The sequence below is a fragment of the Scomber japonicus genome, chromosome 13 (genome assembly GCF_027409825.1).
Source record: "Scomber japonicus isolate fScoJap1 chromosome 13, fScoJap1.pri, whole genome shotgun sequence".
Taxonomy (NCBI): Eukaryota; Metazoa; Chordata; class Actinopteri; order Scombriformes; family Scombridae; genus Scomber; species Scomber japonicus.
In genome coordinates, this window is record NC_070590.1 from 18,430,530 (window position 1) to 18,574,708 (window position 144,179).

At 40.2% G+C, this 144,179-nt stretch overlaps 3 protein-coding genes across 4 annotated transcripts in view; all 3 read left to right on the forward strand.

Moving 5' to 3' along the window:
• Positions 1–4,405: 4,405 nt before the first annotated feature.
• dchs1b (dachsous cadherin-related 1b) lies at positions 4,406–85,221 on the forward strand. Its single transcript, XM_053331371.1, has 29 exons — positions 4,406–4,569; positions 19,024–19,869; positions 19,984–20,181; positions 20,276–21,049; positions 65,367–65,555; positions 67,023–67,254; positions 67,359–67,595; positions 68,488–69,543; positions 69,783–69,970; positions 70,237–70,333; positions 70,480–70,637; positions 72,585–73,025; positions 73,199–73,494; positions 73,672–73,787; positions 75,816–76,055; positions 76,656–76,781; positions 76,915–77,124; positions 77,649–77,905; positions 78,074–78,280; positions 78,432–78,828; positions 78,960–79,073; positions 79,256–79,467; positions 79,608–79,759; positions 80,221–80,351; positions 80,561–80,847; positions 81,357–81,498; positions 81,659–81,830; positions 81,917–82,326; positions 82,438–85,221. The coding sequence occupies exons 2-29, from the start codon at positions 19,042–19,044 to the stop codon at positions 84,483–84,485; spliced, it is 9,915 nt and encodes a 3,304-aa protein (XP_053187346.1). The 5' UTR covers positions 4,406–4,569; positions 19,024–19,041; the 3' UTR covers positions 84,486–85,221.
• A 42,584-nt stretch (positions 85,222–127,805) lies between these two features.
• arfip2b (ADP-ribosylation factor interacting protein 2b) lies at positions 127,806–139,273 on the forward strand. Of its 2 annotated transcripts, XM_053331825.1 has the most exons (8): positions 127,806–127,909; positions 131,027–131,083; positions 132,628–132,736; positions 135,081–135,196; positions 135,332–135,553; positions 135,652–135,809; positions 136,097–136,271; positions 136,412–139,273. In XM_053331825.1, the coding sequence occupies exons 1-8, from the start codon at positions 127,811–127,813 to the stop codon at positions 136,565–136,567; spliced, it is 1,092 nt and encodes a 363-aa protein (XP_053187800.1). In that variant the 5' UTR covers positions 127,806–127,810; the 3' UTR covers positions 136,568–139,273. The 2 variants fall into 2 exon arrangements, with proteins under 2 accessions (XP_053187800.1, XP_053187801.1); XM_053331826.1 differs by lacking the exon at positions 131,027–131,083 and having other exon boundaries at positions 127,811–127,909.
• Positions 139,274–142,039: 2,766 nt separating this feature from the next.
• The window catches only part of fhdc3 (FH2 domain containing 3), a 5,473-nt gene continuing 3,333 nt past the window's right edge, over positions 142,040–144,179 (forward strand). The window contains exons 1-3 of the mRNA XM_053331102.1: positions 142,040–142,147; positions 142,529–142,590; positions 143,922–144,024. Coding sequence (XP_053187077.1) covers positions 142,040–142,147; positions 142,529–142,590; positions 143,922–144,024 — 273 coding nt within the window. The remainder of the gene's footprint in view (positions 142,148–142,528; positions 142,591–143,921; positions 144,025–144,179) is intronic.

The following is a 144,179-nucleotide window of genomic DNA, read 5'->3' on the forward strand; positions in this document are numbered from 1 at the left end:
AAGAATAAAAGAAAGATAAAAGCTAGTGAAGGTGACACCATTTCAATGTAACTTTTGTCCAGAATTTCAAAAATGTGACATTCTCCAAAGTAATTTCTCAAATGAAAATAAAACTTGAACATTCCTGAATCTACCTTGAAAATATTTCATAACGTACTTTTCTTTTCCCACAAGAGTCCCTCTTGAATGAAATCCTCATCAAAGGCAGGCAGTGCTATTTTGATATTTGGCCATGAGAGAGGAAGGTTTGATTGAGCCACCATTCTTTCCTCTCTTGGCTCTGAGTCACTTTGCTGTAGAGCTGTGACCTCATCCCATCCTGCCGCACAGGAAAGGTGGATCAGATGGCTGGGGCTGACACCTGCATGGACTCAGGGTCATATAGTGTGTGGTTTAGAGAGAAAGAGACAGAGAATAAGTGACGAAAAATAAAACAGTTAATGCATGCGCAATAGTGAAGATGTGAACTCGTGTTTCAGGAAAGAGACTGAATCCAGAGAGATGAAGTGATAAATACCGAATGAAATAAGACATGATGGAAATAGAGACATTAAGCTCTTTTTGGACAGAGCTGCCAGGATATACGGAACTAGGATATTGTGTTACTTGCCAGCCGAGGAACTATTTCATATTTTCCAGAAGATTTTGCTCGGAGGAAGAATACTTGTTATGTTTCAGTTTTCTTTCAAGTGATGAAATCTAAAAATTAGTTTCAGTCCACTGCACATGCAAACATGCCAATTTGGTTCATTTACTGCTTTGATTCACATCAGAGGCATCACAGTCCTGTGGTCAATCGAGTGTGTGTGTGTTTGTATAGGAGAGAGAGGAAAGCCCAGCCATTAAGTCCAACCATACAGCCAACATAGACAGGCCCCTCCATTAGCATCAAACGATGCATTTCCAAATGACCTCACAGCTACTAGTTTTAAGCTGTACACCACCATGTCACACTTATTCTGTGTTGTGTTCATGAAGTCCACAATATTCAAAATCAGAATAGAATAGTAGATGATTAAAAAAACAGATTAAGTCATTTCCAAGGGGTTTCTGAGAATTTACAGCTCTTCGTCTGCTGGTTTAATCAGTTCCACTATGAATGTTTGGAGCTGGAATAAATATGATAAAGACCTTATCTAAGGCTTGACATATGATACATTTTGGAGGTTTGTGAGAGGTTTGAAATGTGGACTGGGGTTATCATGGTCAGGCTGTGGATTTTGAGGTTAGAGGGAGGAACTGACAAACAGGATTGACATAGGAGCCAAATAAATCCTGTGACTGTGCTCCATGTTCATGATGTATGTATATGTACATTGTGTGTATATGTGTGCTTGTGCTTGACGTTAGAGGCAAAGTAAGAATTTACATTTATGAATGTGTGCGGCAGTGATATAAATCTTGCAGTCCATCTCCTCCATCGTGGGGAGCCCCACTAAAAGTGTCGCTCCTCAGCCATCTGCTCCTGATTAAAACTGTGTAATTGCAACTCTGTGGCAAGTGTTCACACAACAATATCGATGCAGTCGCACACAGAAACACAGGCAAATACTTTTGCATGAATACACACACTCACACACACACTAACACGCGCGCGCACACACACACACACACACACACACACGCACACAGACAAATACAGACTCTCTAAGGACAAGGACAGAGAGGAAATGTGAGATGTGAATTCCTAAAGGGACTCTGGGGACAAGTTTTCACCAGAAAGAATTTTATTTATTTGTTTGTTTATCTATCATTCATCCATTTTATTGCTGGTTACTGCTGAGACAAAGATACTCTTTTAATTTCCAAGTCATTTTCAATTACATTGATATCAGCGTTTTAAAAAAACACCCTTTAAACTGTCAGGTCTTGCCTCCAAACAGCCTTTTTCACATGCAGCAAATATTTTCAAAGGCATGTACAGGCAATCATAATTCACATCCAACAGCAGCAAGGCATCACCTCATCCTTTTCTTTCCCTGCTATAAATTGCATCTTTCATGTTAACTCTGTGGTATGTTTTCTGAGAAATTACAAGCGTATCTGGGGCCCAGGTTCAGTCAGGAGGCGAGAACCAAAGGGTGAAAAAAAGTTGGATGGATATTGGATAAAATGGCAATCTTATCTAACAGATGTCATCATCCTGAGAGTTATGTTACACTTACACTATGATAAAATAAAGACCAGAATCATGATAAATATGATGCTGAATGTTGGTTAGAATTATGTTGTTGGAAAGGGAAAAACTTGTACAAATATTTTACAATTCAGAAAATGAAGTCAGTTTAAATTACTGGTTTTTCAGAAAAGAATGTCTTTATGGCTTTAAATAGCTCAGAGGATGAAAATGTACTAACAGTAGACTTTTTTTAAAGTGGAAAAAGTGGAATTTTCTCTGCCAAACAAATTCAAGTCAGATTACTATTCTCTGCTGTGACTGTCACTGTGAATGTCTCCACTGTTGCTAAATTTATGATGCTTATATAGGAGACCAAGAATGTGTTGTACTCTGTAATTAAAGGAATTGCCATTGTAGGAAAGTAGGCTAGTATACAGACTACACAAAAAAATCTACTCAATTACACTAAGAGAATAAATATTATTAGTTCCTGTTGGCACATTTAATTTTAGGGGAACAGCATGTCTAACAGCCCTTCAAACTGATCTTTATCTTACTGGTTCAGTTCCAGATGTTGCACATGACTGAGGGTTCAATCCTCAATTGCCTACTTTCACAATTATGGTAAACAGTTTGTTTTTTGTTAATGGTGTGTGATGTTAAATGGGTCTCTGTAGAGTTAAATCATGGTGTATGGTCATCAGGTCACAGTCAATGTGGTAAATGTACACACTTACCACTAAAAGTGTAAATGTACCATTTCTCCCCGCTGACTGCTACATACACACTCAAAGGGCACACATACTCCCAAAGCAAGAGGGGATGAATTGATTGCTGTCCAATGGCTCCATCACCCTCCACTCCACCTTAACACACCCCTCCCCATGTTCACACCTCCCACATCCACACCATCTCTCCCTTCTCTCCTCCCACTCGCTCTGCTTTAGTGATGCAGGTGGAGGCTTGACCTAAAATCTGGGGTGATGAACGACTCCCATCTTGCTGATGCTAGCAGTCCACAGGGTGTGGGTGTGTCTGCGTCTGAACCTCTGCACAGCCTCCTCTGTTGCTATTCCCCTCTCAGGTCCTGAGTATTTACATCCTGATATCTAAAAACCTTACTGAAATGTGACACCTTTAATGAAATGCACAGTTAATCATAGGCTTTCACTAATATCACACATTTTTAATTGGCCTGTCTTTGCCTATTTAACATGTCACAATATTAAATCCTCCTTCAGGTAGGACTGCTCAAATGATAGGACTATGTTGTAAAATGTGCAGTTGACTATGATTATGGTCATTTACATACACATAAAATCATGCAACATTAAGCCATGTGCTTTATTTATGGTACCAATTACAATAACTAAGGTTTCAAAATTGCATACAAATCAGACAAAACATATTTTCATTTACAGTGATATAAGCCACACACCCATTAAAAAAAATCCTATTCTTGCCATTCTTTAGTAAATATAAAATATTGAAAACAAAATACAACATTTCTTCAATGTTTGTAGAGATTCTGTGATATTAGCATGGTGTCAGTTATATCTTAATTCTAAGTCTTCCCGTATTCACAAAATAAAAACGCTTTTTAATGCTTTAAGTGAGTCATTTTCATGCATTATGTGCCATGTTGAGCTAAATTGCCATGTTGAACTAAACTGCTCTTTGATGGTGCATGGTGCGCTCCTTTGTCTCACTGACTACTTCCACTGAACGGAGCTTGGGGGCACCAAAGTCTGCTCTCCAATCTCCTCTCTCTCCCTACTGTATTCCTCTATTTCGTCCCCCCTTTTGTGTGCTACCCGAATAAATTATCAACCCAAGTCAGTTGAAGGGAGGAGGAGGAGGAGGGTATGGCGAAGAGTAAGGGGGGCTGGGCCTAGTGGCGGAGGAGTCGGCTTTCAGTCGGTGAGGTGCACGGTGCCCCAACTCGGCTCTGTCTGCGCGCACGCACACACACACACACACACACATACACACACACTGTGTCTGAGTGACTGGATGCTGAGAAAGAGAGGGAGAGAGAGCGAGAGGGAGAGAAACGTTTAAGATTAACGATAGACCGGGTAGAGCACTGCAGGGCTACAGACGGCTCCTTTCTGCAGCATAAACCGTAGCCAGCTGATCTTAACGCGCTCACCTGACGAGGCATCGGAGACACAAGAATATTCTTCACTGGATGAGTAACCCAAGCTACCGGTCCAGTGGATTAGACTATCTGTGGAATTGGCTCAACTGTCATTTTGTGGATATTATGTAAAAACAAAAAACCCAGTCCAGTTGGCCAACACGGCTCCATTCAAGATTTTGTCCCGGTGGATTGTCTGTATTTTTTTTGGGGGGGCGAATTGGAAACCCGTTTGCATAGGCCTACGAATCAGGTTTTGGAGAGGATATCCAAAGCGCACATCCAGAGCTGCGGAGAGAGTCAGATGAATGTAAGTGACCGTTCCTTTATTCTCATCCTCTGTGTGTTCACACTCATTGATACGTGTGATCAGTAGGGAAAAAGGTGCGGAAAAAAGCTCTCGTTGGGTGGACGCTTCTGAGGCTCCGTATAGAGGGGTGCACCCAGCATCTGCACCTTGCATGCATGAGCTGGTTGCTCCGTCTGGCTACTGTGATGTGGGGAAGATCAGAGACGCACTACAATAGTATAACAAGATCAGTGGATCATGGTGGTGCAGCATATTGATTATTGATCACCATTCACAGCCAAGCCAGTTAAATGGACAGGATTGGAAAAGAAATGAGTGGAGACCCCCTTTTTAAAATATATACTACACATGAAAAGGATCCATATGAAGGATATAGTCTAATAGGCCAGAATTAGAGTTTTTTATGCGCTATGGAACTATTTAATAACGGTAAGTCAACTGCCAACTTAGAGCTAATACACTTTGTGTTGGAGGGAGGACAGAACCACTTAATGGGAAACACCATGAAGTGCACAAAGTGGGCCAGCATACTTTGGAATATTTCCTGAAGAGACCGGTATTAGTGTGACAGTGCAGTAAAGTAGGAATACTAAAAGATGTGGCTGGTGGGGAGAGCAGACAGTGCTGGTATACCTTTGAGCAAGGCACTTAGATCATAAACAGGGCCTGCTTTGCTGATGGTGGTGTAGGTTTCCTCTTTTCTGTATGGTTATTACAGATCGCAGAGGGACTATCCAAATAGAATATAGAGACAGCATTATACCTTAAACATACTGAAATCAAGAGTCCAAGAGGACAGTTTTGCTTTGCAGCAAATAGATTTTGACCCAATTATATTTTCTTTCGAACATGACGTGTATTTATAGCAGCCATTTTTTCTGTATACATGACCAAAAGCTAAATATGGGAACCCAGGGGCACGTATAAGCACCTAACCACAACTGTTATTCTAGTCATATCTAGTGGCCACTGGCATCCACAGCTCCTGTTTTCTGCTGTCAGGAGGGATACAGATCTTTGCATTTTTACACTATCCACTTACATGGTCCTGTGTGCTCCAGCTCAGCAGTATACTGGCCTCAGCTTCAGCCTCTGGTCTGCCTACAAGCAGTAAGGGTTTGGTTTTTTGCAGAGTGATCGGGTGTGCAGCAAGACATATTCTAACAGGAACCATATGGATATCTTTTGGTGCGGCTATGACCAAGTCGAGCCTATGTTTGTACAAATAATTTAGGATTAGTTGCATCAGCTGCTTAGAGAAACAGGTTCTACTTTACATGATGACTGTAACAAACTCAGGATACTTTTCACAGTTAATACATTCCTAGGGAGTCAGGATTAATTCATGAAATCATTGTTAAAACTGGAGTTAGCTTATTGCTCATTTTTATCTGCAGTCCCTGTGGCAGGTTGCAATTGAAACATAAAACGGCACAATAACAACCAGTATAAAGCAAAAAAAAAATCTAGTTCTAGAACATGTTTCACACAAAAGCATGACACACATACCACTGTTAACTAGAAATGGCATACTTGTCAAATTGAAAGCAAGACTAATTGCATTCATGAGAATACCACGAGATAAAGGTAGAGTCAGAGGTTACAGGGCTGAGTAGCTTATAGAAGACTTTTAAATCTGATTTTAAAGTACTGATGGAGCTGCAGCTCTCATGTTGTCAGGTAGGGTGTTCCACTGAGTTGTGGCTTTCACAGAGAATGCTGACTGCCTGAATGCAGTTCAACCAAATGGTACAGTACAATCTCTTATAGAGGATAATCTTGAGGATTTTATGCACTTCACTGAATGAAAACACAAAATCACATAATGCAGGAAGAGCCAAACCATTTACAATTTTATAAACAAGGCGCAAATTTGAATATTATCTAAAATTCTCAAAGCTCAGTAAATTGTATTTCAGTGTCCTGCAGTGATGATGATGAATTGGCTTTCATCCTGAGTTTTTAAAGTTTGTGTGTATAAGGACTCTAGTGTTTTTACGGCTGTTTCTCCTGCCTGCCCCCTACATGTAATGCAATAGGACATATGGGAAAGGATCATAGCATGCATAAACATCATTTCATGTGGTTTGTGCAGCTGAAAGTGTAGAGGATACTGACTCTGCCAGGGTCAGGGGCTTATTTCTCTTGTGCTCAAAATACATCCACTTCATAGACATCGGAATCTGCTGAAAGGCATTAAAATGCAATTTTAGGGGCAGGTGACTGGATGGCACCCATCATCCTCCACCCCCCATCCCCTTTTATTGTATCATATCAGATTATTTGGGGTACCTGTTGGAGGCATCATGACTTGGCTTCTGCTTGTTGAATCTTGAAATCTTACATGTGAAGCAGGGTCCACTCTGGCATGCAGTCAAATCCACACTTTAAACTTCCATCAATTTTGCAGTTTTCAATATGAAATATATTTCAACCACAGTTTTTATGGAATTTTGTTTTTATTTAATGGGATCACATTCGGGAAAGTACAACTTGAGGCTTTTATTTCTTTGCAAATTTTGAGCAATCTGGAGAGTTTACTTTAAATGCTGGAGATACACAGAGTAATCATTCGCCACCCACATTGTCATTGTAATCCTGCTTGTACTGTGTGCACCGCTGTCCTCTTTGTGGGTTTCATAAAACCCACAAAGGAAGAAACAAAAATCACTGTAACTGCTTTCTCACCGAATGGTTAATGGTTAAAGATATGAAATACATAGTTACTGAATGTAAAATATTGCATAGAAAACTAAAGAGAGTGAAAGCTTTTGTGTAGTGCTGTAATCTGCTTCAGCTTATCAACCGAAATCATAGAGCGCTGCTAACAGACAAAGAGAATGATGGAAAAAAAAACCCAAAACAAAACAGAGCATCCTCCCACCCAAATGTTGCAACTCAAACAAAAGTCTGTCTAATTGTATTCCAGACCTGTTTCTTCCTGGGTTTTGTTTTTGGGCTTGGGAAGTCAGTGAGTACAAATGACTCAGAGACTCCTTCTCCCTCTTTCTGCTTCTCTCTTTCTCTCTCTCTCTCTCACACACAAGGATGCACACAACATACACTCATTTATGTACCTAACTGTATCCCAGCCCAAAACCAAACCCTTACTCTTAACACCAAATCCTATAAAATGCTAAATTAGCTCCTTAAAAACAGGAGGGACAAAATAAGAACACACACATACACACTGACCATAGTGTTGAATGGGAAGCAGATGACAGCCAAAAAAAATTGAGGTAATATAAATAAGATTGTTTTCCTCTTCCCGGGCTCCACAAGTAGCTAGTGGAAATATTTACTCCCCATCTTTCACTCACTGCACACTGACGATGCCTGGGGTCTGTGTTGGTGTTTTTATTTACCCGCCTTAGACATAACATAAACCAAAAGACTCAATATTTAGATGATATGTAATTTCAGTTGATCATGCAGAATGTGAATCGTAGCCAGTGTTAAGCTGCAGTAATATGTGAGGGAGTAGCTTTGATTTCCTGGAAAGTTGCCTCTTTATGCATCATCCATCCACAGGAAGGCAGTTATTAATAGCTTTAGTAGTAGAGTCAGAAAAAGAGATTCCCATTGATAAGGGATCCCCTTTTCTTATTGTTCCACATTTCATTAACTGTAACCCCCTGGGTGCCTCTTGGTTGCCATGGCAGCTATCACTAAGTCTTGCTGTGATTATAATCGTAAAATTCAATTACACCATTGTACAATTTGAGTTTTGTTTCTGGGTGCTTACATGTAGAGAAAGTGGTATCACAGTGGAATTAAAATGGAATTGCACCGCACTGGTTTAAATCTATGTAGCAGAGCTTTCAGTATATTGGGGCACTGGTGGAAATGTTTGAAATGTAATGGAAATTTCATCATTTTATTTTAGCTGGCCACCCAAAGAAAATGAATTCCCAGTTTCTAAGCAGTTACCACAATGTTAACTCCTCATTCTTCTTGCTACAATTTGGAAGAAATGAGGTACAGGTTCTACTTACTAATACTTTGCAGGTTGAAGCACTGGAGGTGGAACCTTTTTTGAAATGTTGTCAAAAACAGTTGTATTTTAAATAAAGTCTAACACCATATATCAAATCCTGATACATAATCTCCCACAGTCATTCTTTTCTCTACGCTTAGTTTTATTGAGGTCAGACGCCTTCTATGCTCTAGAGTAAAAAGGTGCCAGCATTGTACTTTCAACAGCCCCCCCCCCCCCCCCCGAGGAAATACAGACCCCAACTTTCTTCCTCTATGCAGTACGAAGACCCATCTATCTGCTGCTCTGGAGAAGATATTAATGTATGACTGAGTCAGGCAATCAAAGGAAATGACTGGACTCTCCTGTCAGACGTAGAGTGATTGACTAGCTGGAGCTTTGAGACGGCGCAATTCCAGTTTTGTTTGTTCTGAGGCCCAGTTCTGAAGCAACTGCCTTCAACGTTATTCATGGTCTTTGTCCAGAAAGTAGGGCTCAAACAGGTCAGCTGAATGGGAGAGACTACAGGTACTGGCCAAATTATTAAATATATTTCCGCTGCAGGACAGTAGGTGCAGTAGGTCCACAAAGCTTTAGGAGGAATGATTTTGGACTAGCTCAGTTGCCCTTTAAGAATACAAAGTTTCAAATGTCACAACGTGCTACAGTGCAATTTTCAAATTTGACAACAAAGGTTGATCCAAACTGGCCAGTGTAGCTTTTAGCTGGCTCGTGTTTAGGATCTGGGATAATGACTGCTGGGAATCGGTTGTTATATTCCTGGAGGAAACTACAGATGGAAGTCCTCTAAAGCCTGGTGTTGTCTCGAGTTTCCCCGTCCTGCACTCCGCTGCCGTGGGTTGGACCTGTGACACTGGCTCCAGAGTGCCAAAGTTTTGTTATTGCAGAAGATGGATGGAAGAAGTGTCTCTGTTTCTGTGCATGAACATGGGCATGCAAGCAAGTATGTGGCCTTAAGATATACATGTGTGGTTAAAAGAGATATTTCAGTGGAGCTACAACTAATGATTAATATCTCAAATTCCTTTTTTTTTTTTAATTAAATGATTAATCGTTCATCCAATAAAATGCCAAAAACTATTGAAAAATGCTCCTTGTAATTTCCCAGATCCTTTTTTCGTGCGACCGACTGTCCAAAACTATAAAATACAGCAAATCTTCAAATTTGACACACAAGGGCCAGCAGGAGTTTGACATTTGTGCTTGAGGGGATGACTGTTGCGAGCATCTGTAGAATATATACACACGTGTCTGAATGAGGTGATGTAATAATTTCATCAGTAAAATGAAGAGATAAATGTGGGAATGGCTTTGAGCAAAGATGAATGAAAGGTGGTAACTGCTGCCCATCTGGGGGCTTGATGGATGAGAAGTGTCTAACCTGTGAGGCAAGCTGACTGAGTGGAGAGAGGAAGAGAGGGCCTGTCTGTGTAGTATCTCATGTGTTTTTAATTAAGTAAGTGAGATGATCTGAGCTTCTGGTAACTTCAAACACTCGCAGTGAGCTGAGAGCTGCATGTAGGGCATCGCTGCTCAGGTGGTGCAACGTGTTATGCAAGTTAAGGGATTCAGAGACTGGATATGTGTGGGTGGTGTGGCAGTGGAGGGAAGTTGCCTAGAAATGTTCTTTTTTATTCCTTGATATCTTTGATATCTTGGGAATTGAAAGGAGTATCCTTTAGGAATATCAAAGATGTAAGTCTGTACTGTTTGCAATTGCTATTTCTATCAGAGAATCAAGGCACCACTGATCAATTCATACTCATCCGTCACATGTCTGGCTTTTTATCAGGATTTCTCATTTCATCATTATTAACCGATCAGTCCTGACGGCTGTTTAACACTGTGGAGCAAATTAAAACAAAGACAGACAAACTTAATTCCCAGGCTTACCACAAGAAATATAACAGCGTAACACGATACAAAGGCATTCCCTTGCTGAACAGCTGTCGCCACGCCACTAACCAGGGAATAGATTTAGATTTTAATAACTAATAAGCCAAAGCACTTCTTCATACTGTGAGTGAGAGATGAGTAATCACAGATTTTCATACTTTACCAGATCTATCGGCCTGAGGAAAATAATCCAAATCCCAGTCTGTCCTAGTGAAATAAGAGCCTTATTGCTTATTTTAGGAAGATACTGTACTGACCCTTTTGCTGGAAAAGTCATCAGCAAAACCTTTTGTCACTTTGATTAATATTTATCTGTTTTCTGAAACAATAACATGACCTGGTACGACCTTGTACTCTGTTGGCTCTAAGGCCACGTTGCTAATTATTTCATTGGGTGGAATGTACAAAGTGATTTAAAATGTGCGTTTGCCCGTGTGTGTGTGTGTGTGTGCGTGTGTGTGTGTGTGTGTGTGTGTGTGTGTGTGTGTGTGGTGTGTTTTTAAGTTACAAGATAGATCTTTGGTTTCCCTTCCCCTGCCTGTGTTTTGGCTATCAGCTGAGTGTTTTGTCTTTGAACTTTTCCTCTGTTAGATCCTTAATGAATGCTGTGATTCTTCTGATATAGATGCTGAGTTTGAGTGTGTTGTGTAGTCATCACACTGTGGGGACAAAAGGTCTGTTTATACTGTCACTTGTGGGGACTCATTCCCATATACAAAAAAAAAAAATCAGTCCCCACGAAGTTTAACATTGATTTAGAAGTTTTTCGGTTGAGAATTATGACTCGGTTAAGGCTAGGGGTAAAGGTTGGGGTTAGGCATTTGAGGTTAAGATAGCCCTCCTGGGTATAATGTAAGTCAATACACTGTTCTTGCAAGTGTGTGTTGGTGTCAGTGCTACATACTGTAATCAACCACAGAAATCAAACAAGTGATTTGGTAAATATTGCAATTGAAATCTTAATTGCAGTATAATCAACTCTAGGGTGGAATGTGATTATTGCATTTAGTAGTTAGGCATACACCACAGCACACACTCACACATGCACATTGTCTAATAATACCACTATTAACAAAGTTCTGAAAAAACTAGCCAATAGATAAGCATATCCATGTGTGTGCGATGCATACTGCACGTTGCAGCACAATGTGAAGCCAAATGGAGTCATTAAGTGCCTGTTTGTACATGTTAGTGCCTCCCACATTCAACACAGATAAGAATATTTCCTGATGTTTAATTGCTTCCAGTCAGTGTTCTGCTTCCCACTACAGATGACTGAAATGGTGTTATTTCACAGATTGATCTCAAAAAGTTATAAGGGTATTTATCCCAGTTTCACTAGCTTGGTAGTAATGTTTGACAGAGAGTCACGGACATGGTTCAGTTCGTCAACTTGCCCGTGTGGGATATTAAACATGCTCAGATGGGGAGGGGTGCTGAGTGATTGTAGATGGCAGCTGCAATCTCACCTTCAGGGCCATCTCCCCACACCGTCTTTTTTTGTTTTTTTGGCTCAGATACTCTTCTACCTTTAGTTTTGTTTCTTCATTTCGCTCTTTGTTTTCCTTGTGTGCTTTGAATTTCTCCCCTTTTTCTCCTTAACTATCCGGCTTTCTTTTAAATACACAGAGGTGCACACACACATAGCAAACACAAAACTCACAGCACATTCACTTTGCAGCATGACCTTGCAGGTTAAGAGGTGAGTGAATCACCTCTTGCTGTCTTTCCACTTGCTCTGCCACTTCACTGATAGGTCAAAGGGTATGTTATTTATGTGTGTGCATGTGGTTCTGTATACATGTATGTGTGTGTGTGTGTGTCTGTGTGTGTGTGTGTCAGCGCTCACTCAGCCGGGGTTTTACTTATTTGTCTTACTGCTAGGGTTGCCAACCGCCCCTTGAAAAACGGGATCGTCCCATTTTCAGAAACAAAACTACGCGTCCTGTATTGAGCACTTTGTCCCATATTTCCGTGAGAATCAAAATAGTCTGTAAAATGTCAATGGAATAAATGAATGACAGGGAGTTTTATATGTAAATTTATATTAATCTTATTGTCAGCCCTCTCCTGCTCTGTGACCAATGAGCTGACAGCATACTGGTGCTTGCAAGAATATAACAGAAGACAAGACTTTGAGGCAAAAAGTGTTTATATTTACAACTTTTCCACAGACTTTCTGCTTGCACTTTTCTTATTGCACTAAATGTGCACTATTACAGGAATTTTCTGCTTTCTATTGTTTTCTGTAAATACTGTTTTCAGTTAAGCTGGACAGTTCTGCTAAAGAAAGAGATTTATTTTATTCTGTTAAGTTAAGCAGGACAGATTTCTGTTAAAAAGATTTGTTATTTTGCACTAAAAATAAATTGTTGAATAATAATTTGTTTTCCATGTATTCGTATCACTCAAAAACATGCATCGAATTAAATTCAGGTTTGAGTCAAATAATTAAAAAATCGTTTCACACACACACAAAATGGCAAAAAATTTCACCAAGCCGGGTGAACGCAATCGGGTCGGCCGGCCCTGCCAACTAGGTGTCCCTTATTTAATTTTCATGGAGTTGGCAACCCTACTTACTTTGTCACAATCAAAGTTTTTTGGGTGAAACTTTTCATCTCCATCCCTAGTTCCACTTCATCTCTCTCACTGTATCACTTTTTCTCTATCTGTCTTGTCAGGCAGTAGAATCTAGGTCAGTCACAGAGGGACCTGGTAGCAGTTTGTAAGCGTGTGTGTTACTGTATTCCAGCCTGCCAGCCTTTGTTTGAGTACATAAACAAATCTTGAGTCATCACACCAACTTTGAATTGTCACGCTGCTGGTGCTGCTGCAACAACAGAGATATTCAGCATTTGTTTGTCTCCTAGCTAATATCCCCATGGAGTTGAGAAAGAATGTTAGAGGAGAGAAGAAAAGTTAAAGAGCAACATACTGTACATATCTTAAAGTTCTGCTTCAGCACTGTGGTGAATTGAGACTAATTTGAGACCTTAATAGTGCCACAGAACAGATTCCTCAGATATAGTACATAGGTTTATAACTTAAACACCTGAGAGTTAGATTCTTTTCACTTTTTCTGTTTATGATTTTCTTGCATACTAAGAGATTAGATGCAAATTGCTAAAAATATCTCTTTTGTTAAATAATAAATTGCACTGAACCAGAGTTGAGGACAGAATGCACAACCAGTTTGTCATTTATGGCGGAAAGTAAAACAAAACTTTTAAAAAACAAGTCAGAACTTATACCTAATTTTCATTGCACCATTTCACATCCAAATGAGAGTGTGGAGCCAAACTGAAAAATGTATCTCACTCTCCAAATACCTTTTGGATTGGAGCAAAAATTCCATGATCATAGAATTCGGCGAGTGTCTTCTATGTAATTCTTTTTTACAGATTAGAACAAAAGCTGCAAACAAAGTGCTGACTTGATCCTCAATCTCTGAGTTGCAGTTCTGGCACAGACGCTTGCTCTTACTGTGAACTGACTATTCTTTGCGATGACGTGCCTCCCCCCCCTCACCCTGTGCAGCCTCACTGATGTCACTGACATCGACATTTATGTAGGAAATAAGTAATAAAATAAAACTCCAGAGCGACATTTCATGGACAGGATTAAAAACAAGGGCCTTCTCAGAGTTGAGGTAAACTGGGAAAAATGTTACAGCTTGGTCCCTATCTACAGTTCAGTGCCAGAGTTTGTAAGCACTGATATAAAACAAGAAAAAAATAAGTAATTATCAGATCTGAAAAAAAACCAATGTATTAAAAGACACATGATAATAGATAAACTGGATGAAATTCTTTTCAATTACAATATTTATTTGTGGCTGGATTAGTTGTCAGGCTATATCAGATCAACCCAACTGAGCAACAGAGAAGAGTAGCCAAGGAACTGGCTCTCACTTCATCATAACTTATTCAAACATAGATTCAACCAGTGTTGTAGGTTCAATTTCACAGGTTGTGAGAGCTTTTACGGCTGTAGTCTTCCCTCGGGTGAGGTAACCCAGTTGTGTGACACAGTCATGAACTCTCTTAGTGTGTAGTAGTATTAATATTGATTGTGCTTTAGTACAGCATGTGCATGTATATTTCAGTGTAACTTGCCAGACTGTGGTCATTTGGCTGTCTGAGAGGCCAGTACTGTGATATTTTAGAATCACTGGATTGGGGTCGATTCCTTTTTAATTGAGTAGCTTATGGAACAAATTGAGACTGATATCCTCTTTCAGTATGGACTTTTACATATGTGAAAAAATCCAAAGGGGATCTGTGGACGTCTATATATGTGCATAGATGGCGACTCAAATATACACACACATATGCTCACATGTGCTAGTGACAGCTGGGGTTGGAAATGGGACGTCTATGTTCAGAGATCCGAGGAAAGGGAACATAAAAGGAGACAGAGGTCATAGTTGTCGTCCCCCTAAACACACACACAAACCAAACGACATGAAAACTGAGATGCAAAGCATTCCTCCGTCCTCTATCCCCCCATCACGCCAGACTCTGAGCTCTCCCTCTCTCTTCTCACTCGGCTTTTTTTCCAACGCAGACTACTGCAGCCAGTTTCACCACAACCTGGCCTAACCTTTCATTCTCAGTCATTTAAAGATTTGGTGTTGCTCCAGCCACCCTATAATTCTACATTTGCTGAGAACTGTCACCTCAAAACTTCAACAATGCAGTATCTTAACACCACAAAGTTGATGACATGGGTTGCATGAAAACTATTGTAAGATGTGAAGACCCCCATAAAGATGACTTTCTGGTGTTTTAAGTACGCAACATCAACGTTGCATCTAGTATTTATCTTCATTCCATTTATTATTTCCCCTGTCTGACCTTACTGTCAATCACAGAGACTAACCAATGTTTGTTCTGGTTGACACAGTAGCAGTTGCAGTTGATGGAAGTGTCTTCCAGACCTCTTATCCACACACAGGATGCAACCTGTATGTCCCTGTGCTGTTCCATCAAAGCACAGGTTGAGCTAGAGGCAATATGGAGTGGCCATTTTTTACTTGGAACTTCGTGACTCGGAGTCCTGTTTAGCTTGGCCACGGGTAGCGATGGCGTGCCCAACTAGATCTGCAAAATCCATTAGAGGGGACGGAAGGAGGGATGGAGGAGGGGCAGACATAGGAGGGATATGGAGATATAGAGGCCTGTTTGGAATTGGCACTGCATGAGGAAAAGCTATTCCTCACAACTGAGATAAACATACTCACACACATCCTCATACACATACTGTACTGCTTCAAACAGTCATATCCTATAGTTTCTATTATATGGTAACAGCACTTAAGAGTGGAGGCCCATGTATTTGAGGCTTTGAGGCTTGTGCAAAGCAAAGGCAGATTATGGGGGTGCAATGCCAGATATAATGTGGCTGAGACTGCATGGAGCCCTCCGGGTCTGCCCTGCCTGTCAATGTGGTCGCACAGAGATGATGTCACTGCTCATGTGCACTGCACACATGTTCTTCAGGCGTGCAAAGACACAGACATGGAATCAAGCAACCAGGGAAAGTAGTTGTTTGCTGTATTTGACATATTGTATGAACACTTTGAATTTTAGATTAGTTTAAAAAGATATTTAGTTCACAAGAACTACTAGAAACAGAGTTTATCATAATTACTAGAATGTTTTAAAGAGAGCCACTAGGGTGGATGAATAAAGGGGTTGCCTTTTACTCAACTGGCCATCTGTTAAAGCCAGTATCCTGTCAGCATGAGCTATATTTTAGCCTTTGCTCTCCCCATTGCTCCTCAGCCTGTGTTTTCCAGGGTAAACACTAGTGTATTACAGTGCATGTCAAAGGGGAGATGATGTCATTGGCCGACCGCTCATTAACAGTGACAGATTGCAGCCGTGCGATCGGTTCATCAATATAACCTTTCACTGACACTCAACTGAAACAATGAGGGAAAGAGATGACATAAAAAGAAACAAATAGTGTACGCACTCATACACATTTTGGACATCCACACCCTTTCTGACTTTATATTTCAATCACAAGTTTCTCCTACACAGTTCAGTGGTCCCTTAAGACAATAAGACCGGCAAGCCAAAGCAAACTATAATCACTCCTCAAAATGTAACTTTTTTCAGTTTTGTCTTGGATCCACTCTTTCCATCTGTCTGCTTTGTTCTTCTTCTGTTTTTCCCTTGTGTTCTCAATGACTGCATTATGTGGGTTTGTTTCGTCAGAGCGGGGTCTCCAAAGACACAAGCTCTCACTCTGAGTTTCTTTCTCAACAGTAGAAGGGCTTTTTTTCATCATCACACCCCTAATTGTCTCCCAGACTTCTCCCTTCAACTTTCCTCGGTTTCACTTTTGCTTAGTCTCATAGACACAAACACCCGCAAACAAAACAAAAGAAGGGTGTGTACACAATGCAGACAGTCCTCAGTCTTAGTTCTGCTTCTTTCTTTGTGTAGGAGTGCAGCAACTGTCCAGAGCAGTCGTCTGGACCAGATGTAGAGGTCAGCAGCCATGCCACAGGGGCCAGTATCAGTGTCCCTCTACTTGTCCCAGTGGAGCTATAGACATTATTAATCTCTCCTCCTCAGAGGCCTCGTAAACTACTGCAGGAGGTCAGGGTCAGTAGGAAGTCTGGTGGGGTGGATGAGTATTCATTAGATGTGAAATTCTTTTTAAAAAATTATGTTTTGTGTACACAGTATTTCAGGAGCCTTGGAAATCTAAAATAAATAACATTTGCCTAATAGAATTAAAGTCACATCATTTGAATAATAATTTGTGTTACTTGTGTTACAAAGGGGGAAATCAGTTTAGTTTTTTTGTATATGTGAATATGAATGCCTCAATTCAGTGTATGTGCAAATACTGTAGCCGGCAGCAGGCTGGCTTTCTCTCTAGAGGTGGAAGACATTCCTAAAGTTAACTGTCCAGATTATACATGCACTGTGGGAGTGATTGTCTGGGTGAATATGGCTGGCCAGCAAGGGCCAACACCCTCCACTGACAGCTAACCTCCTGTCTGCTACTGGCTCCTTGCCTGAATCACACATTTATAGTTTTGATATTTTGTTTAAAATATTTGCTAATAGGAGCAGAACTCATTCACATTCCAGAGAGTTTAAGTATTACTGTTGTGATCAGTGCAGGAGATTGTTATAAAGCAGTATCTCTCTGGTCTCAAACTGTGATGAATGAGTTATGTCAGGGCTGAATGGTTCTGCTCATTGCAGGATGTTTTGAAGAGTTATATGCTCAATAAATCTTACCATATAAATACAAGAGGGATATGCATAAACAGTTGCTCTCATTTTGAACATAATGTAAATATTTGTAGACCTCATCAAGCGGTAAAATGTGCATCTATCTCGTGAGAGTTTAGAAAGGCCAAAGTTTGCCAGAGCAGTTATGACTGTATTTCCAAAAATTTTATGGTAGTGTGCGAAAGTATGTGTGTCAAACTTGGGTTAAATACCATTTGCAAATAATTATTGGTATTTGTTTTGACTTTTTTGAAGAACCAGATGGTGGGGCTTGCTGTGGGATAGCTCAGACAGTGTCAGGTGAGCTTTAGATTGCCTTTTAAAGTATTGTGAGAGCCTTTCTTGCAATCAATGTGCCACCTGATGAGGCACATCCACCTCTCTGGCAGAGCAAGCAGGTTAATAAAGCAAACCATTTTTAGCAAAAAGAGTTTGACCCTGACTTGGCATGACTTTGTAGATAGTTACAGCATGTGTATCTGTTCATGATTAGATGCAGTCTATGACTGATAAGATTGATTTAGTATTAGCGTGAGGAGGATATACATGAAGAGGATATCTTTATGGATTTGTGAATGATTTAGAGTTTGGGGAACATAAAGGCTCAGCTTACAGTCTTAAATGACTGCTTTTCCCCTATAAAGGTCTTGCTGAATAGCTATAGACTTACTTTCCCATGCATTCCATGTGTTTGTGCGTATGTGTAAGTATTTGCTATCATGATCTGAGTTTGATGTAAAAATCTTGCAAAGGGTCTTGATGCCCATTTCAGTGTCTTTAATGTCTTTTCTATTGGGATTTCTGTGTGTGACTGCTCAGACCACTTTAAAATGCTCTCACCCAGTGAATAAAAGTTGTTATCCTTCAGATAAATATAGTTTATGATTCTGTCCTCAGTGTTGTTCAAGCCTATGTGGATCCTGGACAGATTCAAACTTCCATTTTCATGCTCTTTCAAATCTTCCTTGATCCAGCTGAAGAGTTCTTTCCAAAATATTTCATTTTATAGGGAAAAAAAGTTGAAATTCATCAGGCAGTGTCTTTAATATAGGTTCTGGATTGTAAAAGTGTTAGCACGTTGTCATGCAAGGATTTAAGATACATACTCCACTTTAAAAAAAAGAAGAAGTTGTTTTCATTTTGTGCTTAGAGAGCAAGTGAACTTCAAGATGTTTTCAAATATGGAATGAAAAAATATGTTTAATTGCTCAATTCACATATTGTAAAATATATCTGCACTTGTAGAAGTAAGTCTTTTCTCAGGCTGACATTTTTGTCTTTCTTTCTTTTTTTCCCAAGGTGTAGCAGAACACAGCCATGTCAATAACAAGTAAAGGGTCAAGACGGAGGGCTTGGGTCGGCGGACCCTCTTTGTGCTTAAGTGTCTGGAAGTCGAAGCTATTTTTTTATGTGTGCATAGTCCTTGTTTTTGTTCAGTCTACAACTGTCCTTGGAGCACTGGAACTGCAGCTGGATGAAGAGCAGCCTGCGGGGACCATTGTTGGTGACATCAGTGCCGGGTTACCGCCGGATCAAACTGCAAATCTTTACTTTATCTCAGACCATGAGGGCAAAGGTGTTGGCAATGATCTCAACATTGATGAGACCACAGGCATCATTACCACTGCACGTCGTCTGGACCGTGAGCAGAGAGACCACTATAGCTTCATTGCTGTGACAATGAAGGGCTTCACAATTGAGGTGTCAATCACTGTCAATGACATCAATGACCATGCACCTGTGTTCCCCAAAAAGAAAGCTGTTCTTAAAATTCCTGAGCACACAGCTGTGGGGACGAGGTTTTCCTTGGAGCCTGCAACTGATGCAGATGAGGACCAGCTGACCACCCAAGGCTATACTATTCGAGAGGGCAATGTAGGCCAGGCATTCCGACTGGAGACCAAGAGAGCTACGAACAAAGTGCTGTATCTGGACTTGGTTGTCAATGGACTTCTGGACAGAGAGAAACGTTCATTGTACACCCTGGTGGTAGAGGCCTTTGATGGGGGCTCACCCAGAAGGATGGGATCGATGACCCTGGAAGTGACTGTGACTGACATCAATGATCACGCTCCAGTCTTCAACCAGAGCAGATACCATGCAATTATTTCGGAAAGCCTCCCACAAGGAAGCAGCATCCTACAGGTCAGCTCAAGTTTTCTCACTGTTCTGCTTTAGTTCATGCCTATATCCATATCTGTAAATTAAGAGTCACAAGGGAAATTTGAATTTCAGTGTGTCACTTTCTTATCTTTGCAGGTGTTTGCGGCAGATGAGGATGAGGGTGATAATGGTCTAGTGCTTTATGAAATCAACCGGCGCCAGAGTGACCCTGACCGATACTTTGTCATGGATATCAAGACAGGGGTCATCACTCTTAATAGACCCCTGGACTATGAGCTAAAAAGGGTCCATGAACTGGTGGTTCAGGCCAGGGATAATGCCAGCCACCCAGAGGTAATATACAATAACCCAAGTGGTCCTTACTATAATGTGATACTAAAGGATGAGCATTAAATACTATAAATCACGCACTGTTATTTCTTCTTAGGTTACCAACGCATTTGTGACTATCCATGTCCGTGACTACAATGACAACCAGCCCACCATGACCATCATCTTCCTCAGTGAGGATGGCTCTCCAAGGATATCCGAAGGGGCCCAAACAGGGCAGTATGTAGCTCGGATATCTGTCACTGACCCAGACTATGGGGAGTATGCCAACGTGAATGTGTCCCTTGAGGGGGGTGATGGGAAGTTTGCTCTTACCACCAAGGACAGCATCATCTACCTGATATATGTAGACCAGGTGTTGGACAGAGAGGAACGGGATTCGTATGACCTCAGGGTGATGGCCACAGACTCTGGCACGCCTCCCCTCAGGGCGGAGTCATCTTTCACTATCCAGGTAACTGATGTTAATGACAACCCCCCTCTGTTCGACCAGCAGGCCTATAGACAAACCATTCCTGAGGTTGTCTATCCTGGCTCCTTTGTTCTCCAAGTTACTGCCAGGGACAAAGACCAGGGCCCCAATGGGGACGTCCGATATAGCCTCCTCAAGGGCAAAAACTCTCACTCTGATTGGTTTTCCATCGACCCAGTCACAGGAATCATTACCACAGCGACTTCTCTGGATTTCGAATCAGAGCCGGCACCTAGTGTGACAGTTGTTGCAACGGATAGCGGCCGCCCGCCACTGTCATCCACGGCAAAGGTAGACATTGTGCTGCAGGATGTTAACGATAACACACCTGTGTTCTCCAGAAACTTCTACAATGCCTCCATCAAAGAGAACACCCCAGATGGGACCTGCTTCTTAGAGGTAAGAGAAACCCTGAAGAAGAAAGTCTTCATTCCTGCCCCCTACCCCCTTTTTCCTCTCAGTCTTCTTTTATCCTTATGTCTTCTCCAACTCTGTCCTATTCTTCTTTATTTTGTAGGGGAGCTGCCATTTTTAATTCTCATGGTGCTCAATCTTGCAGCGTGTTGGCTGCATCACTATTGTCCTACTTATGCAGCCAAAACCAAGTACTCACTGTCTCCCTTGTCCTCTCATCTCTTCATTCACTCTCTTTTCACTCGCACCCTCCTCTTAAGCCCTCTCTGATTACTCCCCTGGCAAAAGTCTGATTTATGTATCAATATAAATGAGTCTGGAAATCAAAGTCATGTATGAAGTGAAAAGCAGTCTTCTTCCTTCACAGAGGGATAATGCACTTGAAAGCACTGACATGTTGTGATATGATTCATAAAAAGTGGGCTACGAGAGGAGAAGCGCAGCTATTCAGTGTGTTCATTTAGAGGGTAAAGATTTATGAAAGGGGAAAAAGAAACAGAGAAAGACAGGGAGGGAGACTTCACCTGCATTCCTGAAGCTAGAGATGGAGATTTACTTGGTGTTGGTATATGTCCTCTCGCTCACCTCAAAGGGTTGTCATGGTAACCAAGCCAGCAATGTAGGGTGAGCCCGTGGTATCGGCACACTATCTTGCAGCAGCTCGGCTGTCCTACTTTTTATCTCGATTCCAGCAGCTCTCATGTATAAGGAGGACCTCTCCTGACAAATGAAAAAGGATGACTGGCTGTTTGTCTTCCAGCAAGGTCTTAACTTGGCATCATGTCCCGTGTAGACCAACTGTTTTTACAGGTTGGTTTTTACCCGTCTGCCATGAAGCAGATGAGAAGTAAAAAAGAACCATTTCTGTTTCTCAGCATTTTAGGAAAGCCTTGTGTCTGAACTTAAAAGTACAGTGGTCCTAATAAAAGCTTGTGGACCCAAATACACATACCAACTGAACTGAAACCAGATTTAACATTTGGATAAAACGGTTGGTTGGTATTGTGTGGAAATTGAAGTATGGGCCTGATCCTGCAAGTAAGGGAAAATCATGAATAGGAGTGAATATTAGTGATGAGATATGAGCAAGTAAAATAAAATAAGATACAGAGAGAATGATTGAGCTGTGGAAAAAGTAGAAGGTCAGAAGAAATGTTGATGCATACAACCTTAACATGATTCATTTCTTAAGTGTCTTTACAATCACTGATACAAGCTGTCCGTTGATGATTTCTTGAACCCTGTAATTTGCTGTAAATTAGGCTGCTCTGTTGAATTATTACATCCCTCAACCAACTAAATTAACCCCCTAGACATAGATTCCAGTTGTTGCAACAGTTGTAATCAACTGCTAGTCGTTTTTGTTTTCTAATCCTAGCCGGCAGTTATTCTGGCACAATGTGCAGGCATAATTTCATGCCAGACATCACGGGTGGTTTTCCAGTGTGCCAGAGTTAGTGAATAAGGCTTGATTTGCTCATTCCGGCACGTTCCTCAAGGCCTGCTCCGACTGAGCCAAGATTAAAGAATCTCTCCGATTTGCAGGATAATGGAAGTTGGAGTCAACTTTTTTTCTGGGCCAATGGAATATGGGGCCACTCGGGTAGGACACACTCAAAAATGATGTTAAGCCTGACATCATAGCCTAATGAATGTTTCTGCAGATTTCTTCTGTATTTTCTCCATTTGGTTGCCAATTAGCTGTCGAGATTGTGGAGTATTTGATATTCCACTCTGTCAAGATAATGACAAAGTGAAGGACTGGGTCAGCTGGGCCAGTGGGTTTTGTTTACATTTTTGTATGATGTTATTTGGCGATCAGGTTGAGGGATTTCGTCACGTTCCAGAGTTGCGACGACGGCAAAATGTTCTCAGTATTGTACCAATATTTACAATAGATAACAATCACTATTTGTCTTTTGGAATTATTATACTGGCCTGGCTGGCTGATTATGGAATTTGGACACTTTTTGTAAAAATGGGGGGAAATCAGAAAATATGAAATACCTAAACAAGGAAATATGTTATCAGAAGAAGTGTAGGAAGGAATGGACACACACACATAAGGGATGGTTTCTCTCTCTTCTTCTCTCCCCCTCTTCGCCAAAACTAGTCTTACAGGTTTCCTCATTTCCTACCTCTCTTTTCATCCTCTCTCTTTATCTCTTCACATTCTTCCCTATGTGCTCTGTTTCTCTCTCTTTATGTCTTTTATATCATGTCCCTCTTGCTTTATCTCACTCCCCGCTCACACATACTGTACATGTAGCAATAGTGTGTAGGAAGCTTCTTATCAGTTCGACCACAATCTGTAATGTGCTGTTCTGTTTATGTAGCCACGACACAAAGGAGTTATTTATTTCTTGGTTTCCCTGTTTTCCTCTTTCCTCTCCCCACTTCCTTAAAGTATTTACCAGGCAGGAGGAGAGCTTACGGTGCCTCTATTTGTGTGTGTGTGTGTGTTCATGCACATCCATCTGATTCAGGTTCATATCCTGTGAAGGTAGAGGTCATGAGAACGGTGTCAATTGGGGCTGGTGTTGAAAAGTGACAAGCATTTTGTTAAATGGAGTGTTTTCATACCTTAAAAACTTTGCATGTTACTTGCTGAAGTCTTTTTCCTGCATGTGTGGGTTGTACCTTGCAGAGTATCTGTCAAATCCAATCATGTGCTCACTTCCAGCATGACCTGACCCCTGGGAAGCCACTGCTGATCTGACAAGCAGCAACACTTTTGCTCTTGCAATGACTCAAAGACAGCAACAACAATCATCTATAGGTAGCTCCAAGCTGTACGAAACTAGTAAAAATCTGTCCAAATGGGATAAAACAGAATTGGTCCTTTTAAAGGGGGAAATTAAATAGTTGAGATGGTTGAGGACAAAAAACAAGATGGAAAGCAACACTAACAGAGCCTGTATGCAGGAAAATAGAGTTTATGTGTGTGTACACGTGCAAGCCTGTATGTCATACATCTGTGTATGTGTACTTGTGAACACTGTACGAGCCAAGAACTCACTTTCAGCAGGTGATGCATCTCCCCAGTGATATTCAGCATGTGGTTTCCTGGTCAAGCCTGTTAAACAACACTCAATCACATAGACAGACACACAGATGTGCTCAGCTGGGAGGTGTACAAAGAGATGGAGAATGCCTAGTACATGAGAACTGCAATATTGCTTGTGCGTAGTTTTGACAATGTTCTTTGCAAACCAGAGAGGGAGGGACAGCTGTGCGGAAAGTAAAGAAGAAGTCGGAACAGATATAGTTCAAACACTACTAAAATACTTAAGCCCTTCTAGTGGTTCAGTACATTGCACATCATGAAACAGCTGTTTGCTGTTTTTAAGTTGTGACAGTATTAAGATGTGGAGGATCAAATGTGCAAATGTCTAGCTCTGGATCACATTATCAGTATCTCACCTACTGAGCACCTTGTGGGCAGCAAGGCAACGATGAAGAAAAAGTCACACAAGAACATCTGAGCTTGGTGTGATGGTGACTGAAATAGTACAAAAACATATAGGGAAGGAGACAGGTTTCTTTTTTAGGTGGAGTTAGTCCCCCAGAACTTCCTGTAAAACCACTTAAATAAACACAGCATGTCTGTCTGTCAGAGTAATCAGTCCATTTGGTGTGAAGTCCAAAGTCAGGTATCCCATAGCTAAACTCTATATAGCTCTATAAGGACAGACTAATCGTATTTAAAACATACACACACACATGCACACTGAGACTAATTCCATTTGATAAACCCATGGAGCCAGAGGCATGTGGTGACACTCTAAAGCAGGAAGGTGTTCAGCTTAAGCTTCTTGTAACGCTGGACCAGTCTCCTGCTGGTGTCGCACTGAATCCGACCCCTGTGGAAACCCGAGCAAGACCAAACCACAGCTTCCACTTGGAGCTTGCACGCTCTCCTCCAGCCCAGACTCACAACACACACTCTAGTTTTTATTAAGCTTGAAAATGTTGGGGAGGTATAAAATTTATTGTGCGCTTGATATCTTTCACTGTGCTTGTTCTTGCACAGTGGCAGCTGTGCTTTGATATGACCATAGTCTGTTAATGAATCTGTCAGTCTGTTTAATTTGTTAGGATCAATAGGTGCGTGAAGAAAAGCTGCAGGTCGTCACGATCACTGTCACCACATGCCTCAGTTGCATCTAACAGGTGATCAGTGATGAAAAAACGCTGAGGTTCACACACAAACAGACATCAGCAAGATCGAAGATTCTGTGAATCATTTCATGCTGTGAACAGCTGGACCCTGTTCGGACATGCTTACTCTCTCTCTCTCGTTCTGTATTTGTCTCTTCCTCCCACTCTCTCTCGTCCGCTCACACACTCACACGTCTCAGCTGCCGGCGATGTTGACAGGATGTGTGTGACGAGGGATCAGGATGATGTGTCTGCTATGCAAGCTATTCTCATAATATCCATCAACACTTACTGTGGATTCATCACCTGTTTGCTACTGGAGGCTCAGATGCCATGAATGTAATCCTCTTGATTTTACACTCATGTTCCTAAACGTTGTACATAATGAGGTGGGCTTTATTTGTTAATGTTATGGTGGTAATGTCTGTCTTAGAACAACAGAAGATTTGAACTCCTCAGAATGTTATAATCGTGAAATACCCTATTTGATTGACCTGTATTATGGCTAGTATTTACACCATCTTCACTCTGTAACTGACTATTAGTAGAAATTGTGTTACTGTATACAGTACCAGTCAAAAGTTTGGACACCCTTGAATGAGAAAATGCATCCAAACTTTTGACTGGAACTGTACAATCACAACATTCTTATTTTATTTCTATCAATCATATTCTTTCAGGCAAGTAGTATAGGTAGATGGATTAGAGAAAAGGTAGAGCAAGGGGAAAAAAAAGAGAGCGCAAGCAGCAGACGTGCAGAGAAACAGAGATCTTGGCAATACAGTAGACGTGTAATGGTTTAACTGAAGTTATGAAGAAAAGCCAGAACGTATTGGACTGTTTAATTCCAAGTGATTCACAGAAAATGATGCATGTACAGGCTGTGATGAGAGAAGATGAAAGCTGCTGCGTGCAGACTTTGTTACTTAAAGCAGCTTGTACAAACAGTCCTATAAGCCCAGAGTTTGTTTGGCTGCAATGCATTTCTAACTGAGGTGGGTTTGCTTGTATACAGTACAGTATGTGTCAGTCAGTTGTAACAAAACTTACTGGTTTCAACCTCCATAACCACAGGTGTTGCCAAATCTACAGTATCAGGACTGAAAAACAACTTCTTTGCAAGAGTATTTTCAGCTCTTTGATGGGAGGTTCTGGTCCAGGTTTGGTAGGTTTTTTCTTTTTTCATCAGTAGCAGTAGTTTGGTTCCATATCACTAGCTTTTGGCATATGCTGTGTTTTAAACCTATCAGAGTGTTCATTCATGTGTGATCTGACTAGCTGATGCCTCTGTGGAGAGGATGGCCTCATGCCTCATTAAGCCCAATACTCTGTACCATATGGCAGCAAGGGGTTTTCTTTTCTTTCTGCCATTTAACTGGTTTCTATTTCATTTCTTCATCTAATCTGGTGGTGAATATCTCGCTTTCCATTCTTTCCATTTTTTTCCTGCTTTTTTTAAAACTGACATTTCAAAAGGCTTTTACCCCTATGTCTCCTGTACTGGTCAACGTTATCTTTACTTCTGCTATTCTGCCAAAGAAATCAGTCTCCCATCAGTAAATGAGAATATCATGTATGGAAACAATTTCTTTCTTTGTTCTGTGTTTCTTGTTGTTGTGGCTCAGTTGCTCTCAGCACTTAAAAATGTATAATTTTATTCTGTCGTGGTGCAGTGACAGAAAATATGTGCAAAAAGATAAAGAAAAGATAAAGTGAAATTAAAAATAATGAAATGTTACCTCAATACAACCTCTGTATTACTGAACCATTTTCAAGGCATCACTCCACTTTTCCTTTTATGGAAAAAATAAGTAGTATCACTGCAAGTAAGGACTATTTAAGATTACTAATTAATTATCCTGTCTATAAAAAATAAAACAATAAAATGTCATAAAATTTAGAACAAGTCCATTAAAATTTTGTAGAGCCCAGTTTAGAATTGTTTGTTTCTCCAACGTATGATGGATAGACCAAAGATATTCCGTTTACAGAGCTATAAAACAGAGTAGCCAAATCCAGAACCATTATTGAAATTGTTGCAGATTAGTTCTCAACTAATTACATCAGAGTTCCTGAATGTCAGCAAATTAATCACTCAGTAATTGATAAAGGAGTAGAGATAGACGAATTGCAAAGTTTGTCTTTGGTGCAGTGGGTTTCTCTGTGCAGTCTGAGGCTGACAAGATAGACACATTTAGCACCAGTGAGAAATAATGGAGTTACCTCCTCTGGTCTGGTGGAACACAGATATCAAACAGCTGCAGGCACAGGATCCTCCATACAAGCCACAGACAAAACCATAGGCATATACACACACACACACATGCACACTTTCTTCCATTTGTCTCTTCCCTCCTTCCTATCTCTTTTGTCCAGCTCTCCTGGGTTGCTTTGCACTGTGTTTCTTTTCAAATTTATCAGTTGTCCAGACGTCCTCTCTATCTGTGTCTGGGCCTTTATTTTGTCAAAGTGTCATCTCTTATTGCTTGAATCCACCTTCTCACCCCTCTGCTGGAGTTTGGGAGTGAAAGGAGCAAACCCACAGGCCTACACACACATGCAGCCACATATTGTGCTGGAGTGCACACATAAAAAGTTCACAAATTCGAGTGGCAGGTGATCCTGAGGCTCTCCACAGTTCATTAGGTCACACTAATCTAATTTCGTGACACATTGAGTTAAGTTGGTGTAAATTAGTATGCTTCCTGTGTTTCTCTAGATTGTATTTGCTTTTGGAGGGGTTCTGCAGTTAGGGACAGCAGGTGGTCGATAAGTTAGGGGTGAAGGGTGGTGTGAGTGCTTGTTTCCCAGTGTATCAGATTCTGTCATTTCGGTTTCACAGAGATAGATATTAGATTTGAAGCCACAGCGGGTTGTCACCAAGACATATCTCTCTGAACATTGAGTTTGTACTCAAGTGTGTTAAAAGATGTGAATGATTTAGCAATTCAATTTTTTCTTTGTTATCTTTTTTTGCACTGCTCTAGGGCATGACTTACAGTTTGTGTGTGGTGATGTGTGTGTTTGTGCATGTGTGTTGCAGCAGCAGCAGCCTCTTAGCTGTTATCTGGCTGACTTTGCTCCCCTGGTGTTGTGTCTGTGTCTCAGCTCTCTCCACACTATTTATTTTCCTCTCAGGGGTCAAAGACAGTGCAGCTACAGATATTTGTTTTCTCAAATGAATCATCCATTTAATCATTTCACTCTTCCTCCTCTTCCTTCTCACCTCAGGAACTCAAATGTGGAGAGATGCTGAGAGAAGCAGAGGGACAGAGGCAGAGAGACATTAGTATTCCAGATCTGGTGTTGCGTTTACGGTGCCAAAATACACAGTATTAAACAATACGGCTGATCTTGCCTGGTCCATATGAGATCACAGAAATGGCATAGACTTACATAAAGCGTTTTATATTCAATATGGTCCACATCAGGTCTCACACTTTCTTTACATCTCCCAGATGCATTTCTGTCATGTGTGCACCTCATATTGTCTTTTCTTTGGACTTCAGCTTTTATAAGGATAGTTCTCACCATGAGATGTCTATTAAAGGTTAGAGAAACACCAGACAAAAGTGAAAGAGTTTCCACTCCCCCAGAGTGGAATCTTTTACGAGAGTCTCTTACTTCTCACCTTCCCACACTTACCTCCATTTCTCCCCTTTTCTCCCTCCTTTTTGATTGGTAACTAGTAAATGGGATGAAGTGGGCCATATTTCTGTATTATATACACATTTTTGATTACATGAAACTAGATGTATATTATTTAAATAAATGCATGTACAGACATTAAATGAGGCGAAGGATAAAACCATGGTGTAAGGGGTTTAGGGATAAAAACCACAGAAAAGTCGGATACTTATTTCCACTGTGGGCCTTCGTGCATGTGAGCGTGCAAGTGTGTTTGTGGTTGCTGGCTGTGGTTTTTCAGACAGCGTTGGAAGCACTACAGGAGTGGAAATAACTTAACTATTTGCATGGGCAACTGCTGTGATTTGTTTTGATGAGCTGAACAAATCTTGAACCACAGGGACGACAGGACCAAAGTGAATGAAGGAGTGATGACAAAGAATGCAGAGGTGATCACAGAGGACATGAAAAAGCTGGAATAGAATATCAATAGACATAAGAAAAATTGATTTATATTGCCCGATTATTAACTTTCCCAAACTCCTGTGTTTTTCCCTCAACAGAAGCACTATCTTCCGACACACTCTGGAGGTTTGTCTGCTGTTAGCCTATTGCACTCAGTGAACCCTTCAATGCAGGACAAGCAGAATCTTAATTTAATAAGCAGCCTTGAAACGAGGAATAAACCTCAATCTTTTTTCCTTTTAGGTTGAGAAACAGATCAGTGTGGATTTAATTTTTTTTAGAAGTTTTCTAATGGGCCAAGATCTAATTCATCAATATTTTCCGCAAAATTGGACTCTTTTGAATGTCACATTTTAATATATACCAAGGTTTTTCCATTCATGATGATAAATGAAAACTAAGATTACATTTAATTTGTATGGCACTTTTAATTGATTGTCAAACTCAAATTGCTACAGCATTAATAACATAGAACACACAACATGGTCATGAGAGTTAAGATGAAAAAAGTTGTGCTGAGTAGAATGGTTTTTAAGCCTTTTTTAAAAGTGACTAGGGTCTGTGCTACCATCAGATGGTTAGGAAGGCTGTTTCACGAGCGTAGTGCATCAGAGCAGAAGGCTCAATCCCCCACAGTGCGGAGCTTAGTAGTGGGGGCCCGGAGGAGCAAGCTGCTGGCAGATCTGAGGGTGTGGCTGGGGGTTTGTGGTATGATCATTTCCTGTGGGTAGGGGGACATATATCTGTTAATGAACTTTTCTTTGAGTAGCAACCTAGCAGGACTTGTAATCAATTCTGAAGGAGACAGAGAGCCAGTGCAATGAAAACAAAATTGGTGTTATATGTTTGTGTTTTCATGCTGTCATCTGGATCCTGGCAGTGCTTTTCTGAATGTACTGGAGCTTCTTGGTGCTCCTGTTAGGGATCTCTATGAAGACCACATTGCAGTAGTCCAGTCTTGGGAAGATAAAGGCATGGGCGTGTTTTTCTGCATCTGACAGCGTTAGAGAGGGGAAGAGTTTAGACATGTTTTTGCATGCATATATGGTCATTAAAAGTCAGTTGAGGTTCAAACATGACACCGAGATTACTGACTGAAGAGGAAAGGGGGATGTCCTGGTTGACATGGGTGAGATGAGGTATGGGGGATGACTGAATGTGGTGTTTAATTGTAAGAAATGTGTGCACGTTCAGGCTGTCGTCTCCCCTAAGACAGATGCTGAGGTGGGCAGTTTTGATGTACAGCTGATTATCATTAGCATAGTAATGGAAACACATCACTTGCCCATCTCCTAAGGGGGAGCATGTAGAGGGTAAACAGAATGGGGCTGAGAATGGATCATTGCAGAACACCTTAGTTTACAGGGAGTGATCTCTATGTGTATCATCCCAATGAGACATACTAAGCCTACTGGAAAGGCCTGAATGAAATCACTTAAGTGCAGAGTCCAATGGTTCAGTGGTGGTGTGGAGGCGCTCTAAGAGGGTAGTGCGATCGGATAGTGTTGGATGCAGCACTCAGGTCAAGTAGAAGCAAGTCATTCATAACCTTGTGTATAGTTGTTTCAGTGCTGTGGTCCAGACAAAAAGCTGGCTAAGATTTTAGGTTGCTGTGTTTAAGATGGTCCTTAAACACAACACTAGGAGTGTCCTACCCTTCAAACTGGTAAAACACTGCTTGTTTGAAGGGAGAGGTGGACAATTTGGGTGATCAGGTAATCTAAGAGTGGGGGTGTTCATCAATTATGGCTTTGATTATTGCTCTAAACGTTGATTATTTCCCTAAACTCTGGATTTAAAATATCCTTGAAAAGATGTGCTGGTTTCAAATGTTGGTCTTTTCAACTTTTGCTTCAAGAAACTTTCAGCTGCTTCAGGGTGGTCTATCCTTGTCTGACCAGCCGTGCTAAAGGAAAGGGATTTTTCATCTAGCCTGTCACTGTGCCTTTCAGTATTCCCACCCTACAATTTTGACAAAGCTGTTGTAAAGACTACGACACAAAGTTTTTATAATGTCTTGCATTCAGATCACGCATAAGGTGTTTGTGTTGGAGTCACGTAAGGACTCCAAAATGAATCTTTCTGACATGAAACAGTAGTTGCTGTGTGTTGTTTTAACCTCACACTGAGTACATTTACAGGCATTTGGCCTGGGTGATAGGTGTTGGCTGAGGTTAACTAAATCATCTGATTTAGCCTGTATTCTGTCTTGCTGTTGTAAGTGATTTAACTTTTAGAGTAAAGATGTGTCAGATTTTATGTCAGTTTTGGAGAACCAACATTTCTGGTGCATATGGCCCAAATTCAGCTCTGTGGTTTTGGACCAGATTTACTGCGGCCCAGCACACCCTGGTGTGCAGTGTGCAGTCTAGGAAGCTCTTTATACTACTTGGAATAAATCTCTTGGTTTTGAAATAACATGTCCATCTCACAGAATTTAGCAGTAAAAGTGCTACTAGATAATGTTCTCAAGTCAAAGTGCACAGACGTGAGAAAGAAAGATAGGCAAGGCATACATTACTGTAAACAAAGGATAGACAGAAATACATTTCAGTCACAAGTTTGAGTCTGGATTTCGGAGTATTCACACACTCTACAAGCTCTCATTGACTGAATTTGTTGCTCTGCTCCTACTGAAACATCAAAGTAATAGGCAGCAGTGAAAGTAGCAGGGAGTTGCACCAGTCATTGTTAAAAGTCAACATCTGGTGTCCTAGCTGCTGTCACTCACCAAAACTTAATGTTTTCACATCATGGTTCAGCAGAGCAAGACTGATGTGGCAAGCAGGAGCAGTTGATTGGTTGGAAGATGAAAGGAGATACATTGTTCATTGAATTTGATATCCCACTTATTCATTTTCATGCAGAGAGGAGGGAAAAGAGATAGGGTTTACAAGGAGGGGATTTGCTTTAATGATTCATCCAAACATATTGTACTCCTAGCCAATCAAAGCTCAAAGCTAGATAGATTATTTTATTGATCACCTAAGGGTAAACCATGCAATGGAAATTGGAAAAACTCAAAATGAAAAGCACTACAAATTTGCCAATCATGCACCCAAAACATCAATAGAATATGCTGTACTGTACATATTAAATGGAGAGTAGAAAGACAGCAGAATGTCAAAAATACTAGTGCAACTCTACAGTGTTGCATTTTTTGTGTGGTTTGTGGAAGATTGTGTGTCTGTGTGTGATATACCTGTGTCTACTAATGATTGTACAAACCAATACTCTCAAAACTGTGTCAGTCTGGGATGAATCCTGTTCTGTTAGGGATGCACACTCTTTTCTTCATCTATTTCCAGAAGAGGCAGTCATTGGTATCTTGGCCACAATCTACTCTGGAATATCAATTTATAAAGCTGCAAATGCTTTCATGCACACACACACACAGCCATTTATGCCCATGCATATTTTCCAACATACACACAGCCACGTGCAAATTTGTAAACACCCACACCACTTGCGGGCTGTTGAGAGTATTTTATGTCCCGCTCCAGGGGACGATTATAGAGGAGCTGCTTGATTGCAAGAATCTTGGAGTGCCGGATCTGCCGCTCTTATACCGGATACAAGGGCTAATGTGAATCCATCGAAGGGTATTTTCTCTACTGAAGCCTTTTGTTTCTTATCTAAAAAATAGTTCTTTCAAGTCATGCAGATGGAGAAATCCTGAGATCACAGGAAGTGCATAACACATGATACTGCTTATTCTTTGGGTTAACATGTAACGGGATGTATACTACACACCGTATGTTGTAATGAAGCATGCAATGACTTTAATGAATTGCCAGTCTGATCTCATCACATCAAAATCATGGTTGTTTGTTGCCTCACCATATAATAGAATTGCATTAAACTACATTAAATGATACGGTGATCCCTGTAGAGATAGAAAAAACCATACCAGACAAGGGTTTTTTTGTATTTTGTCAAGCAGTAGAATAGTTAAGATATTGTAGTGGCGGAAGTATTGTAGTGGTAGAGGTAGAGCGGTAGTCCTCCAATTGGAAGATTGGCAGTTCGATTCCCCTCCTGTCCACATGTCGATGTGTCCTTAGGCAAGACACTTAACCCCAAATTTCTGTGAATGAGAATGAATGGTTAACTTCCTCCCGATGTGAAGGTTGGCACCCTGCGTGGTAGCCCCTGCCATCAGTGTATGAATGTGTGTGAATGGGTGAATGAGTTGTAATGTAAAGCGCTTTGAGTGGTTGTAAAAGACTAGAAAGGCGCTATATAAGTACAGTCCATTCCATTTAGTGCACACTGTAGGGCCAAATTGCATTATTTGCAATTTGATGATGATATTGAAACTACAAGGAATGACTGATGCTGCAGCAGATAACAGCAATGAGGTCAGTGTGCCATGTATATGTTATTGCGGACCAGAATCTCTCTCTGTCTCTGTCTCTGTCTCTGTCTCTCTCTCTCTCTCTCTCTCTCTCTCTCTCTCTCTCTCTCTCTCTCTCTCTCTCTCTCTCTCTCTCTCTCTCTCTCTCACACACATTCACATTAACACACAGACACACACACACACACACACACACACACACACACACACACACACACACACAAACACAAACACACACTTACATAGTCTAGGCATCTATACTCGTTTCCAAAATTCACCAAATTCTGTGGTACACTGTATGTGTACAATTTGCAAGGAATTCAATGATCTTGCATGAGCACCTCAATATTTCAAATAGCTGAATGTGGAGAAGAATATACTGATTAATGATAATAATAATATGATTTATATGAAAGACCAGAACTCGCATTGTAGACAGCGAGTGAGGGTACAGAAAGAGAGAGAAGGGGGTCTGATAAAAAGGATGACTGCATGTGGTGTGAAAGCATGAATGCAGGATGCAGTGGAGGTGCTAATGGTTACCATGACAATCTGAGATGTAGAAGGGGGACAGGGGAGGTGGGGCCGAACCAATTCATCACCACTTACTCTTGTGTGTGTAAGTGTGTGCTTGTGTTTGTGTGCAGTGCATGACTTCACCTCTATCTGTCTGAGTACGCCCTTGAAACAGGCTATTTCTCTCTCTTATACCTTGCTTGCAGACAAATTTACACATGCATAACAAAGTAGAGCAGTGCAGTGGAGAATTGGATGGGGGGCAGACTAGTTGTGGGCAGACCAACTGTGAGAGAACAAGAAGACAAAGAACAAAAAGACAAATATTTCTTCTCAATCTGGCTTCTTTTCATTGTTTACAAGACATTATCTTCTACAGCTGACAGAATGAGAATTGTATCACAAAATGCCACAAGACTGCATGATAATGGCCACAACGAGGGGAATCTATCTATCTTTGTAAATGAGCAACAACCAGTGACTGCAGATTAGGCTCTCTCTCTCTCTCTCTCTCTCTCTCTCTCTCTCTCTCTCTCTCTCTCTCTCTCTCTCTCTCTCTCTCTCTCTCTCTCTCTCTGTCTCTGTCTCTCTCGGTTTGTGTGTGTGTGTGTGTAGGGGGGGTATCTTCCATCCAAAGATATTCTTCATTGCTGTCAGGGGGAGAGTGTGGGGTCATGTTATTGCAACTGGGCACAGAGAGGACCAGGCAGACAGTCTTCATACGAACACTCACCCACATGAAGGATAATCGACATTACATCATACAGATAGCATGTGTATGTATGCATGTGTGTGGCGGGGGAAGCATGATGGTTTTCAAAGGGTTGGAACCATCTCTCAGTGGTAACTATGGTAACAGGACTCTCAGGACCACAGGGAGGGAACAGACGGGAGGAGGGAGTGGGGAAAGAGAGGAAGACGGAGGGAATTATGGGGAGTGGGGTTGGCGTCTGTATCTCATGATAAGCGATGATGGAAATCTGGGCCACACCGAGCCACAAAGGGGTTTGGTTTTTTCTTACCACATGACAAATCAAAGTTAATTTAAAAGCTAAATAATATTTAAAAAATGAAAGGGGGATTGACTTAACAATGTGGTTAAGTAAGTGAAATTGATATTACAGAATCTGAGTATAAAAATAACTGGAAACAACATGGCAAACTGTGCAGTCAGGATTGATGCTGGCTGGGTCATATGTAACACACATTAAGATAAAAGTAGTCACTCCAGTCTCCAGATTAGTTTGCAGTTCTTCATACCTTTCAGCTTGTAAAACCTTGTGCATAAAACAGTATGTAGGATTACATTCACAAATAGCAACACTTTCTTTAATAGCTCCCACTGCTTTGCATAAGTTGACTACAGAAGTGGCCAAAAAGCCTATAAACTTCTTTATTTACCTCTTAGGGAAATATAGTGTGCGGCTCTTTTCATCAAGGAAACATGCTATGTTTTGTAAGTATCATTATATACACATTTGCTACATTGATAATATGTGTGCATGTGCATTCTCAACTTGTTTTTCCAACAACAAAAGTGTGACTTAATGTGAGGTTAACGATCCTTGGCCAGCTGAAAATAAAAAGTAAAAAAAAAAAACCCTGCCATTTGCATCACCTTTAAATCCCTGTGGTCTGCCACATGCTTTGAGGTAAACTGAGGTAATACTTACCCGGTTTTCCACAACTGTAAACACACTGAGTGTGAGCCAGATTGACTGGTACAGCAATAGAATAGACCTAGTGGTTTGAATTAGCAGAAAAGTAAATTCAGGTTTACGTTCAGTCTATTCTTGCCTGTTTTTACTCACAGCCTCTTTTCTTTCCTTGCTTATCTAAACTGACGGTTCAGGTTTGCTCCAGCTTTTTTAAGCTTCTGCATCCACAATGCTTCCCCTTCTGTCTCTTTCAATTTAGCAGAGAATCTTGACAAGCACTCACTTAAACGCACAGTATACACAGCCTCTGACTGTGCCTCTAAATGGAGCCCTTTGTTTTCTTAATTGTCAAATTAAACATGTCACTCTATTTGAATGGGACACACATATGCCAGCTGCCAGTTTCTCCAATGGAGAAATTACGGGTTAAGTTTTTACCCTCCCCCCTCTAAAACCACTTAAACATGCTTGAAAAATCTCTCTTTCTTGCACACACACACACACACACACACAATGAGGAGAGGATGAGAAAAAGTCAGTGCAATCTTTTGTCTGTCACAGAGTGAGGCTGGATGGACGACCCCCTTCATCTGGTAACAATCACCTCACAGGCAGCCTCAGTCTCTGGCTTGTGTGTGTGTGTAACTATGCATGTAGATGTTCGGACAAGCATACATTTGTGTGTCTGTATGTGTTTATGTGTGTGTTTCTAATCCCAGTGTGCCACTAGATAGCCCCATCCATCCCAGCCCTGTCTGTTAAATATGAAGGGGGGGGGGGGCTCCTCCCAAAATGGAAAGCTACAACATGGAATCTTTCTTTCTTTCTTTCTTTCTTTCTTTCTTTTTTTCTTTCTTTCTTTCTTTCCTGCTGGTGATTATTCTTTTATATTTATTTGCCCAGCAGATGCCCTGTTCTTGGTCCAATCACACATTCTCTATTTTACACATTAGCCTGGCCTTTCTTTCAGCTGCCTCCCTCTCACAGTGTAGTGGATGTGAACCCTGTAGTGTTGTCCAGGCTGCCCGCACAGCTCTATTCAGTGCACACCTATATTTCACGCAGCAGGAGCAATTCTCCTGCTTGTTCCCTGATGAATGCTGTGAGCTGCTTTCCAGAGGAAGGATCATTTAGCTTAATTAATGTCCTCCTGTTGCACAGCCCTGAATACAGATAATTAAGGCTTAGAATTCAGAGCTGTCTTTATTGGTTTAAGATTCAAATGTGCGAGGACTTGAACCTTGGCTTATCATCTAATCAGTGGCCTATCAAGTGTTTCTGAAACAGGTGTGGGTTTTCTGTGGGAAAGATTTTTCAGGAAAGCAAGCCAGGGAGTTAAAAACAATCTTCAGTTAAAATAAGCAATAAATTGTCTGATCTGGCAAAATTCATCTGCCAGTGTGCAACAAATTTGAATCCATATCCCTCAGTTAGATTTACATTTATTCTAAAACAAAGCAGATTCCTCTATTTTTAGATGAAAGCTCTTTGTTTTTCTAACCGCCCCACTCCACATCATCTCTTTTTGGTTTCAGAGATGGCTCCAATACCATTCAGCTTGTGCACTGTAATACAATGATTTGGCTTCTTATTCACACTGCCATTTCATCCGAGTGATTTAGAGGACTGTTGTCAGATCCACATTTTCACAAGGTTAGGTTTGATGAATAAGATTCCTTCTGGCACAGCTCTCAAGGCACCTCAAATTGTAGTGTGTGTGTGTGTGTGTGTGTGTGTGTGTGTGTGTGAGCTTTGCTTCTCTCTCTTTCGACTTACATCAGCGAGACATGACATACACCAGAGAGCATTTGGCTGAAATCCTAAATGAGATACATTGAGTCATCAGGGTAAGAGATAAAATTATTCCTGAGTCTCTTCAGTGAGGGTGGTAGTGGGGAGAGGGGTATAAGAAGAAGACGATGGATGAAAACAGAAATCCTGATCCACTTTGAATCAAAAATCTAACTTTGAGGTTTTAAAAATATTCAATTGTGGTTAAAAGCCTACACTTACACACAAAAAGCAAAAGAGAGGAAGATTGAGAGACGAAAATGAGAAGGACAGGCGTGCAGGTGGATTGGCAAACAGTCTTATATTCATATCCACATGATTTCATGGTCTTTCTGTCTCAATAGCTTGGTACTGTATATGATATTAAAGCAAAGCTGGTGGTCTGCGTGAAGTTAGTGTGCTGAGTGTTCCATTAATCCTGCTATGTTGCACATTGCCCACACGCAAATGTGCACACAAAACATCCAGCAAAGATATACAGCCAAGATAGAGAAGAAGTGTGGCAATTATACACCTAATAAATCAGTCATTCACTCATTTTTGTATGTATGTGCACCCTCCCCCTTCACAGCAACACTGCTGACCTTTACGCACACACATTCAAACGCACAGACACACATACATATGAATGGAGGCTCGCAAATATAGAGGCTTGTATAATCACATTCATTCAGAGGTCACCTTGGCTGGGGTTCACGCATACATAAAAAAAGCATGCACACTTATTTCATGTCTGGCAGCTGGCTTATGAGGTGACTTAACTGTGGTACCAAAAAAGCGGCAGTTCAGACTCCTTTGTCTGCTGAGGTTGTCCCCACATGGAGGCAGACTCTTTTGGATTCCACTGTTGGGTGAAGCAATGGAAGACTGGCTTTAGCGATCAGTCTCTCCCATTTTTTGGAAACCTACAGTAGAGGACGGGTGGGTTTGGCTCAGCTGAGCAAAACAGGATGACTGTGTCATGTGCTAGAGTTTTTCAGGTGTGTGAAACAAAGGTATATTTACATCCTAACATCTGCGACAGAATTACAGCTGACAGCTTCATCCTCAGGGCTCAGCCATAACCTCTGCTCAAATTCAAACTCGTGTTGGACAAGGAGGGTCGTACTCCAGTGTATTTGAATGTGTGCAATGTTTTGACTGACAGGCAGGAGTTACCAGCATTGTTTCAGCTGTACAAAAAGCTATTTATATTACAAGAGATACATTGAATATACAGAGATGAATGAATAGATAAATGGTTTTCAGTCATGTGCCCCCGAGACTCAGTTGTATAGAGTAGTTATTCATCCCATTTAAACACAAGTGGAACTAATTTCACTGTTTAGTACAAGTAGATAGTTAATTATTAGTTTTTAATTTGGTTCCTAAATTTTATACCCATTTCTGGCTGAGCTGAGTCTTTACACATGAATGGCACAAAAATCATATTCTGATATAGCTGTTTATGACTTAATGTCTTATGCTTATTTATATTTGACCTGAGGCCTCACATTTTGATGAAAAAAACAATCATTTCTTTGGTTTTTCCATCATTTTACAGAAGTTTCTTTTGTAATTGTTGTGTTGAGAGTGTGTTGGGTTCATGAGCATCACATGACCTGTATTTCTGACTGTGGCAACTACACCAAATTTAGAAGCTTCATGTGGAAAGATAAAAGCAAAGGATATACAGAATCCATAATTAAAATACTCATCCTCATATATTGTCCAGGGACTGACATATCAGTGACAACCTTTTCCTCATCTGAGTATGAGCCCCTTAGTGGCCCCTCTAGCTACCTTTGTGTTGTCTGGGCCCCAGTTTGGGAACCATTGCTCTTGGCTAAACGCCACCTAGGAGAAACATAGGAGTTAGAAGTCAGGTTTGGTTAGCCAGCAGACCACAGAGCCAGGACAGAAGTAATGTGAGATACAGGCTATAGTAGACCTATGGAAACAGAGACGTTCGTTTATTGTCCAGCTATAGAGATTTTATCTGCACTATTAAGCTGGCCGCGGTGTCCCTGTGCTGGTCCTCTCTTATGGGAATTTTCAAAGAGAACTATTATTGTGATTTACTGTGGATGGGTCTCAAATAGTCCACGCTGTCTGTCCATGTCGCCGAGTCTATTCTTTTCCTTTTTTCCCCCCTCTTTTTTAGCTCTTCTCCTTTACTTGGTATGCCTTTTTGTGCCTGTGCAGAGAGCCAGACATACAAATGCATGAATTCATTACTGAAACTATACAGTACGGTGTGCAGTGTTTATACATGCAGTAAACTTCAGTCTCTGTGCACACACATGGCACTGTGTAGTATTTCCCTGCAGGGTCTCTGAGGTTAGGGTCAAAATCTCATGTAACCTGCCCCTCCCTCTTTTTAACTCCAACCTCGACCAATGTCCTGATCAATTACACTTACTATAATCACACGAGGCACCTCACCACCCCCCTTTCCCAATCCCCCCACCTCCCCTTCACACTGCATCTCCTCAGACCATTTTGGTCACGGTGAAGTTGGCAGTGTTGTAGCATAGTGAATATGCTTGCCTAATTGCTGTGTGATGAAGGATCCGGAGTGCAGCTAAATGTTGGCTGCATATCAACTAAGGATGCTGTAGATGACAATAGTATTGTTATTGTACCAGTATTCTACTGTTCTCTTATTATTTCCATACATGTCACTTGCCACAATTTGGATTTGCCATTTTTGTGTATTTGTGGTTTATTTCTCAAGGAGAAGAAAATGTCCTTTTAAGTAAAAAAAATAATTTGAAGTGAGTAGTTGAATATTTTGGCCATCTCTGCCCCATTTTGCCTTTTGCTTTTTTACTTGTACACTTGGAAGCAATCACAAGCAGCCACACGAACACTCCCACATGTTCCATCACCCCGTGTTACTGTTCGTGTATTGAATGGTGGGAAAAAGTGAATTATCAACAATGATCTCAGTACTGCAACGCTGTATTCTCCATCTGGCATACAGTTTAATACTGACTGCCTCCAGGGTGAGTCAGCTGTGAGGAAATTAGTCTAATTACTGGTCTGAATTTGTAGCGACTAACTGCTGTGGGGACCTGCAGGATAGCAAAGGGGACATGGATGAGGCGTGGAGAGGAGAGGAGAGGAGAGGAGTTGAGAGGAGAGGAGAGGAGGAAAGAAGAGGAGACTTTTATCTGGTTTTGGGATAGAAGAAACTTTTAGCAATGCTGCTTACGAATTATACTCTCTCAGTTTCTTTGGTCTTTGTTCAACCTCTCATGTCAATCCATTTGTCTGTCGGTCTCATCCTCTCTGCTTTAAGGGATAGATTCAGCAGATGTATGTAAATATCCACATATGTGTGTCTGCTTTATCCATCCCTCTGATTGGGTTAAGGTCTGGGCCTGGGGCACAGACCGGGGTTAGAGCTGGGTCTGAGGCCCGCTACTCACGCGAGGTGGTGAGTTGGGACCCTAAGCCATCTGTCAACCCTGTCTCACTCACATAATGTACACACACAGATGCGGAAGGAAAGTGAGGGCGACTCAAACCTTACGACTAAACTCCTGTTACATAATGTTGCCATTTACTGGAAAAGTTTGAAACTCTGTTTTTTTCTTGGACATTACACAGTAATTTATGCACTGATTAGGTTTCATGGCCATAATTGCTGTGTAAACCTATGTTGTAGACTGTAGAGGATGTCATGCATTGGCATTAGGGATTTTTTTTACTCTTTTAAGTCCTACATGTTGGCTTTCACCTGTCATCAGTGTTATAATGAGCATGCAGCAGATTGAAGGCTGCTTGCTCCAGTGAGGAAACTAAACAGCAAGTGTAGAAAAATAAGCAAAAAAGTAAAATAAATTACAGACTAGAACAGGTATTTTGACACTTTGGATGAAGTGTCTCAAATGCTTTGAGGTGATGAACATGTGCTTGTGTTTCTGCGTCCCTGCAGGAGGGTGTCACAGGGTCACGCACGTTAAGAGGGTTGCAGCAAAGTTCATGGATTGAGAAACGTGGAATGTGGACTTGGACATAAGCTGAAAAAGGGGTTGTGCGCTCTCACTTGTCTACTCATTCACTCATGGTTGCTAAAACTCTCCAGGTTAAAGGAAAAATCAGCTTTATTACTACCTATATAGGTTTCATTTTTATAGTTTTAGCCTACTGTTTGCCTTTGTTTGACTAAATCGTGGATTAAACATTAGAACCAATAGAAATCATGGTTAAATCTACAAAAATAAGACCCCAAGTTGTAATAAACCAGACATTTCCTTGAAACAGTCAAATTTTAATCTCCCTCTGCCTAGCTTCCTACTGAGTAGAGATCAGTTCCCTTTGTCATAAACATAGCCTATCAAGTTACTCTTGTCATAAAGTTGGACTCGCATTCAGGCGCAACTTCCAGTCACTCATGCCCAGTTGTCATTTAACACCCACAGTAGCTTGAGGTCAGCTCTGCTTCCACACAACGAGCTGAATTTTAAGTTACCTGAAGTATAGCAGCAATCAAAAGTTTGGACACACTGTCTCACTCAAGGGAATGGGAAGTTTTGTTCAAACGTTTGACCAGTATACATGTGTGTGTATGTGTATGTGTGTCTACAGTGCATACAGTAAGTGTGTAAGCAGACATGTTTGGGTTTGACTTCATTTTGTATATATACATTCAAGTAAATCATGTGGAGCCTGAGCTGAGTGTTTGTAAGTGTGCGGGAGGTTGGAACAGGAGTGGTTAAAGATAATCTCTCATGTCAGCAATTGTTGAACGGGAAGCCAGAGTTTGAACTATGTAATGGTTTATACATATACAAATTATAGATAATCTCCTGGGTATGTTTGTGTATATTTCTGTGTATTGAGTGCACTATGTGAGGGGGAGATGGAGAATAAAATGTAGTCATGTGAGGACAGATAACCTGTCATTGCTTAGAGTATTTACTAAAAGACTTAAAAGTATTATTGATGAGACGGTGAAAACTAAACATAGTTTATCATCTTATCAGGGTACCAATGGCTCGCCAACTTAAAGATCAATGTAAAGTGGTTGAGAGAATTTTAAGCGAAATTGCTCTGACATTTACAATCTCTCTCTCCTGTCTCTCTTTTTCCTTCTTCATACAAACACTGGTGTAGAGTGACTGATAGGGTAGTTTATAATGCTGACTGGCTCTCTAGTGTTACCCCCTACCCCTACCCCCACCGCACACACACACACACACACACACACACACACACACACAATCCCTCTCACATCCCGTGAGGTTATGTTTCACTCTGTCGCTTCAATATTTTATGCCCCTTGTAGCGCCAGTGCTAAAACATTTACAAGCCTATTGATCATGTGCTGGTATGAAGGGGCAGTTTAGAGGACCACCCTCCCAAAAGCAGACACATGGCATCAAAGCACCGGCATTGGATGTTTATACTATGTCTCCACTTGCTGTATAGCATCTGTCTGTGTTATTCAAAGTTCATGTACATTGTGGTTAGCTCTAATCTTGGCAAGTAGAGTACCAGGATTATTCCTCATCTCTCTGAACTTAACCACTCTGGAAATCATTACCTTGCTTCAAAGACAGCACTCACTCCCCAACGCTGGTGACAAATCAACCCACTCCCTTCCTCCTGGCTCCAAGCATCCTTGTTGTGCCCCAGGAGACTGATGGAAGGAAAACAGAATGGTCAGGATTGTTTGTTTCAAAATTCAAAATCATCTATAGAAATTTTCAAAACCTCAAACAACCTCTTAGTTCCTATGAATAAATGACAAAGGAGTCCGAGACTATTGCATGCAGTGAGAGACAAAAAGCTGTTATATATTGTGCTGTGCATTATCAACACAGCAATCAAATATTTTTCCCATGGGAAAATGGAGCTCACGGAGATGCAAACAAACACTAGGGTTGGTTTGTATTATCTACTACCTCTACAGCCTCGTTGGATAACAAGATGAAGAGGGAACAAAGCATAGAGAAATAGCAGGATTGACTGTGAGGGAAGATTCCTTCACATACTGTGAAGAGGGCCTTGCATGGAGCCTATATCTGTATATTTGTGTTTGTTGGAGTGCAAGATTGACAGTTTATGACATCAAAAGCATTTAAATATTGTCAGATCTTTCTTCAGTTGTACCAAATATCCTGTATTAGCTTAAATTCTACAGCCACATTTCCTAAGATTGTCTAATCCCATGTGGCACCTAACCAAGCTAGAACAAACAACCAAAGGAAATGAAAAGTATTTGCAAATAGTATCTGACCCAGCTACTTCCCGTGGCTTTCATGACTGGGATGGTCTCTTTGCATAAGTATCATGTTGCCATAGCAACAAACTACAGTAGGCAATAACATCAGTAGGTTGTCTCAACCAATCTCTAAATTGACTTGCGCCATAATAAAAACCTTTTTATATATTAATATAACTTGCCACATTGTACAATTAACTGTGCCTTTAAATAAGATGCACATGCAGGTACACACATAGGAACTTTCAAAGTGACACATATTAACTTGGTAGAATACTGAACCAGTCACACTTGCAGCCAGCTCATTAAGGCTCTATGAGTAATCTAGATGTGTTCTCCTTGTGAGTCTGCTCCCATAATGAACCAATGAATGGCCCATTTTGTCTCAGCCCCTGTCTGCAAGGCTTTTCTTCTTTATTTATTTTACAGAGCTTTGGTCATGATTGTTTGAGATTGGTTTTCATACCTAATCCTTGACGCCTCATACTATCGGACTGTCTGTTGGGGCACTTGTTTATATATATATGCATTTATGTGTGCACACATTTTCTCACACACACTGCCTGTTGCTGTGGATAGCAAGCAAAAATCCCATTTAATAATTATTTGACTGACAGGTATTCTTTTTGTCCTTATTCATAATTAAGTTTGCCATGTTAATAGAAATGTCAGATCAGTTGACAAAGGAGTGCCAGAGAAAGATGTCTAAAGACAGCATGCTCAATGTAGTTTAACACTGGCTTGCGTAAAATCTTTTGAATGCACCACATTATATTTTCTATATGTCTGTCTGTCTGTGTGAGAGAATTTGGGGTGATGATAAGGAGTTTAAGCATAGATTAGATGTGTGAAGCTATGCAATGCAAAGACTTGGATATAAGAGAGAAAACACTGCTGTCTCCTATATTTGTATGTGTATAACAGGGGGGATAAGCGAGGGAGGGGTGTGTTTAAAAGGACAGTAGAGGGATGTGAATGTTTCTCCTGGGGCGATACTGTAAAAAGGTTTGATTGAATCTGTGGATGAGAGGTGTGAAATGTGTGTCAGCAAACTGTAGCAATTGTTGAGTCAGACCAGAATAAGTGCCTGGGTTGTCATCCTGAATCTGGTGGTTTAAAAAAAGCAAACAAAGACATGATTGTTTGTCTGCTTGTCTGCGTACTTCTAAGAATTACTGTATGGTGTGAGTAAGTGAAAACTCCAATTTGTCCATACATGTGTTCATCACCTGCTCATCATTGAGTTTCATTCTTTATTACAAGCAACACGACTGCCAAAAAACAGTATGGACTATACAGAAATCACAAGCCTACCTCTTCTGTGAAGGGGTTCTTTGCATCTTTTTGTTCTTTTTATATGATTCATACTTTGTCAGAGCTCAAGTTAAATTGTCCCTTGTGGTGATTAACTCATTGTTGGCTTTGTGTATTATGACCTCAGTGTTTCCATCTTGTTACATGCATGGAGAATGTCAATGAATAGCTCTGTCGTAGATGTTGTAGAAGCAGATCTTTTCATTTCTTCATCAGTCAAATACACAAGCTGTGCAGGTGTTTTTACTTCAAGGTTTCTTTAATGAAACAGCATTAACCTCTCTTATTCGTTAGCTTTATGTTCAGAAAGAGTGTGTGAAGATATGTGTGTTTTGGTCTTTGGTGTCTCCGTGTCCTTTCTTGTGTGATTTCTCCATAGAAGTCCAGTTCCTCGGCATATCGTCCTGAGCAGAACTTCCGTTTCTGGCCCTAACAATAGTGGCAGCTTCCTGGTTTATCGCATAACTTCCTGTCTTGGTTCTAATACAGTCTCACACCACAGTATCCGGAACAAGAGACTGGAAATCCACCCAGTAATCAAGGATAGAGTAAAAGTTGAAGGATCAGCCAAACATAATTTGATTTTGTAAATGAAATTAGTGATTGTATCGTCGGTCGGCATTTGTTCTATTTCCTCTACAAACTAGAGGAAGGCGTGTTCTCAAGTCCTTGTTCCCATTACATTCAACCCAGGAACTTATCTGTCATCTTCATGGTGTTGTGCCCCATACAATTAAATTCAGTGTCGAATTGTGCTTTAATCCACCATTTATTTTGGGCAAAAAGCTAATAGGAATGAGAGAGCTGCTATCTTTTCTTTTTATGATATTACATATGTGACTGATGAATGACTGATGAAGTACAGTACTCTCACTCCTGTCACATGACTAGGTAATGTTGCTCCTCTGTGACAATCGTTGTGCATTCTTACATGTGTGTGTGTGTGTGTGTGTGTGTGTGTGCACAGGAGAGATCTGAAGACTAGGGCTCTCAGGGGGATTATCAGCCATCTTTACAATTTTGTGGATCAAAGGCCACATTCCGGGTGGTCTAGTGTGTCCAGAAGAATGCATGAATCTTCTTGTCCAACTCTTAAACAACTTGCTTTCTCTCCCTCTCATCAATAGTTTTGTTTTAAAGCCCATGTATGGCAATCATTCAGGAATACACAACAATGACAAAACCATGGTGCTCCATGTAGCTGTGTTTCATCATTGTTGAATTGAGTCGTGCCAGCAAGGCTAAATTCGTCTATAGGATTTAACTGGGAAGTCACCTGATATACCTGGCAAAGAGCCTTGTTTATAGCAGCAGCGAAGTGTGATGAATGCTGCAAAGACTAGCTGTGCTGCGGGACATGATGCAGACAGGTCAGAATAGGACAAGCCTAACTAACACATTGCTGACAAGTTAATCTAGTCCTGCTCTTCATCCAACACTCACTCCAGTGCCAAGGATACAGTGCAAACCGAGCCTACTGGTAATGGCAAGCAAAAATACTTACAAGTTAAACTTGAGCTGGAATGACTTAATGTTGTAATATTGTGGCTGGAGCTGACTTTACATTTCATCTTGCCTGGGAACCCTCTCTGATGAAAACATTCTTGTATTGTCATTTAGCAATGATACACTGATTGTGTGTAATCTTATAAACTGATACTAGCTCATCATAAAACCAGGCATATTGTACATGTAGAATTAATTCATTGTATTTACAGCATTTGGCTTGAGCTTTTAAGAATTAAACATACTCAGCTGGCCAACCTATTCCTCTTTGTATGTTGCATACTGCCTGGTATAGGAATTAAAGGAGGAGAAAGGTCAGCTCTTACTGTGAGATATGCCTTGTTCCATCTTGTTTGATGCCTTTAGAGCAAAGTGACCCAATCAGAGACACTGATGATGATATGTAACTTAAAGCAAGATAATTAAGTGCATCTGTGTGTGTGATTTTACTCAGCCTTTCTTCATTATTTCTGCTTTGGTTTTCTGAACTTGACACTGCTTCATTTGCTGTTCTGGCGAAACACTGAGCAAGAGAAACACAGTATCTACTGATGAAGCCAGTTCTTAAGTAGGAAGCACATTGCAGCTGGTTTTCTGCTGTTGTAACCCTAAATATGAGTTCTCATTATGCATTATGTCAATGAGAAGATCAGATTTTGCTTTAGAGGTTTTTTTTTCAAAGATTGTTCTGACGTGTTTAGTATAGTATGTATTGTGTGTGTCTGTGTTTTATGCTTACATATTGTAGCATAAATCTCTTTATATCCTTTGTATATAGCAACTGTGTGTGTGCAGACCTGTGTAGCTCTGTGCCAGTATGTGCCATGGCGGGTGCTGGAGATTAGTGACAGTATCAAAGCAGCAAATCAGTGAAGCAGTGTTTCAGCAATGCCCGAGTTTACTGCCCCCTTGCCTTCTGTCATTGGCCACACCTAGTGGAGAACAAAGGGAGCGGAGGCTGGCACTGAGGGGAGTATGGAGAGAATGAGGGAGGAGGAGAGTGGGAAGCGAGAGACAAAAGAGGGAAAAACAAAGATTTAAAACACTGGGGATAAAAAGACCTGGCAGGGATAGGAGTGAGAAAAGGAATGAAGGCTTAACAGGGGTTTTCCTGATTCAAAATGTTTTTTTGGCAGTTCTTGTATCCATTAAGGCTGGATGATGTCACATGTAAATGTTCGCATTAGTAATGGTATCAGCTGCACCAGTGTTGGGTTGTTTGCTTCATAAAGATACATATTTTTATAACCTTGTTGGCACCACATGGATTGAAGTCAGAAGGCCAATGTTACTGTTAGAATGTAATAAAAGGATCAAATGATTCAAGCCCATTTTTCTTTAAGTCGTTAGCTATATATAAAAATGTAACAGCTATAATACTGAAGCTACTGAAGAATGTTTGATCCAACCAGCATTTTGTGAAGAATAAATCAAAGTAAAACTTTTCTTTTTTTTGTTTTTAATCCTAAAACAAAACTGAACATTTCATCTCTTCATCCCTAAATTCCATTGTTTACAGTTTGTGTGTGTGGTGCATGTGTGTTTTCCTTTTTGGACCAGCAGGAGTTGGAATACATTTTGGTTTGTGGTCCATTTACAAACCACATCACTATCCCATTTCCACTGTCAGAAGTAGTTGCATTTCAGAAACACACTTGAATGTTTATTAAGATGAAAGTACACACATGAGTTCACAAAACGACAACAACAGTGCTCTTGCATGTGTTTTCTGGAAAGACATTGACATTGAAGATCACAATGTCCATAAGTATCTTATTTGTCAGATTGTCTCACAACTTGCGCTACTTTTCAGCAGTGCGATGCCACCACAGCAAAAGACACACAGTGCACTCAAAAGTAACTGAAAAAAAAAATTAAATCAACCAGAAATATTTTTAGATTCTCTTCTTGGTCAAAACCAAAATGAGAGTGGACTGTACCAAAAAACATCCAGAAATAATTATGACACACCCTGTCTGTGAAGTAACGGATAGTAAACTATAACCAAAACTGAAAACAGAAGAAATGCAAGAAAAATCAAGAATTGCACATACCTGAAATGCAAAGGCGTGTACTGCTATATGAGTGAATGAAAAAAATGAATAAGTGAAGATGGGAGTTGGACAGAAGAACTACAATTCCAGAGCAGAGGTGGATTGCAACCAAATTAAATAAAAGAAAAGAGAAAATGGGGGAAAGGAAAACAAATCATTGCAGTTAAACAGGCCATTTCCCATCAGTTCTCCAGGTTTTACTCACAGCAAAGAATATTGCACATGTTGCCTTAAGAACTCAAGCCAGTGAGGGAAAATTGTCAATAAAACAGAGTCAGGAGACATGAGGATGTGGAGTCAGAGAGGGGCCAAAAAGATGAGATTGAGGTGACAAGGATCGAAAGAGAGACACAAAGAGGAGAGGAGGAAATGAACGGTGAATAAAAGGGAAGCGGAGGTATAGAAAGGAAGCAGTTTTAAAGGGAAATACCCTGTCAGTGCAGAGATGGCCTGACCAGGGAGAACCTGGGGAACATTTTGGTTGGCCACCACACACAAGGCGCCATTGTGCGTCTATAGTGGCTTGCTAACTGGGTTTGACAGGCCTGTTTTGACTGGCCCCTTGGGGAGCAATGTGTTTGAGATAGAAATTTAAAGGGGCATGTTGTTTCTACATCGTCCAAGCAGCTGCTGTCTTTTCCTTCACTGCAATCGCTCTCCTTTCATGCTTCACTCATAAAAGACGCAGGAGGGATATTTACCCTTTTGTCACATGGAGGCAAATCTCTGCATTCTAGAGGTTTGCTACCAAGTGGAACATCAGGTTGGTGTTGATGTTCTATAACTGAAACAAGCACTTTTTCTTTTGTTTTTGCTTTTTAAAAAACCAATGCACTGCTTTACTATGTTAAAATAGAGGCAAGTTTGCACATATAACCTCATGCATGTTTCAGTAGTGTGTGCTTCAGTGTTAATCAAGGTAGTATAGTTGATCCACAGGGAGCAGCCAGTGTGCAGAGTCAACACATTGTCTGGTAATGAAAGAGAAAACCAATAAGACTTAAAAGACAGAAGGGACTCCCCACCCCAACTCCCCATCCCCCAGAAAGCTTTGCATACCTCTGTTCTTCTGTCATTTTCATCCCTCTATCTCTTCCCCTTTCTCTCTCTGCCTTCTACCACTTTTTCTTGCAGTTGTATCAGTTGTCCCCCTGTCATTTTCCTTTGTAAGTGCTGAGCTGAGCTAAATGTGACCCCGGTGATGGTGAGCTTTGCTGGCTAAGGTACGATGCTGCTATCTGAGCTGAGGAGGGTGAGAAAAACATCATCATGTGGATGCCTCTTAGAGGTCAAGTAAATACATTAAAGGGTAAGCAAACAGAGGGGAAGTGTGGGCAGAAGCTGTTCTTGGCAGTGGAGCAATAAAGTGGGGGTTGGGAAAATGGGGGTGGGGGTACAAATCTGTCATAGCAGGTGCATGTTGATAGAAGTGGTGAATGCTGTATTTTCAGGGGTGTAGTTAGAAAGGAACATGTGAACCTATTATATTTAATAGTAAGGGTTTGAGGTGCATAAATGAAGGCATTTGGGAAACAAGATTTGGGTTACTTTGATCTTTTTAAAATACAGTTTGCTGTATCTTAAGATCTCCGTCCTCCCTTCATCTTTCACTCTGCCTCTCGTCTCCTCCCATTTTTCAAACCCAAATCCACTCAAATGTGGCTTTGATCTGGGTAATAATCTACGCTATCCCCAGTCCACTGCCCCTTCTACCCCCTTCTCCCAGGCAGTCTCGGTGTGACCAGCCATGTGATAACTGAGACCCCATCATTTCCCATTACTGTGTGGCTTAGTGCATCTTAGTCAGCGCCTCCTAACTCGAACCCCTTGGCTTACTGTGTTGGAGGTCTGTTTACCCCGTGACTCTGAGCTAATCTCCTCTCTAACTCCTTGCTAAACCTCGCAACCTCCAATGCTTGTCCTACCCACTATTAGGGGTCAAAATGATGCCAAAAAAGACAAAGATTGTGTAAAGAAGATCCATGTAATATACATTTCGACTGTATAGACTATTCTATTTCTATCCTCTGAGTTTCTTTCTCTCCCCTCAGCTTTGTCTTTCTCAGCCTTCTCTTTCACATCTCCAAGACATCACTTTAATTCAGCCCCCACCCCCCCGGCTAACCGCCTTTCCTCAGGTACACTTCTTACATGAAACAATTTCCATACAACACTGTATCCGGTACTTTCACTTTCACATCATCACCTCATCTCTCAGTATCATTAGTGGAATCTTTCTTTTATCCCTTTTAATCCTGACATCTGTTTACACCTCCTTCTTTCTTTCTCTTTGAGATAAAAATGACATGCAACATGGTTTACACTGCTGAGTGCAACTGATCATGTGCATTGAGATGTTGGAAATAGCATCTCTGCTGCAGCTGATCCTTTTTTCCCCTGCTTGTTACTCTGCCAGACACATTGTGAAGTCGATCCAACTTTTACCATTTTCTACATTTCTTGCAGAGTGACGCCATCTTTTTCTATGAACATAAATTTGCTAAAACTTTCTGCAAGAGAGATGAGGTAATCAGTACAGTGCTAGTTTTTTTCTTTGCTGTAATGATGTCAGAGATGCTGCAGAAATGATTCAGCACCATGAATGAAAGCAGCAGAAATACAGATAGCAGAAATACAGATGGAATGATTAAGATACTGCAGAAGGCCCCTCAATTAATCAGAGTCACTAGAGTCTCATTATTTCTCTTTTTGAAGACAAAATCTCTTTATGTGGAGACTATTCAGCTTTAAATTAATCGTTATTCTGGCTTATCTCTGTTGAAGCAATTAAGATTTTTCAGTTTCCCAACATTCAGATAAAGCGACTGCCTAAGCATTCAGCATTCTTTTGAATACCTGTGGTGTGCTTTCATACTTTGTTTTTGGAGACAATGGAGTAATCTGTGGCTCAGGCTTTGTCTGCCCAGTTTATGTGTGCAGTGTTTGTGTTTGAAGCCACTACTGTGCTGTGCAGTGCTTGCAGTGGGTCTTTGCGTTGAGAGGTCATTTGTCAGTGAGCTGACTGATGAAGTGTGGATTTGCAGCTGATTTAAGACTTCTTTCTGCACGTCTATAGGTGTGCAATGCTAACCCCCTTTTCCCGCCTCTTTTTTTCCCCCTCTCACATTCTCTCTCCTTTCTCCTTTTATTCATCCCTGCCTGATTTGCTCCCTGCAGGAGTTGGCTGTGTCTCTGACCCCAGGGCTGCATCATGCCTAGCCAACCTGTTTTTCTTGGAAATTCCAAATGGCTGAGCTATAGCCTTGGAGGATAGGACGATAGTGGAGGGAGAGGGGGAGTGCACACATGTGTGCTTGTATACCTCTGCGCACATGAATGTGACTTTAATGGATGCTCTACATCACTGACAACCTGGTTTTCCAAGTGTGTTTTGGGTTTTATAAAGCCTCTGGTGCTCACTTTAATCTGATAGCTTCCCTGCTGGTTTGCTGAACCATTGCTGTCCACATTGAGTCTTTGTTGTTTGTGCTGAAATCAGAGGGACAGAGAAATGAATGAGAGGAAAAGTTGGTGACCTAAAAGAACAATTAAATTTAATCCTTTCTCACAAGCTGATGAAGGCCATATAGAATGAAAAACAACAGAGAAAGAGACATCAATGATTTTTACCAACTGAAATTGCTTTAGACAGAACAGTTTATCCCGAGAACGACTTGGCTGGCTCTTCTAAGCACAGTCAAAAATCTGGGGATCAGGCTTTGTTCCTGCACGAACTGTGATTTAACAGGTGCTTTAGGAATCAGGAGTGTTTTTCTCACCACTTCCTCATATTCACCTCACATATGCAGAGTCAGGAAATTAATTTAACGAGGATAAGCTAGTTTTTCACCCCCTCAGGCTCAGTATGAATATGTAATCACAGTGTCTAATATCCTTCTCCCACATACATACATGGAGGCTCTTGGTTTCTCTGTGGGTCAATTATGCCCCAACCTGTGTGTGTGTGTAAGAGAAATCAGATAAGTTCTATCAGATAAGCTATTGGGCACTGAACTTTCAGCAGCCGAGAGAGAGAGAGAGAGAGAGAGAGAGAGAGAGAGAGAGAGAGAGAGAGAGAGAGAGAGAGAGAGAGAGAGAGAGAGAGAGAGAGAGAGAGAGAGATTGTGTGGGTTAATGACAATTATGTGTTTTAACAAATCTCCTTAAATTACCAACACACACCATGTGTAAAGGCTGGGTTTGTGACCTTCAGGGTCTCATATTGGATGCAAATAGTTTAACCTTAAACATTGAATTTGCTAACTGTGTTTAGTTTCATCTTGCTGTTGACCCTGATGCCAATGAGCATTAACACACACACAAAAAACCTCTATATGTTTCTTTCAGCAGTCACCGAGCGGCTGACCCATGTCTGACTCTAGTTGTGGTTCAGGTCCAGTTCATTGAGAGGCTAATCCAGTTATCTTAGCTGCCTGTTACTCCTAACTGCACAATCAACTTAGCTCTATTGTCAGTCTGAGGTTCAATATTAGCAGCACTTTGCAGCTTGTTGTTTGACCCTTACTATGCATGTGACTGCAGAGAAATGCATAAGGTCGAGGTCATTCATTGTAATGTACAGTATGTAGCCTCAACAGAAACCATCAGATACGAATGAATGTACATGGGATTTGGTTATAGAATATGACTGTTAGCCGGTAAGGATCTTGTCTGTGTGTGTGTGTGTGTGTGTGTGTGTGTGTGTGTGTGTGTGTGTATGTGTGTGTGACAGGATCAGAGAGAGGATTTGAGCTACTACAGCAGCTGTCATTATACTGGCCTGTTAGTGGTTTTCCGCTTTATGTTTGGTATAATGTCACTCTCATTTATAAGACTCTTATAGTGATATATTCTCACTGGAGATGTGACTACACTATGAGATTACACATCTATATTGTTATTACTGTTTTGAAGTGTGCAGTCTCTGTATAAAACTGTGCACAAACATACACAATGACCCCTTGGGTTTGGAGCTGCTGCGCCTCTCTGCAGTCAACAACCGTCAGAGAAACCCAGCACCAGATGTAAGCTGAAGTGCTCCTGCTATCTTTTACTATTATCAGCTCCCTCAGGTGGAGGTCGCTAACTGTCTGACCTCAGGAAGAATAAGGGGTAGAGTGAGCGACATGGAGAAACTACAGGCGTAGAAGAGGGATTGTAAAAAGCAGAGATACACTATGAGGAAGGCACGCACACACACGCACACACACACACACACACACACACACACACACACACACACACACACACACACACACACACACACACACACACACACACACAAAGACTTCAATCTGTTCTGTGTGCTGTCTGGGATTCCTCAAAAGCAAATGAGTTTAACCCTATACACCCCAGAAGTGTCACATCACACAGGCTTTTGATCACAAATCTATTCTTGTATTTCCTTTTTTTCTGTATGAAGAAATTATACAAATTGATTTCCTATAATCAAGGCTGCCATATTTTGTACAAAGATAACAGGTTGACAATGACACATTCATGTATCATGTTCTATCATGGATGACTTCACGAACACTATGAGGAAGGCACGCACACACACACACACACACACACACACACAAACAAACTTGCCTCCAAGGGTCAAGGAAAGAGAGGCACAGCTGGAAGTTTGGCTCACCTTTGACCCTTAAGACTCACATTGATTTGATCACACACATGCCACACACACATGCGTGCACACAGACACACACTTTGTAGTGACCTTTGGTGAGTTTTGGTTCTTTGTGTGACTATTTCTGCAGGGCTAAAAAGGTGGTTTAGTCTGTCTGCAATAAAGCCTAGCTTACTCATAATGATAAACATACTCCGTCTTATTAGTGTGAACCTCCCACATAGCTGCGTTTTGGTTTACAGATTGAGAAATAAAATGACACTGAAACATAAATGTTTATATGGAGAAAATCAGGCTTCAACTAGCTTGGAAGCTTGTATGCATCTAAAAAAAAAACCCTTCTGCTCCACAGAGGGGGGCTCGGTTTCAATCAGATTTACTTTATACACCCGTGATTTAGTTTGAATTGGAAACATGTCAGTGTAGAATCCTTTACCTCAAGTTTGGCCAGATTTATTGTATTCTTAGCCCCTGGGCAGAGATAGTAATAGATAAATAATGTAATAAGTCTTTGAGTTAAAGGCTTCCATCTGGCATCGTACAAAAGTGCCCTAACCACAGCAGTGCTGTAGGCGTAAGATACAAGGAATCATTGTGGCAGTGACAAATGAATTTTGTAGTTTACCTTTGTTTTTGTATGAGGTCAGTCATTTTTATCTGCCATGTTTTGAGCTTTTGTTGAAGGCTGGCAAATACTGGAGCGACTTTTGTGGCTTTTCAATGAGTCATTTTCTGCTCAAACAATTCTGCACCTAACACAAAAACCTCTCAAGGCCATTTTTTGTTTTGTTGGCCACAGTCAATTGATGCATCCAAAAATTCCCAAGTTGCTTTGATGTTTTACCAGCCAGTTACATTTTTCTAAGTAGATTATAGGGCAGGGCTACATGGTTGAAACTCCCAACATTACAATTTTCCAATACAATGTATGCAAAGTCACATTTTAGGTAATCTAACTGATCTTCACTGCAATCATTTTTTTCAAGTGGTATGCTTCACATTTAACAAAACTCTAATGTGTAAAACAAAACCTTCATTACCTAATTGTCTTTGTCTTAAATCACCATTTGCTTGGATTCATTAATGTGGACTGCACAGTTTTGTCAAACAGTAAAACACTATGATCCTATCGTAACAAAAAATTAATAAATTATAGTATTGAATTGCTGCCCAGCCCTAATTTAGCTATCTAAATGCTAATGGTAACCCACCATCATGATTGTTAGAAAACTGTACCAGCCACAAACAAATGTTTCCATCCTTTGGCTGGAGTCCGGTGTTTATTAATTTACATCCATTGTCTCTAGTGTTGCAGCTCATGGTTGACATAGTGACTGATGGGGCCATGGTGAAATTGTGCCATGACCTTAGGGATCACATCCAGGAAGCATGACTGAATGGGCGGAGGGCTATAGAGGCTTAGAGACACTATTTTTGTTTAGTGGAGCAAAGCTGTGCAATCAACAGGGATAAGCCTGAACCTTTGTGTAGCATGTTTAGAAAGTATTGTGTTTATGTCTATTTGCATATCAACTTGAACCATATTATTGCGAGGGCAGGGGCTAAGAACAGTTTGTCTTAACATCTCAGACTAATATAGTGATGGTGTTAATATAGCTTATTTTAAGACTGTAAAACACCAGCTTAATCAGGAGAATGTCATTCTCAGCAGCTCGTACCCAATTTACTACCAGTTCAAAACTTCAACCTAACATGTTTCTCTTCACTATGATAAGAGTTTGAAGTCTTGCAGATCACAGAATCTTAATTAGAATATATTTGCCCTGTGAAAGAAGTTGACAATGACTTTCTCTACTCCTTTAGCAGCTGTCTGCATGATAGATTGTTCAAATCACATGTATTGATCTCCTCTTTTCAGCGATCTATGCTCTCACAGATGGACTAATCAATGCCCATAATCAGAACTGCTCACACACACACACACACACACACACACACACACACACACACACACACACACACACACACACACACACACACTGATTACTGATTTACAAAGCCCACAAACTGAAAAAATGTCTCACAGAGTAGATGATAGAGTTTATTGTTGTCTGAACAATTTTCTAGCTTCTCATCATCTTTCCTTTATGACCCTCCTACTCTTTTTATGCTTTGAACATAAAACATAAATAGGAAACAATAACCAGTCAACAAGATGCTAAACCTCAATTTCCAAGCACCCGCTCCCCATGATATACTCTTAACAGTGGTCTGAGAGTGCCACACACTCAACAAAGACAAAATCCTGTGGCATCCCAGTGGAGGGAAAAAACAGAACAGATTCCACACTCTCTGTCTCTTTGTTATGTTTTTATTGGATAAACCACTAAAATGCCCAAAATACACACAAATGTCCACACCCATTCTGGGAGAAATGCTGCAGCAGAATATGCACCATCCTTAACGCATACTGATGTTTTAGCTAGTTAGAGGATTCTAAATTACCCAGAGCGGTGTCTCTGAGGCATCCATAGGCCACTCACTCTCAATCATTCATCCTCTCATTCATCCAAAAGCCCAACAGCTCAGACAGTCTCAGACAGCAGTCCCCTGTCTGAGGTTCAGCTCCATTCCCATGTTGTATTCTCTTTCTCCTTAATTATTGTTTTCTCTTCATCTTCGGAGCAAAATTACAACTGGAAGACAATAAGTGATAATCATCCCTCACTTCATATTACAGGCTTCACTGTGTAAATGAAATTGATGGACCAGAGAAAATTTTTTTTAAAACATTTTGTTCTCTTGTAGCAGCTTTTGCTTAACTTATTTACATTTCACTTATTTGACGTTTGTGTGTGTAAGATTCTCTCTGTGTATCTGTCTGCAGCTAATTTCATATACTACTGAAACCATCAGCCTGATATTTTTTCGTGCACATTTATGACTGGATGCTCAAGGACCTCTCGTAGTTGTGGTGATTCACAAATTTTGAAAAAAAATATTTTGTAACATATATGACTCTTCACTCCTCCTAACGGGCTGGTAGTTAACAACTGCCTCAGTTTGAATTCTTGTTTCCACAAGGGACAACCAATTATGCCTTGTTGCCATGTTGGATCAATCGGTGCCAAATTTTGGTACCTTGAGAGTGGGTTGTGTTGTGAATTCAAGTAAACATTGATAAGATTCCTTATAAGCCTATCATAAAGAGTAGATTTTCATCTGTTCAGCAGTCGTCGCTATTTTATGTTGAGCGTTACATAGCAAAAGGCATTTCCGGCAATCCGTTAAGATAAAAACAACACTTACCAAGTCTGTTGCATCCCCATTTTTGTTATCTTTGCCGCCATCTTGACTGTACACACCTGGCAAAGATCTGCACTCTAATGAGTACACTCTTCTATTTAGTAATGTAACAACGTTGAGCCTCATTAAGCTCTCAAATGTCTGAGTTTGATTGCTGACCAAGGATCACTTACAAGGCCGCTATGTTGACTTCTCTAATTACTGTATGCTTTAGCGAAAAAATCCCAGCTCTAATTCTGAGCTGATGTTGACAAGAATTGATAATTGCAGGCCATATTGCTGCCATAGTGTGCAAACTTAAGACCATTTAATAACCACGACAGTGAATATATTATGACAATTTTGATTTTGTCTCTGTGGGTGGTGAACGTGCACATCTACCCTTCAACTTTGACACCTGACCTCAAGCTCCTCATTAGCTTCCTTGTTAGCAGATAGCAACAATAAAATCCCTGGTATTTCACAGATATGCAGATCTGTTTCTAGTGGCAGCTGCGCCAGCCAGAGTGGGCCTGTCCGAGGCTTCAGACACAGACAGAGAGACAGGGTTTAAATGGCTATAAATATTTAACAGTAAGTAAAAAATAGGTCTGATTTCTGCAGTGGTTAGGCCAGCTGTCAGTCAGGGCCCACAGGATTCACTTTAAAAAGAATCTTTAAAAGGGGGCAGGAAGGCACCGACACACACAGTTCACAGGCACACACACAATTGCACAATGGGATAAAAGTTGCCACATTGCAGGGCTTTGTGCAAGATAGGATCAAAATCCCCAGCGTCTCTTATCACTCTCCAGAGTCCAGTAAGGTGATGTCATCCCCCATTGTGCTCCTCTATCCCTGTGTCCGTCCCTGTAACTAGCATTTATCTCCCTTTCACCTCGCTGTCATTTCAGAGTTGCTTCCCTCCCCTTTCTTCCTCTACCTGTTTTCAGAAAAGAGATGACAACTTCTGCTTGATTTGTAACTTTAATGGTTATAATAGCTGTATTGTAATGCTGAAAAGCTTCTAGTTTAGACCAGATTGCAGCAATGTTGATTTAATGTTGTTACACATTTAAATTTAGGATTTAGGACTACAGTACTAGATATCAGAACCAGAATACATATGCTCTGTTGCATTGTCGATTTTATGATTACGATTTTGACATATCCTGTGATCCCTCATTTTGTTTGTTTCTAACCGTTGAGTATAAGCAGGCACATGGAGTGACAGCATGTTGTTGAACAAACATGGTTAAACCATGCCTTGTATCCTTTAACATGAGATGTCACCCAAAGATAAACTTCCTAACACACACCACATGTCTACATGTTAAACTCCATGGGATAAAGTTGCAATTCTATGGTGTAGTTGTACGTGTGGAACATGTACAAAACATGTCTTGCTGTTTTTGTTTGTACAAGCATGAACATTTGTGGCAGACAGAAAGAGAAACAGTCAGAGAGAGTTTTTGGTGATCATCATCCTTCCCTATGTTCATTAATAACATTAGCATTCTTTCTTCCAAATATAGAAGTCAATCTCTTTTCCTCCCTCTCTTTCACCTCTCTCCACTGCTCTTCCCTTCAGTGGTTTGATGTTCCTAATCATTTCCAGCCGCGAACTCCACATGAAAGACAACAAGCACTTGCCGTAATAGGGTGCTGAAAGAACAAGTGAGGGAGAGGACAGAAAAGAAGGGAGACGCTAAAAAAGAGAGGGTAGGTCAAGGTAGGAATGGAGATTAAATGAGAGGCGAGATGAAGCCTCAGTCCTCGTTCCCATTTCAAGGTCTCATGTTATCATTAGCCCTGCCTTTTGTTCCTTTGCCAAAGTATTCCCTCCCCCTCTTCATTCCCTCTCCCACCTCCTTCCCTACCATACAGTATATCTTAATTGTACCCATAGTGCCAGAACTCATTGGCAACAACGAAGCAGAAATTGATTTGGAGACTTGAGAATGCCTAATATGAGGAATGTGGCTCACTGGAGAGCAAAGGAATGTGTCAGTGGAAAAAGAGCAACAAGTTGAATGAATTTAGCCCTATCTGACACTCTTACACAGTTTGCCTTTAAATCCAGACTTCTATTACAATTGTGCTAAATAACTAAAGTCTGTCTACAATTATCCAGCAATGATGCATTTTTTCACAAGCTCCAGGTCCATCATGCTCTTTTATGGTCATTGCTGCTACCGCTGCTGCTGCTGCTGCTCTAAAGAATAATTCCAGTTTATTGCAACTTGGGTCTAATTTTCATAGTTTCTGCTATCATTTATATCAGTAATAATACTCATCAAGTTAATTTCTGAGATTTGGGAATGCCATGACATCATTCAAAATAAGTCAGACTTTTAAACAAACTCCCACATGTGCCAAACTTTAAAGAGAAAATTAGGCTGAATGGTAAACAAATGTTAAAATTGTGATTGAAATGAGAAAATAGCTGATCAAATATAAAGTAAACAAGACTCAAAATATAGTGTCATCATGATTGCCAGAACTAAAATAAGAACCAAACTGGAGTTATCCTTTAACCCTGCATATGGTGGGTAACAGTTAATATTAAGCACCCTTTGGGCTTGTTTGACCTGAGAAATGATGATTGCTTTATAAACATTCAGGCCTGGCACCAGTCAGAGTTGTCCTGATCTAATCTATTCTTCCTCTTTGTTTTAAAAGTTTCACTCTGGAAGTCTATAGACTCACTCTCTCCGTCACTTTCATGAGAAGCTATAAAAGCTCAGAGCTGCGGCAGAGCTTCAGCTGCGTTCGATAGGTTGTGCGCAGACTCACGCTGACATTAACTGATGTTTTACAGAGACAAAATGCAGAGGACAGCAGGATCCATCTGGACCAGCGCCCACATCTGGAGAAAATGAGAATAGAGGAGACAAAAGGAGAGAGGCAGCAAAAGGAATGGAGGCATGAATATTGTGAAAGAGAGGAGTATAGAAATAAAAGCACATGAAAGCTGGAACAAGTCTGATGATGTCACACCTGTCCCTCTTGAGGCTGGTTAGATGTGGGCGGTACAGTAGAGTAGATGTTTGCTGTCTGGATGATATGTGTGAGATTTGTGTCTGAGATCTAAGTGGACCCTTGGAGAGACATCCACTTTATCTGAAAGCGAATGACATTGGGAGCAAACGAAGAGGAAGACTAAGTGGAAAGGTAGAGAGACAAAAAGACAGCATAGAGAGAGAGAGTGAGAGAGAGAGATAGTGTGGAAGAGTGAGGCAAATGAGTGATGAGGTCTGGATCTTTACTAATGCTCCAGTGAGTGATCGCGCCTCTACTGTCCCAGCCAGGGATGAATGGCTCTCTATGGACAAAAAGCTCCAGGTCTAAGTCCTGGCTGAATTCGATACTCGGCACGCTCTTCCTGACTGTTTTTCACATAGGCCTAACCAGGCTGACATGTGCTGTGTGAGACTTTGGCTGTGTCTTTTAACAGATATATAGTAGTTGGTCAATGAACTACACATTGTGTATTGTAAATCAAGGTTCTGTATGAAAAGCTGAAGTTGAAGGCATGCTGGATAAATTTATGTTTCATGTACTGTACTACAAGTTCAGATGGTTGGCAGATGCTTAACTGAAGCAGTTGGATTGTTTTTTTGTTTTTTTTGATGCAGCCCATTATGATTTCTCCACCGATAAAGGCTTTGAAAGGCCAATGTGTATCTTCAAAGTTGAAAAGGAAATTGCACAGCTGGTATCCCAGATAATGTATATTACAAGTGATTAGCAGCTGTTATTGATGACTGACCTATCCTTTTTGGCCATGTTTTCTGTCACTGGAGCTTGCCTTTTGTCAAACAAAAAAACTGAAAAATATCACAGCATGAGTTGAAGCTTTGTGCTGGAGTGAAAATAAATATTGTAACCTTGGATATGTTGTTACCTGTGTTTTTTCTTACCCTGTCTTCTTTTCATGATGTCAGATGGCATATCAGAGCTCCCACAGAAAAGAACCACATCAGCAGTTTTAGTTTTAGCACATTAACTACAAAATGTGTACACTTGTGGACCATTTTCCAAAGTGAATCCTGCTCCAGACATTTACAGGCAGCAAATATAGTATCAGTTCATGCCAATAATATAAGGAAATCAACTTGAAAAACCACCATTATGGTAATCCGATAATGTCACCCACATCCAAAAATCAGTTTAAATGTTGAAGACCCAGATGGGGTTATAACCACAAATATCAAAGAGACAAGCATTACACAGTTTAAGATTTAGATGTTGAAGCTGTCTGTGTTTGTGTTGCTATGCACTTGCATGTTTATCACAGCAGGATACCTCTGGAGAGCAACATGAGGAATAGGTGTGCAGAGTCAAGGCTGGCTGGCTAGCAGGTCGTGGATCAGAGAGCAGGTTCTGGCACTGGCAAACACTTTCACCTGGGCTACCAGATCTCTTGATTTAAGACATGTCAAGTATTTACTAGATTAGCTTAGTGGCTTTAAAACTATCCTGTTGTTTTTTTAGTAGAGATGAGTGCTGTAGATGCAGAAAATACAGCAACACACTGGAAGAGGAGTTTTCAGTATCAACCTAATGTCTGTTAGATCCAACCTGCTAGCCTTTGTATTGAGTGTACTAAACATTGACACTGTGCCATCAGATGGATTGAAAGGAGGGAACTGAACCTTACAAGCTCTTGTCTTCTCAGGAGAGTTGATATGACTTTCTTCTGCTACACATTTCAGTCTTTCAAAGGTTTCTGCTGTGCCATTTGTCTCATGTATTGCAGACATGGAGTCTTATCTCTGTCTATGTATTGTCCCTCTTTTTTCTTTCTATGTTTCTTTCTTTTTACTTTATTCCATTTCAGTTTTTCAAGACTGGAACCACATAACCACTGCACAGCACTGTATATGCTTTTGCATCACAAAAATCCAAATCATTACATCTTATATTATATTGCTCCCAAGGTGTCCATGAAAGATGCATAGACGTTTTCTTAGTGTAACCTTGTGTTTGTCTTGCATATGTTTTCCAGTATGAACAATCCATACCATACTGCTGAGGGTTTTCAAATTTTAGAGCGTGTAGAGAATCAATGTCCTGCTCTTCTTCTTGTTCCCAGCCTCCCTGCAAGTCCTTTCTAGCCCGATCCGCCAGTCAAAGGCTATTTCTCAGCATATTCTTGTAATGTACAAAGTGCTTGACCCCTGTGTTTCATATAAACCAAACAAACACTGATATCTGCTTTCCTGTCTTATCCAGGGCAGAACATATTTTGTTGGTGATCTATAGAGTTTTTGGGATAAAGATTGTGATTATGAAGTCACCCTATGACCAGGTGGGCGGTCATGGTGTTTAAGCGTCTTTAATTAGATTTAGGAAAAAGGATGGGGTCATATGTGAGTGTCTGAGTGCCTTTCTCCCAGTTCTCATCACCACAGGTGGCTAATCCATCACAGACAGCCAGAACAGACATGAGCCTAGATTCCAAAGATAGTGTTAGTCTCAACACTGTACTCTATAGGAAGTCCCAGCAATGATCTAAAAATCCCCAGTTGTAAACACTGACCAATGGAAGAGGTGCAGTATGACCCCTCAAAACCACAGCCGTCTAGCCATGGTGACATTGCATCCAAAAGTCCTGAAGGAGCTGTTCTACTTTTCCTGTTTTAATATCCTATAGGAGCAACAGAATGAGTCAAAGTGGTTGTGTTTCAGTCTGTGATATGGCCACTAGGTAAGTGTAATGATGAAGACATGTGTTGGTGGGACGGAAGTACGTTTGTTGCCGGATGTCTGCTACGGTGGTCCTGTGTTCTGTCGAGTTCAAGGCCAGGGCACATTTATAGGCTTCAACAATATGATGAAATCATTAAAAACAAGCACACACATAAGAATATGTATTTTGTCTCTATTCCATTTGAACCCTTTTTTACAAAAGTTGATTGGGCTACAAAACACTACAGTATGGTAACACCAGTGGATGTACAATTATTATAACACAGTATGTCAGAAAATAGACCTGTATACACTTTGAACTTTCTGGTGACATTATGACAGAATATTTGGGCAAATACTGAAAAGTAAAACAAAATGAGATAATGTGAATAATGAAAATAATGTAACTCATCATATAGTCATTTTTGTCAGAATAGCAATCTGACTGAGATAACAAGATCAAATCTGATTTAGAAAAAAGTTAAAATACTAAATTTCAAGGAAAAGGTCATAATTTCTCTCATCTGTTTACTTATTTACACACAATTTCAAACTCAATACTTTTTCTCTAAAACGTTTTCTTATTATATTACTATTTAATTTAATTATTACCATTATTCTTGTCATTTACAACTTTATTCTCATAATACTATGGCTTCTCAAAATTCTCAAAATCTCACATAACATGTCACATACACTCTTTTACAATCTTTTTTTTTTTTTTACCTTTATGGTTCTTTCTTATTGTAATAATCATTGTGCAATACATTGTATGTTATAATACATTGTATTTTATTGTATATCATATTCTAGGAAATCAAACACTGTTGTATGTAAAGTAAATCGGTGTATGTAAAGTGACTGTATGACAGAAAGGCAATGATGTCATGAGTTCTCTTAGGTGTTGGCTCGGCTTCAAGGCTTAGAGATCTAAGGGAGAACGCTACTTTTTACAAGCACCATAAATGCCACCAAACAATGTTATGGACCAGTGTAAAACTTCAGTCAGAGGGAAGACCTCATCGCACAGAGGACATTTCCCTTTCGTGTTTTGAAAGGATATCTTTATTGTATTATGGGATTCCTCAGTGTTTTAATAGATTCATTTGGAGCATAGGCCTATGTGTGTACATTTTGTGTGTGTGTGTGTGTGTGTGTGTGTGTGTGTGTGTGTGTGTGTGTGTGTGTGCAGTAAAAAGATGGCTATAAAGATGAGGGTAGGTTAAAGACATCTGTCTGTCTTTTAAATAGTTTGAAGTTCATTGTAAGAGAAAAAGAAAAACAAGGTGTAAAGATTAATGTCTGAGGTGTATATTCGTGGCTACCCCAAAATGTGTGTGTGTGTGTGTGTGTGTGTGTGTCTGTGTGTCTGTGTGTCAGTCTGTATCTCATTTAAGTTCCAGTTGAAAGCAAGTTTGTGTCACTTGACCTTCTAATGTCAACTAAAGTTCCTCTGTTGACCTCTGAACCAAACCTCTGTCAACACGCTCCTCTCCTCTCCTCTCCTCTCCTCTCCTCTCCTCTCCTCTCCTCTCCTCTCCTCTCCTCTCCTTTCCTCTCCTCTCTCTTCATCCATTATACATATCCATTAATGATCTCATTGTCCTTCTCCAAAGGTTACCTGTCAGTTCTCTTTTTCTCTCTCTGTGTATCCATGGTTACGCTGCCCCACCAGTCCCTTTGCTATTTTTTCAAACACACCATGGGGGTGATCTATCGATTTTTTTATTCATACCATATAGTATGAATTTTATAAGTGAATGGCTCTCACAGATGCTCGATTTTTTATAGTACTCTGGAAATCATAACAAGTAGTGCGATGGCGTGTGATATTTGGACAAGTGCAGATGTATGGGGCTGTGAGGTGTCTGTATTATGGGACGTTATTGTGATAACAGAAAGGCCCTTAGCTCGTATATAATATTTATGACACATGTAGGTTTTCTTTCACGCAGATTTCATGACCTGCTGGGTGTGTTGGCGTGTTGCTTTCTGCGATTTGTGTCTCACGGGCTGTTTGGCATCAGTGGACCGTCCATGCCTTACCTCATGTCTTTTTTCCCTCAGGTGTCAGCCACAGATGAGGATCGTGGTTCCTTTGGTGCTATAACCTACACCTTGGGTTCAGGCTCTGGAGGTGCAGTACCAACCCACTTTATCATAAACAAGGAGACTGGCCAACTTTGCACCAGCACGACTCTGGACCGGGATGAGGGATTGGACAAATTTGACTTGACTGTAACAGCAACAGATGGAGTAAGTTTATATGACTTACTATGGAGTGTAGAAATTAGTAGTTATATCTGTAACTTTTTCATTTTGCCAATCAACTCTTAATCTTAACAGCTACTGTATGATCAAAGAATGATAAATTATAACTGGAGCAGACTTCTGAGGGGATCAAAGCTGTCAGACTAGTGCATCTGTAGCTTGAGGAGGCCAAACACATCGGCTGCTTAGTGTGTGATGCTCATTTCGATCAAAGCTTTAGGCTGAAAGCAAATTAAAGATGTGGACAGCTGCAGTCAAATAAATCTGATCAAACAGACATTCAGGACAGCATCCTGTCCCTTGTGCACTGTCTTCAAAAAATCAAGGGGAAGCAACAACAGCATGGCAAAGCAATCAGGGAGTGTAGGGAGGAAAAAGGTAAAGAAGTAGGAAAACATTTCCATTTCTATAGTCGATTTAAATTAAGTGTTAGGATGATACTATCAAATTTAAGTAGGATATTTGCAAGATCACATTTACACAAGCTTTGCTGCAATTGCCTGTCTTCCCAATCGACCCATTCGTATTTTAAGTGTCGATTAATCACAATAGATGGACTTAAATAGCCAGTGAAACTCTACATGAGGTGCAATAAAACATGAATTAATAATAGTCAGGTTACATTGAAAAAATATATACGGAATGTGTATATCAGGATACGTAACCATTATTATAAATCTATTATTATACACTTAGTAGTGATAGTGTACATATCATTCTCTTTGCTTACCCCTGTTCAGGAAAATATAAAAATAAAGTTTCTAATTTTAGTTTAGTTTAGTTTATGTATTTGAAAAGGGACAGTGTACATTAAATGAACATTTCAAATTTAAATTTAAATGTACCAGAATTAGCTAAAATAGCTAGTTTTCATCAGTTGTCCCTAATTACCAATTTATCTCCTTAACCAACAACCCCACCACACACACACACACACACACACACGCAAATGCTCCTTCTCTCCCACCCTCAACACATTCCCAGCTCGATTCAGCTGGTCCTCACTATTCCTATTTTTAATGGTCTCATAAACCTAAGCCCGCAAACACGGTGTAATGAGCACACACTCGTCCCCTTGCTGACAAATGCTTGTGGTTGATTGGCTCCACATTTCAGGGATCTTCAACACAGAACTCATCTTTCTGTCTTCTTTTGCAGCTGCTTCATCTTAACAGTGTGACATAAATCTTTTGTCACAGATTCATAACATGAAAACCCTGCTCTATCACCAAGGGATGGAAAACAAATTGAATGTTGCCTGGGGGATATAGTGTGCAGGAAGGGAGGATATGCTTTAACTGAAATAGCTGTTATTATGATGTAGTCTCTCTTTATCTCAATAGACTATTCAGTTAAGGTCCGTAATATAATTAAAGCATTGCTTATGTTAACTTGTACAATGTGCACATTATATTTTAATGTAAAAAATATTTCTGAATTTTTTCTTTCCAGGGTGGTTTGAGCTCAGTAGCCCGTGTGAGGGTCTCAGTTGTAGATATTAATGACAACCGGCCTACCTTCTATCCAGCCCTCTACACAGTCAGCCTTAGTACCCATAGTGCTCCAGGTACCTCCATTGTCAAGGTAACAGCCAATGATCCTGATGCTGGACAAAATGGCAGGGTGACCTACCGTATAGTACCTGGAGGAGGCTCTGCTTTCTTCACCCTCAACAAGGACACAGGTATGTGTGTGTAGCATGAACACTTCTACACACATAATCATAACATAGATGACCTAATGTAGTTTTTGTGAAGCAAAGAATCATTTCATCTTTTATCTTTGCAGGTGTAATATCGCTGTCACGCTCGCTCCATGGCAAAGCCAACACAGTCATCTCCATGGTGATATCAGCTGAGGACGGCGGTGGTCTGACAGCACCAGTCAATGCCAGGGTGAATGTGAGTGTGGTAGGAGGCTCAGTGGCATCTCCTGTGTTTGAACAGGCACAGTATTTCTTTACTGTGTCCGAGGATGTTCTCAGAGGCACAGCAGTGGGAGTGGTCCGTGCTACCGCCAAGACAGGTATGGACACATGGGGGCTCAGTGTTCAATGTTAAGGTACTTTCTGTTTGCTTTACTGTGTATCTGCATTTAGACATTTGCTTTAATCAGTTTACTTTACTTGCTTGGCCACTTTTACGTGACAATCCTTTTCTCATGTTTCTGACAAGTACTTGGATAGAAATGCACTAATGGGCTTGAGAATGTATGATGCATTACTGCTCACTCTGGTAGTTGTTCAAATACACACGCAGAAGAGCATACACTCCATTAAGAAATCACATCCATCACACAGCGTGGGCTTTACTGGGATCATTTTCACTCTGGCCAGACTTTTATTTTCTCTCTGTATTAATGATAAAGAAATGGATTTGGATGGGGCTGTAATTCTGAGTGGGAGTCAGAATGAAGTGTTCTCGGTGGTGTAGTGGACAGAAGCACACTTATCTCTGTCTGTGTAACTGTTAAACATTTTCAGTAAGCCTGGCCTCTCACCCACTTAAAGAGAATCCAGCCCTTCATTAACCCTTACAAGAGATATAAGCTGAAATAAACACACCATATCCACTGTCTACCAAAAATGTATATTTTCAGGAATTTTGATGGATCAACAGTTGTGTACATTATGTTGAAACCCTTTCTGTCCCTTTTAGTAATGAAATCCATTTTTTGACAGATGATTAAATGACAACAGTTTAAATCAGTTTTTAGTCATTTTTCAAGCAAACATGCTCCATAGTCCAGCTTCACAAATGTGAAAGTTTTTCTTTTTCTCTGATTTATAACTTTATTAACTGAATAACAGGTATTTTGAAGAATTTTGGCATGCATTTTTCACTTTTTCACTTTTGGAATTTTGGGTTAGGGTCTCTCATTCTGTTTAATTTGCTGTCTCTCTCTGTCTTCCATCCAGGTGCTTCTAAGAATATATTCTACTCCATCTCATCTGGAGACCCCGATGGTTACTTCACTGTGGACAGCGCCTCTGGTACCATTCGTACAGCCCTTCCTCTGGACCATGAGATGTGCTCCAGTCTTGACCTGGAGATCCAGGCACGCTCCGGCTCTCCTCCAGCGTACGGAACTAGCCGGGTACACATAACCATTTCAGATGTCAACGACAATGCCCCCACCTTCCTCCCCTCCTCATCAGAGTCCCTCCTCTTACCTGAGATCACCAAAATGGGGACTGTTATCTACCGCATTCAAGCCACTGACAAGGACTCTGGTCATAACGGTCAGCTCAGCTTTGATTTGATCTCTACTGGGGCCACAGGCAGCAGTGGCCAGAGGACATTTGGTGTTGATCGGGGCAGTGGAGAGGTGCGACTAATTGGGAGTCTGTCATATGAAAGTGTCCCTCGCTATGATCTTCAGGTGGTTGCCAAAGATGGTGGGGCACCTCAGCTTAGCTCCACCTTTACCCTTGTAGTCCACATCCAAGCACAGGATGCAGAAGGCCCCAATTTCGACACCCTGACTTACCGTGTGGAGCTGCGGGAAAACACACCTCTTAACACACGTTTCCTCCAGGTCAGAGCACTCAACAGAGAGGCTTCTGGGAATGGAGGGAGTTCCTCTTCATCCTCCTCCTCTGTTTCATATCGCCTCAGGCCTGATGGTGATGCTGCCGGGTTTGGAATCATGCCAGATAGTGGTTGGCTGTTTGTTCGTAGCTCTCTGGATCGCGAAGTTAAGGACATGTACCTGTTAACTGTCCTGGCCACTTCAGGTCCAGGGGGGGCAGGGAGGACTGGGAGTGCCACAGTCAGGGTGACGGTGACAGACGAGAATGACAATTCCCCCAGACTGAGCCAGGAGAGGGTGTTCCTGGCCGTCAGAGAGAACCTGCTGGCAGGGACGGGCTTTGGCAGAGTGTCTGCAACAGACAGAGATGCAGGACTAAATGCTCGACTGACCTACAAGCTGCTGCACACTGACAGGCACTTTCAGATCAACTCTCAGACAGGTGAAAATAAACACAATGGCTTTGCCTTTTTAGTACGTTTTAATAGCTGCAATATTACACTTCAGAATCAGTTTGTTGTAACAAGAGGAAATGTAGTTACTTCAAAAGCAGCACTAACAGAAGCATGATTTCCCCTGAGATAGTAATGATTTTCAGTTAAATGAACATGGCCATTACTCTGTAACTATTGCAAGTAATATAAGCTAAAGCCTTCACTTGTTTTCCCCTTTTTTATTAAGGTGAAATCAGCACCCGTATTGCCCTGGACAGAGAGCAGCAGTCCAGCTACCAGCTTGTTGTGGTGATACAGGATGGCGGCACGCCCCCTCGCAGTGCCACTGGCACAGCTCATATCACTGTGCTGGACGAAAATGACAATGCCCCCACTTTCATACATGCCAGGCCAGACAGGGAGATGCTCCTTCAGGTGAGAATCAAAAAAGATTAAATAGATCACATTGTGACAGAGAGATCCAGCTCTTTTCAAGATGAGTGATGGTGAAGATGATATACATGTTTATAGAAGATTTTTCATAGCAGCAATGTATGATTTCTTGAAAAAATATTTTTAAAAATTTGTTATAATTAGTTAATCATTTGGTTAAAAAAAACAAGATCATGAATAGGAATAAACATGAAATGATTACACAGAATATTAAGATATATACATTTGATATGACTCTTCCATTGTAGGTGATGGAGGGGCTTCCATCTGGGACAGTCCTAGGTATAGTGTCAGCTAAAGACCCTGATGAGGGAGAAAATGGCACCATCTACTACTCTTTAGCAGGTGAGTGTGACAAATCATCTGAGTGTTATATTTACAAATTTATCTACTTCCTTATCTCAAACCATAATTGATAAAATATTATTTTACTGTTTTCTTGTCTCATCTTAACTTTGAGCTGATCTCCATGTGCATTGCTTCCTCTCAAGGCCCCAGAGCAGAGCGCTTCTCCATTAACCCAACCAGTGGCGAGCTTCGAACTGCTTCCCCTCTGAGATTGGCAGAGCGAGCTGAATATGCCTTTACCGTGACTGCTACTGATCACGGAACACCAGACCTCAGCTCCACCTGCCAGCTTCAGATACAGGTTAACATATACCCATGCATTTGTTGCCCCTTCGAAACATTTACATGGCATCTGGCAATGGCAAACAAAAGCCAATCTGGCGACCAGACCTGAAACTGTCACATCTCCACATTACCTCAGTCCCTTTGCATTCCTTGCTGCGAGTAATTTCCTCAAACTGTGCACAAAGTGAACAGTATAACTGTCAAAGAAATTGGAAAAGGAGGTAAATATGAGAAGGAGAGAAACTGAACCTGTGCCTGTACAAACAAAAGCATCTATCAAATCTAGAGTGTGTTTCCTGCTCCAAAGGTTAGTGGGGTAACCAGAACCCAAGGTGAGAAACCCCGAGCTGCAGGAGGGAGCTGGTCCGGACTGAGTTATTGTTCTGAACTTTCTGCGGGAGGGTCAATCCTGCATATCAACATACAATATCAGGAATTCAACTGCAGGAAAGAAAATGGTCTGCCACAGAAGCATGTAGCCAGAGAAGGGTGGTGGTTTGCTTTGACTGTGCTGCTTTGAGCACAGTGTTTTTATGTGATGTGATTTCAGAAAGGAAAAGGATGCTAATTACAGAGGGAGTGCTTGCCTTATATTTCGCCTTTGCCCCATTTGTGCGACACTGAGATTAGGCAGAGGGGAAACAGGCACCTTGGAATCAAATGCTCCCAGATGAGATTTGATGAGAGCCAGCTGCATCAAATCACACAGAGAGAAAGGGAATATACCACACGGTAGCAGGGAGTGATACACAGGCACAATCGAACTCACTGACTGTAACGACACATTCAAACACTCTCATGAGGTAACATTTCCACATAATGATTTTTGAGATAACATTTCACATAGCTGTGAGACCAGGCACAGGGATATTGTACACCTAAAGTACTACAGTGCACATGCTAGATAGCTTGTATAGGAAGGAGGCATTGGGGCACAACAGGGGAAAGTACATATCGACTGATCTTTTCGGCAGGAACAGAATAGCTGACACCATCTATAACCTTTAAGATAATTAAAATGTAATTGAGCTGTAGTCCTGTCACACTACATGGAAATATTTGAGTCTTCAACACACAACAAATGCCAGTTAATGTCAAAATCACCCCTTTATTTTGTTTCATGGTGTGTTGTGAATATTTTCTAGTTAAAAAAACATTTTACACAGATTTGCACATCATCTTTAAAGTTGCAATAAACTGCAGCAGATCTTTGAAACTCCAAATTAGGGATGGTATGGGTATGGATTTTATGATGATGAAACCAGAACTTGTTCAAATCTGCTTATGTTTGCTATCTTCAGAGTTCTTTGATCTGTCCCATAACAATATTGAACGCTGAAGCTGTTGCTCAAAGTGGCGAAAGCCCCCCTGGCAGGTTTCCCATCTGCCAGAAGGCATCTGCCAGTTTTGTTTCCCGTCTGACCGGACTGGTGTATGGAGGTTGCACTTATTGCTTTGCATTATTTGAATTGGAATATTTGCAGTTTTTCTTCCCATCACACCCTCTATTATTTTATCACAGGTCACAAAACCTGCCTCTCATCTTGAAGCCAGGACGCCACAGTGTCAGGATATTTACTGGAAGAATTGTATATAATGTCTTCATGCACAATGAGAATGCCTGTGAGGGTTATTATAGTAATAACGACAAAACAGAAACAGACTACAGCCCAAGGCTATGTTTAGGGATGGGCAGGGGTGAGAGTTATATAGTTACATTGTCTGCACAATACCACAAGAAATCAGATCCAGTAACATGCACAGCACACCAAGTGCCTTGACACTTTTCTTGCATGCTTGGTTTAAATAATAATGTATATTGAAATGTTTGTTTCACTCTGTGAAACAAGGTCATTTTATTTTACTTATTCTAGTATTGGAAACTGAAACATGACAATTAGGTGAAAAAAGTTACAAAAAATGCCAAACTGAACCCATTTGACTCTGCTTTCCTCTTCTCCAGGTACTCGGATCCTCCAGGTCCAGCCCCAAACCCAACGTGCTCTCCATGACACTTAACACAGTTGAAGGGGCTGCTCCTGGCTCCATCATTGGCTTCGTTCGTCAACATGAGCAGCATGAGCCTGCTTTACTGGAAGGCCAGGTGACCTACCTGGTAGTTGGTGGGACAGACCGAGATGGGACTTTCATGGTGGACCGTTTAAGGGGTGATGTATACCTGGTACGCGAGCTGGACTATGAGAAGGGGTCAAGGTACACACTGAACATCGAGGTGTCTGACTTCTCTCAGGCATTTCCCAGCAGCCACCTGGTGCAGCTGGATATCAACGTGCAGGACAGCAATGATCATGCCCCCCATTTCATAGAAGACCCCATTACCATTGTGATCCCAGAGAACATAGAACCAGGCGCTTCGATATATACCTTCCAGGCTGTGGATCAGGTGTGAAACTGAGATTTTTCTCTTCTTAGCACGCAACTGATACTTCTTCATATTTGCTTTTAATTCATTCAATGAAATGTGTTTATTCCTATAAGTCAACACATGATTTTAAATTTCTTTCCTCATTTCACCAATATTTTCATGAATTCAGATTAACCTGTGTCTTTTTACAGGATGGTAGTGGACCCAACAGTGAGCTACATTACTCCATTGAGCATTACTGGCCCGACACCCCCGACCTCCTGACAATTGACCCCATCACTGGAGTCCTGACCCTGGGGCAGAAGTTAGATTGTGAGTCCACACCTTCTCTCTATCTTGTGGTGCGGGCCACAGACCAGGCGGTGGATCCTTCACAGCGGCGCTGGGGCTCAGTCACTGCCCGAGTGTTTGTGACAGATGAAAATGACAATGCTCCTGTCTTCAGTTCTCCACCTGCAGTCAGTGTAATGGAGGATCAGCCTGTAGGGTGGGTGTGAATTCCCTGTTTTTGGCACCATTCACATGCATTTCAGTCAGACTGCTTGCATTCATCAGACCACAATCAAAGAACTTCCAAGAGGCCCATTCAAATAAAATTTTAAGTCAGCATTTGCTTGAAATATCTGTTTTATATGACTTTCTTTTTTTCTATCTCTGTTGACAGCTTTGTGATTTTGTATGTGATGGCTCGAGATGAAGATGAAGGAGAAAATGGCAGAGTGTCATACAGAATCCAGGCAGGCAACAGTGCTGGTCGCTTCAGTCTGAACCCTAACAGTGGTATGCTGATTTTTATGGTTATACCGCATCTAAAAATATCATAATGTTACAATAATATAACCAAGGGTCCTGAGAGACTGGGGATTTCCCATAAATATCCAATTTTCACTCCATCAACAGATGATTAGAGTAAAATTCACCACATCATTTCCAGCGTTTACAGTCCTGCTTTGAATGATTTAACACAGCGGGAGTAGTATGTGCCCTTTTTGGAGGCATTCCATGATTGATAGATAATCAGCATCCCACCCATGGAAGCCCCCTGGATGAACAAAATTTTCCAGAAGACTGTAATTACCCACTAAACTGCTGCGTCTACAGGGTCTCAACTGCTAAAATACTCATAACCCTCAGAACCTTCTTTACTAGATGATCTTTCAATGCCTTCAGGCAATATTTCACTTGAATAATGCTTTGGTGTTCTTTACTTGATGGATTTGTTCATGGGAACCAATCTTTATTTGGGCTGGGGACATGAACAGCCTTTGAAACCTTATATATGTGTATGTGTAATCTCTTCATCATCGAAGCTGGGTGGCGTGGGCGTGCTCAGCTCTGGCTGAGATAGGATTAGAAACGTAAGACAGACACTTAATGCAGGTTCCAGATGGAAGTCTTTACTTCATTACTGTCAAGTGTCTGATGCATTAGCAGGGGTTGATTTTGCTTCTGGTGTGTTCCTCTGCCTATGTGGTGTTAAGCTTTTGGTTAGTGATAGCTGCAATAGCAGATTAGAATTATATTGCAAAGACGTTGACCAAACTGCCTGGCTAATATGGGGGGTATCTGATTGTCACCTATGAATTATATGTCTGCTCTGCCAACATGAGCTTTCTGCTATTTCACGCTACAGCTACTTTACTGCTGGTTTTATTAACCACTTGAAAGCTAATGTTTCTTATATGTTAATTTCTTCTCAAGTATCCTCAAAAGTAGACATTTTTTTCAATGCTCTTTGAGAACATTACATTTTATATTATATATCTACTTGTTTCTAAAGCTATGTGTCAGACTTACATATATTCAAGTAAAGTCCTCAAACGCTGACACCATTTTTATGGCTGCACTACTGCATTGAATGGAAAAAACAACTGTCATCCCCTTGAAATTCAGTATGACTTTTTGCATCTTTGGAAACCTTGAAATCTTGAATACAATGAAAATAAAATAAAACTCCTTGTGTTTGAGCAAAGCTAATCCAGAGAAAGTAATAGCACCCTTATCATACTGTGCTGTTAATACTGTATCATTAACACTGAATTGGCTACAGAGTAGGATGAACCAGTAAGTTGTTTGCATCTGTCTACATTCTGCCAAACTGGGAACAAGCAAAACCTCAGAGAAACTTCAGTCAACACACAATATGTTTGGCACGCTGTGGCACATATAAATTAGGCTTGTCTCTCAGGTACTGTATGCCAGATAAAGTTATAGAATAGTTCAGTACACACACAAACATTTCATATTTTCCCTCACTTTAGCTGACCCTCCTTGTAGTCGTCGTGATGACAGGGGTATGGGGTGTAGACATAAAAGGTAGGAGTAGGGTCCATAAAAGAGACTGTATCTATCTGAACCAACTCGATTAACATAACACACACACACACACACACACACGCACCCCCCCCCCCCCCCCCCCCGCTAATGTCCAGGTTGTAGTAGTACACGCTCATGTGCTTTACAATATGCACTCACAAGCTCTGCAGTAAACTGATTCAGGTTTGAAAGCATATTCAACATGAAACAATTGAATAGCTGGCATGAAGTGCTGTAACTGTGGTCACTAACTTAGTGTGGAAACTCTCATAAAGCAACGCTACAAAGGTTTCATTTTTACCGGTCCTCCAAGCATACAAATTCTGCCTCTCTCAGGTACACTGAACTACAAGTTCTCAAAAATAATCTAAACACATGCTTAGACACAAACACACACATTTCAAATGAATCCAAATAAGGAGATTTTACTGAAATAATCTAGGAGGGTTTTATAAAGATATCCTGCTCACTGAATCTTTTTCTCTCTTGTAGGCTCGTTCTCCATCCTTAAAGCCTTAGATCGAGAGGAACAGGACATCTTCAATCTGACCATTATAGCAGAGGATCATGGGACTCCTCAGCTTTCCACCTCTCAGGTGCTGTGTGTGCAAGTTATTGATGTGAATGATGAAGCTCCAGTGTTCCAGCGAGCAGAGTTTGAGGCCCAGGTGATTGAAAACCAAGGACCAGGAACCACAGTGCTAACAGTTACTGCCACTGATCAAGACCAAGGTTGGTTTAAATATGTGTAAATTCAGTACTGTAATTGGCTTTACTGGACTTACTGTGATTAAGAGTGATTAAAAATGTACGGATATATAGAATTCCAGAATTTTCAAAAGGGCCTTTTTATTTAGCAAATACATATACAATATATTAGTTGAGAAATCATTTGGTCCACACATGCCCTGCTTGATACTGTAACTCCATAAAATATTAAAGCAATGTCTATTGATTTCATGAGGACCTGCACATGCACATTTTAATTTATTTTTGCAAGTAATAAAGTCAAGAAGGGATGAAAGTAGGAATTCCAGATTATCAAGAGGGACGAAAAAGGTTGGAGAATGAAGCAATAGAGAGATGTAAATAGTTTTGAAAGACCAAATCACTTTAAGACACACTACAAGCACTGTTTCTAATGAAAATGTGTTGTTATAGCTACCATCCAGAGCCTTGTATGTCTGGAGCTTCCATTAGGATTTGATAGCTTTGTATTAAATTAAAGTACTGCCTTATTACATCGGATATAGGCTATTTGCTTTATTCATTTATTGTTTTTTGTGCCCAGTCTTTTATTGTTACACATGTCTGTATTGTGTTTCAATGCAGGTTCTAATGGCCAAGTGACATATGGAGGTGTGACAGAAGAAGGTTTCATCATCAACCCCGTGACAGGAGTCATCACCACCACCAAGGAACTAGACAGAGAACTACAGGACCACTACACACTAACTGGTACTACTATATCCATGGTTTTACACAAGTTTTTACTTCAATGATTTTATGCTGAATTCATCAGGTAAACCGTCTATATATTATAGATGACTACCTGATAGATTATAAACATAACAATGTATTTTCTCACCAGTGTATGCAAGGGATGGTGGGTTGCCTCCTAACTTTGCCAAGGCTGTAGTCCGTGTGGAGGTGCAGGATGTGAATGACAACACTCCAGTCTTTGCAAAGCCGTGGTATGGACTGGATGTGCCGGAAAACCAGGCTCCTGTAGAGCTCTGCTTTCTCAAGGCCACAGACCCTGACTCAGGTCTTGGTGGACAGCTGGAGTACAGGATCACTGGTGAGAATAATGTTGTGTGTTTAACCCATGTATTGCATTAGCATGGATTTAAAAAAGCAATTTACCACAATTGCTGTAATTGCTTGTTTCAGGGTGTGTCTGCTGTATAAATAAAAATATACTAGGAGACACAGTGGATTTTTAATTAAATAGTCAAGTTTACATTTACAGATTGCAGTGGATGGATTATTACTGTACAGGTGACACACAGTATGTATCGTGAATTTGTGATTGCCAATATGCGCATTCAAAGCAACTGTCAAGTCATCTGAAATTGTACTGACAGTTTTTGGATGAATAGATTTGGCCTTAACTTGTAGAGAGCGGAGACGTTTAGCATTGATCCCAGTCTTGCTCCTGACATTGTTCTGTTTTATTTAAAAAATAATACATTCCATCTACTTCTCTGTAGCACATTCAGACTTAAGTGCAGAGTTGGCACTTTCTCGCTTACTTTCAATACATAGTAGACTCTTGAATGTTTAAAGATTTTTCTTTGTTCCTCCTGAACGACTTCCATCCAGCTGGGGACCCTGATGGAGATTTCCACCTCCACACCAGCACAGGAGCCCTGTCCACCTCACGCGGCCTTGACAGGGAGACAAGAGCTGAATATACCCTGGAGGTGGTAGCCACAGACCGTGGCAGCCCAGCTCTCAGCAGTACAGTCACAGTGAAAGTCAAAGTGCTGGATGTCAATGACAACAGCCCTGTTTTCAGCAGCAGTAGCTACTCTGTGGATGTGTCAGAGGATGTTGCTGAGGGGTCAAAAGTTCTGGAGGTAAGCAGAAATGGAAACTAAGATTATCAGGAATTTTCCATCCCACATGCAGAACTGTCATTTTGCTTTGTCATTATAGGGTAACCATAAATCAGTAACTTTACCTGCTATCCTATAAGAACACCTTTGTTTTCATTTAATCATAAATATGTATTGATATATTTCCAGGTGTCAGCCACAGATTCTGATGAGGATCAGAATGGAAAGGTGCTGTATTTTCTCAGCCAAGAGGCTCACGGAGCATTCTCTGTGGATGAGAACACTGGTCGTATTACCACATCAGCACCTTTGGATCGGGAAAAATGGGCATCATACAGTTTTCAGGTGTTTGCTGTTGATCTTTCACCTGCTGCACCCAGGAACACCTCTGCTCAGGTAAATGAGGATCAATTGTTGCTTGAAAAAGTCTTTAATTTATGATTCACGTGTTGAATTTAGGAGATTATTTCTTTGTTGAGTTATGTTTTTATGATGATTGTTTGCAATAAACTTTACTCTTAACCCATCTGCAAATTCTCCTTTCTAGGTGACAGTCACTATCCTAGATGTGAACGACAACACTCCCTTCTTCATCCAGGATCCTCTAATCATTGAAGTTTCCAGCAGGCGGTCCCAGCGGGTTCTGGCCACCATGAAGGCTGAGGACAAAGACTTTGGAGCCAACGGCTCTGTGTTTTACCGTTTTGCCACCCCAGTAAAGGGCTTCAGCATCAATTCCCTGACTGGGGAGATACAGGCCACTGAGCCACTTGGAGATCTGACCCAGGCTCAGAGGACGCTGATTGTGGAGGCCATGGACCAGGGCAGCCCAGCCCAGTCTGCACAGGGGGTGGTGGTGATCTATGTGAAGGAGGTGGCGTACAACGGCATCCGCTTCTCTAGGAATGCCAGAGATGTCAGTATACAGGAGAATGCTGCAAAAGGTCAGACATTGATTCAGTACTATTAGGTAATATAATAATCATCTCAGTTCATGTGTGCCTTTATACACTTGGAGGATCTCTCTGCTGTCACAGTGAGGAATGATTTTCTCTGCTCTGCTTCCACAATTCAGGCACAGCTGTGGCTCAGGCTCAGGCTGAACACCCAGATGGCACACATAGGGATATCAGCTACAGCCTCTTCAGTGGGAACAGAAAGCAGGCCTTCAGCATCAGCTCTGCAACAGGTGAAACTCACAATAACTCAGTGGTTTTTTTTTAAATGATGTCCTACAAGATGTGAATTCTGGTCTGAATTACATATTGTTAAAAGGATTTAAAAAACAGCACACACACACATACTATTTCAATCACTCATTTAATAATCTACTGCTACTCCATTTTCCTTCTTTCTTTATCTGTTTACCAGGTGAAATCTGGGTGCTCAGCTCCTCTGGGCTGGACTTTGAAGACACTCCCAGACTCCGTCTAGTAGTGAAGGCTGAAACTGTGTCCTCCACATCTTTCATGGCTATCAACTTGATCCTGCAAGATGTCAATGACAATCTTCCTCGCTTCCAGCTTCAGAATTATGTGGCCTACATGAGAGAAGCACAGGGATATGAAATGCCTATCATAAAGGTATCATACAAATATAAGAACTGGACAGTAAACAATACAAACTCAAGCAGAGTTTAGGTCTACTGTATATTTGCTTAGTTAGAAATATCCCTTCATCCTTTTCACTTTCACTTTCTTTCCTCCCCTCCACCTTGTCCCAGGTGGTGGCTGAGGATGTGGACCAGGGCCAAAATGGTCAGGTGACCTACTCAATCCAGTCATCAGGCATGAGTGGCCTGTTCAAGATTGACCCAATGACAGGAAGCATCACCACAGCAGCCATCATGGACCGTGAGATCTTTACCCAGACCAAGTGAGAACAGATCTGCGGTTGAATAAAACTCACCAAGAACCTTTTAATGTGCATGTTTTGTGGATGGATATATATTTTGCCCATAATAACTGTTTGAGCCACTGCATGGCAGAGTATAGAAAAAGACCATTGCATGAAGGTAAATATGTATAGAAGAAAAACACATCGTGAATCATATTCACTCACCTAGTTTTGTTTTGATAGCTGGAAGTTGACATAGTTTGCTGACGATTCAAGTTCCAGTATAATCCAATATCTGCGTGCCAGATGTATCACATAGCAAAGCTGCAATTTCAAACTCTGTAAATCAACTGCTGTTCACCAAAACATTTTCATAACTTTTTGTGTGTTTCTTTTGTAATAATATGAGAATGTGTGACCAAAGGTAAAAAAAATAAAACAATGAATTTTCCTTCTAAAAATAGCATGATCTGAAAACTTATTTTTCTGTTCACCCACAGGCTGGTAGTTACAGCAACTGATAGAGGAAGTCCTCGATTGGCTGGTTCAGCTACATTGACAGTGATCATTGTGGACCAGAATGACAACAGTCCCACTATTCCCTTGCCCCAGGAAATTCGCATCCCAGAAAGTAAGTGGCTTTAATATTCTAAATTGTATGCAGCTAGTTTATAGTAATTTCTTAAATTTACAAAACCAGTACTTTGACCAGACAAACCATGTGCAAGTCTAAAGATGTGTAGTCGTGCATCATGAAACAGTATAACAACTACAAAAAACATTTTATCCAAAGGAAGTTAATTGCAACTAACAGGTTTTTGTTCATTCTCTTTTTATCAGATACACTGATTGGCACAGAGATTACCCTTGTTACAGGTAATGATGTCGACTCCAGTCCTGCCCTCTCCTACTCCTTGCAACTTGACCCAACATCTTTAGGCAAGTTTGGGATTCACCGCTATAGTGGAGGTGTGTCCCTCACTGCCTCTCTGGACTTTGAGGAGAAGACCTGGTACACCTTGACTGTCAGAGCCACAGACAGCCAGCATCAAACTGAGGCTAACATTACCATATTGGTGGAAGATATTAATGACAATACACCTACATTCACCCATGATCTCTATCAGGTAGGATTATCCCTAAATAAAGTTGATTTTAATTTGAAAAAAATGTATCAACTTTAAGCATGTTAAAAAACAAACAAAAACATTTTTTTGATGTCTTAATGCCTTTTTAAAGTTGATATGTGCTTAAATTTTCCTCAGAAATTATTGCTCTTAAGCAGACTACTTCTTCATTAAATAAATAAAAAACTGTACTTGTAAACATGTACAGTACACATACTATAAAACACACTCATGTACATTGCCAACAGGCACATATTGGGAGTGATAAAAGTTAACTGCCTAATATTGCCTGGGGAAAGGTTGTAGCGATGAGCCTATATAATATTTATTACTGTGTCTCAGGAAATGACCTCAACATTAGCGCAAACTCAGGAAAAACAGGAACTATGATATAAAATGCAATTTTCCCCTTTGTGAGTTTATTACAGTATTTATGTGCTTGGTTGTTGGCATATATGTTTCTTTTGCCCTGATGCTTAAGTGTTGAGATTAAAATGTTTGCACCCCAGGTAACTCTGCCTGAGCACACGCCACCGGGGAGTGCAGTTGTCACAGTAACAGCAACTGACAGGGACTCGGGAGAGAATGGGAAGATCACCTACAGAGTGATGTCATCAACTCAGGAGGGTTTCTACATTGACCCCAAAAATGGTAGACAACCTTGGCCTCCTCTGTGACACATTGTAGCTCACTACATCACTTTACAGTTACAATAATATGAAATAATGTGCTGTAATTATATGAGAATATTATTTGAAATGTAACTTTCACAGTAACTTTGAAGTAACTTCACCTTTCTTTCTGTATTAAGGAACCCTGTTCATCAATCACAGAGCAGAGTTTGACCGTGAACGTCCATCGGTCAGTATTGTCATTGAAGCTCGTGATGGAGGGTCGCCTTCGTTGTCCTCCCTCACTATTGTCCAAGTTCAAATCTCTGACGTCAATGACAATGCTCCCGTGTTTCATCAATCAGAGTACAGGTCAGTCTACATTAATTGGATTCTGGATCTATCATGGTGTAACCTCAATACTAGTCCTTACATATGTAATGTACTTTTGTCTGCAGGGCTACTGTTTCAGAGGACACCATCCCAGGGTCAACAGTTCTGACTTTTGAGGCCTTTGACAGCGACCTCTCTCGAGAAAACTGCGGCTTTGACTTTGCTATTGCCAATGGGAATGAAGGGAATGCGTTCCAGATTGAAAGCAGTGTACGATTCCTGGAGGGGCGGGGCTTCCAAACTGTCGGGACACTTCTGTTGGCTGAGGGGCTTGACTTTGAAACAAAGCCCCTTTACAACCTTACCGTGGTGGTATCAGACCGTGGTGTGCCGCAGAGGAGCTCTAATGTTGCTGCAGTGATTACCATTGGCGATGTGAATGATAACCCTCCAGTGTTCAGCAGAGCAGAATACACTGTGTCCCTGAGTGAGGGAGCTGCCGCTGGGACTGAGATCATACGACTAACTGCCACAGGTGGGCAAAAGTCTTCTATTATTTATGTCTCAGCTTTTCTCCCTTTCTCAATATTAATTTCTTACTTTGTCTCAAAATGTATTCACTGTACTGTTGTTGTCTTTTTGCCAGACCCAGACTCAACTCCCAATGCTGAGGTTCAATATACTATCAGCTCTGGTGACGAGGTTAACTTATTTGCTGTGGACCAGTGGACTGGAGCCTTGCGGCTTCAGCAAGCACTTGACCGTGAGCACCAGTCCACTCACACGGTCATCATCCAGGCTACAGACGGACAGGGTCACTTCGCACTAGCTCCAGTCATTGTCGAGGTCAAAGATGTGAATGACAATCATCCTTTCTTCCCTGTGGAAGTCTTGACAGCTAGTATCAGAGAAAACCAACCAGCCAATTCAGCTGTGACTGTTCTCCATGCCATAGACCACGACACAGGGGTCTTTGGCCAGCTTAAGTACTACATGGTGGAGCGGTCTGGGTTGGGAAAAGATAGCTTTGCTGTGGACCAGAACTCTGGAGAAATCAAAAGCAGACTTCCCTTTGACTTTGAGAAGATCAATTCCTTCAATTTTGTTGCATTGGCTGTAGATTCAGGAAACCACTCAGCCACTGTGACTGTACAGGTGTTTGTCACAGGTGAGGATGAATATGATCCACTTTTCACATCCTCTGAGTTCTCCTTTGAAGTTCCAGAGGGAGCCAAAAAAGGCCAGAGCATTGGTCATGTCCAGGCAAATGATGAGGATGAAGGTGTGGATGGCATTGTTCTCTATTCCCTTCCCACCAGCTCTCAATACTTTGATGTAAACAAAACCACTGGGGTGGTTTTCCTCAAGTTGGACGGTTCAGGTAGCAGTAGTAGCAGTGGGTCGGGTCGGACCAAACGGGAAGCCAGGCTGATGACGCTGGATGTGAGAGCTCACAGTCCTCTGGATACATCTCGCACCACCACAGCCCAGGTCACTATTGATGTCACCAACACCAACTTTGGCCTGGCCCCTGATGTCAACATTCTGCTGATTAGCATCATTGCTGTGTCCCTTGGTGTCATTGTATTGCTTGTCATCATGGCTGTGGTGGTGTTCGTAGTGAAGTCACGCAGAAGGAAGAAAGACCAGGATACAGGAAACAGAACTGCTGCCTCTGGAACTGCCCTGCAGAAGCTGGATGATTGCAGCTCAGGACGAGGGGGTGAGAGGATCTACCATCAGGCTTTACCAGGCTATGCTGGAGATCAGAGTGTTGCAGGTGGGGGTCCCTACACTAGAGGGGGTTCTCTGGATCCCTCTCACTCCAGTGGAAGAGGATCAGCTGAGGCTGCGGAGGACGATGAAATCAGGATGATAAACGAATACCCCCGTGTCGCCTCTATCACCTCGTCCATGCAGGAGCACATCTCAGCCAGGGGGCCAGATTCTGGCATTCAACAGGATGCTGACCAGCTCTCTGATATCTCCTGTGAGCCAGCAGCTTTGGAAGGCAGTACCTGGTTCAAAGGAAAGAAACTGGGGGGCAGTCTCAGTGGGACTTTGCTCTCTGGCCAGCTCCCAGTCTACAGAGATGAGGTAGGTGGGTACCTTGGAGTAGGCCGTGGCCTCAACATTTCCCTCCCCAAAGATTACGCCTTTCCCGAGGATGGAAAACCTTCAGTGGATGGTTCCCTCACAGCTATTGTTGCCAGTGATGAGGAGCTTCGTGGAAGCTATAACTGGGATTATCTGCTGAACTGGTGCCCTCAGTTCCAGCCTCTGGCTAACGTCTTTACAGAGATTGCAAGGCTGAAAGATGAAACAGCCCAGCAGAACCAGAACCCTCGCCAGCCCTTTCAGCCCAAGCCCAAAATGGATCCCAAACCAAGAATTGACCCTCCCCCACTCATCACATCAGTGGCTCACCCAGGAGCCATGTCAGTTCCCCCCAAGGTTCCTGTGATAGGACGGACATTCCCCCACTTGGCCTCACTCCGCAGGTCCCCTATCAGTCATGAGGGCTCCATTTCATCAGCAGCAATGTCCCCAAGCTTCTCTCCCTCTCTGTCTCCGCTGGCGGCTCGATCTCCAGCTGTTTCTCCTTTTGGAGTCAACCAAGGGCCCTCAGCATCCATGATCAGCACCAGGGAGCCCTCGCTGGACCAGAGTCCGGATCATGAGATGAGAATATGATGGCAAAATTAGAAAACTATAAAAGGTAGAACTGTAAGACAGACAACCTAAATAAAGCATGATAGACCACTTGTTCTTCATCATGGAATGAAAAAAAGTAAGTGGAGGTGTCAGTTGTACTGTCATTCTCAAAAAATATGGTTTTATCGTAAGAATGAAGGTGTTTGGACAATAAACACACCCACAAAACGTTCTTAATCGTCTCCTGTTAGAATATTTGCATTCTTTAAAGAACCTCCATTGGTCGCCAGTGTTGTATTAATACACAAAGGTGGAACATGTGCCTGGGTTGACAGGACCAGCCCACCCCCCCCATGTCCACAGTGACGCAGGTCTCGATGAACTGATCAGGGTGAAAAGGTCTGCATTTATCAGGCCCTGCAGTCAGAGATCCCTTAGTGTGTAGATAGATAAATGTGTAGTTCTCATGTTACCTCGCTGGCTGGCCAGAGAGCTAAGGACCTTGTTCCTCTCTTTGTGTCTGTGGACATTTTTACACTCCAGTATTATCATCTAGTGGCTGCTTTTAAAATGGCCCTTGGACCTGTGTGTGAATCCCATGGACAGACTGAAGGTGTGTGTTCATAAAGACGCTGATTCATTGAATTGCCTATGCATCACACAGTGGAACAGCAATGGAGATTATTGTTTTTCTCACCCATTCAGATGACACATCTTTTGATTTCTTTTATTTTTATATATTTTTATATAAAATTATGATTTCAGACCCAGAAATGCCATTATTCCACATGGAGAGGTTATTGTGTTTGTGTATTTGCATATATGTATATTTGTATGTATGCAGGCTACGCTATGTACTGTATGTATGTGTCTCCTAGGTTTTTAGAGACTCTTGTGACAGTTCTTATGTGAGTGAGAGGGAGACTTTTGTGTTTTTAGCATTATTTATATGAAAAGAGGACTTGCTGCCACATTTCGACAGTAGGAAACCAAGTGCAGCTCACACTATGCTGTGTTGTTACCTTAAAAGTTTTCTTTTTTTTTGTCAAAATGTAGATCATCCCAAATCCAAAACAACAACTGGATGAAAACCTGTGATTAATCTGAATGCCTGCTTCTCCAGCAGTTCAGCACTCTGTTGTGGCATGCAGCTATGCGCAACAGCACACTCCCTTTGTTATTCAGGGATAACTGAATTTGCTGATCACCTCTGTGTCTTTGAAAGAAAAGTGCTTCCGAAAGTCTACTACACCTGTTGTTAAATTAAATGCATTTTACTGTGAAGTTGTTCATCTCAGCACAAGGGAAATATCATGCAACAAACAGGCTGGGGTTCTCCTAGGAAAGTGTCATACCTTGGCGAATGTAGCACATGAGCCAGACAAGTGAGAAGCAAAAGCCTGAATGCATTAGCCCTGATGAATGTACAAGGATTTAGCAACCAGTACAGTATTTATTTTTCATGTTACCTCTGTGTTCCATGCATTGTATTTCTATGATTCACATATTTTAAGATTGTTACCGACATGATGAGGTGTTTTCAGGTTCAATGTGTTTAACTCATCATCTGTACCTAATTTCTTTTCTCTCATTGTTCATATCCACTTTTAGCAACGTGCTAGTGTGTAGCAAGAGGCAAAAGGCTTTCAGTTTCTTTCTCTCTCATCCATATGCATTTTAACGGCCTGTTTTTAATCTTTTGAGGTAGCTGCAGTGATTGGATGTCCTCTTGTTTTCAAGAGATGACTTCTACCTCTGTTCTTTGTTCAACATAACCATACAAATCGCCTCATGCAAAGCTGGCAGTAGGTTCAGCAAAAAGCTACACATGCTATGAGCCTAATTCCAGCACAACATGCTCCCAACTCACAATCATTCTGTCTCAGAAACATTTTCATGTTGGAGGACCTCCATTTGGAGTTCAGTTTGAGATGCCTGCCAGTGACTGATCATTGGAGCAATGGCAGAAAAAAAGAGCTGTACATGTATTTAAAGCAAATAATAAATTCCTACTGATCTGTTTTGACAAACTGGAGTCAGACTTCATCTTTTCCAGACTTGGATGGAAGAACTGAAAAGTAATTAAAGTCAACAGTGTCCCAGTTTGTATGGGTTGTGAATGGTAATTGTGAAGAGCCGGAGATAAATTCATTCATTTAGGAGAAGGTTATTACTAAAGGGAGGGGCAAGCTTGGCTTTGGGCTGAATCTCAGTGGACCTTAGGAGAACAGAGGGCCAGGAGACTGAGCTGTATTTTCATTATGGTCACCATCTGTCCCACAATAACAGCAGATATTCCCCTGTAGATATAAGAAAACAGTAGCTTAACATATTACTACAGTATAGCCACTTATGTATATTAAAAGTATGATTGTTGCTTTATAAAATGTGATTAATTTATTAATATATTTGTTTTAAATATTATGAATCACACTTTGAACGGCTAAGGAGGTGGGAACACTGACTTGGTTGTAAGATGTTAAAAACCAAAACAGGCAAAACACAGCATTAAACAAAAAAAAGACACATAAGTGTGAGACAGGTATCTTACTTCACCTCTGATGGGCACTTGACCAGGGTTAATGGAATTTCCTTTAGGTACAGCATGCGAAACAATGTTCAATACAAATCAGCAACACCACAACATATAGAGAAGACATAACACACAAAGAAACATTTTCTAAGTGAACAATGAAGAGAGTGCATGTATCATAATGCTGTATAAGATATATCGGTAGATTGCTACCATAACAAAAATCTATTTCATAGTGACATTACAGAATGACACCAAATAGCCTGAGATTATCTGCATATCCACTCTTTTGACAAAATGTATCTTATCATAGATATACAAATAAAGCAATATACAGTTATTGCATTTGATTTAACTTTTATACTCCATACATTTTTACATAAAATTAGGATTTCTCAAGCTGAAAAATGCTAACCAAACAAGAGTATATAAAGTATTTTTTCTTTAACAAGGTAGTGTCAGCCCTTAGTGGTTATCACCCAAACCTCAGCCAAGATCCAGTCAACGGTGGACTGAGTTCTTCTAGCTCATATAAAGGCATAAGATGTTGATGTAGCTGAATAATTACAAAATGTTTATTTCATATGGAACGCAGACATGTTTGCATAGCTGCTGAGGGATTTCTGCCTCATTTGGTCATCACACACAGACATGCAGTGTTACTGTGTTATTGTTATGTACAGAAACATGGATTTTGACAAGCTGCAAGAGACACAGCCAGAGACAGAAGCTCTTGTGGTACAAGTGAGACATGCAAGACTTCTTGTGAAATGAGAGGCGATGATGAATTGCACATTTGAAAACAAACTAACTGTATTTGAATGTTATAATTGTGTTATTTGTATGTTGAATATTTCATTACTTGCAGTCATGAGCTACAAGTGTAGAATTCACAGAATCACAAAACACACATTATAATTATATATTTTACAGACAATTCTAACTCAGCTGGGTAATCTACAAAGATTTTAATCTCTAAACTATGGTCTGGTCTGCAAAAGAAAGGGAGGAGGGGGGGCATACTGCCCTCACTTACAGGTTCACCTCAATACACAGCTGTGTTTACAGCCTGCTGTCCCAACTCTACTTTTGCAGCCTGCTCCCACACTAGTTCTGCACAACTCCAAATAATCGCTAGCACACACATAAGTGGAGGCTGCTACACACAGTGACACACATGGCCCACAACAATCTCCCCAGCTGACATTGGCTGGGATCCAGCTCCTACAGGCACATACTTGGCAGGTTTTTCAGCTGCAAAATCTGGGAGAAATCTTTCTGGAGCAGACATCTATTACATGGAGAAGTTGTAAGCCAAATATAAAACACACTATAATATATATTTGCTTTTGTTTGTGTGTGTGTGTGTGTGTGTGTTATTATGAAGTATTATAATATGTGTTAGAGGGATATAATACAGTCACATACACAGTGTTAAATTAATAATCAACAATTAAAACAGTACTTTTTAACATTGAAATGAATGTTTACTCATTAAGTATATATGGTGTAGGATCCGAGATAAAGCTAACTTTTGAAATGGCCTCTAAGGACAACTTCACCCAATTTAATTTCTAAGAAAGAGATTTAACACAAATATGACATTCTAAAACAGAAATATAATGCTTAACTAAATCTCCAGAGTTCAGTTCACAACTACAGTAAACAATGTAAGTATTAAAAGTACATGTGTATCCCATGATTCACATTTCAATATATTTTGCTATTTGTAGAGGAATATGCACACTGATTTGTAATGAAACCTTCAATGGTTAAGAAATGATCACTTTCACTGACAGCTTTTGGAGTTCTGTTTGATTGTAAAAGTCATCCCAAGAGTTTTGGAGTAGAAGTGAAGGCTTCAGAGAAACACAATTATGCACGTTGATAAATCTTGTTCCCCACAAACGTCAGTCTAAAGCAAAAAGCATTCCAAGTGAGCACACTCTGTTGAAGACCGTGTTTTCTTTCCAGCTGACTGGAGCAATCTGCAGCTGCATTCTCTGGGAATCAAGCCTGTAAACATCATATTAGACTTGGCCCTTGCTGTAGTTAGTAACCAGGTGCTTTTCATTCTGACTTTGATCAGTTCAGCTTCATTAAATGATGAATGAGTATGTGCACATAAATGTGCAGCTACTAAAACAGAAAATATGTATGCAGCTGTTATGTATCAAGCGTCATATACTGAATAGCAAAAGATACTAAAGCACTGCCTCAGTATACAGTATTCACGAATGTAGGTCACGACAGAGAGAAAGCAAAAGACAACGACAAACAACAACAACAACAACAAACAGAAAACACATAGGAACTGCTCTGAAAGTACAACAGTCCGTATTGTAACTGTTTACTGTGCTCAAAGTCCTGCAGCAACTGCTGTTTGTCAGAGAAAACGTTTCCATTAAGACATATTAATGAAAAACTGTTGTTAAAATAAAACCCAAATGCCATATTGTGCAATCACAATATTGTGTGTGTTTGATGTTATTGTGAGAAAAAGGATGAAAACATCTGATATATATAATAGGAATTTTGCCTAGAGGATCCCCATGGTGCTTAAATTTTTATTAATATGGATTTAACCCTAATGAAAAAAAATACAGCCAGTTGCTTTTTAAACTAAAGTCTGTTTTTTATTTTAATTCTGCTCGAGCTTATTTTGGATGGCTGGTTAATGTTATGTTGTAACTTGATATAAATGCATTTACATGCTTTAAAAAGTAATGAGAGAAGTCAAGCCAATGTAAGGGGTAAGCAGTTATGCTGATAGTAAGCCATATAGCATTGGATTACACTCAACTACATATGTATGTCTTACCCATTAGCTTTATTCTTCACATGCCTCAGTATTAACTGAATAAATCTAGCATGCCTGGGGACGTGGTCAGTACCTGTTTTCGTATTTCATCAAAACACTCCTGAGCACCTATTTGGAGACCATTTAAAGGAGTGCTGCACTCATTTTACAATATATGCTTTGTAACATGGAGTATTACCTCTGTGATATATAATACCAATCAAACATTTGGACACTCACTTAAGGAAGTGTGTCCAAATGTTTGACCAGTGCTGTTTATCTTAAATATAATAAAATAAAACAATTTGTGTTAATGTTATCTCTTAGCCTGGGAACCAGATGAATCTGAGAGCTCATGTTTTATTTGCTCTGGCAGATGCATCTCGTCCTCTTCCTGATTTCCAGCCGACCTGGCCCAGGTCAGGCCAATCACGATCATTTATCTAATATGTACAGATGACCACTGTTGAGGCATTTGCCGCTGATGTGAAACAGTCTGTTGAATCCATTATTGCAACAGTTTTAAATGAACTGCATGGTATATTTTCTCTAAAAGAGGATCACATAACTGAGCTCCAAGTTGGGTGACCCTATAACCAAGTAATTAATGCAAATGACAAATACGGTGAGCAGGGAGTCACAGGCTCAATTCCCAGCTAGCTGGATCGCCTGCTGCGTGTCATTTCCCTATACTTTCTTTCCCCACATTTCCTGTCCCTCTCCACTATCACTATCAAATAAAGACACAAAAAATAACTGCACTTCAATGTATTGTTGATAAGTAAGATTTATAAATGCTGTACTTTTCATTGTAGTCTGTTCACATTTTTAATTTTTTGCCCAGCGCTATATCATACATTTTGTTGCTCTGATTGGTTGTAGGTCTATCAAATAGCATTCAGATCTGTGCATTTGCAAATTGCCAGGCTAGTTATCTTTGCTTGGGCATCAGATTTCAAATATTCAACAGACAGCCTGCATTTCAAGGTGGATGTAGATTTTATAAGAAGTGGGCATATAGGGGGCAGGGAGGGCCTATTTGCATTATTGGAAATGTACAGTCCAGCTTTACTTCAGCTTGACCCATACTCAGGTCTAAAAGTCAGGATATTTTGAATGTTCCCTCAAATGTGTCTCTTGTGTCCCCTCCAGTTTTATGGAAGTGTGATATTAAATTACTGGCATACCCCAAAATCCGTCCCACAAAAAATGCTTAGATGTTCCACGAAAGTTTAAACTGACTGACTGCCTTTTCTGACTTGTGACTTTATTTGAGTCAACATGTGAGATTCCATGTAAAGTTAGATAAGAGTATCTATTTTCAAAAATCTATTCATGGTGTCCTATTCACCCGGAAATCAATTTGAACAGAGTCCCAGAACTACAAACAGGACCTGTGGAGGTTGGCTGAAGCAACTTTTGCTCCAAGGTCAGGCGGGCCCCAGTGAATCTGTTCACCCTCTGTGGTATCACCCAACCCAGGAAATTACCCTGAACACATGCATCCCTGCACACTGACATTTAAAGGCTCACAGTCGAAACTCTGGTGCCAAGATCAGGTTTCATGCTGTTTATCAGTTGTTATCTCTTCTGGCAAAGAAAAAAGCCTCTCACTGTTTTTCATTCCTATGCTGTTAGGAAAATGTGTGTGAGGCTGTTCTGTACACGTGTGTGTGTGCAGAAGGTATGATGTTTGTGCACAAGTCCTGCTTTTTTGTAAGCTGTTTACACACTGATTCTGGAATGTTTAGCTTATAACTTCCAAATTTCAACTTTAGCAAAAAAAAGCTATTTACAGTTCATTAAGAGTTTTGGCTCTCCCTTTAGTTGTGGTGCGTTTGTGTGAAAATTGTAAGCCATATAATTTACCTGTTGCACTGGATGTTTCATTTTTCCTAATTAAACACTACTTAAATCAGTACAACATTAACTTCTGCCTCCCTTTTGTTCTATGCCATTTGTGTGACAAACAGGATTCAAGGGAGGAAAAACAGTCATCGGGGCTGTTTGACTCATGGTGTCTGAATTGCTATTTTTAGGGAGTTTTTACTTTTCTTCTGTGGCGTCAAGCAGAGAAAAAAAAATGACAGGAGAAAGCAGCCAGCTGAGTCAGTATGAGCCTGTTTCTCATTTGTGTTGACCCTGCATTACAGGACTCCCTTCACTAGTGTCACTCACACTTCACTCTGCAGGAGGGATGGAGAGAGAAAGGGGGGAAGTAAGGATGACAGGGAAAAACAAAACATACTGTATTTTACCAAAGTGCTTTTCTGGACAATCAGATTCTGTCTTACAGAGCCAAAATAACAGACTGGTGTTTGAACCCTGTCATGTTGTTAATTAGAGGGACATTGTGAGAACTGTAGGAAATAATTCTACTGAGAGATTTGTGCAGTTTTTGCTAATTGTTTAATGTATGTTGTCTGTACACTGTTTGAAAATAGCAACAGTAATCAAGTGTTCGACTGCTAAAAAAATAAATTTCTCTCCAGTTTGCTGCAAAGAGCAATCAGTCCACAAACCAAAGTATGGTTGTATGAAAAGTGTTATGTGCATTTCAAATCTGCTCATTTCCCACAGCTCCTGAATGTTTCTGTGTGAGCGTGCAAGTGTCAAATACTCTGCTGAGAGTGAAAACATGTCAGTTTATCATTCTGTTGGCTTTTAGAAGGTTGAAAGAAACCTCAGGCAATTTATGAAATATGAACTATGTACAAATTGTTCCAAGAATTCTTTACAAATGTCTGTTAAAGCTATGATGAGACACTGTAGCATTAATGTTGTTGTTTAGAGCTTCACCAAGAAACTAAAACATATAATAATTCAGTTAGTTTGAATGCATTTGTAAATATCAGGTAATAACTTAATTCAATAATTAATAACTTAACATCATATATAAATAACAGACGTCCTTATATTTTAGCCATCTCATCTTCAGGTTGGAAAATGCTACACAGCCAAGCTACTGTACTGTAGCTTCATACTGCGTAATCTTAGTGACAAAAGAAAATAATAAAAAAAACCCAGAAGCCTCACTGACTTGAACTACATTGATAGGACAAACAATATTCAATTATTAATATCAAGATTTGTGTCTCATAAAGAAAAAAACAGTTTTTTAACAGATTCATCAAACTCCCAATTTTTGTCCTACTTGACTTTGAGGTCCCTGTTATGAACCAACCACTTGTCTCTGCTGCATTTGGATTTGAAGCATTTGTAAACCTGAACTAACCCACCCAGAGCATCACACCACAACAACAAGCAGCAATCAAATATCAAATTTCAGTCCACACCTTCCAGCACTGAACATTACAGGCACCACATCACTGCTGCATTCTGGTAGCAAGAACTACAAGGCTGAGCAAATGCTTTACATCCTATTATGTATTCAGGGCAAGTAACAATGGGCAGCTTGGGATGTTTAGAACTACTTTTAGCATTAGCGTGGTTTCCCTCAACAAGAAATTCAGCTATGATCCAATGAATCGGCCCCTCGTCTTTCCTAATTAACATCATTGATGCTTGCAGGATACTGAGTTCAAATGGCTCGCCATGCAGTGACTCATATGACAAAACAAATGACATTTAAATTCATTACAAATAAGGCTGAAACTTATCTTCCCTTTTCATATTATTTGGTTAGCTCTGTGATAAAAACCTTAAAAGTTTACATTTAATATAAGTTCTCTTAGTACATCTGTGTAGCTGCAAAAATCCCTGCACTGACTTGAGCAAGGGTGTCATTGAATATTATCATTTCTAAAAATAATCTTGAGAATTCAGTATCTTAAATATTAACCAAAGATAAGTTATCATGATCATGATCAAATTTGATTCTATCAAAATAAGTTGTAATTTTATGGTGCATTAATTTACTTTTTCAGACTGTTATGCAGGGTAAATGAAATATCTCTCTATCTTCAGATAATAAATATAATGGAAACACTGAGCACTATGAAGATTTTTCTTTCTTTGTTCACATCAGGGATGCCTCATTTCTGAGGCTGAGAGCAATTACTGCATGATGAGAAAGTCTTGGACAGACAATGAATTTATTAAACTAAATTTGAGCACCAATTCTTATATGAGATAACGATGATTACTTGATGATCTGGAGATAATGAGCTAGAAATTATTTGTTATCACTCTGCCTCTACTGATAAGAGGATCTTTATTACTTTTCTTATTGGTAGCATTTTGAATAAGCTTGTTGTTTCTTGAGTAGTTTACTTACTTTATTGCCAAAAATATAGATTATATTTACAAATTTCCAGAAGTTTCCCTGCTTATTTGTGACTTAAATTATTGTGCAGATAAAACCACTGACAACATCTGGTATATCACAGCAAAGCTCTAAGTAGGTGAAACATCAACATTACAATTTGGTGCAGTAAACATCCACTGTCTTTAATGATTGTGAAGAATGAAAAGCAGCAACCCATTTGTTCATGATCTCATGCTCTGAGCCTGAATGGGCCATTCAACCCTGCACAGGTTGTGCTGTTGCCAGCCAATACATTAAGTAGGGTGGGGTGTCTTTCTAGTGAGTAATTATTTATTTGCATGACTTACAGGCCGTGGTTGTGACAGAGTTCAAAGGTTGTGTGGATGGCACCCAATTGGAAGGCTCAGAGGTAAGGGGGGGGGGGGGGGGGGGGGGCTGAGTATGAGTTTGCCAAGATTATTCAATCTTGCCTGTGCTGCAAAAGTCCTAATGGAGTCCATGCCTCTCTTTCTCCCTCATCTTTTCACTCGCTCTATGTTTCTACAGTAGGCGACAGCAGCAGGAGAGCTGGTCCTGCTCCGACCGGCTGTCAGCCCTAGTCAGTGAGGATTGTCAGAATGTCAGCAGCAGCTTAGTCAGTGTAAGGTTTGTAGTCCTGAATTGCCTTTTTTCTTGATTTAATGTGTTTTGCGCCCTGTGTTCCCTCCACGTTCATGTGTCAGTTGCGAAATCTACACTTACTTCTCCTCTATCCATCCCGCAGTCACAATATCCACCACCCCTCTATTTTTTCTCCTCTATCCTGCTGCCTAATTTCTTATTTGCCCTCTTTGTCCAAAATGTGAGCCAAAGGTCTGACAAAGATATGGAACATGATATTGAGGGCAAAGAAAACACTCTTTGCCCTCAATCAGGGAGGTTAAACCAACATCATAGGCAGAGAGGAAAACAGAAAAACAAAACCACTTCTTTTCAGTTCTGGAAACAAAAAAAGCCTTTAAAGGGGAAAATTGGGATTGTGGTGAAGGCAAAATATGTTTCACATTATAAACCATTATACTGATTTATGATTGATAGATTGATAGACTGTGGGTCCAACTTTTTCTAAGATGGAAAAATTCAATGCTGCACTGAGCATTTTCAGTATTTTAAAACACCACAGTTGCCCATTTATTTCACCAGTGGCTCTTTCTATCACGTGTGCACCTGATGTTTTTCCACTGTGTGTGGAGCAAAACCCCAAACTCTGTAAGGAGGTGTAGGCCGCTGACCCCTCACTGTCAAGAGAACATTAGGCATTATCCCCAGCAGAGTTTTCAAATAAAAACAATAATAATGACAAGCTTTACTTTAGGGGATACAACCAGCATTCCATCCAGATTATTCGTCTGCTGCTCACTCCCGAGCAAACTCTCACGCGTTTAACCTTCATAATGGATTCAATAAAAGCAGAGCAAATCAGCTGAGACATCCAATCTCAGAGTATCCAACAATTGTTTTGCATTTTGTCCACACGCAATAAAAGGACTAGCAGAAAGTTTTCCCAAAGTCACAGTGTCCTCTTCAACTTCCCTTTTAATTAATTTCCCATTTCATTCTAATCTCCCATGACTGTTATCTGACAATAATTTATTCAGAGAAAACCTAGCCATGAATAATTAATTCCAGTAGTGAACCAGCTCCCAGTGTTTCGTCATGGCAACTTCTGTTCACTTGGTTCTACTTTGAATCTTCTCTAAATACTTGATTTATTCACTGACATTTGCAAACAGCTTATTTCTCTCTGAATTAGTAAATTTACGGCCTGGCCTGCATGTGCCTGTCAGCCTGATGCAAGAGTCTCTCCAGGACCAGTTTTACAGCTTGAATCATAGCACAAGTGTTCAGATAGGTCAACAGTCAAATGTTAGATTACCAGAGAGACACAGCCAGTAGTTCACCCTGAAATCATCATAATTCGCAAGTGTAATATATATTCTGTGATAATGGACATTAATGGGTATTAGGCAGAGGACACTGAAAGGCAAGTCTCTTAATAAAGATGCACATGGTGTAACCTCCATACTGTTTATTACATTTATCAACTTTAAAATACTTCAAAACCAGGAGATGCTACTTCACATCAAACAACACACTGCTTTGCTATGTTATATTTATGATGATTTGTACTCACATTTACTCACTACACTTTACAACTAAGTTGGTCAGGTCCCCATTGGAGCAGATGTTTCCTCTCCCTCGCTTCATTTTCTACACTTAAATTTTTCCCTCCTTCTTCTGTCTTTCTCCAAACCATGTCTCCTCTGAATTACGTTCATATGCAACTATTCTGCAGCGGCTGATTTACGCTCAATGGCGGCATTCTGTGCCAATGCAGGAAGTAGTGCAATGATGAGAGGACGTTTTTAAGATTTGGAGGTGCACCAAACCATAAGGTACTTTGCACAGATTGCACAGACAGATGACCCTTTTATCTGTTGCACAAGTGAAATACCTATTGAACTCCATGAAAAAAATGTTTCAAATTCATAGAAACAAAACAATATTGTCGTTTGTTTTATTTTATTTGAACAGGTGTCCTTTCTGTGCTAATAACAGCAACATTTATGTAAAAATTCAACATATTTCTCATGTCACAAAATGAATAACTGTTGTTTTGACACTCTTTGCAGATCAGATGTATTTCCACTCTCTCTCTCCCTCACTCTGTCTCTCTTTAGAGCTAAAAACTCTCAACAAACCTCCTGTGGCTGATTGGAGAAGAACCATTCCATCTTTCTGTCTTGAGTACGGACAAGTCTTAGCTTCAGACAAGTATGCCCAAAGTGGAGAAGTAAAACAGGGAATTAGGGAGTATTTACAGTAAGAGGGAGATCAGTTGTATGGTGTTTTGGGCCAAGAAGAGACGTGGATCAGGCTTATCACCGAGACAAGCCAAGTGCTTGTCGTTTCAGCTTTAAGCGTGGGACTGCTTAAGTACTCTAGGCACAGAAAATTTTGTTCAACACTTTGTTTAGATTAGGTTGGAAGGAAAAAAATAATGCTAAGCAGCATGGCTTATATCCATATTGCACTTAAATAAAATGAGTCACAGTTTTGACAGACGTAGAAGCATCATGCTGCTCTGCAGAGTGACTGAGTTGACAACTGAGGAGACAAAGACTGGCATGGATGGTTCAAATATATTATGATTTATGTGATTTACATTATTATATTTATTATATTTTCAAAACTACATCAGTTATAATAACAGTTATAGCACACAGATACAAATAAAATGTAAAGCACATACATATAAGAATAAGAGAAACCTTCTTACATTTATGTATAAATCATTTTGTATGCCATCAAAGTTTTTTTTCCATGAATCACATTTGACATAATATTTTACTGTTGTCATTACTTGCCCCTACGGACTAGACAGTGTTGAACCAATTACAAGGCAGAAATCACAACAAACTAAATATCAAATTAATTTAAAAAAAACAGAAGACATCATTTAACAAAGGTTTTTAAACTGGCTGATTATTTATTTGACAGGGTATTGTTGCTGACAATGTTTGGTATGTTGACAGTAAAATCACTATGTTTGATAATTTCTGCCATTTTCTGCCTGTCATACTCTGTGTTGTTGACAATTCAATGTTCTCCAGAACAAAGTCAGGAAAAAAGGCAGCACTCCATAAAAAAAGCACTCCATATTAAAAAATAGCAAAAATATCACCTATTGTATTTGTTTTTTAGATTAATTTAATCACAATAGGTGGACAGGCATTTCAAATTTGCCAACTGGAAGGCTGTAAAATAGGCACGGTCATGACTAATGGGCACAGAACCCAGGTAAGGTCTTGTGAGTAATGTCAAAGCACACAGCTGTTGCACATATTTTTTTCTGTCTTTATAGTATTGATGCAGGTAAGACTGATGATGCAGTGAAATGTGGCATCACCTTTAAGAAAGTCAGCAGGGAAACCGAGTGGTCCAGGGTGCAAATTATAGATAAATCATTACTGTAAATGAAAGCTAAGTATTTCTTTGAAAAGACTGAGTCATTGCAGCTGCAAGTAGTAGTAGTAGCTGAGTCAGGATACTGTGGCTCCTGTGTTTGATTATAACCCCATGTCTCAGGACTCCACATGTCTCCCAGGGTGTCTCTCACAGGCTGTTTCTGCAAAGAAAGTAAGAAGGAAAAAAAGGACAATCTGTTTTACCCCAAATGAGTAATGAAACCACATTTATTTTCCCTTGCACGGAAAGGAGAGTGAGAGCAAGATCTACACACTACAGGGATGTGAAATCATATAAATTAACAAGGTTTAGGTTTTCCTATACACAAAAATTTTGTTTTTTGGCTGATAAACACCTGGATTACTTCCAGTGATTTATAACAACCTTAAGCTTTGCATGATGCTTATTCCACAGCCATTTATTTGCTTGAAAGGTCAAAAGATCCGAAGAGACTGTCCCAGTCACAGTGGGTGGCATAACTAAAGATTAAACAAGACTTGTATGTGGCTGTTTGAAATGCTAGAGGGCTTTTATTTTGAAACAACTTATACAGGAAGTGGTAACATGTGGTGACCAAGCCCCCAGGAAGTGCACCAGGCTTTGACTGAAGCCAATCTGCTGTACTTATGTACAGCCTACTACATAATCAATCAATTTGTACTACACACTGCCTACGAAATAATCAGTTAAGAATACCAATACCAGCAATCTGCTATACTCAAGAAAGACAGTCATTTGACTGCGTTACCTGACAGCATCACATGACTGCACCAATCAAAACATCTGCTCATACCCAGGCAGCGGCCTCTTCACTGGCATCATTTGGATAAACTGACCACATATCGTGAATCAACATGGTCACTTTCTCATCTGGAAAATATTAACACCTAATAAATGACATATTAACAGTCCTACAATCAAAATTTACAGCAGCTTAATCTACTTAATTAGTGCAAAACTCATTTCGAGATGCTTAGCTCCAGCTGTCTTCGGCTGACCAGTGATGTAACTTGATCACTCATTTGCGTTCATAGTGCTGGCCCCACTGTTGCGGTCCAGCCAAAGAGACACATTTGAATGAGGTTGTTTTTTGTCCCTTATACTCTCATAATGAATGGTTGGAAACTGGAAGAATTGTTTTGGCTTCTTAACTGATGACAGCCGCAGACCACATAATAGAGATATCAGGCATAGTAAGCTGTGAATGATGAAGATGTATGCGGGTGTTGTGGATATCTTCGAGGTGTCCTCCTTGGCCCCCACATTTCCTGTCATGTCCATAAAGAAAACTCCCTCCATAACCTCAGTGTGAGAGTTCACTCATCACGGCCACCTCTCCTACTGTGTCCTCTCCTGCTAACTCCCTCTACCTCCCCTCTCCCTAAACTTTGATAATCATTGAGATTTAGATAAATAAAAAGAGTGCTTTTCTATCATACTTACAGTGCACTGTCATATTTAATTATATGTAGTATGGAAAAACAGGCTAAAACACTTGTATAATTGAGGAAAAAAAGGTGCTGACTGAGAGTGGTGTCAGGGAAAGATGGAAAACGTTTAACAAGAAAGATGGAGGCTTTTCACTTATAGTGTGCTGCTGGTGATGTTTTCATCCATTATTACCTCCTTTTGATTGAATGCAGAGTCAACACTTGGTTGGTTTCTTCTCACCAAGATTTTTGGAATGAAAGATGGCACTGGTCAATGCTTCAAGGTTCGTATTCCAGGAGTGTCAATGTGAAAGATGGCCACACAGTCACTTTTTACCCTGGAGACATGAGGGAGACTTGGATGTGGGCTCTGTTGGCTAAATTGTTAATAGTAATGCATAAATATGAGTTAATGCAAGAGGGGTGGATACACAAAGCACATGGGTCCATGTATCTATTTTAAACTTGATTAAACAGTTTTGCAGGTCATACTGACATGGGAAAAAGAGTATTTAAAGTTACTCAGCTGACAAACCAAAGTCTTTTTTATATTATGTTTATTTGAAGGGTCTTGCTTCATTGACACAATCACATTCTTCATACATTAGGCACTGCAGACTGCAGACTTTAAATTTAATTCAACTTGACAGTTAAAAGACTTATGCAAAGACTCTTGCAAATTCAAATTTGGTTTGATTTTAATTGTTTACATGATAAAACTTGGTTAATGTTCATATTTTCCAATACACAGTTGTAAAATTCAAGGTTTTGGAAATAACTGATAACTATCCAAGGTTAAAATCTGAAAGTCTCTTTCAGACAACAAAATAACATTCACCAGTTGCCTTATGGTGAGCTGCTTATATTGCAAAAACGAGTTGATACTGAAAAGCAATTGTTTTGGCCAAATCAGGTCATTGTAAGCATTGTGACAGTCCTCACAGCTTTGTTTGGGTGGTTATTTACAACACATGTGGTCACTGTTTGTAGATATACTAGATTTCACAGACAGTGAAAGTAAATAACACCCCCCCCCCCCCTACCCTCCAACTCAGGAAAACTCCAAGGAATTTGCTTTGACTGGTTCCCCCCTCCTTAGTGTTGAACCTCAATCTGCCTCCATCTCCCACTTCTTCATGCCCCCACTGTGTGACTGGTCCAGGTTGCAAAGGATACGGTTTGCGGTTGTACATAGCTCAGATGACCAGAATTCCTGGCAGTGTGTCGTGTCACTTGGAGGAACAGTAAGATGTCAAGGCTAGTGAGCCATGAATGAAGGAGGGAGAGAGAGAGAGTGGGGGGTTGGGGGGCCCGAGAGATTGTGGCTTGGAATAAGATGGATGAGGTGAGAATTCCATTTCATTACAGAAGCCGGTCTGAGCGAACCAGCCTAGTTTTTTTCCTTCTCTTTTGACATGAAAAATGTTCTGCTTACCATGAATTCTTTACACATCTACAGGTAGTGAACAACTAAATCAGCAGCTGTGTTTGTCCATCAGGCAATTTTACTGTTTTAATCAGCACTGGAAGGTATCCATTGGCTGATATTTGTGATGACTTTAGTGTTAAGAAGCTAGTAAAATCTTGTCCATTTGGAAATTTAGGTTTTTATAAACCTCCCATTGATATGTAGAGCAATAGTTAGCAAATAACTGACTGAATAAACTACTTATACCATACATATGCACCATCATTCATGACCCAGTTGCCTTGAAAAAAATAAAAGGAGCTGTTATGTCCTGTCATAGGAGTAGGTTTAGACATTTGGGTCCCCGGCGAGGTTCATGACAGCATAACTTTCGTATTGCAGAAAAAAGCCATTAATCAAAGCAGGAACAAACACATCACATATATAAATGCACATCGATCTTGCCAATGCAAGCATACCGATTCGGAAATGGATAAACTGTATGGGGACAATAGTAGCGTGATACAACTGCTTTTTGGGTGGAAGGAGACACAGACAATCAGTGGAGTGTTACTGGTTTAAAACTCCTTTTTGGTGTTTTGATGTATTTTGACTGTATTTCCTGGGCAGAACTATGTTTTTCCAGTGAAAATGTATTATGTCTTTCCCTACTAAAAGTATATTTTCCCTATGTGAAGTATGTACAAAAGAGTGCATTTTAAATAAAGTATATTTATCCATATGCCTCAACACTTGCAATGTGCTTTTTGGTACATGTAATGTGCTTCAATTTAATTTTTCAAAATACAGTTTTAACTTGACTTTTGTTAACATGCTGCAAATGTAGCAGAGGTGCATGAATGTACACCCGACTTACTACTTAAAATGGCTATAATGAATCATTTTATAACAATTGATCACAACTGTTTGTATGAGTCACTCTTAGGGCCTGATTTACTAAAGGTTTGCGTGTGTAAAAACATGAGCAAACTTGACATCACCCGCAAAAAATGTGCAAGATAGTACACGCTGTCCATTTAGTTTGCCATAATGAATATGCAGTGTGGGGCATTTTAACCCCAGTGTGCAAAATACAGGGAGGAGAAAATGCATTTGTTATTTAAGCACATGCATTGTGATTTACCAAACCTGAAGGTAATTTTTCAGTCTATAAATAATACCTTTGAAGGGCAGTTAACTGGCTGCGCAGATGACTTCTGTTACTGTAGAGAGTAGGAGACGGAGGCACAATGACAGAAGACACACAGGATGGATTTTTTTTCCACCCATGTTAATATTTTTGGAGTGGAATATTTTTCGTTTTACTAACAGCATTGACTTTATCACGAAATACTCTCCCATATGTTGGTTTTTCTGGTAGTATTTGTTTTTGTTATAACTCAATATTTGTTAGCCTCTTCCACTAGAATCTCTAATTCCATGGGATCTCCACCCTGTTTCCATTTACGCAGTTATTCTTAGTAGATAACCCGCAATCTATTGCACTGTGCATGCAATTTACTACCATTTATTTGGGATTATAGTATTAGTGTTTTATAATTTGTTTTGTTTTTCAGCTTTACTGTTTTTGGTTACTCATGAGACAACCAGTGACGTGCGGTCAGGGGAGGCAGGTGAGGCCGTGCCTCACCTGTTATCATGGAAGAAGACTTAAAAATGAAAACAATAATAAATGGTTATATTTGTCCAGTGATTTGCACTATAACGTTATTTTCTATCTAATTTTACCATTTTCGGATTATTTTTAATTCAAAATCGCTGAAGTTTCACATGTACTGATCAAACACTGAAAAGAGACACGCAGTGAGGCAGCAGCCAGACGAGCCTCACCATGGATTGCGCAATGACTCGGCTCACTGCGCTGGCATGCTATGCAGTGAGACAGTACAGCTGTACAGCTGTCTCTCTGTATGTCGCTATTAACATGTTCAAACACTTTTACTATATGAACTAAATTTCCATAGTTTAGCTGATGATATAATGTACAGTGTTTGTAGCGTGTTTCGTGTGCTGAGCAGCATAAAACGGCTGCAAAAAGTCACTAAGTGAGGCACGCAGTTCTCCGGCCTCATGGCAGGGGGCGCTCCTGATCCCAGTGATTCTTATTACGACTCATTAGCTGCAGAATAAGTGACAGTAAGCTACAACAAAGCAACAAAACAAGTTATCGATGTTTTAGTCCAGAAGGAGCGCCGCATGGACTTCATTTAAAGGTAAGACCATAATAACGTTTTTTAAATTAAATGTGTTTTTTTGTGTGCTACAGTTTGTATGTGTAAAGAAAGCTGATATGAGAGTTTAAACATAACCTGTTAACTGCTGCCAATCAAATGGTGAATAAGCTACTCTGTAGGGTTCATATGTTTGTAAATCTGATTGTGATGAAGTCAGTGCCTCACCAGACATGAACCTCACCGCACGTCACTGGAGACAACTGTATTTAGTGAGGAAATGTATTTAAAAAAACAACCAAAACTTAACACTACACTATCTACCCAGCACCAGACACCAGACACCACACTGTTGACAACAAGCCAGTGAACATACAGTAGCAAAGCATTTAGCAGCTGACCAGATATTTCACCAAGGATTTAACAGAGACTAAAAACAGAACTAAAAGTGGAGTGAATTGAACTTACATTTGATTGGGTCCAGAGACAGGACTTCAAATGAATGCTCATGTTGTTCATGTCATGGTTAACAAGAGCTGGACCTAGGGTGCAGATAAAAGGACCCAAGAAATAGTTGCAAAATAAGGTCTTTAATGATTGTGGATTGGCTGAGCTGGACCAGGGCAGAAACTGAAAACAGAGAATGCAGTAAAGATTAGCAGGAAACAAATAAGTAGCAAGTCAAAACTACAGAGCCAATGTACATCAAACTAGCACAGAGGTAAACTGACAATCTGGCGATGAGTGGTGAACTGAACCAGGCTTATATCCAGGGGAGAGTGGAAGTGGCTGATTGTTGGCAGGTGGCTAGATTGAAGATGGCTGATGGTGTGCAGGTAAGTGGTTAACTCCAGCTCCGCCCAACTCCAGACAAACACACACACACACAAGACAGGGAAAAGATGGGGAGCCAAGATGGCGCAGTGAACACACTCTTTGAATCGAGTTCTACTACCAAAGCTAATTTAACGGTGAATAACTTATTACAGAGAGCCTGCCTCTGATTAGGAACTATTGCGAGTATGTCCTTTTTTAATTTGTAAATAAACAAACGTGGAAAATGCCGAGTTTGGGTACGGACAAGAGAAAAATGCGTAATGAAAAGACGGGGGCAGCTAGCAACGAAGCAAAGTCAGCTAACAAAGCTAACGTTAGCCATACCATGGTTATGCGGCAAAAGAAGGGCTGAAACTCAGTGTGATGGATGAAGATTACTTTTCTGACGTGCAAATTACCCCAACTAAACCACCTCCCAGCAAGAAAGGTAAATGTGACACCTCCGGCAATGGTGTGGAAACTGACTCAGCCGGCGCTCCGTAGTTTGTTTCCTCACTTGCCCTGCTAATCAACACTCGGTCTGACAAGCTTGAATCGCTGATTCAAGAAAACAATACTTTGATAACGGACTTGAAGAAACAAATCCACTCCATTTGTGAAGATGTCAACTCAGTGAAAGTCGTCACTGGGTTGCCATGAAGAGAAAACGCGTACAGATGTCCTGGAAACACGGATCACAGACCTGGAAAGATATTCTTGTCGCTGGAACCTGCAGCTCAACGGCACACCGGAGACAGTAGAGAACCAGCAGGTACGGTTGGAAGTGATTAAGACTTGCCAGGCTGTCTTACCAGAGGATACAACTGCCAGAAGTGATTGACACTGTCCATCATCTTGGTACAAAGAATACGAAGGGGAAGCGTCATCATTCAGTTTTCGTCCCGGGTTCACAGGTCAGCTGCCAAAAACTCCTGGTACCTGCGCGACCATGGTCTGCGTTTTGCTGAAGACCTTTGCCAGATCGACAGTGAAAATCGGAAGAAGCTGTGGCCAGTGGTTGAAGCTGCCCGAATAGAGGGAAAAACGACTTTTCCCTCCACCATGAAAATATAAAACTGTTATGAAGGTAATTGATACATAAACCAAATAATTAATCCTTTAACCTCATGTAGCGGAAAAAACGAAGGCACTTATTTTTTTTCTCTACACTGAATGCACTTTAGCCAAACTGAATTATCAGACCAGTGCATTTGGGCTCTTTTTGTTGACTTAATCTACAGTATGAGAAGAGACAATCTGTTATCCAGATAAACGCACAAGCTTAAGAATGGAGCTGCTTTATGTTTGATTTTTTTTGTCCTTCCTAATTTTGTTCCTGTTTTCTGACTAAAATTGCCTAAAGAAGGACATGAACAATTTATACATTACATTCCTCCCGAGCTTAGATGAAGCCCAATTGTTAACTTTTCTAATTCTTATTCATCTGTATGTTCACTTGCACTAAAGGGGCTTAAAGGCTACTTCAGTTTTGCTTTAAAATTCACACAATTGTGACTGTTTATGGTACAGTTCTCGTGATATTGTAATAGTTTGTGGTAAGTTACTTGCAACTTAGGGCGCTTTCACACTGCAGCAGTTGGTGCGCACTAAACATTCCATTTGGACCAAAAGCTCTTAGTTTGGTTCATTTCCGTTGGTGTGAAAGCATCAATCACACTCTGGGGCGTACTAAATCGAGCAGACCGGACCTCCAAAAGAGACCAATCTTGATTCATTTGCAGGTGTGAACCATAGACTGTATAAAAGAAATGAACGTAACATCCGTGACATCACCCATTGGTTTGTGGACTGTTGCTCGGAAGCCAATAGTTTCGAATCTAGGCAGCGCCATCTTGAAAATTTCAGGTGCATGCCGGGAAAAAAAGAACACGGATTCTACTTATATGGGCATGAGGCGTAGTCATGGGCGGAAATGTGTAAGTTAATTTGTAATATTATTTATACCACTACTACCTTTACTTTTTATGAAATACAGCAAGAAAGTGTCAGACACGTGAAGTAAAAAAAAAAACTGGTTAGAGCCAGCTGATGGTTAGAAAAAGAAAAAGAAAAAAAAAATCTCCGACAGGCAGAGAAGCAACGTGAGTCGCATTCTACCAAACACCACATCTGAATGAACCCATGTTTACCAGAACTCTACTGGTTAATAAGTAAGTACAAACCGAAGTAAAAACAAACCTGAAGCTGAAGAAACCCTAAACGTTAACGGAAAAGACCCGTGAACCTGAGTGACTGAGGGAGAGACAGAGAGCTGTTCTGTGTGTGAGTGAGCAGAGCGGTGTATGTGTGTAGGGGAGGAGCGCTGTAGCCTATCACAGAACGCAGACACAGTCAGCTACCCAATGAGGATTTTCATTCAATCCGATCACAGATATTGACTCGTATTACTCGTATAATACTCGTACTCAGCCGAGTATCTGGCTCAACTCTAATGGTTAGACAAGTTCCCTAATGCCTTCCTTTTAATTGGCAGAGATTTTAATGTTACTCTTGATAATGTATTAGATAGATGGCCATCAAGACAAAATACTAATTTAAGCTGCTATTTAAAGCTCTTCATGCAAAGATTTGATCTGATAGATATATGGAGAGAAACATTTCCGACTGACAGAGTATACACTATGGTCTAACAAGACGGGATCCTCCCAATCTAGGATTGATTATTGACTGATGTCCAGAAGTCTTAAAGAGAATACAACAACACAAATTTGGACTACACCATTAACAGATCACAAGCTATTCATATTATCATCCCTCTATTCTCCTCTGCTTGTCATAATCGTTCTTCATACAACAGGGAAGGAAAACAAGGAAAAACACTAGGATCCTGACAGTTCATTTCTACTAAATGTGTAGTAGGAACTGTCAAGTTCTCCGTATTAACTTAAAATGTGATGATATGTTAGTATTACAGAATGTTTGTATCCTGTTTCTGCTGATCCATGGCCAAAGAAAAAATAAATTTCTATGCTACCTTACAACAGTCATCGTTGATCACATTTTGACAGAAAGAGGGAAAGACATCACATGGTTAAGATTAGGTTAAAATGTACAAGATAGATATACAACTACTACAACAAAAATAATGAAGTAATAGTTAAAATGTCAAATTGAAATATCTGTACAGCTTTAAAGGTGAAGTGTGTAGAATTTAACTCTTGACAGAAATGGAACAAAAAATTCATGTATTCTAATTAGTGTATAATCACCTGAAAAAAGAACAATGTGTTTTCATTACATCAAACTGAGCCCTCTATATCTACATCAGGAGTCCGTCATGTTGTACCACCGTGTTTCTACAGTAGCCCAGAATGGACAAACCAAATACTGGCTCCAGAGAGGACCTTTCACATTTTTTGTGAGTTTCACAGCTATCATAGGTTCTCCTACATGTTTGAAATTGTAGGGGGAGGGGTATTCAGTTGGTAGAAGTTATCAATCTTCAACACACTGGTCTTTTAAATGTTTAGATATCAGTTATTGGTTCAGACTGAACCTGCTAACAATCTCTTTTAGTGTCGAGTCTTATAGTGAGTTATGCTGTTGCATCGTTTAAATTGGCAGATGTGCACAGAACAACCAAAACCAAAGTTGGACATCACATACTGAAATTATGGCCCTTGACTTAGAAAAAAGGTTGAGGGTGGAGGACAATGTAATCCTCCTCCCAGACTCCTGGGTTCAGACTTTGAAATACATGCCATGAGGTTGACGTTTGAACTAGATCCAAGTCGACCAACCTTGTGAACATTATAGAATGGCATAGTGCGTGAAAAGAGTTGTTCATCATGAATTCAGACACACAGCAGAATTATGCTATTTTTGTACTCTTATTTTCCTCTGAATAATGGGTGTATGGGAGACTGTTTACAAAAGAATAGCTTGTGCTATTAATCACCGGCTAAAAATAAAACTTACACAAGCACAGCTCTAACTGATGGAGAAGGTGACCAAAACAGTGACTCTCTGGAGAGACCAGCTAGAGATGTTGAAAACAGTTTAATCATTCCCAACAATGTGTGCATGTGTGTGTGTGTGTGTGTGTGTGTGTGTGCGTGTGTGCATATGGCTATACAATGCACATACAGTAAGTGTGTTTCAAAGAGCCAAACTTTACAGCAAGACTATCAATCCCAATCAATTGGCCAGCCTATGTATGTTTTGAAAACCCAACAGGCGCTGATTGCATCTTTATTTACAATCAGCTATAAATACAAATACAGATCTTTTTACTCAACTCAAAGGCGCTCTTCACTCTCGTATCTGTTAAATGAATAGAGGATTGCCTGTGAGATGGAGGATGCAGACAGAGGACATTTCATAGATACTCCCCTTTAAACCTTCACTTGTTTTCGGTACTCTCTGTGAGTTGAGATCACACATCGGCTCGCACGCTTTGTGCGGCTTGGTGCCAAAGTGCACTGTGCATTTACAAGAAGATAAATACCACGGTTGTTATTTGCCTCCTGACTGTGCTTCTCAGGGTCACATTACAGATGTGCATGTTGAAAACATCATTCTTGTCATCTAAAGGGGAAAAAATAAACTACCTCAGTATTGTAAACTGTTACTGTAAGTTATTGTGTGCCAGTCCAGCTACACTGTCAACTGACCTCTCAAGAACCTCACTCAGCATTGTTTAGCTGCGGTGTTGAGCCAGAGATCTCATTGTTTTTGCTTTTGGGGTTTCTCTCATGCTCACCCTGTCACTGTGGAGGGTCTTTGCTATACCATTCAGCTGACCTTACACAGCCATTACACAGCCAGCTCTGACTGGGCAATGAGGCTCACTGCACATCTTTGTACACATTGCAGGGAATGCTCAAATGTCTGTCTACAACTGTACATATCTACATTCTTGGAAGAGCAGGCAGGATTTGTGTATATGCTTCAATCTGTGGTTCAAAACCTCTTGTTGGAAGCCCAGAACACAGGTTGAAGAAAGCTGGAATGGGCTCAGAAACAGCGAGCAGAGCAAACACGAGTCCAAGACTTCAAGTGGAAACTATTCCAGACTAAAGTCCCATCTGCTTTCACTTTAGAGTCTGAGTCCTAAACTAAATAAAGATCCCTCCTGAACACTTTTATTGCCCTTCTCTTTCTCTCCGTCCCTCTTTCTCGTCCTAGTCTTTTCTCTGTATCTCCTATGCCTTGCACAGATTCTCTTTATTGTTACTTTGTGTGAGCTTCAGAGTTTACTCGAATGTAAGTGGGCTACATTTACTCCCCTCTCTCTTTCTCTGTCTCTCTCTGGTTGCGAATAAAACTGTCCCATGGTGTTATGAGTTAAAATGTCCCCAGTAAAGGCCAGATACAATCCCTCTCATATGCAACACTTGGGTTTGTTTTTTTATTGATGTATACTGAACTTATTTTTACCTTCTTCTCTTCTCAGATGTTGTTTCAGTTTTCGTGTTGTTATGGGCGCATTGTGTCCATAACAACACGAGTTAAAGTTTATTTTCTGTTTGGAATTAAATTTAACTTGGTTGCTGCCTGTCCAGTGTGAACTGAATGCTCCTTTTTTGAGAAAAATAATTATGACTTGAATTGTCAAACCATTACCAAGCAGTGGCTTGCCAGTGGGTCAGTCATTACCGACTCATGCTGTGCAGCCAAACATTGTTCAAACCCACATAACTTTATTTTAGAGATCCCAAAGATACCAAATATGTCAGAGGGAAGTTAATGTAAACAATGACATGGAGTGTTTGCATTTTATGTGCAGCCATAAAAACATGAGTCTTGGGTTTGAATATTTTACTCAGCGTAAACATCACACAGCTTCAACAATCTGACAGAGTATGCATATGATACAGATAGATAGTGTGAAAAAAAGACTATATAAACAAGCATGGCAAACAACTGGGGACAAGTGAATGTTAAAATACTTTTTTTGAAAATTCAATTTTAAAGGCAATTTTATACCAGAATAATGCAACCTGTTCTTCTTTGGGATAACACGTCTTTCTTGTTTAAACTTTTTTTTTAAAGATTTTGTTGGCATAGGCACCTTTATTTATCAGTAGACTGACAGGAAACATGGGAGGGAGAGGGGAGATGACATGCAGCAGAGGACCTTCGATCGGGATTTGAACTGGGGTCAGCTGCATATGTGGCATGCGCTCTAACCACTCAACCACCTGCATGCCCCTCTCTTGTTTAAACTTTTATCTTACTCCCAGTTTTACCCGCATTGAAAGGTAGGACATCCTACTCATTAAATGGCAAGTTATATTATGTATATTATATTATGTATGTCTTTTAATGTGTTTACAATTGTTGTTTTATAAGGGATAGACTAATAGACTGATGCCAAAGGAACCACTAAATACTTTTTGGGTTATTATGCCTGTGTGACAGGGAACAACCCAAATGTTTTATAAGATAAAGCCATGATTCTTCTTTTAAGTGTCTTGAGGATCATTATTTGATTTAGTACAATTCTCCTCACAGTTTTTTGAGGTTGCATCATATAAATGCTTGTCTCCAGCCTGAGAAGAGTCTCATCAAAGACAAATTTACATCTTTGTTTTTTCTGTTCTGTTCTTCCCAGCAGTATAAACAATCCCACAGTAGCACGGCAGCATCAAAAATTCCAATCAATTCAACAAACAGAATTGTTGAGTGCAGTCTGCGCTTGTAGGGCCTACCATAATGAATGGTTACTACGATAAACCAAGGCAATCCAACTGAGTCAACACCACAGTTCTAAGTCCCATTAAATTCTCACTGGACAAAAAGCACTACAGCTCTGGTGCTGCTGGAGGTAGACCAAGAGTTGTTTGAATCCGCGTTTAAGTGTCTGTGTGTTCAGCGTCAACCATGGGAGCCGCTACACAGTGAATTATATCCATCTGCTAATGTCATTCCAGCATGCTGCCTTCCCCTGCCTCTCCCTGCGTTGTATGGTTTGGATTGTCACACTCGGCAGCCAATACAATCACTGGGCTAACTCCCAGGCATGCGTGCCTGCAACCCGTAGCCAATGGAGGCCATGTTTTTGTTTGTCTAAACAAACACTCTTCATTTTTGATGTTAGGTTTGTTTATATTTCATAGAACAGACACTAAAGGGAGGGATTAGAGTTGTTGGGCATTGAACAAAGACTTGTTCATCCATACAAATAATTCATAAAATGAATAAAGTGCTCCTTTAAATCCACACAGATCTGAAGAGGCTGTTGAACCAAAAGAGGAGAAAAAATTGTGGTTATCCCATAGAGACATTTGCTGTGTGTTTATATGGAGGTAATTCTGTTTACTGATGCTGTGTCGGGTTTGGTATTACAGGTCACTGGAGGTCAGACTGTGCTCATAGAGCTTCTGCCTAGCAGGGTCACATGTGACCTCAGCTCACGGTGCTGGAGACATCAACAGGCTGAGCGCTCTTCCACTTCCCATGGGACTCTAACCAGCCACACAGGGTGCATGAATAAGTCATGAACTACAGCCATCTTTTTGTCTGAGGTTACGCTCCTTGTTCTCATTACTATATTTACTTTCTGTCTCTCTGCTTCTAGCTTATTTAAATTCAGAAAGAGAACCTCTCTTCGTTAAAGCGAAACTAGAGTCTGTGCTTATTTGGCTCAGGACGACTTTTCATTTAGTGCTGCACACTGTCCTTTTCCTTCTCTCTCTTCTATCTCTCCTTTGGGTCCTCTTGTGGTAAAGAGGACAATCTATTCATCTATTGATTTACTTGTTTGTCTGTTAGCCACGTGTGAGTGAGGATGATTTCTCTGTGGGGTTCTCAGTTGGCTACAGTAAGCCAAGCTCTGGCCAATTGAATCAGATCTAATAAATTCAATTAATAAACACAGAGCCATTTTGTATTATGAATTAATAATTCAAAGCAAAGAAGAAGTGAATGGTGCATGCTACTTTTTGTTCCATTTGTTTATTAAGGTACTGCTCATTTGAATTGTTAATGTATTTCTACTGCTTTGTGTTTTATATTTCAGTCTGGGTCTTAGCCAGCCCCCAGAGAACAAGATCTCCATCGTGTGGGTATAGAGGTTAGGGGTCAAAATACAAAGTGCTTAAGAGGGGCGAGAGAAGCTTTAGGGATGATTGACTATGAGAAAAAAGAAAACAAACTAAAATGGTAACCTGATGCTGCTTGGGACTAATTTATGTAAAAATGCGCAGAAAGTTAAAAAAAAAAGTAAAAAAAAGTATTATCCACCTTAAAATTCATAATGCAGCATGACTTAAAAGAAGAAATACTGCCCCAGTACATTCCTTTTTTTAAAAACATTGCATACCACAACAAACCTCACACACCTGGCTTTTTCCCATCATACATATTACCGCCACTCATTCTCTAGGCTAATCTTTTACTCAATGAGGCAAAAACCTTTAAATAATGAGTGACAGAGAAGAGTTTGTCAGATTAGTGTTGGCTTAGACATGCCTGTGACATCTTTGAAGCCAGATTTTGTCAAATATGAAACAGATACACATTATTATCAGAATCCAGATGCTCTGCAGTGTTTCCACATACAAGGAAACAACAATTCATTGTTGGGTTCATAACCATCTACAGCCTCGTCAGTTAGAAAGAGAATGTGACATAATCATATTAGCTGAGACAATGTCAAAACTTGATTTACCAAAGAAACAAAAGTCAGAATTGCATTTATTTCTCTGGCCATTCGTGTCAAATTACACTTTCCTCCTGCTATGTGATTTTATTTATTTTATTCTAAACATTTGCTGGCCTGCTGTCATTTAATAGATCACATTCTGCATACAATGACAGGCAACAAAACACAATTTCAGTCAAAAATCTAGAACAAGCAAAAGCTTATATGAGCTTAGCAGAAAGAGACAAGTCTGGAATACACAATCATGCAGACAGGAGCGAGTAAATCAGGCTTATAGCGGAACATGTGGACTATGCTTTTCGTGTGTGGTATGGGTGTGTGTATGCACATGTTTAACACGTCCTAACATACACTTGTTCCAAAAACGGGACTCTCAGCCATCATGTATCCATCTATTTTTGGTGAGCTTTCTTTGGAAACTTGTTTCTCTAAACCTATTTATGTCATTCAGCCAGTTTGGAAAGGAGAACTTGCACTGGCTACAATTTGTGCACCACAAATCTCTGTCGCTGGCAAATATGTTGACTTTTGTGTCTATACAGTACTTGTGTTTCCCATTATTCATTTGTCAAACTCCCAAAACAGGACAAAGTGGAAGGACAATGGATGAAGATCCAACTCAGAAGTATCAACAGATGGATGATGACACACAAGACGTGGAAATCCCCAAGATTCTCTGCAAGGAGCATACATGCTTTAATTTACCAAGAAACACGACTGCTCTCACATGCAACAAGCTTGTCAACCTTTTCCACAGTTAATCATCATTGGTCATACACATCATGTATAATCAGTTTTTTTTTCCTTTTGGCCATTTGACCCATTTCTGAGAATGGAAGTTAAGAGTAAGAGAGAGTTCATAGGAGGGAGGGGGGGGGGGGGGGGGGGCTTGAAAAGAGGACATTAAAGTTTACTTTGTACATCCTGGTTATAATTCAGGATAGAAAACCTCTTTGCAATGGCTCAACACTGGCAGTCTAAACCTAGCTGAGCTTCAGGCAGTCAAAGGTATTAAACTGGTTCTTAAGCCTTCACAGATGGATATACAATGCTAAGACCCTTTTCTGCTTTAACCTAGATATACTGTACATACTTTTAGAGGAGGTGGATGTGACTTGCGGGCACAATAAACAGTGAGCCGAATATATTTCTTAACTGTAAAGGACAGATGTCTCAGTAACATCAGCAGCAATTGTGGGGCTAAGATGAGCAGCTTTCACAGTAAGCCACAATGAAAGGCTCTGAGACGCCGATGATGAGCGGTGTTATAAGCTGCACTACACCAGAATAAAGTTGAAGGCTGTTTTCTTGAACTTTTTTTTCTGTCTTTGGTATGATCAGGATTTGTAGGAGAATGCAGGGATCACTCTGGTTTTATGGCTAGTTTTGATTGGTTGAACGGATGAACATCCTGTCTTTGTGGGGTTTTAGAAGATGCCAGGAGAAAGAGGGAGAAGTTCAGAGCTTGTTGAAAATTGCTCATACAAATCATACAAACCATATTTATCACAAGACCTCAACAGAGAAGTATAATGAGAACAGCCATTGGACTAGAGTTCTCAACATCTAGAGGTCACAAAATCACAATTGAGGTTTGCACTCGCTTTATGTAAGCCTTTTTCTTTTTTAAGAAAGATGAAGTCACCATGAGTTCAATAAGGAATCAACACAGGTTTGATCAGCTGAATTGAGCTTGGGCTCAAGTGACACACAACAGGTCTGTAATCATCACAGTGGCTACAAAAGAAAACCCACTAGAAAGAGCTGTGATGTATTTTGCTCCTCTAAGTCCTCATGTTCACAGGTTTTCATAAACCCACTCTCTAAACAAAGTCCAGCCAGTCGACCTGAGGGAGAGAGTGAGGGAATTACACCATAACCATATAAGGACATTATGTCTCCTGATCTGCAATCTCAAATGCAGCTGTGTGTGTGTGTGTCTGTGTGTGTGTGTGTGCTCTTGTAATTCTTACTGATGTGTAGACCTTGAGAGTAAGGATATTACTGGAAAGAAAGAGCATTTGCACTTCTTCTAAAGGCGGTTTTAGGGTTAAGATGAGGCTTTAAGGTTAAGGCTAGAAATAGGATTAAGTTTCATTTCAGCTACTGTTGAATCGACTGAGAGCCTACACCTGTTAGCCTACTTGTCTTTTGCTGAGATCTGTTAAGCCAACTACGTCATGATGTGTTTCTTTTTTGGACCAACCACAAACAGCAAAGTCAGAACATCTTCCACTAATATCATTTGTGGTGGCTGACCATGGGGCCTCTGCTTGAGCTAGTGCTCAAACAAATCACTGACAGACAGCCTTCAATTTGCTTCCTTTAGTTGTAACCATTTTCTGTCACAAACACAAGAACATTTAGCCAAACACCAGTCCCTCTAGCAATGATATATATCTGTATCTGTGTGTATCATATAAGATATCCATAGGTGGCTGCTCTGCATTTCTTGAATGTACTGTCTCTAAACTATATATTTTACAACATCAACTTTATTTCTGTTTTTCCTGACTTGCCATTTGCAATATCCTGTCACTTTCCCAAATACAACACTGGAATAAATCCTCAGTCTCTGCCTGAGTGCCCAAAAAGGAAACCATGAAAACTCTTAGTGTGATATAACTCTTCCATTTTACAATGTCACATGTGGTGCTCTCTATCCAAATATGTCAGAATTATGCTGTAATGTTCCAAAAATTCTATGATTTCTCATCCACAAGATCCTTTTCTGGGTCCTCAATGCTCAGTGTTTCTTAAAGGAGCCCAGAGACAAAACATGGAATGGGTTTGGAGGGAATGCAAGAAATAGAGGAGGGGAAAATTGAGGGAAATCGAGAAAGTGCAAAATCTAAAAGTGGGAGAAAGCAGGTGGGCTGAGCGCTCACATCTGACCAGTAAAACTCAGGATCGCAGCCTTCTTTGCCAAACTGACTCACTTACAGCTCACGCTGAGAGTGCGAAGGGTCACAAATATGCTCACCCTGAAATTCATCCAGGGGAGACAGACAGAGACATACATTGATACAGATGCCATGATTTTAAAGGAGGAGGATCTTTGGAATGCAGGGTCAAGTTTTCAGTCTGCCCCTTTGTTGACCTCCAATTTTAATACATTTGACAGGTAAGTTCATTGTGATGATTTCTCTTATCCACAGCAGGGAGGCTTAGGAAGTGGCTATCTGGGTGGCTATGCCCCCCGCATTCCTAAATCCTTATAAACTCTCTATAAATTAACCCCCTGGAGGCACTCACTTCCAGAAGAGCTTGGATGTCTTCCACAGTCTCTTTAAAATGTACGTGAGGTCCTGCATTCCCCCATCACAAATTTTCCAATGAACTCTGTCAATTTGTACTGTATGCTGCTACACCAGTGCAGCCAAATTCCTGTGTATTTGTAGTATTTGGCCAGTAAAGTGATCATGATTGATTTTTTCTTCTTTTAGGATCATTGTTGATTCCCTGGATTGGATGATTTCAAAACTGTTAACACAGCATCCTGTGTCTGTCGATGGATGTCAGTGCAGTTAATTTTTGTCTATGCAATCACTTCAACAGCAGCTTGGAGGCAAAGGTCACAGACTGGCTTTTACTTTATGTGTTATCATCTTCAGGATGTTCCAACTAAAGTTAAGAGGAGGAAAGATGAGAAAGTGAGTAGGAGATTATTTGTTTTTCTGAAGGGGGGGGGGGGCTTCCTGTCATTTTAAAGGGTTTCGAGGGGATGTTTGCTCACCTTCTTAATGGCTTAAAGGGGGTGGAAGCATCTATCTTTCTCTCTGCGCATTTCAGGGAAGGGTCCCAAGAGGGGTGGACCAATTCTGCCCTGTGACTGATTGCACAAAGTCCAACAGATATGCCCTAGCACACAAGAAAAAATAAAATAGTTTATATATAGATAGTACTCAGTAAATATAAAAACTAAATATCACATTGGAATTTCCATTACTGTGACATATAAAGGGGAGATACTACATTTTAGTAATATCCCATGAAACCAGTTTACATTGTAATGCACTCATCAGAGGTTGAAGGAGTATGTCTTTAGACTGAGTTATGAATATTTGCAGATAGTGTATAATGTAGTACAGTACATTCTGCTCTTCACACTGTAGGACAATGTTATAAGTAAGTAGACTGTGAGTATATTAACTACATAGTTTGATGCAGCTTCTGTTAGACCTGAAATCAATTAAAAAATCTGCCTACTTGCATTTAGATCCATCTCTTGTGATTTTGTGAGCATGTGCATGTGTGTACGTTGAGATAAACAGTATATATTGCCAATCTTATTCCATTGCTGGAAGACTAAGATGTCTCTTGAGCAAGAAAATACTCCAGAGGAAAGTCCATGTCCATGTGTTGTAAGAGTGTTTGAAAGAAAGAATGAAAGATATGCTGTATAGCAAAAGAAGAGAAATAGAAAAAATATTGATGTCAGGAGACTGCGCACAAATCATCCTCTAAATCATTCACGCTGTCACTGAGTACTGACAGCAGTCTGTCTGCCGGGCCGCCGTCATATGGAGCCTGGCACTGTCCACTGGGGTTGACAGCCTGGTCTGAAATATGAGGACCAAATGGACCTGGGAATCTCTTGGGGGGGACTGGAAAGGATCTTTCTGCACCTCTATGGCACATCTGGCCTACTGCACTGCTGCTATAGCTGGGGGTACAGAGGGGTGAGAAACGGTGTACTGTATCATGGGGGCAAGAGATGAGGCCTTACACACCACACAGCCAACTTCAAATGTTCTGTGGTTTCTTTCTTTTTTTTCTGTGCAGATTATCTGAAGTCTCGATAAATTTGTGAAGATTTACTTGCACATAATCTGCGGTTCATTCAGTCTTTCTGAAGAAAAGTAGGATTCTTAGTCATTATTTATGCACATACTATGTCTATACAGTTGTTAATAGCTATAATGCCTATAATCACATTGGACCTGTCAGTGGTCTGTTTGACATAAATTTGGATATTACCCTCTACGACATGTGTTCCACTGAGGCTCATATTGTGCCGTTACTTGGTAAACAGACACATTCTTGGCATCTCGGGCACATTTCTTAATGCAACTTTGGATTTGACATTAAATGTGGTTACAGTGCAGGAAGGAGTATCTGTTGACTACTTTTAAAGGAGTAAATGTAAAGTCAATGTAAACTTGAAGTTCAGTTGCCCTCTTTGTCCTTGCCAGATAATTTCACACAGTTATCATTATTCATTGTTGGGATATAAACAGAGATACTTCCACTATGGTAGAGGACATGCATTTACAGTAGTATTTTTAGGTATCTTTTAGGTGCTGGAATGCACCCAAGACTGCAAAATGTTCAGGGAGATTCATACAAAACTTCAAGCTCATGTACCAAAGTCTCTATCTCCACTATTGTTCATCTGTCCCATTTTTGTCTTCAACTCTTTTTTTCCCCCCACAGGCATCATCCAACAGTTCCATGACCAGCGTAATGGAAAACTCCACACCAAACCAGACTGGACTCAACAAGCATTGCAGTCAGTCTGGGTCTAAGGCTGAATAACGTAAAGGGGCTCAGACAACCACAGATAAAACCAGGAGGGCTAGTGTGTGTGAAGAGATTGTATTAGAACACAGCTGGTACTGTTCTCAGAAGTGTATGATTCATTATTGAGCTATGAGCTAACTAGAAATGTCAGCTCACCTAGTTGATCCCTCATCTAAAATGCAGTTCATTCATTCCCTGAAATGTCTAAATGCATTATTTTCTGTTGCCAATAAGCAAAACTGATACTAAACTATCATCGTGGTTTCTTAACTGCCTACCAACAGTTAAAAAAATATGTTTAAGCACAACATGGAATGTCTGTGAAAAAAGGTGTTTCCTTTTTCATTGTTAGCAGTCGACTGGATGTGACTGCCTCATAAACCCGGTGAATACTTGGTGTTTCTGTGGCGGCTTGTTTGATTACAGCCCCACCAGGTGGTTGCCCAGCTCTCCTCTGTGAACCAAACCAACTATGGCCCTGCAGTGCTCAAACCTCCTCAAGGTGCTGACGTTAGTGCAGGGGCTTTTTCTGTGAAAATTATGGCTTCGTGAGAATGGTTTTCAAAGAACATTGGGACATACAAAAAAGATCAAAGAGATGCCTTTAAGCTATTTGGCTGGAAAAAGGATTCCTCAGAATACACAGTTTGTTGGAGGTCCTCAAAGCTCCTAAACATTGCACTGAAATATTGGTTTGTAAAGAACCCTCAGATTCAACTTTTTCAATTATCTTGGTCAATGACCTTAGTTGATCATATTTCCTGGCTCTGCACATGTATGAATTCATTGTGAACAATGCAAACATGTAGAATATGGAAATAACAAAACCCACCACATTTTGTGTTTGTACCTTGCTTATGTAAAAATGAATCACAGTCATAGTTTAAGAGCTTGGATGGTCAACTTGTTTTTCCTAGACCACTTTATATGAATGTCAATGGATGATTCCAGCATTAGTTTACTTTTATTTATTAATCTGATAGGGATGACTATTGGATGAATATTTTTGAAGACAAACACTTAACAGTCTCTGAGAATGTTTAGGAAAAAATGTTAACTCCCATTAACAACTGATGAACTGCAGCTGGTGTAAATGTTTAGGAGATAGTGCTTATTTATTTTCATTTCATATGCATTTTTTCTCCATTTCATGATTAGGCCTTCGGATCCCCTTTTTCCTGCTGGGATTAGTGTGTTTGCTTTGATGTGGGTTGTGACCTGCTTAGTGTGTGTGGGCAGGCCTCTCACTCCTGTGTGTGTGTGGTAGGGTTGAGGTGAAGGGGTACATGGAAGCCCCCTTTTTACTCCCTCAGTGTTTAGATGTAGTGCGTGACCTAGGGTGTACCATAAAGCAGCAGATTCAGGAACAAACACAGCTGTAAAACACCAATCTTGGCATCTAAAGCAAACACTTCTGATCATGATTTGCTCATTTGGCCACATCTGTGCGTGTGCGTCCCATTATGCGAGTGTACGTTATTCATTTGTGTGGTTTTTAACAAGCTACAGTGTGTTCTGCCAAGTACAGGTAGCTGATTTCAAAAACAAAATAAACCCAGGAAGCATTAATAACATCTCTGGCACATGCAGCAAGATTGAATGTTTCCAACATTACTAATAAGCCCCCATATGAGGTGGCAAAACAAACTATAGCAATATAATGTTCAACATGCACCGGTATTAATACTTATCATACAATTAACTTCATCAATGTTAAAGCGAAACATTATTATTAGATTGTCGGATGGGTTTCAAAAGTAAAACACAATTTTGGCCTAAGGGTTTGGCCCCATGAAATAACTGCATAGTTAATCTTATGTTAAGAGGCCTTAGGAGTGAACAATCGAATGAAGTTAATTATAAAAGTACAGTTGATTGAGTACAAAAACTTGACAGTTCAAGTTTTTTAATCATATTTAATATATTAAGGCTAATGAATAAGTGGTTGAAAATACTACATCCTTTACCTTAGGGGACCTTCATCGCCATGGTTATAATAAGAACCATTTGATTATGATTAGGTGAATGTCTCATTCTTGGGATGACAGTCTCATAACATTAATTAAATGGCTCAACAGTGATGTATGCACAATAACTACTATTGTCAATAGATATGTGGATTCAGGTATACTTACATCATTTAGCATGAAAGAAGTAGCTATTTATATTTTTTTGATATTGTGGAAATCTTTATTTTTATAGTTTTTTGACACTAGCGTCAAAGCGTCTTTTGATACTAGCGTCAATCAAGGATTTCATTTAATTTGATCTAGGGAATATTGAACGCTTACATGCAGATGGAAATGTAAACAACTGTTGAGCAGGAGAATTCATCATGACCTTGAAAATGTGGCTTGACAAAACATTTGAACTCAAGGGCTGCTTGCTAGCTTTGCCACAGAATTCAACCACATTTCATGGTGTTCCTCACTCAATAGAGTTTGTTCAGGTTGTCATGGTGATAGTTATAGGGCCAGCTCTATCTCCAGAACATCTGAAGAAACTCCATCTGCTGAAGAAGCCGGAAGATGTGGTTGAAAGTTCCCCAAAACAACTTTTTTCATATAATTATGGTGAAACTATATTTAACTATACTTAGCCAGGAAATAAGATATGGAAATTAGACAATATGGAAAGTAATTCTGCTGGGCATTTTTGTGTATTGCCTCTACTTTAATGCTACTGTTTGAATGAAAATGCAGTCTCTTTTCAATGAAAAATAGAAGGAAAAGATGTTCACCACTGGAGTCTGAAAGCTCCTGTGCTTATATTACAGCTCAACAACGCACGCTTTTCAAAAACAACAGCACGACACACTGCAATGAAAAACAAAAACCTTGAATGGCAGTGACCTGTAATATTTACCTATGGTGACTCCTGAATGGCTCACTCGCAGCTAAAGAAGGCCCTGCACACCTCAGGGCAGATGCAGATGTTTTTGTTGCTCCTGATGCAGAACAGATGAGGATGACTTGTTGGAACTTTTTTTGCTGCCGTTGAAAATTGAGGCACCCGCCATACAGTAGCCTTGCGGTGAAGCAAAATATTTAACAGTGATATGACCTTAAAATACATATGAGAAAAGTATGTTTGTGTTTATGTGGGGCTTCTTCACAGGAATGTATCCATAGAATAACTACACACAGCTTCAGTGTTAAACAACCACTGTGAGGTCAGACACTGTTTGAAAAAGAGGGTGGGGTGTCTCCCTGCAATGTAAACACTTCAAACAGAACACCAGTCTATTAGCAGCCTCTCTGATTAGCTGATGAACAAAAGCAATCAAGGCTGGTGTGGTCTCTTAGAGAGTATACATCAATTTCATTTGCTCAGGCCTTAGTGGTGATTGGCAGGTTCATTAAGTGTCCTGTTTACAATACGCTAAGAAGCCCATATGTGAAGTCAGCAGATGATTTCAAGTGGCTCTGAGAGGGCTGTTAGTCATCTACTAGATCATGAAATGATCATAAAAGCTGCTGTTGTCATCACCATGTGGCCACATAATTTTTCCTTACAAGGATCGCTGAATTGAAAAGAGCTTCCTCAGCTGTTGAACTAAGTTGTCTCTTTGATGATGAAAGCAAATGCATCTTTCAGTCTTCAGTGGCTTACATAGAGTCTGCTTTTTCTGTGTTTATATGTGATACATTCTCATTTGGCTGTATTTAAGTTTGGGATTTGGTGCCATCATGAGGGCAAGTCAGGTATGGAATGTGCCAAAAATATTTCAGTATCCACTGACTGTGTTTAAGAGGGAAAACGGGCAGAACAGCGTGTGATGCACAATATATTTCAAAAGCTGTCGTTAATTTAATAAATGAGATAGACATATTTTTTAAATTTGTTATGTTCACGGTCAGTGGAGAAGTGTGTGCACGGGTGTTAAAAGTGCATGCATGTGACTTTTGCTGAATTGGCGTGAGTCTTTACATGAGTCAGCAGGTGAGTCGGCACACTAATCACTGAGTAAGGAATAACTTCCCCTGATTCCAGTAACTAGTCCCTCTACAGCCAAACTTATGCTTCATGCGGTTGCCAACTAACCCAAAGATCAAAAACTTTCTCCATTACTTCCTACAGCCATGACATTTAACAGAAACATATGCACGCCCTCCTCTGTGCTTCATTATGCTAACTCTGCAGTTTCCAAAACAACAATGAGTGGTCACAAGCCACTGAGTGAGTGAGTTTGGTTCCTTACAAATATGTACATGCTATCCCTAATATTCATTTTCATATTGTTTGTCACACATGCACACATTTTTCTGTGAGTTTACTGCAAGTGTGAATGTATTTGATCTGTTTGTTCTACATGAATATTCAGTGACATTCCTTCACTTTTACAAGAAACCAAAAGTTCATGAGACTGAGCACAGAAACTTAAAAGCAGCCATGAATTATGATCCTTGATTTACTGTAAAGACAATCATTTTAAACCCAAACCTCTGTGGAAGCAACTCTCCTTTACACCATATGCTTTGATATATTGATGTAAAATACAGCTGTTTTTATAGCATGCCTCTGTTGGACAAAAAGTCTTGCTTGCCCATCATTTGGTAATTTTCCTTTCTACTTTAAAACAAATGGAACTAATGTAATTATTGCACATGTAGGAGAAAGAGTCAATAAATCATCTCAATCCAATAAATCAAGATTCTACAGACATTAAAAATGAATCATTATTATAATTTGAAGAAACTGATGGTCACGGACTAATCTGGGGTGGAAGTATGACTGCAATAGGCTTTAACATGGGTGGACAGCACTGCACACACATCTGCAGTAGCAGCTGCTGTAGCTCATCATGTTGCCTGTGATTACATTATTCACAACCGCAAGATGTAAAACATTTTTTGTTTAGTTTTTAAACTATTTAGGATAGACCTTTACAAGAAACTGCACAAATCATCCCACCATGTTGTCTGGAACAGGTAGAGACACAGACTGGCACAAAAAAAACACACCGACAGCTGGAAAACTCGTACTGTACACACACAGTTCCAATAGTTGAACATTTCCATATGGTGTTTCACGCCCCTTCCAAAAAATACCATGAGAGTTTCTTTTGGCTGTACACTTCTTTCAATGTCCCATATATTCATTAATGAAATGTTCACTCTTTCCCCCGCTTTCACTTTCCACCTCTTTCTCAGGCTCTGATTGACTGCAGAAGCTCCTCTGCCGGTCAGTGTTGGTAGGCTCTCTTCCAGCACTGTTAACACTGTTTGTAGGTAGTGGCTCATACTGCATGTGCTTGTGCTGTGCTCAAACCTCCACAGTTTTGTCATCAACCAAGCCTGAATAAAACAGTGCTTACTTATGGTACTTGAATAGTGTTTTTTTTTTTTTTTTTTTTTTTAAACCCGTTATTACTCCTCAGCTACTGTTAAACTGTTTTCTAATATATTGTTTTCTAACATGACATCCTTACTGTTACTGGGTCAAAGGTAGATGTATGTATGTATATTTTCATACTTTTATTCAAACATGAGAGATTAGCTTTAATTTCTTGACAAGAATTGCAACTGAAATGTTTCAGTTGTTTTGTTTTAGTGGATTATATAGTGGATTATAGTGGATTCTCATGGTAAAATAAATTAACTTTTTTTTCTACTGAATTTCCACAAGACAGTCTGACCCAGTACCCTTATCCTCCTCCACGATATCACCTCTTACTGAAATATACCCACAGAGGGCAGTATAGTAGCTGCCCTGTGCTCTCACTGCAGCTAAATTATTGGAAGTTAGGATCAGTGTCACACAAGTGATGGAGATGACAAGTTAGCAACCTCAAACTACATGTACAGTCAAGTTTCATTAAAGTCATCATAAAAAAATCATATGATGTTATTTGAAAATAATATATAATACATGGAAAAGTGTGTGAAATACTAGGTGTATGCGAGAGCATTCCTCTTTTATTCCCCCAGGCTGTCCCATTGTTTCAAGCTGCTGTACTGTATGTTAATGGAATGCTGATTGGAGTGACTGTTTGCGTGTTTGTTTCCATACAACAGGTATTCTGTGTTTCACACTGGCAATCTTCATCTTACCCATTGCTGTCATGTATTTAGACTTTTTCAAGAAATCACATGTAGGGTGTAGCACAATTTAGTGCATCAAAATGCCACTGCTGGACACTATCGAATAAAATTTAGTCCTATAACATAATTTAAAAACTATGAGAAGGTGACTCTTGTTATCTTTTTATATTTTATAAAATATCACAATCAGTCTAATTACAATTACTACCCTGTTTGTGGTTTCATATTGCATTCGTATAACTTTTTTCACGGATGAGGTAAAAGTGGCCACAATTACAGTATAATTAAAGTGAATTTGCACTTGCAGCCCCACAGAGGGCAGGGTTTCTTGAAATAAATCTAGTCTCGTGTTCAACCGTAGGCTGAAGGTTAAAGTTAAGGTTATATGCCGCAGCATTTCTTATAGAGGGGGACAATTAAAATGACACGTACAACTCACTCACACCTGAGCTAGTGTACAGTCAGTAGCAGTTTGATGAATCTACACATCACCTGCAGGGCGCTCCCAAAGATTGGTTGTAGACGTGTAGAGGCAGAATAAAGAAAAGAGCTCTTACTCCATTGCCATTTTCAGGTACAATAAACGTCATTCCGAAATGGGATGGAGGAAGCGCTTACTAAATATAGGATTCAGAGATGTCTTTAAAGTGATTATTACATTATGCTCTATATTTGTGTGTCTATAGTTTAATGGTAGATTGTTTTTCTTTCGAAAATCACTCATACTGCGTAAACAAACGAACCTATTGTTTAATCTCTGTATTTGAATATAGCAAAAAGTTAAATTCGTATACGAATCTATTATAAATATGTGTCATTTTATATAGGCTATGTGTATAAATAATTGAAAAAGCTAATAAAAAAACAACCAAAAAACAATAACAAAAATGATAATAACAATAACTTGAATATTACAAGATGCTTTGCAGTGAATATGCTCTGCCCTGTTCATAAATTAACACTGTATATGTAAACCTACCTATTAGGTAGAGGTTTACGCTGGGTAGGACATCGTGGCAGGTTTTCGGCTTGGTAAAGAGTGACTCCTCCTCTCAATAATAGACGCTCTTTGAGTCGGAGCGCGTCTGCGGAATGAATTCCTCGCTGTCGTCAGTTCCGTAAAGCGTCTCTCCTGCATTCATTAAAAAAGAAGACAGAGGATTATAGACTCGGGAGAGAAACGCGGATAGAACAAGACTTCACCCGGCTATGTCTTTAAAATATTCATAATTAAGAGCATTGCATTATTTCCCACCTGCAAAAGACACATCAGAGTCTGCTAATTCTCCGCCAGCGGTCGGGGATGCACTGGCGTTAGCCGGTTATTAGCTCGCTCGTTAGCTTTGCCGAACAAGTCTGTTTTTACGACTGAGACCCGACACACCGGTAAGACAGTCCGTCACTGTTTATTAACCACTATACTGTCTCATGTCTGGGTTTGGGGTTTTATATTGGTTCATTTTAACCTGCCAGATACGCACAGTGAACACATTTTGAAGTAAGCTTCTTCAGCTGCATGTAGATAATTGGAAGTAGGCCTTTTTCTAGAAAGCCAATTCATTTCAAACCTTAAAATGCTCCTGTCACTTCCATCACATAGCTATTGCGGTCAGTCATTTTTCACGACCCGAACAAACATCCCACTGTTTTGGACAAATTGAACCAACCAGAGGCCTCCTGCAAGCCAGCGTTACCTGCTGGAGAGAGAACAGCTGTGCACCTGTGCACCTGCACCTGTTCAGGCTCCCAGCTCTGTTTGACATGTACCCTCAGCCTGGTCCCCACACTTTACTGTTCTGCTTTAGTCAACAACAAGATAGTAGTCTGTTTTTAGGATTTTTAACTGTGCCATTGAGCTCAAGGCATATGTGCTTGACGCAAAAAGGGAACACGTCCTACGTTAATGACGTAGGTTAATAAACAAAAAAAAAGAAAAATCGTTTCTTTTGTTGTTCATTTACTTTTGTTATTCCTATTCTATTTTACATTTATAAGGGAAACTAGATATCAGAAATACATATATAGTCTCCTTTTGAGCACATTTAGTGCAGCAAACCTGATTGCTCTAGTCCTTTAGTCTCTGATAAAATTGCTTATCTGAACGTCTTGTACGTTAAGTAAAATCTCTGTTAATATGGCACTATAGGGTGGAAGAGTTTGGATTGATGATAAACAGTACTGTCATTCAGACTTATTTTTATTTTAACCCAGAAGCTCTGACACAGGTGCAGTGAGTTGTTGTAGAGGAGTGTTTTTGAGTAAACGTATTTTTGGCCAAAAGAAGCAACGTGTAAAGTCAACAGAGGTGCCATTCCTCAGGAAATGGACTTGGCATGGCTAAGTGTGCTTTTATAATGGAAAAGACCTCTTAGGTGAGGTCAGAGCCAATGCAAACAAGCAGTACTCAGTCCTCCCTTCACACATCATCAGTGATAGCAGTGCCAGCAAGTGATCCAACTCCTAGAAACCTGCTTTACAGTTTGTTTAGGTTACAGTCACACCATCAACACCAAGCCTTTTTTAAATTTACATTTCTGCTTATTGGACCATACACTCATTGTATTAGCTGTATGCTACATGTGGGTTCCATCCTGTAAAAACTGCTTTGCACAGTGTCGTAAATGCATCTGAGATTACACATCAAATAGTTTTAAAAAGCCTAATATGCATATTAAATATGAGATTTTTGGACTGCGTTGTGTGTTAAAATAAGAATCCTAATTTAGTGAAATTGTTTATTTCTTCCTATTCACCAATCAGAGTGGGAGTAAAGGACTTTTGATGCATTTATTTAGATTCATAAGATTGTGTCTAAGCTTCTGTTCTTTTATTGAGAGCGATTTAACTCACACAATCAGACCGGCAGATTGTTCTCCATTTCTTTGATGAAATGTACATAATATTACTCACAATACACACCAATGCATCATTGTGACTCGCCTGCAGTATTGTTGCTTCTTTGTGTGGACTGTTCATGCTGGAGTTCATCCAGGTGTGACATTTAAAGGTGTGACAATCTACTCAGCAGTATGAAAACCCTGATGAGCCTCTTTCACATCTGTGGGCCCTCAAATTGAACCTAATTTTGCACCATCATCTGTGGCCATGTGACACACACACACACACACACACATAGAGAAGCATACACCTACAAACAGACCCCTCATTAGTGTTTGTGCTAGTGAATTCATTAAGCCGTGAATTCATTATTCCTTTCTAAGCCAAAAATAGGAAATATATTACTGCCTGCTCAACATTGTTTTTTTGCAAATGTTGTTACACATGTGTTTGTACAGCTTTATGGTGCGACTGTGCAAGCCAAATCAGTTTCAAGTGTTTGAATGACTAGACAGTGTTGACAGCATTTTGCAATCACCCCTGTGGTCTGGGTGTAAAGGGTGCAGGCGCCGCCAACATACAGTTGTGTAACTGAGCTGTAGACTAAAGTGGCCACTTCAACAAGATGGCTCATTGTAGTGGCAGGCTCCTGTGTGCGGGGCTTTCATAGGTGTGTCTTTTTTTCTTCATTTTTTTTTTTATGCGAGTGTAGCCTTGCTCTTTGAAAACTGCCTTCATGCTTGTTTGTAGCAATTATATTCCCATCTGCCTAATGATTTGGCTGTTTTGACTACTCTTGTCTTTAAAGCAGGATTTAGGCCTCACTGTTTTTCCATGCCTACCCTTTTCACTTTATTTACATAGCTTGCTGCATCCACACTTTCTCTCTCTCTCTCTTCTCTCTCACAGTGCATTATGACAGACAGCATTATGAGTAAAGCTGCCACAATGGAGATTCCTATCAACAGTAATGGCGACACAGGGACGCTAGCAGAAGACGACAGCCTTGAACAGGTGGGTCACACTACCTACTTCATTCCATGACTCTGTGGAACATCTTGAGACCACCCAGTGTTGTTATTTACCTATTTAAAGCTATTACACAATGTTTGTGTTTACCCACATGCAATCCCTAAGCCGCCCACAAGACCATTTGCATACCCAAAGCCAGAATCCAGCAAGCAGACAAGGGCACAGAGCCATTAGTTTCCTTATTCATTTGTTTGTTAGGCATCCTTACTGTATTTTCCACTAACTCTGATACTTTGGCTTATTGGCCCTTTACAGCTGGTACATCACATAGAGACTCTTGCATCAAAGTGTGTTTTTACAGCAGTGATGATTAGATTTTTTTCCATTTGAAAAGATGTATATTAGTTTTGTTGTTTTGTTATTTTAAACAAGTTTATTTTCTTAACAAAAAAAGGTAGTGTATTCTGTATTGTACCTTTGCATTTTTATATGTCAAGCTGTACTTTCTTATAAAAAATCTTAAGTGACCTTTCTTCAGGCACCCGATTATTGTTTGTTGTGAGTTTTTCTCCTAAGGACATTTTAATAATAGCCTTAAACTTGATGATATATTCAGTAATACAGTACTATCCCTGAAGGTTTGAAATCATTCACATGACAAAATCAAACCCACATTCTGAATTTTATCACAATGTGACGGAGAAATGTGTGCCTTTGGTTGTTTGAAGTTTGACACATTGTGGTTATGGGTATTGTTCTCTGCTATCACGAGGTTAGCTAAGGGAGCTGGCTCTTTTCATGCCATTCACACCACAGTACCACTCTGCTCTGTGGTAATATGCTCAGTGCAGCTCAGGACTCATTCTTCTCAGTTGTTTGTCCTGAACACTAGTTGTATGAATGGGGTCAATTACTCACAGTTGTTCTTTCTCACTTCACCTGAAAGTACTTGTGTTCAGCCACTCAGAGCAGAGTAATCATTCAGAAGCTGTATTCCAGTCTCTTGCTGTGAACTTAAATATTGTTTTCTTCCTGGATTGAACTGTGTTATGTATCACCTGTATACCTACATGTAGAAGTCCTTGTGTTGCTTGGCTTGCTGAGTTAAATTAGAGAGACCTTGCTGGGAAATCAGGTGTAGCTGTCTCCTTGGGAACCAGTTGTTCCCATTAACAGATCATGTGGCTTCTTGTTAAGGGTAGCAGACACATCTCTTGTGTATTAACCTTAACAGTAGGTGTTGAATTGATATGCTAAACTCTCCACACACACCCCCACACCCCCACCAGGACACTTATAGAACAAATAATCAGCTGTGGGTCTGAGTTGAAGGTAAAAGACACTGTGCTGGTTTGACATTTCGTCTTCATCATTCACAGGAGTGTGTTTGTCAGAGTCAGTTAGCATGATAACAGTGTAGTTGTAGAGTAAGTTAGGTGGAACAGGTTGTGCATTCCTCTGTATCTAAGCCACACCTTGTTTGACAAATAGACTGAAGATCCTGGACGAAGCCCCGACAGTTAATTTTGTTATTTGCTAACCAAACTATGTGACTCTGCTCAAAGTCTGCTCAAAATAGTAAAAGAAAATCCTACTTCCTTAGTAAGCTTGTATGTTGAAGTATTCAGACGTTTGGTGTGTCTTCCTCAGTTTAATATGTTCATACTCAGCACTGTTTAGTGCTGAATATCAACCAGTTGTCATAGCAACACAGCAATTAATCTGACACTGGCTGTGCTTTGTCCTTGGGTGAAAGCCCTCAGAAATCAGATTGATATCTGTGCAGCACTTGGTTTAAAGCTGCAGCACAGAGATGAAGAGGAGAATATGTCTGGTTTCAGATGTTGTAGCATTGTGTCCTTGTGTGTGTCAGAACAGCAGATGTGACTGACAGCTTTCTCTACAGTGACAGAGATAGATTTGACTGCCAGCAGCATCCTGGCAAAAACATCACATGCATCACAGTGACTCACTTTGAGAATCACCAGTATTTTAAGATCCTCATCGTGTTAGACACAATTTCTCACAAGTGATAACTTGTACTTTAATTGTGATAACAAGGATATCCTTATTATATTGTTGAATCTCAAAGCAGCCTATTTATTTTAGAAATAGTGGTTTGTGGCACTTTAGAGCAGAGCCTCTGCTGTCTGGTCCACACCTATCAGGCCATGTCGTGTTTGTGGTAAGGCATCTGTAGATGATTAATATTTACATACCTACTGTAGGTGTCAGGATATGACAACCAGATTACTGTTTGATGTCTCAAAACTGCTATAGTTTCCTTCCTTCTCCGGGAACAGGCACTGTGTCAACAAAGTGTCCAGGGAGGGACATGTTCCTGCGTCAGCTTTCTCCCACATTGAACAGATGCCACAGCATGAAGCAGATCTCTGGTGGAGAGATAAATAGCAAATGTAATTAAACAAGCCATGTCCTTGTATTTAACTTATTTATTCATTTTTGAGTAGTTTTTTTTGGTGTGCAAGAAGCTACATGTTAAACTGTGATTGTGCACTGCAGAAGATGAGCAGATGTGCTGTGATGAAGGCCATGTTACTGCTGACGTGACCCCAGATCAGTTGCTAAAATAGAGTCTTATCTGTCCCAGCAATCAAAGTGTGTTACCTGCTACCTGTTTGGCCACTTAAAATGAGTTTATGTGGATGTTTGTGTGCGTACACATTTCCTTCTTTATTTTTTCCTTAATGTGAATGTCAATTTTAGTGTTTATTAATATCTTGAAAGTAAATATCCTTATGATTATCAGAAATCAGTATTTCCTTTGTCTAGAGACAGTGATGGAATAATATCATAGCAGAGCAGTGGGAACACATTAAAGATGGAAACTGTGCTAAAACAACAAGAAAAATGTGTTTTTCCAGTTAACTGGATGATGCACTAACCTTAACACAAAGTAACTACAAAGCTGAGCTGCTGTGATATGAGTCATCACTGCTCTTCATCCTCCTTCATTCACAGCTGTCTGTGGGCATTACAATGATTTTTCTGGAATTTCTTTTACATCTTTGTATCTTGTTTCATGATTTCAGTTATGGATTTTTTTTTCTTTTTGTCTCCTTTTCCTTTTTCTATTTGTTCTTTTTTTGTTGTTGTTGTTGTGTGTGTCGATTCCCCCCCTCCTTCATCTCTATGCAGGCTGCAAAGCTGCAGTGGAGCTTAGATGAGAAGGTAGGGAGCTCCAGAGGCACCAGGGTGAGCAGGCCATTTGTGCATTTATGTCTGTGTGTGTGTGTGTGTGTTTTTTTGTTAGTGTTAGAACTGTTCAGTGGTTTGACTTTATAAGCCATTAAATTGCCTCGCATCACTATGTTGGTTTATTTCACTAAATGTCAGATATAATATTTCATTTTTATAGCAAACCACTGTGCAGCTTGAATTGTACTGCTGTTTTTTTTGGCTCCTACTAACTCTAGCTGGAACAAAACACTTGGGTATCAACATTAAAATCTGTTTTCATTTGATTTTCATTTGATCAGCTACGAAACCCATCCAGAGTTTGAGTGAGCTAATATAGCATAGATTTTGTGTGTGCACTTGGGTGAAGAATGAGTGTGATTCCTTTAATTTTAGCGGGTGTCGTTTGACAAAACACAGTGTCATACTAATAATCTTGTCATACTAATGCCGTAATACTGTTTTGATGTTTCAATCATAATAAGAGACGTAGTTGTGTTCTGGGAAGGAAGCAAAGAGAGAGTTGACCGTGACTACTGCTGCTGTAGGTCTGTCTCAACAAACAGAGCCTAGATACATGTGTAAGAAGATATTCATCTCCCTCAGTGAATACTGTTTATCCTCCAGTGACACAGCAACATTTTTTTACTTCCTTTTGGTCATTTCAAACATACTCTTTGTTGTTTGTTTATAAAAAGGAAACTGCTGCCTCCCCTCCAGAGAATTCATCAGTAGTTTCCTTATCAAAATCTTAATGTGACTGAGTCTTTAGGCCTCAGGAAGTGTCCTGTTGTATGCATTATGCCCCTTTTTATATTTTATGATGGATAATATGAGTCTTTGCCCATACTTTTCTGTGTAGTGTTAACCACAAATGAAATGAGAGGTTTGCTCATGGCCACATGCATGAGTAAAGTAAAAAAACCTTTTTGTTGTGGTAACCTGGGCTCAACATATGCTTTGCCAAAGTGAGAAATCTTTTCAGGCCAGATTTTCCTTTTCCCATAAATCCCTCACAACTGTTTTTTTTTTCTCACTAGCTTACACACAAGCAGGGAGGCAAACAAAGGAAAACAGTGAGTTAGATGAAGGAAAACACACTGAAGCCTGCGATGGTCGTTATACTGGAAGGAGAAAATAGTTTGCTTGAACATTTCCTGCTGCTTAGATCATTAAGGTCGCTGTTAGTTTGCTGAGGTGCAGTAGTTGTTGTCGTTGCGCTCGCTCCAAACAGCAGCATAGCAGGAGACTCAGCTCATGTCTTTAGCCAGGTTAATTATTGACCGGGAACTTTAGTGCTTTTCTGTCTTTAACACACTTAACAGTTTTCCCCGTTGACTCCCAGATAAGCCGTTGAGTTGAACACTGCTTGACGACTGTGTGTACTGACTAACCTTCCTAACATAGTAGTGTTTGTCCCCCTCTAGTGAAGGAGTCGTTAACATACATTGTCTACACTGCCTGAATTTTAGTCATAATCTCCTTGTATTCATACCCCCAATCCTCCGTTTTTCCCTCTCTTCCGTTCTCTTCTTTTTTATTTCCCCATTTAAACTTTGCAGGACCTACAGCAGGTGATGGTATCGGGTCCCAATCTGAACGAGACCAGCATTGTATCTGGGGGGTATGGAGGAACAGCAGAAGGTATCATCCCCACCAGCTCAATCAAAGGTAGAGCTCACTCTTTGTCTTTCATATCTTTTCAGGCTCCTCTAAGCTTTCCCATTTGGACTTCTTCTGTTGACTCTGTGCTCTGCCTCAGACTCTTGGACTCATTGAGTGAGTTTATTCAGAGGACAATGAAGTATTTGACTTCTGGGGCCTCAGATCATCTTCCCGTGAGACCCTGCAAGCTATTAATTTGCGATAACTGGTGGTCAATTTGCACTGATTCATCACTGATTGAATGATTTTCATTCATCAGTAGCATAGGCCTCTCACTGTATCTGAAAACGTGACTTACAAAGCAGAGTGGCAGAATGAATGATGAATTATATTGCTGATGAAAACAGCCTGTGAGTATCAAAGTGATTTAAAATGTTCTGACTGACTTTAGTCCCCAAATTGTGTGATTTAAATAAATAAATAAATAATGAAATACCACGTTAAACTTAAAAAAAACCTTCCTTCATGTGTTGTGTGATACAGAGGGTCCACTGAAGGATTCATGTCATTTTCATGTTCAAGGCATTCTAGTTTCAGAGGGAAACAATGACACACTCACTGCTGCTTTTTTGATGATAACGTTTCTGCTTTTTTGTTGCACTCTCTCTCTCTTTTAGGCCCTGCTGTACGCTACAATAAAGAGTTTAACAAAAGGATCCCAGTTACAGGAATAGGTGGCTCCTTAGACTTAATTATTATTAATGATAAAGAGCCAATTTCCAAAATTTGATACAACCATTTTTAGGAGATGAGGGATATGAACCATTAGTCTTTAAATATACTGTAGTCGCTCAGGGTTGTCAAGCAATAACTTTTTCTGTGAACTCTAATCTTTTTAAAAGTAATGTGTAATGATTTTCTCCTTTTCTTTTTTAATGGATATTTCTCACATGATGGATATCTCATTTTGGAAAGGTGCTCTTTATACTTGTTGAATTAGATTTAGACAGCTGTTCTCTTGTTTCTTTCATCTTCTTTTAAAATGTCTTTTTTTCAGGGGAGAGAAGGGCAGTGTGCTTATTTTAACCTGCTGCTCTTTTTCTTGGACATATTGTGCCTTTTTTTTTTCTATCACTGCCTTTCTTTTACATATTCGTCTGTCAGGTTGGTGTCTCTTGGGTTTTTAAGCATCATGCCATTTATTATTTTTGTTTTTCCCAGAATAAACTGATCTGTGAACTTCTGTTTCTCAGCAAAACAGAAACCATCTTCAAGTTCATCACAAAGTGAATTTGTTTTACAACCTTGAATATCAGTGGTTCAACTCAGATTTTAGTGGGTTGATTTTAGCCAACCTAGTTTTTAGAGGCCCTAATTTCTCTCATGCTAATCATTTTGTTTTATCGTTATTTCCTAAAAGATTGATGTGTTTTTAGTATTGCACTATTATAGTGCTGCTGCAGTTCAAACTGCCCCCATCTTCATCTTCACTCATTTGCATTATTCACTGATTGTCATGCACTAAATGTTGTCTTTTCATCTTTATTCTGTCTATCTTTGTCCTCCACCTCCTTTTCACCATTCCCTCCTACATGTTCCTCATCCTCCTCCTCTCCCTTTTGTCATCATACTTCTGTTTCTTCCTCTGCATCTCCCTGCTCCTCCTCCCAATTTTCCTCCTACTCTACCTTTTGGCACGCTTGTTCAACCTCAATAATTACTTCATGTTTACACCTTACCCTAAACAAAATTGTTCCCACAATTTGGAAAAAAACCCCAATGTAAATCCCACTCCTACTCTAATGCACAATCACCCTGAACCCTTCCTTCATCCAAACCCTCCCTTACGACCACCCACCAATTGTCACAGAACTGCGTACGAAGGCCAGGCGAGGTAGCCTTCCCCCAAGCCGCTCTGTCATCCACCACATAGCAAACCAATCACATGAATACCAAGGTACTGGGAAAAAAGGTTGAGCGCGCGACAGATGCTACATTAATTAATCAGATAGAAATTTTAACACCGACATTTACAGTCTTATCACACCTCCAGTATGAAATAAATTGTGTCAAAAACATGAGGCTGTCTCAGTATTTCCTCTTTGTTTCATCCTCTGCATTTTTCTAACTTTCATTCACTCATTAATTCACTCCTATGCATGATGAAGTGCTTTAAAGGCTAATGGTGATGGGCATGGGTTGCAATTTAAGAGATTTCAGAAACCATCCTCATTTTTTTTCTATTTTAAATGCAGCACTGAATACACTTCAGTAGTTAAGGATTCTCTGTTTGGTCTATGGGGTTCAATCTTGGGTTAATCTTCTTTTGTTTACCTCAAAGTGTTTGTTTGCTCTTGTTTGTTATTTACCTTGTTGTTTTTTTTTGTCTTTTCTGGGTCTTATCTCTCAGGTTCCAACATGCACCACAGCAGCAGCAGCTCATCAATGACGGCAGAGGAAACAACCCGAGGAGTGGCTGTGGAGAAAATAGAAACGGTGAAGAAGTGGGGCCTCAACACTTACAAGGTACATGAGGTTATATAATGCTGACTAACCAGTAAAATGAATAAATGATCATTATATGATGAAGAGCTGCTTGGTGAATTCATTGTAGTGTGCCTCAAAATAGTTTTACTAATGTCTTCATGTGTCTTCTTTCAGTGTACAAAGCAAATGATCTCAGAGCGTTTCGGTCGGGGGTCCAGGACTGTGGACTTGGAGCTTGAGGCCCAGATTGAGGTGCTGAGAGACACGAAACGGAAATATGAGAATGTGCTGCGATTGGCCAGAGCACTGACCAACCACTTCTACAACATGGTGCAGACACAGCACGCACTGGGTGACACCTTTGCTGACCTCAGCCAGAAATCCCCAGAGCTAAGGGTGAGGCCTCAAAATCTATTCACATAGCTTTAGGTTAGATTTATGTTTATACCATCCACATTCTACTGTATGCATGAACTATTTCTTTACACTTACAGGATGAGTTTGGCTACAATGCAGAGACTCAGAAGTTGCTGTGTAAGAATGGAGAAACTCTGCTTGGTGCCATTAACTTCTTTGTGTCCAGCATCAACACACTGGTCAACAAGACCATGGAGGACACCCTGATGACCATCAAGATGTATGAAAATGCCAGGTAAAGTCTTTTCATTTAACAAACAGAATGGAAACCCTTTTTTACAGTACATAATACATTAGATTTCTCAGGGTGAAATAATTAACTCATTGAAAAAAGACTGTATTAGTATATTACTTCTGAAATATAAGACAAGGAATTCTTTCCTTCTTCTTCGTCTTCTCCTTCCTTCTGCTAAAATGAATATTTAATGTCACCATGTTTTATAATTATTTATAAAAATCATTATCCTATGAATTTTTGAAGTATGCCCTCTTGTCTTCCCTCCCCTCCTTTTTTTTGCATAGATTGGAGTTTGATGCCTACAGGTCAGACTTAGAGGAGCTGAGTTTGGGTCCAAGAGATGCTGTAGCCGTAGCCCGCATAGATGCTGCTCAACAACAGTTCCAAGTCCAAAAGGACAAGTACGAACGCCTCCGCTCAGACGTCACCATTAAACTCAAGTTCTTGGAGGAGAATAAGGTAAGCTGGCAGCGACTAATCTCCAGACTTGTAAGTCGAAAAAAATGTATACATCCAGGTTGACTCGATATGGTCACATTTATTTATGATTGTACACACAAACCAAACTTATATGCCCTGTCTGGCTTTGTCTCACACAGGTGAAGGTGATGCATAAGCAGCTCCTCCTCTTCCATAATGCTATCTCGGCGTACTTTGCTGGCAACCAGCAGCAGCTGGAGCAGACGCTGAAGCAGTTCAACATAAAGTTGAGGCCTCCAGGGGCCGACAAGCCCTCTTGGTTAGAGGAGCAGTGAGAGCGCCTGCTGGACCTCCTGCAGTCCTCTTTTCGACCACCTCCACCTGTTACCTGTTGAAACCCCCAACTTACAGAGGACCACTACAGAGGGAAATGTATTGATCATTGGATGGAAAAAGATATGAGATGAGGGTGTGACTTGATTATTGAACAGATGAATTGCAGGGTATTATTGATGAATGGGCCAAATGCTGAACAAAAACAAGTGGCCAGTTTCATGAACAGTCAGGGGGCTTTTAGTGCCTCTCCTACCAACTTCCTTTTTTTTCACTCTAATCCTATTTGTGCTTTGTTCCCAGAGAAACTTTCTCCTATATGACTTGACCCCTTCTATCTCAACACTATGTTGCTGTGTGAGCTTGTGTTAGTCATGTTTACGGCCATTATTGTACTCCTCAAGTGCTCCCAGTGCTCTGAGTTCAACTTCAACCCCACATCTTAGTAACAGAGACAGGTGACGACAGGCAAAATGGTAAGAACCATTTCACACATTGAGATGTAACCAAACACTACGTTGAAACTCTTCCAGACCTTATCACTCCTGGTGTGCCTCCTTATAAATAAGATAATTTAATGTACTAAATGAACATGTGGCCTGGAGGAATAAAGATAAGTTCTGAAAAAGATTTCAAACATATGAAGGAGATTTGTATGGTACACTGGAAAGGAATGTCCAGACATTTCAAATCAATGTACATTTAAAATTAAGTACTGTTTAATGTTTGAAATTATGATTGTTTTGTAGTTTATAAAAAACACATTGTTGTGTTTAGTTTAACTTCTCCTTAATTTGATTGTCATCTCTTTATTTCCTCATTATTTCTGTTCTAGTCAGCTGTATGTCCTCTGCTTCACAGCAATGGACAGAATACTGTTGGGGTGATGTGTTTTTAGACTGCAAATTCTGCAGTGCTTAGTCTGTAATAATCCTGAAAATTCTTAACTTAAACTGGTATATGCAGTGATCATTGAACAAACAGTGCCACAGCTTCCCAAAGTTATACTGGTTTTGGGTATTTTACTGATTTTGTTTAATTTACCCAAAGAGGATTGAGAGAAACGTTTGTTGGATTATGACCTACCTATATTGGAGTGTGACCTACTGTACCAGTCAAACATATTGGACACATCTCCTCATCCACTTGAGTGAAAAAGTGTGTCCAAACTCAAACTCAGTTGTGATCAGACAGACTTGAATGGATTCACTCCATTTAACTGTTTTAATGACTATTTAAAATAGATGATTTTCTTTTTTGTTTGTTTTTGGTAGAAGGACAGACATAACAGTGATGCATTGTTGAAATATGTTTTTTGTTTGATATTAAGACCTTCTAGGATCATTTATTTCAGTTTTTACTCAACCATTATATATTTGCAGATGTTTACCTTTCTTCACACTGAAGATTAGCTATCTAACACGACTAATTCTAATGTTTCATCATCAGTTCTTGTAATTTAGTAGATGGTGTTTTGAGTAACACTAATGATTTCATCATTTGTTTTTATTTCTTTTAAGTGAAACATTGTCTGGATGTAATGAAAGGAAACAATCATCAATTGTTGACAATTATGACAAGATAAGACATAGGTATGGTACTAAATACGTAATGTGTTTTCTTATGCATCACTGTATTTATTATGTTCATCTTATGTGTTGGAATCAGCATGTTGTACACTGAAACCTCTGGTTTGTCCAAATGACCTAGTTTATGAGTATGGCATTAATGACATTTTGCAGATGACAACACTACACACTATCATGAAATGATGCCTCCGGCTAACCAAATCTGTAATAGATACTTTCCAAATGTCAGTTGATTGAGACTGGTTTTGTGTCCCAGTGTCAAACTGCTGTGAAGGCAAATGAAGGTAGTCCAGTGTAAACATTGTCATGTTTTACCATGTTGCATTTAACTCATAAGAGTCTCTAGTAACACAAGGGAGTGCTCTATGAAATCTTCCATCAGTTAATCTGTTAGTCCTCCAGCTTCATGTCTCCTCTGTATTTGCATGGCAGGCAGTGATCCCGAGTGTAGGTGCAGATATATGTGAACGCACTGAAGCTCTACTCTCGGCCTTCTGTGCACCAGCTCACATTGACTTGCATAGTGCCGTGCTCGCTGTTGTTATTTTCAATCATGAAACTGGCTGAAGCAGAATCCAAAAATGTGGGTTTACATTTAAAGCTGCACTCTTAAGAGCAATTATGTGAGGAAGTGGATTTAATTTGTGCGACTCAGTAAGACCTTGGCCTCACTCGCGGCTAAAATTTGCAATCTCTCTGGTAAGCTCCTGGTCTGTTTGACCACCACACAGCAATATTAATAAAATGTGACTCCCTCTTCCAAACCTGCGCCTTTTCAGTTCCTTACCCCAAAACCAAAATGAATGGCAATAGGATTTTTCTTTTTGGCTCCGTAGTCGTAAATCCTCCTGTAAATTGAAAAGATGTGACGAGCATTCTAAGTCACTCTGACTGGCAGTCTTTAGATTGCTGCCGAGAGAGAACCAAGATTTATAAGATAGATATTTTATTTGTGTACAATCAATGTTTTCTAGGCTGAGCTGGTGTGTTGTACTGTATGAATGTTTGCACATAACGGTATTTAAGATGATAAATGAAGTCTTGTCTTGGATTGATGTGATTCTCTGCCTTCATTCCTCACTCAGACCTGAAAACTCGCACCCCACCCCAAGGGAGCAAAATTAAAAACTACACATTTTCAAATGCCTGGGCTGTATTTTCCTGTTTGCTCCTTCATTTCATTAGTATTGCACTGTAGCCTAGAATATTGCGTATATAGACAGAGAAGCAACCATTGGGATTCTGTCAAGTAAAATCATAATGTTGTGATTACAATCATGTAGAAGCATTTGAGTAATCTTGATCAACCATTATTTATCATCATTTATTATATTTATCTCCTGTTTGATTATTGAGTCATTGGAACCCCAACAAAAGGTATCACATTTCTAATCAGGATCAACAGTTCACACATTTTCAGAGTTTGCACCAGTTAGGCTATAATGTCTCTCATATAAGAGTCTCTACCATAGTTCAGTCAAATCACAAGTGAAATTCCCAAGTGAGAAATGGCACTCTCCAAGCATCAGTGTCATGTTTTTCTTGTCATTCTTTGGGTCCTGTAGGTTTTTCTTCTGCCTGAACTGTACATTTTTAACCCCTGTTGATTACCATGTGGGAGTTTTAGACATCTACTACCCCAGTGGTTCTTAATGTGGTGTCCAGGGGTCCCCACCAAAAAGGAGAATCATTTATTTTCACTATAATTCCATTCACAATTAACACAATTACAACATCAATGATAGTTTGATGATTGGTCTCATGCACTTTATTTAATAAAAACAAAAAACCCTGGACAAAATCTTATCAGACAGGGGCTCAGTGGACTAATTTGTGTCACTTTAAGAGTCCTTAACGTGAAAAAGTTTGAGATAGGCCGTTTTACCTTACCCAAAAGGGCGTTTCCTTTACCTGGAAACATCTGGGTTGAATGTGATTGGTGGAGGCGCGTGTCCTGCACCTGTGACTGCCGCTCGTGAGACATACTTTCAGTGGAGTAGCACGAGGCTTTACTTACCGGACTGCGGATTCATTTGACAGCTACATTTTTTAAAGGACACGGTGAGTAAAATGAATCGGTGCTTTAGTTGCAGTTCAAAGTATGTTACATTTGAGTTGCTTATGCTCGATGATATGTTCAGTTAGGAGCCTTGTTTGTAAAGGTGAGCCGATTTCATTGCAAATCAAGAACTGACAGCGAATCTCGCTCAAAAAAATGTCGAATTAATACAAATTAAATCATCACAAAATGCACATGCTTATTTAAAAAATGTCAGTATTAGTCATCACAATAAGCACAGTTAATTGCAGTTGACTGGCTTGTTAATACAGCCTTCCTCCACGACAATAAACAACGGATGTCCAAAAAGAAGTGCAGATCCACATTTAATGTAAAAGGTTTATATGTCATGTACTTGTTCATGTTATATGTTATACTTGGTGGATGACATCTATGCCGAATTCAACACTGGTCTCGAATAAGTAATACAAAGTATCATTTATATTGTTTGAGGCTTTTGCCTATGCTGTAAAGACTGTAGCAATAAAATAAGGCCATTATCTCAATGACGTTTCGTATGAAAAGTGAATTAGGAGGACATTATATCTGTGTGTTAATTGTTATTGTGTAGTTCAGGGAAGAGAAGCAGAGGGTAAAACAGTAATGAAAATACCGGTGGTGGAAGAAGGTCCTCTACTTTGTACCAATACAGCAATGTACTTTATTGCAAGTCCCACATGAAAAATCCTACTTAACAAAATTGCATAGCCTCAGTATAAACAGCAAGATGCAATTCTTGCAATAAAACTAGTGTTTTGGTCCCCATGACTGATATATTATTATATGACATCTTCATTTTTTTGATTAAATATTGGATCACTTTATAGTGATATGAAACCATATGAGAAGTTTAAAGTTAAAAATGACATAACTTCAATGCAGTGGAGTAGAGAGTAAAATGTATGTTGATATTTAGAAATTAAATAGTCTCTATGGTTCTGTGGTATATGCTTATGTAGGGTGGGTAAACATAAGTCTGTAGCTATAAAACAATGGGAAAACATTATATTTGAAGAAGATTATCCCTAATATCTTATCATATATGGGCAGCAACTCAAAATGATTAACGATTATTTTCTTGATTCATTTTTTTCAGATCAAATGTTATAAAATATTGAAACTGTGAATCACAGATTCCTGAGTCCAAGGTAACACCTTGAAATGCCATTTTTTGCTCAAACAATCAAAAATCCAAAGACATTAAATTTATTATACCTGAAGACAGTGAACATAAACAATATTAACATTTGAGAAGCTGGAACTACTTAAATTAAGGACATTAATTGTAAAACCTTTAGACATGTATTGATCAGTTTTGTTGTTGATTTATTGTCGAATAATTTCAGCTCCAAAACACACAAGAGGCAACAAGTGCAAACGCACATTTCATGTTCTGAATGAAGAATTTTTTTTTTTGTCTAAAATAATGCAATTTTTCCAGATTCAGCAGCAGGGACACTTCTTCCCATCATCTTCAGATTTGAGAGCTACAGATGGAGGGAGTGCTGATTTTAAGATCTCCTAGCTGTTCCTCTCAAGACTCTGCTCCGTCTTGTCCACCGCATGCTCAGGAAGATTCAGATCTCCAAGACTCTTCTCCTGTTGCTCCCCCCATGTGTGCTGTACCACCACCACCACCACCACCTCCTCCTCCTCCTCCTCCTCCTCCTCTTCCTCCTCCCCCTCCTTTTTCTTCTCGTAATGCCCAACGACGTTCCTTGAAAAAGTTGAACTGGGACACTATTCCCAGCCAGCGTGTCCTGGGTAAATTGAATGTCTGGACATCTAAGCGACAGCAGCGGGACCTGGTGCTGGATTTTCGGAGCATGGAGGAGCTTTTCAGTCATGACAACAAACGGGCTTCACTACGCAATTCAAGAGTCATGGGTCTGAAGAACGGTGTGGGCATGGACCCTTTTCCACTGGAGCCTCAGGTAAATAGTTAGGGTTGCACTCAGGCCATAACTGGATTTTGGTGAATAACAAATGTTGATTTTCAGTAACTAATGTAGACAATCTTACACTGTAGGTTTTTATGGGCATGGACAATAAACTGACACTGTATGTAAAAGCTGGGGAAGTAACAAGCAGACATATAAGAACTGATGTTGTTTAATGTTCCGCATTAGTCATCATCAATGTCATCAATGAGGAACTGCTAAACTAACACAGTGTGTGGGAGTGTTTTGCTTCCTAAGAGATTATGTGAAGTGTAATTGTGAGTATGGACTTGTCTTTACCTCTGAATATGATTATGTAGTGGTGGAACCTTTTGTGGTTGGTATTAATGCTTGTGTTGTTTTTGTTTTCCTTAGGTCACAATTCTTGACTCCAAAAAGAGTATGAACATTGGGATCTTCCTGAGACATTTCAAGAGGTAAAGATGGTTAAAGTACAATCTATAATAGCGATTATGGTGAAAAGTGTCAAAAAAAATGATCAATTGATTGAGCGAAAGAACACAATAGAATAACATATGAAGAAAAGGAAACAATAAAAACTAAAGGTTCTACATGTGGAAGAACTATAGTATGTGGTGGTCAGGGCAGGTTGTGGTCATATCAAACAGAGTCAGAAATACGGATCTTGACACACCAGCTACTTCCACTGTGCTAATCATTACCCAGCCGACAGGCTCTTTATCTGAGCCGACCATATACTAATACATGGAAATGCCCTTTTAAACATCATTTTAGAGCATTTAGTAGCAACGTAGGAAACAACGTGGTTGTTTTGACTATTATGACCCACTTTATTAATACTTAAATGAAAGGAAGGAATGAAACATACTGCTGACCTACATAGTAGGTTAGGCTGAGCAGAGGTTGTCAAGTTGGATTGTCACTTTAACCAAAAGATTTCATCTTCTACAGCTGCATATTTAACTATTTTAGTGTTTACTAGAGGAGCAAAACTGCTCTGCAGTATGTATTTTATTAAAGATGCTGCTATTGGATACTTGAATTTAACAGTGAGGCCTTTGAGGTGTCCTAGGACTAAGGCAATATTGCTATTCAGCACTGGAGTCAGTTTCTGTGGCTGAAGCTTATCAAGATGATGCCACTTGTTCATTTAGCTCATAAACTTTGAATACCAAATGTGTCAGCTGCATTACTGCATTTATGCCTGCCTAGGTGTCTTAGTCAAATTCCGATTGTGTCAGCTTCTGTGTGGTAGTGATGAAAGTGCACTTGATACTGCTGTTTGAAGTCATTTAGTAATTTGCTGGACATACTTTTAAAATACCATCGTTAAATTGTTCTATTGAAATTAGTAACACATAAACCTACAGTAGAGGTCAAACTGGGAGCTCCAGTGTCCTATATCTGGGAGATGGCTGATGACCAACACATTTTTGATCACGAGAAACTAATTCATACCATTTTCATGACATCCATGTTCAGCCATTGTTTGTCAATGTGTGACAATGTGATTGCCATGCTATTTAGCAAAAACCACAAAAAGAAAACAAAAACCCAAACAAAAAGGAAAAACTGAGCATGATATTCATTGTGAAGAAGAACCTGCCTCAAGCAAGTTTTACATTTTCTGAATTTGTTTCCACACTATTTGTTAAGTGGATGTAAACCAGTCAACCTGTAATATAGAGAAACAACCAGTATTACTTAGGAGGACTAATGATGTGATAAATCAAGTTGATTATGGTAGGACCTTTTTTTATCATTGTTGTCTTGTCTCCCTCTACAGGCCGGTGACAGAAATGGTACAGGACATTCGTCAGGGGAACTGGCTCAGATTTGGGACAGGCAAACTGAGAGATCTTTGTAAATTGCTGCCAGAAGAAAATGAGGTAATTTCAGCTCCACAGCCTTTGTGTGTCTCTCATACCACTTTGGGCACATAAAATAAGGATAATGAACATTTGAGTGTCTTGGCATAAGAAATACACTATTAGTTACTTGGAAAAAAGTTAGTTAGAAAAAAATATTGTCCTGAAGTTTAAAT

Bases quoted from the DNA above. Each gene is read 5' to 3' on its own strand.
- dchs1b (XM_053331371.1), top strand. From the start codon at position 19,042: ATGTCAATAACAAGTAAAGGGTCAAGACGGAGGGCTTGGGTCGGCGGA. The intron at 70,334-70,479 runs GTGAGTGTGACA...CTTCCTCTCAAG, and splicing joins CATCTACTACTCTTTAGCAG to GCCCCAGAGCAGAGCGCTTC. The intron at 77,125-77,648 runs GTGAGAATAATG...ACTTCCATCCAG, and splicing joins GCTGGAGTACAGGATCACTG to CTGGGGACCCTGATGGAGAT.
- arfip2b (XM_053331825.1), top strand. From the start codon at position 127,811: ATGACAGACAGCATTATGAGTAAAGCTGCCACAATGGAGATTCCTATC. The intron at 132,737-135,080 runs GTAGAGCTCACT...CTTATCTCTCAG, and splicing joins CCCCACCAGCTCAATCAAAG to GTTCCAACATGCACCACAGC. The intron at 135,197-135,331 runs GTACATGAGGTT...GTCTTCTTTCAG, and splicing joins GGGGCCTCAACACTTACAAG to TGTACAAAGCAAATGATCTC.